General features: G+C 42.5%; 3 protein-coding genes and 1 pseudogene across 13 annotated transcripts; 2 read left to right on the top strand and 2 right to left on the bottom strand.

Moving 5' to 3' along the window:
* Positions 1-13,780: 13,780 nt before the first annotated feature.
* LOC118891333 lies at positions 13,781-15,200 on the bottom strand (annotated as a pseudogene).
* Positions 15,201-21,770: 6,570 nt separating this feature from the next.
* On the top strand, positions 21,771-63,348 carry OPTN (optineurin). Of its 4 annotated transcripts, none has more exons than XM_036843314.1 (14): positions 21,771-21,962; positions 28,864-29,040; positions 29,674-29,876; positions 34,599-34,757; positions 36,938-37,011; positions 39,141-39,275; positions 46,884-46,986; positions 48,498-48,613; positions 49,973-50,122; positions 50,498-50,591; positions 51,940-52,098; positions 56,987-57,117; positions 58,172-58,251; positions 62,411-63,348. In XM_036843314.1, exons 2-14 carry the CDS (start codon positions 28,875-28,877, stop codon positions 62,536-62,538), a joined length of 1,698 nt encoding a protein of 565 aa, XP_036699209.1. In that variant the 5' UTR covers positions 21,771-21,962; positions 28,864-28,874; the 3' UTR covers positions 62,539-63,348. The 4 variants fall into 4 exon arrangements, with proteins under 4 accessions (XP_036699209.1, XP_036699208.1, XP_036699207.1 ...); XM_036843313.1 differs by having other exon boundaries at positions 21,773-21,962; positions 58,169-58,251; XM_036843312.1 differs by lacking the exon at positions 21,771-21,962 and adding an exon at positions 23,833-23,945.
* A 9,860-nt stretch (positions 63,349-73,208) lies between these two features.
* MCM10 (minichromosome maintenance 10 replication initiation factor) lies at positions 73,209-122,440 on the top strand. Of its 6 annotated transcripts, none has more exons than XM_036845211.1 (21): positions 73,209-73,321; positions 73,496-73,725; positions 76,248-76,336; positions 82,111-82,452; positions 83,259-83,363; positions 83,505-83,645; positions 85,292-85,463; positions 87,482-87,647; positions 96,310-96,477; positions 97,619-97,735; positions 101,139-101,338; positions 102,764-102,864; positions 103,820-103,930; positions 104,018-104,135; positions 105,842-106,070; positions 107,215-107,356; positions 107,983-108,101; positions 110,210-110,323; positions 112,211-112,356; positions 116,342-116,384; positions 116,471-119,014. In XM_036845211.1, the coding sequence occupies exons 3-21, from the start codon at positions 76,330-76,332 to the stop codon at positions 116,552-116,554; spliced, it is 2,625 nt and encodes an 874-aa protein (XP_036701106.1). In that variant the 5' UTR covers positions 73,209-73,321; positions 73,496-73,725; positions 76,248-76,329; the 3' UTR covers positions 116,555-119,014. The 6 variants fall into 6 exon arrangements, with proteins under 6 accessions (XP_036701106.1, XP_036701108.1, XP_036701110.1 ...); XM_036845213.1 differs by lacking the exons at positions 73,209-73,321; positions 73,496-73,725 and adding exons at positions 74,271-74,336; positions 120,939-122,440 and having other exon boundaries at positions 116,471-116,570; XM_036845214.1 differs by lacking the exons at positions 73,209-73,321; positions 73,496-73,725 and adding an exon at positions 74,272-74,336 and having other exon boundaries at positions 83,508-83,645.
* Positions 122,441-128,326: 5,886 nt separating this feature from the next.
* Positions 128,327-137,556, bottom strand: UCMA (upper zone of growth plate and cartilage matrix associated). 3 transcript variants are annotated; one of them, XM_036843899.1, is made up of 5 exons: positions 137,405-137,556; positions 137,017-137,082; positions 136,837-136,932; positions 133,391-133,489; positions 128,327-128,765 (listed from the first exon to the last, which is right to left on the bottom strand). In XM_036843899.1, the coding sequence occupies exons 1-5, from the start codon at positions 137,460-137,462 to the stop codon at positions 128,668-128,670; spliced, it is 417 nt and encodes a 138-aa protein (XP_036699794.1). In that variant the 5' UTR covers positions 137,463-137,556; the 3' UTR covers positions 128,327-128,667. The 3 variants fall into 3 exon arrangements, with proteins under 3 accessions (XP_036699794.1, XP_036699795.1, XP_036699796.1); XM_036843900.1 differs by having other exon boundaries at positions 136,873-136,932; XM_036843901.1 differs by lacking the exon at positions 137,017-137,082.
* Between the last annotated feature and the right edge of the window lie 5,942 nt (positions 137,557-143,498).

Genomic DNA, 143,498 nt, shown 5'->3' with positions numbered 1-143,498 from the left:
AAGGATGTGAGATGGGGGTGGGGGAAGGAATCCCAGGCATCACTGGGCGGGGACACATCAGGACTGCTTTGTGCACTTCCACTGAAGCTGCCTGTACAGCATCCTGGAGAAGGCATCCCAAGGAGGTAGATAGATATACCAGTATGAAAGTCAAAGAAGGGGTCTGACGTGGAGACATAAAGTTGGGAGTCATGAGTGGGTAGGTGGGATTTATAGATGGGATAGATGGGAATGAGATGTACAGTGCGGGGAATGTAGTCAATAATTATGTAATATCTTTGTACGGTGGCAGATCGTAACTAGACTTAGCATGCTGATCATTTTCAGGTGTATAGAAAGATCCAATCACTATGTTGTATGACAGGAACTAAAAAACAAACAACAAAAAAACTACCAGTACAATTTCTACTAGCACCTGGAGCAGATGCTGTGCAGGTTTCCGTAGAAGTAGCCCCTAGGAAACAATTTTGTTTCTCGAGACCAAAAATGTCTTATTACTCAGAGAGCTAGGTCTTTCTTTTGACTTTGCTTTTTTTTTTTAAATTAATTAATTAATTTATATATTTATTTATTTGGCTGTGTTGGGTCTTCGTTTCTGTGCGAGGGCTTTCTCTAGTTGCGGCAAGCGGGGGCCACTCTTCATTGCAGTGCACGGGCCTCCCACTATCGTGGCCTCTCTTGTTGCGGAGCACAGGCTCAGTAGTTGTGGCTCACGGGCCTAGTTGCTCCGCGGTATGTGGGATCTTCCCAGACCAGGGCTCGAACCCGTGTCCCCTGCATTAGCAGGCAGATTCTCAACCACTGCGCCACCAGGGAAGCCTTGACTTTACTTTTTTGAGTTCTGTTTTGAACGTATGTATGTGTGCATGAGAGAGAGAGGTGAATGGATGGATGATGGATATAAAGTGTATATATGGATGGATTTTGCCCTTATGTGATCATTACAATGAAAGTAACTGAGCAGATTTTATTAGAAGAATAAAATGAGCTCCTAGAAAAAAATAAATAAAGACATGGGAATGACGGAATCACCTCGAGAGACTCGTAGACAGAAGGTAGGGCCCGGGACCAAGAACTAAGGACTCCAGCCATTGGAGGCCAACAGGAGGAGCACCTGCAAGGGAAGGTGAGTGGGTGGGTGATGGGGGGGCTGGTGAAGTAGGCAGGAGGAGGAGAGGAGACGGGAGTGTGGCAGAAAGCCAGCCAGCACGTGGCGGGGCTAGACTTCAAATCTGGTGTTTGCATCCATTGCCCTTGTTTTGCTCACTGCGTTCGCCTGGTGCATTTGGAGAGCTAACAGCCTCACATTGGATTCGTATCACGCTCCAGCAAGCCCACTGGAATATATTAGCTCACCGATCCTTATGGTTGTAGAGAGAGAACAAGGCAGGTGCTACCTGTCTGACAGATGAGGACGCTGAAGGTCACAGAAGTGAAGAAACTGTTGGATGGTGCAGCAGGAGTCCAGGCTGCTGCCTGGGGGTCTTTCCTGCTTAGTCCTAACCCTCAAAGCTGCCTAACCCTCAAAGACCATGTCTATGGCTTCTTTATCACGATCAAATCTTGTCTTTTTTAAAAAGCACCTGTTGCATGGGATAGTGTGCAAAAAGAATTATTCAACTGGTGCAAATTCCTGATGAAGAGCTTCGGTGACAAATGGAGGGAGAGGCAGAGTACGGGTGTCAGAGATCTGGTCTGAGAGGAACTGGGAAAGAAATGAGTTACAGGTTTTTCCCCAAACAAACTCATGCTTTTTAAATTTTTTTTTTGACCTAAAATCTGCCAATCAGAGCTCCCTAAACTTTTTCTCAATCTTGGCTTCCAATGCACCATTTTAGCGACTTTAGAGGACAAAGGGGGCAGCTGCCGAAAAACCTGGGGAAGGGTTTTCAGCATCAGGAACGGAGGGATACCGAAGGGAGGGACCGACCTGAGACTTAGTCAAAAGGACACTGCAAGCAGGAAAACCTCTCCTCAAAACCATCTTGTAGTTTTAGAGGGCTGTACCCTCCAAAAACAAGGATAGATGACAGTCATGGTGGGGAATGGGTGGGAGGGGGAGGACAAAGTTTATTTTTTAAATTTTATTGAAGTATAGTTGATTTACAATGTTGTGTTAATTTCTGCTGTATAGCAAAGTGACTCAGTTATACATATATATGTTCTTTTTCATATTCTATTCCATTATGGTTTAGCCCAGGATATTGACTATAGTTCTCTGTGCTATACAGTAGGACCTTATTGTCTATCCATTCTCTATGTAATAGTTTGCATCTGCTAATCCTAAACTCCCAATCCATCCCTCCACCACACCCTCTCCCCCTTGGCAACCACAGGTTTGCTCTCTATGTCTGTGAGTCTGTTTCTGTTTCGTAGGTAAGTTCATTTGTGTCATATTTTAGATTCCACATATAAGTCATATCATATGGTATTTGCTGGAGAAAGCCTACTTTAGACTGTACGGAAGATGCTACCCCAAGGCCGCCACGTGTGGGAGACAGAGAGGGGGAGAGTCCCAAGGCACCCCAGCAGTTTGAGTCTTCCCAGACCTGGGGGTACAGAAGTCTTTGAGAGGAACCCAGCTTCAGCTACCATCTGACCACACCTGCCGAAAACTCAGGCAAGAACTGACTAGCAGAGCCCCAGTAAACCTAGATTCGTGAGCAGATATGAATTGTTATTGTTTTAAGCCACAACTGGGGACAGGGGCTGCTACACAGCAATAAATAAATAGACAGCTGTTAAACCACCACCATGTCCCCAACACACACACACTCACAACTTTGGTAATCACACTTTGGTAATTAAGAAGCATTTGTTGGGCTTCCCTGGTGGCGCAGTGGTTAAGAATCTGCCTGCCAATGCAGGGGACATGGGTTTGATCCCTGGTCCGGGAAGATCCCACATGCCGCGGAGCAACTAAGCCTGTGCTCCACAACTACTGAGCCTGCGCTCTAGAGCCTGCAAGCCACCACTACTGAGCCCGCGAGCCACAACTACTGAAGCCCGCACACCTAGAGCCCGTGCTCAGCAACAAGAGAACCCACCGCAATGAGAAGCCCGCACACCGCAAGGAAGAATAGCCCCCGCTCGCCGCAACTAGAGAAAGCCCGTGCGCAGCAACGAAGACCCAACACAGCCAAAAATTAATTAATTAATTAATTAATTAAAAAAAGAAAAAAAAAAGGATGTGTTGATTAATTTTAATGAGAAAAACCACTGTTCCAGGTTCTGCAGATATAAAGCTGGGGACAAAAAACAAAAAAAGGGCTTCCCTGGTGGCGCAGTGGTTGAGAATCTGCCTGCTAATGCAGGAGACACGGGTTCGAGCCCTGGTCTGGGAAGATCCCACATGCCACGGAGCAACTAGGCCCGTGCACCACAACTACTGAGCCTGCGCGTCTGGAGCCTGTGCTCCGCAACAAGAGAGGCCGTGATAGTGAGAGGCCCGCGCACCGTGATGAAGAGTGGCCCCCGCTCGCCACAACTAGAGAAAGCCCTCGCACAGAAATGAAGACCCAACACAGCCATAAATAAATAAATTAAAAAAAAAAAACAAAACAAAACATGATTTTTCCCTCAAGAAGCTTGCAGACTCGTAAGAAAAAAAAAGATCAAAAACAAGCAAACAAAGCAAAACCCCATAAATACTAGGTTATAAGTGCAGTGATAAAAGCCCACTGAGGTTATTAGTATAGACACACAGAGAAGGGGCAGCTAACTCAACCTGAAGAATGGTTGGAGGCGATAAGAAGAAAACGATGGGCGCCAGGAGAAGAGGCAGAGGCACAGAGATGGGCAGACGGCATGACAAAGGCACTGAGGGAGGACGCGCACACGGTGGGGACAGAGACAACCCCGTAGGATGGCTGGAAATGACACTGGAGGGGCGGACAGGGCTGTGTCACCAAGAGCTCAGTAAGCCGGTAAGAGGCGTGGACAGGATCACCCAGGAAGCCATCGATGTCCTCTGGCCAGAGAGTGACATGATCGGATCTGAGTTTGGAACAGACCTCTTTATTTTTTTTTTTTAACTTTATTGAAGTATAGTTTTTGTTTTACAGTGTTGTGTTAATTTCTGCTGTACAGCAAAGCGATTCAGTTACACGTATATATATTCTTTTTCATATTCTTTTCCATGATGGTTTAGCACAGGGTATTGAATACAGTTCCCTGTGCTGTACAGCAGGACTTTGTTGTTTAGCCATCCCATATATACTAGTTTGCATATGCTCATCCCAAACTCCCACTCCTTCCCTCCCCCACCCGCCTCCCCCTTGGCAACCACAAGTTAGAACAGACCTCTTTAGTGGCTGGCTACAGAATGGCTTAAGGGAAGGGAAGGTGGAGCGAGAGGGACGGGCTGAGAAAGCACCCGTGAGGCGGGGCCCGTGTGTGCCGGAGCTGCCTGGTACCATCTTGTAAAAGCCAATTACGTTTTTAGGAATTTGGGGGAAGACCGTTAAACCTTTGATAGCTTGAAATCAACCATGGTAGGAGAATTTACGCCACCGAAGTCAACAAATGCTGCAAATCAAGGCTTCCCAGCCAGGGCCAGTTGTTAACCACTTACCAGCACACCACTGATGGAAGCAGAGAGGCTGGAAGCAGGAAAGTTTAAGTAGAAGGGGCAGGTCTCGATGATTAACTCAATATGGAGGGAAGAGTCAGAGTGCCTCCAAACATCTAACATTTGCAAATGGGTGAATGTGGATGATGTGAGCTGAGATGGAGGATGAAGAGGAGAAATCAGTTTGTCCAAGACAATGAATTCAGGGGTTGTAACGTGTTGATTCTGAGATGCTTTAAAGGACCGCCAGCGAGCAGCTGATGACCCAGGCCTGAAGCCTGGGGAGGGTGTGAGCAGGACGGTGAGAGCAAGTAAGACTGTCCCCCCCCACCAGGGTCAGGAAGGAGAGCGTTAAAGCGTGCTGAGGAGAAATGTCGGGAACACAAAGATTTCAGCTGAGAGGGAGGCCGGAAGGCACACTCAGAGCAGCCTGAAAAGCACATAACGCCAAGCGTGTGATCACAGGTGCCAAACGCAGCCGAGGGGGTCCATACAGTAACTCAAAGGTAAGTATTTATAATCGATATACCCCACTTCACCATCTTGGGGTACAAAAATGGCATTTCTTCAGTATTCAAACCACAGTGTCAGTGAGCACCCAGCTCTCTGATTGCTGGCAGCCCGTCCTAACGTTCTTAGGGCTCCTGTGTCATGTGAGTCTGACAGCCCCACGTGTGCATACACCGTGCAGATGTCTGTCCCAGGAAATGTCATTTTACAGAGAAGGGGCAGGAAGGTGGTGAGTCCTCCATGTGTCTCCGCTAAAAGCCCCCAGTTCTGTGCCGGGAGACACTCAAAAGCAAGCATTGCTGAGGCTGCAGCCCCACCATATGGGATGCAGGAGGCAAGGATGCCTGTGTCCTTGGTGATTCCGTGAGCCACGGTGCTACACGCCAAAGCAGGCCGTAGCTCCAAGGTACCGCTCTGCACCCACACCCACACACACACACACACGCACACACACACAGACACACACACACGCACACACACACACACAGGCGTGCACACACACAGACACACACACAGGCGTGCACACACACAGACACACACACAGACATGCACACACACACACCCAGACACACACAGACATGCACACACACAAACACACACAGATATACACACAAACACCCACAGGCACACACACACAGACACACACAGACATGCACACACACACAGACACACACACACACAGACATGCACACACACAAACACACAGAGATATACACACAAATACACACAGGTACACACACAGATATACACACACAGACACATACACAAATATATAAACACACACATATACACACACGGAGACATGCACATGCAGACACATACATACACACACAGACACACAGATATGCACACACACAGACACAGACACACACATACAGATACACAGACATACAGGCACACACAGAGGTATACACACAGACACACACAGACATGCACACACTCAAACACACACAGATATACACACAAACACACACAGGCACACACACAGATATACATACACATATACAAATATATAGACACACACAGACAGACACACACAGACAGACACACACAGAGACATGCACACACACATGCAGGCACATACATACATACACAGACACACACAGATATGCAGACACACACATACAGATACACACACAGACATACAGGCACACACAGAGGTATACACACAGACACACACAAATATATACAGACATACACAGACATGCACTCACATGCAGACACACACAGACACACACAGACATATACATACAGATACACACAAACACACATACAGACAGACACACACAGACTTGCACGCACCCAGACAGGCAGACACACACACACACACACACACACACACACACGGCCATTCCCTCAAGGACCCCCACAGTGCTGAGTGGTCTGGGACGGGAGCAGTCACAGCATCAGTTACCTGCTCTGCGTGGAAAGCTCTCCCGCCCGGGGATCCCCAGGATCCCTTCCCAGCAGCTGACCTTGGTCCAGGCCTACCTGCTTCATTAGTGGCGCTAATACATTACAAGGCGACTCATCTTCCCCTTTACGGGTGTTCCTCCAGGGAGGGGAGGCAGGGCTCACTGGGGCTACCCTCCTACCTCTCTCTGCCCCTTCACTTACATTTGGGGGGACTTATGTGACTGGTACATTTGGGAAGGATAAACTGGGCACATGTATTCCCCCCTCACTTTCCTATTGGGAGTGACCAAGAGCGTGAGGTCCTCTTGGCCGGGGCCCTGCCTGGTTGGATAGTCGGTAAAATACTAGAGCTGGACTTTAGCTCCCCAGTGGATAAGCCACACCCTCCAGGCAAGCCTTCATCAATCTTAAAGGAAAATGGTCATCTTCCATCTGCCTTTCTCTTTTGTCTTTTTTCTCAATTTGCACAGAAGCCATGCAGAAAAGGAAGAGGGCTATTTTCTGAGCCCCCTCTAAGGCCCTGACAGAACGACAAAGAGAAAGTTTGAAGTGTCCGTCTCCTCCACCGCCACAGAGCTCTCTGACTGCCAGGCAAAGCGCCATGACCACCTGACAACCATAAGACATGGATCAAAGCAGAGGCATGCCTCAAGCCAGCGTCCCAGCCCTCGCCAAGGAAAAATCAATGAACGTGTGCTTGTGCACACCCACCCCAAAAACACTACAGTGAGGGGTCCCCGAAGTGGCTCTTCCCAGAACAAAGAAGGTCTGCTCCAAGATGACTTGGGGTCCCCATGCTGCAAACAGAAATGGCTAGCAACTTTGACTTGTCAGCATCTTGTGCTAAAAACAATTCTACACCATGTTACACATCCATTAAATTTAGCAATGGGAGGTCTTTAGTGATCTTGGACAGAGCAAAGCGTTCTCAGCCAAAAGCGTTCAGGAAGCGCCGAACTCTGTGTGAATCACGCAGATTCTAAAGGCCTCAGAAAGCAGAGATTCTCCTAAATTTTGCTTCATGGAGACTTTTTGACCCACAACCCCACAATTTTTAGTCTAAAAATCTATGAATAGTCCATAAAATATTGGAAATTCAGGGAGTCAAGTATCACCTAAGACATTTGGGGGCAAAGGAAATGAACTAGAACAGATGATTGTAAAGAGAAAAGAAGAACCAAGAAAAGGCTTATTTATCTAGTGATGGAGTTATTTTTAGAATGGTAGGGACTTCCTTATGTTTCTAGGTCAAAGGAAGATGGCCTAAGAAAGGGAAAGTGACCAATAGGAGAAGCAGAGAGTAATTTTTGGAGCAAATCCCTCAAGGAGTTTATAATCAAGTAGCTTTTGCTTGGTAAATACATCCTATATCAATGATAAATGAAAGAAAGTGAAAACCAAAACTTATAAACTTCTTTTTTCTTTTTCTTTTTTGTACTGAAGTATAGTTGATGTACAACATTATATGTTCTAGGTATACAACAGTGATTCACAATTTTTAAAGGTTACACTCCATTTATAGTTATTATAAAATGTTGGCCATATTCCCCGTGTTGTACAATATATACTTGTAGTTTATTTATTTTATACATAGTAGTTCGTACCACTTAATCCCTACCCCTATCTTGCCCCTCCCCCATTTCCCTCTCCCACTAGTAACCACTAGTTTGTTCTCTATGTCTGTGAATCTGTTTCTTTTTTGTTATATTCACTAGTTTGTTGTATGTTTTAGATTCCACATATAAGTGATATCATACACTATCTGTCTTTCTCTGTCTGACTTTAAGCAAAACTTGTAAGTTTTAAATACAGCATAGATGGGTAATCATGCTTTTAAGATATTTCCAAAGAAGTTGGCATAAAAATTCCAAGTCATTCTTATTGTCAATATTAAAACTTACCAAAAAAAGCGGGGGGGGGGGTACTTCCCTGGCGGTCCAGTGGTTAGGACTCCACGCTTCCACAGCAGGGGGCCTGGGTTCGATCCTTGGTTGTAGAACTAAGACTCTACAAGCCACACAGCACGGCCCCAAAAAACCCCAAAAACAAACCAAAAAAGCTTACAGCATTTGTTCTTAATATTGGGGGAATTACGGATAAAACTCTGAATCTCTACAAAAGGCTGTACAACGAGCATATGGAGGTTCACCACTAGCTTTCAGGTTTGTCTCTAGAGCTGTGGTCCAAGAAATCAGAAGCTGCAGCTGCCACCCAGAGGTCAGTAAAATGCAGAAAACCACTGCCGATGGTCACAGATGCCCACGGTCCTGGGCTGAGAATGGTCCAAGGAACGTTGAGAGGGGCTGCAAATCCATCTGCTGAAGCCCTTGCTGCAGCCATGGCACAGATGCCCCTTCTCGGCCCTGTCCTGGAGCCTCAGAAATCTAGTCCCCAGGCTGCTTGCCTCTGTGACATCAGGGAGTAGGGGCTGTGCTGACGGTCTCTGGCACCGCCTCTTTGGTCCTCTGCCGTCTCCATGCCCACCCCTGCTCCTCTACCCATCAGGAATCAACAACAGGGCACCCAGTAACAGAAGACCAGATGGAAAGCCTGAGAACCAGCACAAGAGGAGTCAAGACCCTGCAAGTGGGGTGGGTGAGAGAAAGGCACAGAAGGGTTATGTGCAGTGGGAGGGGAAAACAGGAGGTCCAAAGGGGAGAACCTTTCCTCCTTCTTATAAGATAGTGGCCATGTTGGAGACAGAAGTATGGTTTGGTGCCAGTGGAGAATCTGGAGTGGGGAACTAGTCCTGTAGAGCAGAGGAGCTGTGGCTGGAAGTCCCTTATGAATGAACTCTGTAATGGGCTGGGATGTACAGCTGGGACCTGAAGATAAGACTTATATGTTCTTCCAGACTTTCTAGGTGTGCTCACATTAAGACCATTTGGGCAAGGTCTGTACTGCTTCCTCCCTTTCGTGATAGCATTGTAGGCTGAGGAGCTGTGTAAAATGATAAGATTCAGGACTCTGCTGATCGATAAAGGGCCTTTGTGTGAACTAGAATAAGGAGTTGTGTCCCTGGAAAGATCCAGCCCCACACCAAAGCATGTGGCTTAATGAGTGTGCTGCCAGCTGCACCTCAGCCCGTATTCATCCCCATTGTGCAGTGAGTAGCCTGCACAACCGTACGTAGCAGCCTCAATCAAATCCTAGCAAGATGAAACCATAGTAAATTCATGTTAGCAAATATATATACAGGAAGTTTGGGCAGTCTTATTCACCATTTAGTCATCTTAATTGGCTTTTTTTAATTGGTTCTTAGTTATCATAAAAAGATTCAACAGTTTAGAAATAGTGCTGAGGAGGATAGAAAGGATTTACATGCATCTCCAAAGATAGAAAGATTCCAATTCCATAGGAAAGAGACAAATCTTAGAATAAATGAAGGAGAGATATGAATTGACTAAACCAGTGTTTACAAACAAGAAAGAGACAACATAAGATGACATCCCCTAAAAGCCAGCAATGTCAGTATCAACTATAATTAGCACAAGCCTCCAGGTAGAATGAATAACATTGAGAAATAGATTGTTGATCTTGAAAGATCTCAAAAAGGAATCAGGGATGAAAACTAAGCTGCAGATCTCCCAGAGATGACATATTACCAATAATTGGGGACTTCCCTGGTGGTCCAGTGGGTAAGACTCCGCGCTCCCAATGCAGGGGCCCGGGTTCGATCCCTGGTCGGGGAACTAGATCCCGCATGCCTGCTGCAATTAAGAGTCCGCATGCCGCAACTAAAGATCCCGCATGCCGCAACAAAGATCCTGTGTGCTGCAACTAAGACCCAGCACAACCAAAAAAATAAATAAATAAATAAATATTTAAAAAAATAATAATGATAATAATCGAAGCCACCGAGTGAATATAATGATTCAGACAGGCTGCCTCTCACCTGCCTGCCTTCATCTGCAAAAAATTAGGCAAAAGAAGGAAATGAGGCATTAAACAGCATCAGGGAGACAAGATGGGAAGGAGGGAAGAAATGCTTTAGCAACTGTAAAAATTGTAGAATTAGGTTTAGAACAAATTTGCTCCTCAAATTCTCCAGGGCCTGGTTCAGGTCCAAGAAATACATAGCTGACCATATAAAACTCTGTCTTGCAGCTTACATATAATAGCCAACTCTTTGGAAAGTCATTTTTCACATAATGAGTATATTATTTAACACTTGGTTATGGACATATTTAGTCACATAAAGAACACAAGTAAACAACTTTGTGTTATTGTTTTGTTCTTTTGAAGTCGATGGGAACTGATTGACTAAAGTCTTCAAATCTCAAATCTACTTTCCTGCTCCTGCCTTTATGATGGCTCTGTGGCCTTTGAAAATTTCAATGGCTCCTTCTTCTCTACACTTTTCCTCCCCTGACTTCTGGGACATGGCACAGCTTCCCTTTTTCCCCTCTGGCTGCTCCCTTTGCTCTCCTCTTCAACTTTCTATTTCCTTGGAGCACCTCTTAAATGGAGGAACTTTCTAGAATTCAACCTTTGCAGATGAGATCTCTGAAGATGACTCCTAAGGCCATATTTCCAAGCCTAATCTCTCTCCTGAGGTTCAGACCCATTTTCCCAAATGGTTGTGGACATCACACACCTATCCCACATGTACTTCATTCAGCTGTCCAACAGGTACTTCAAATTCCTCAGACAGGACGAATGATCTTCCCACCAGCACTGTTGCCCATTCTGTGTCTCTCATCTCAGCTAATGGTCCTACCATCTGTCCAGTCACCCAGGCAGAAATTCTCAATACTCTTCAATAACTCTCTTTTTCTCACCTGTCATATCTAGTCATCCTGAAATTCTGTCCACTCCACCTGTATAAAAGCTCCCAAATGTATCTCCTTTTTTTATGACAGAGTCCAATATATGGCTTCTTCTGAAGCTGAGATGGAGGTTCCCTATATGTCTGATTTCAAGATTACTGGGAAGGGCCCCCCCCTAAAAAAAATTCCTCCCTGAAATGGTGGATCCCTGAAATTCCTCTAACAGACAAGGTTTTTATTACAGAATTAGAAATCATCTTAAATGCAAAAGGCTCTGGAAAGGTGACATCCTATACTGAAAACACACCAAAGTGTCACTGCTGTATCATATAGCCTTCCAGTGGGAAAGTTGATGGGACACACAGAGAGTAAGGGTGTAAACTGGAGGGTTGGAGGGTGACGGATAAGAGCAGGGAAGAAAATGTGCAGGGGGCAGAGAGTAGTCACTGGGGTGACACTTCATGAACATACAGACAAAGAAACTATGCTTGAGCCAACCAAGCCAGAATCAACTAAAATATACTTTTGCACTGAAAGGTAAATTTAAAAACTCACAAGGACGGGAGCCAAGGTAGATAGGAAATCGTTTTATAAAAAGATTTACAGAGACTCTTCTCCTGTTTCTACAATAAACAGAATGGAGCAGTTTCCCATTGTTGGGTCTTATTACAATAAGACCCAACAAATGTGAAAGTTCTAAATTTATATGAGATCTCTGAAATTACTGCAGTGGGAAATAACTGCCGAAGCACTTCTAAGTTCACAAATAGATCTTCCTCTTGGAGTTTTCACAGCCAGCTCTTCAAAACTTGGCCACCTTTGCCATAATATTCCATTCCAATCACTCCTGTATATTCCATTCCTAACTCATTTTCCTTCCTTAGCTCCCAGTGGAACCAGAAAGAGAAATTAATGAGGTCAGGAATAACAATGGGGTAACTGGTTGCAAATTGTTTTTTCTAGGTTTCTTTTTTATTATTTTTCTTTAAACAATTGCCAAGACTGGAATCAAAGATAAATAGAAGGCACAACAGTTTTGCTCTGGTTTTGTGTTATTCAGATTTTAAAATTTTTTTTGTTTTTTTTCTTTCTTACAAATACAAATTAAACATGAAAAAACTCTACTTCAAACAGAATCTAGGGCTTCCCTGGTGGCGCAGTGGTTGAGAATCTGCCTGCCAATGCAGGGGACACGGGTTCGAGCCCTGGTCTGGGACGATCCCACATGCCGCGGAGCAGCTAAGCCCGTGAGCCACAACTACTGAGCCTGCGCGTCTGGAGCCTGTGCTCCGCAACAAAAGAAGCCGTAATAGTGAGAGGCCTGCGCACCGCGATGAAGAGTGGCCCCGCTTGCTGCAACTGGAGAAAGCCCTCGCACAGAAACGAAGACTCAACACAGCCAAAAATAAATAAATAAAATAAAGAATTATTCTGCCTTCCTCACTGAATTACTTATAAAAAAAAAAAAGAATCTAACGGTTCAAGAAAAGCTTATCAGTTGCATTCTGGACATTTAAAACCTATCTCACAATTTAAATTTCAGTGGTAAAAACAGTAGGTTTTTGAACTGTTTTGTTATCATGTATCCAAAGAAATACTCCACTAACACTCCTTTTATTCAGTTTTTAACCACACCAGAGAGAATCTAAACTGTCAATTTTTCCAACAGCAATTTTTCCACACCAGAAGGTAGTCATGACTCTCAAAGAAGAGACAATTTGGGTTTTTCCTGCCTTCAAAATATTTATCAAATCCTGTAATTCTCACAGGCTTTTGAAACATGTACAAAATAAGTAAGAAATATTCCGGGCTTCCCTGGTGGTGCAGCGGTTAAGAATCCGCCTGCCAATGCAGGGGACACGGGTTCAAGCCCTGGTCCGGGAAGATCCCACATGCTGCAGAGCAGCTAGGCCCGGGCGCTACAACTACTGAGCCTGCTCTCTAGGGCCCGCAAGCCACAGCTACTGAGCCCATGCACCACAACTACTGAAGCCTGCATGCCTAGAGCCCGTGCTCCACAACAAGAGAAGCCACCGCAATGAGAAGCCCGTCGACACAACTAGAGAAAGCCCGCACACAGCAACGAAGACCCAACGCAGCCAAAAATAAATAAGTAAAATAAATAAAATTTTAAAAAAAAGAAATATTCCAATGAATGAAACATACCAAATGTCAGTAATAAGCAAGACACATTCCTTTGGGGAAACTGTTAAAAATAAAATCCAGTCTGTATATGCAAATAAAGCAATGAAATGCAGTCTTTTTTTTTTCTTCTTCTTTAAAAATCCATTTTTCCTAAAATATTCCACAAAACTGGAAGTGAAGGACTAAAAGGTGCGGGGGGGAGGGGGAGGAAGGAGCACACACCATTAACACAAAAAGTAAAATTGTACAAACTTAAGCAGTTTATGATACACTAGGATCAGATTCCAAGATACCAAAAGTTGGCTGAAGAAATTCACCCTTCTGTGGGAGCTAGGGTTTGTACTGCTGCCTGAAGATCGGTGAAGAGCAATCACTGCCTTGGAGCACTGCCCCTTCCCACTCCACATCCTGGTTTCTGCACCATGCCTCCACGGGGGGCCCTCTCATCCCACCACCCAGCCCGCCTTGAGGGCCTCCAGGTCCCCGCAGGCGGTTATCTCGGCGGTCCCCTTCCCCGGCGGCTCGAGTCTTCTTTTCTTCCACATTCAGGCGGACCTCACCTCTGAACATAATGGGCCTGTTGCGAAGCACCTTCTGAATGGGCTCAGAATCATCAAACACAAAGAACTCAAAACTGGGTAATTTCCCACCGCGGTTAATACGCAGCTCCACCACATTCCCATAACTTTGAAAAACATCTTTAAGCTCTAATTTTTCCACCTCATGAGGCAGGTTGCCAATAAAGAGCTGGTGACTGTCAGGGTGTCTCCCGATTCTTCGGGGTTCAGCATCACCTTGCTCACCAGCCTCACGGACTGCTCCAGGTCCCCTCTGGGCAGGAGCATTTATTCGCTGTTCTCGCACCCTTTGATCCCTCTGAGGCCTCTGCGGTGGAATCTGAGATTCAGGCTTAGACTCCGGACGAGGCTGTGAAGCTGGTAGTTTAACAACATGAGGTGGTATCCCAGTAACTGGAACAGCTCCACTGGGAGGAAGGTTCTTCTTACTGGTCACAGTGGCCCAAGAAAAGGCTCTCAAGTCCTCTTGCACTGCCTGGGCTATGTCTGCAGGCGCTGGAGAGAAACTCTTCTGAACATCCTCAGGAACAGTTTCTTCCAATACGCTCAGACATTTCCTCTTGGACTACAGACGCAGGTTCTTGCTCCGGTTCTGGTTCAGGATCAGGCTCTGGTTCAGCAACAGGTTCTTCTAAATGTTCTTCTAAGTCATTGCTGACAGTTTGATCATAGAAAGTTCCAGAATCATCAGGTACCACCTCAGGTGTCTGCTGTCTTTCTTCAGGTTCCTCTGCTTCTTCTTCAGATTCTTCCTGAGGCTCAGTGACAAAGCCACCAAAGACCTCATCTTGGTATCTGAAGATATCATTGTGAACATAAAACTTATTTGCAGCAGAGCCCTCAGGAGCAAGGACAAAGGTCTCATGAATGTCCTCAAAGCCTGGTTGTTATTAGAGAGCAAGCCCATCACCTGGACCACCACACCGTCATTCAGAGTGGCTTGAGTATCGACATGACGATCTTAGTGTGGCAATTCGTGAAGTTTTGTGACATCACGTTCCTATGGATTTCTTTCTGTCCATAGACCGCATCTGCTGGCTTTCCATTTGAATCCAATCCCCCATGGACATAAGAAGAGTTCTTTCCATAAAGTCTGTGTAGCATGTCTGCGGCCTGGTTCAGCAGTGTGTAATACTGTCTCACAAATTCCCACCTGACCAGCAGGGAACTAGGCTTCTCCATAACGATAGCTTTGGTCAATTCAACCTGCATGGCTGAGCGGGAGAGGAACAAGCTCTGCTCCACACACGGCGAAAAGCAAAAAACCCCTCACGCAACTGCGTCTGCACCAGTTGCAAAATTTAAAGCTATATCAGCCGGAGAATTGAACCATGGACCTTGGGAAAGAAAGAGGTATGCTCCTGGCATCCAGTTGTGAAGATCGGAAGGGACCAGTCCCAGAGAAAGCTGTATTACTGCTCATCAGGGCATTATGTCTATAAATCTAATAACTGTCTATTGGTCTGTGACAAGGGAAATGGGAATTCTGTCCACAAAATCAGAAAAGGGGTAACGTAGTCTGGTGACGGGAACCCGGAGGTTTTGTGGGACAAAAGGTCATGGGCAATCCAGCTAAGGTTTTGTATCCAGGTTTACAATAGTCTATTTGAAAGCCATATATGAATACATTTTCTCATGAAAACAGGGGACTTGTAACTTTTCAAATTGCAAAATCACTTCTGATAATTTAACTAGCCATGCCTTAAGTCAGGGTCTATAGAAGTACAATGGTTAATTTTATGTGTCAACTTGAATGGGCCATGGGGGACCCAGACATTTGGAAAAACATTATTTTGGGTATTTCCATAAAGGAGTTTTTGGATCAGGTGATCCAAAATTTAAATTGATAAGGCTTTAAAATTTAAATTGATAAGGCTGAATAGAGCAGATTGTTCTCCCTAATGTGGGTGGGCCTCATCCAATCAGTTGAAGGCCTGAATAGAACTGGAGGCTGACTCTCCCCCAAATAAGAGGAAATTCTTCCTGTTTGGCTGCCTTGAGCTGGGACATCAGATATTTCCTGCCTTCAGGTTCAAACTGAAACATCGACTTCATGGGTCTCAAGCCTGCCAGCTTTTGGCCTGGGACCACAGCTTCAGCTCTCCATCACACCCAATCCTGCCTCTCAAGCTGGCCAATGGCAGCCTCCATGATCATATGAGCCAATTTTTCATAATAAATCAATCTTTCTCTCTCTTCCTCTCTCTCTCTCTCTCTCTCTCGATATATATATATGTATTTCAAACTGTAAAATCAAAATAAAATTATATATAATACATAATTATATCATATAAATATAATATATAATATAAATATATTATACAATATATAACATATAATATAATTATATATTAATAGAGCATAATATATAAATTGATATATAAAGTATAATTATATAATATAAATATAATATGATATATAACATATATAATAATATACATAAATATACAAGATATATAAAATATATAGTCTGACACCCAGGCCTGTGTCCCCCCATTCCCCCATGCACTTCTGAGAAGTGAGACATCTCATTTTGGAAGAATAAGGGAGATGAGAAAAGGAGAAATCATGTCCTTCAACACTGACAGATGAATTATTTAATCAGAAGCAAGAAACTGTGTAGAAAGTGAGACACCAAGGCCATTTCTCACTCCTCAGGCACACAAAGAAGAGAATGGCAATGCTTTTCAGACCATGACGAAGAATTGTGGTGCCTCACTGTGATTATTTTCCCAAATCAACGGGCGCTGGCTAATTAATACTTCAACAGAAAATTTTGCTCCAGGAACTCTTAACACTTTTAAAGTAAAACAAAGAAACAAGATTTTTTTTTAAAACATCTTTATTGGAGTATAATTGCTTTACAATGTTGTGTTAGTTTCTGCTGTATAACAAAGTGAGTCAGCTATAAATATACATATATCCCCGTATCTCCTCCCTCTTGCGTCTCCCTCCCTCCCACCCTCCCTGTCCCACCCCTCTAGGTGATCACGAAGCACCGAGCTGATCTCCCTGTGCTATGCGGCTGCTTCCCACTAGCTATGTATTTTACATTTGCTAGTATATATAAGTCCATGTCACTCTCTCACTTTGTCCCAGCTTACCCTTCCCCCTCCCCGTGTCCTCAAGTCCATTCTCTATGTCTGCGTCTTTATTCCTGTCCTGCCCTTAGGTTCTCCATAACCACTTTTTTTTTTTTTAGATTCCATATATATGTGTTAGCATATGGTATTTGTTTTTCTCTTTCTGACTTACTTCACTTTGTATGATAGACTCTAGGTCCATCCACCTCACTACAAATAACTCAATTTCATTTCTTTTTATGGCTGAGTAATATTCCATTGTATATACGTGCCACATCAAGAAACAAGAATTTAATGTTCCTCCATGCTCTACTTTGACTTGATGGAAAAGGTAGCAGGGAGTATGACAGCTTCTGTGTTTACACAATGGGAAGAAGTAGGAAGTAGTAGTATTATTGTGGTCTTCTTATTCAATGTTCACAGAGGACTGAAGATCACCTAAAAGATAAACAACCAGCTTCTTCCCAATGAGTTTACTGTTCCAAGGTCTAGAGCTGGGGGGCAAAGGAGAGGAAGGAAGTAGAGACCACATACACACGCACACACAAACACACACACACTTGCTCCGGCTTTTCTCAAAGTGGAGGCATTGTTCCTGGGACTCCAGATACTTGTCTGAGGCTGCTGCTAAATTGGCAACAGATTAGCCCCTAATCCCAGAGCCTGGCTCTGATGGAAGCCTTACTCCTCATCCAGGGAGTCGCTGCAATGCCAGGTATCAGTAAGAGGGAAGCGACCTATTAGAGGCATTTACATGCACTTGCCTGAGTCCCTGTTTCCAGTTCTTCGGGGTGTACACCTAGGAGTAGAATTGCTGGGTTATATGGTAATTCTGTTGAACTCTTTTTGAGGAAGCCATCCTCAGAATATTTGGAGCCAATTGTGAACTGAATCTAACTAAAGCTCAAACGAAGCCCAGACCCAGCTCAGCTACAGAGCAGATGACCGACACAGCCACTTCACTGCTGGCCCAACAGAAGAAGGGGCATACCCTTTACCGGATAGCATGACGATTTACTTCTGGTATTATTTTTGGTGGTTTTTTGTGTTGTTGTTGTTGTTCTTTTGTTTTTTTGGGGGGGTGGGCAGGCCGCGCCACGCAGCCTGTGGGATCTTAGTTCCCTGACCAGGGATCGAACCCATGCCCTCAGCAGTGAAAGCGTGGAGTCCTAATCACTGGACCGCCAGGGAATTCCCTCGGTGTTGTTTTTGCAGCTGTACTGAGATATGATTTACATACCTTAAAACTCACCCATTGTAAGTGTACAATTCAATAATCTTTATGCTGATAGAGTTGTGCAGTCCTCATTACCAACCAGTTTTAGAATATTTTCCTCAATCCCCCAAAATTCCCGCGAGCTCATTAGCAGTCCAAGCCACTCCCAGCCCCAGGCAACCACAAGTCTGCTTTCCGTCTATGCTTTCCTTTTCTAGGCATTTCATATATACGGAGTCATAGTATAGGTAGATCATAGTTTAGGTAGTCTTTGGATCTGGTGTCCCAAGTGTGTATATTTTTCTACCAGTAGCTCAGATATGCATAAATATGTTACATATCTTTACTTTCTGCCTACCCAGCCCTTGCCCTGTAGGAGTGTAGGGAAATCCACTCTTGAGCATCACTGAGGCCTTGAGTGGAGGCTCTCCTTCCCTGGGGTCATGGAAAGATCCAGGAGGGCTTTTGGCATCCACTGGAGTTCGGGCCATTTATTCTTCGGCCGGTTAAGTTGATCAGCCCACTGATGCTGGTATCCTCACCATCTACCACAAAGCTTCTTCTAAGGAGAGGGCAGGTTGCTCTGTTATTTCCAATGACAAGCCAGCATTCCAGAATCTGCAGAAGCTGTGAGGCCAAGTCCCCAAGGTCCAATAGACGTCTCATATAGCTGTGTCACTCCAAGGGCTGGCCATGTGTCCTGGTGCTGCAGGGGCTGAGGCTTGAGTCCTTGATGCTCAGGAGACCACCAACCTCCACCCCCCTCCCACTCCCCCAAATGCTGTGAAAGCCCCCCACCCCACCTGGGTTCTCTGCTCTCTCTCTCCAGGACACCTGGGGTAGATGATGATTGGGCTTTCTCAAGAGACAAGAAGAAAGGTTGGTCTTCCAAGAATCTTGCAAATACCCTTGTGATAGGAAACACAAAGGGATTAGCTGTATTCTCCAAACAAAGGGGGTGGGTAGGGAGGGGCACAGAAAGCATGAAACAAATGAGTATCTCACTAAATAGCCTACCACACTGCTTTGCATTCACCTACCGCAAAACCACATCAGTGAACAGCGGAAAGCATGTCATAATTTCAGTTTTCTTAGCTGCACTTAGACTCTATCTACTCATGGAAGTGTGAGAGAGGAAGGAGGCACCCCGCTGGACTATTCAGGCTAAGAAACAGAGTTGGTTCTTTTGTTTTATTTTATTTTTAAAATTTATTTATTTTGGGCTGCGTTGGGTCTTCGTTGCAGTGCGCAGGCTTCTCCTCGTGGTGGCTTCTCTTGTTGCGGAGCACAGGCTGGCCTGCGGGCTTCAGTAGTTGTGGCTCGCGGGCTCTAGAGCACGGGCTCGGTAGTCGTGGCGCACTGGCTTATGGGATCTTCCTGGACCAGGGCTTGAACCTGTGTCCCCTGAATTGGCAGGCGGACTCTTAACCACTGTGCCACCAGGGAAGTCCTCAGAGTTGGTTCTAACACTAGCAGTAAGAATAGCAACTAACATTGTGCATCAGGCATTGTTCTGAGTGTTTTACATGTATTATCCCTTAATCATCACAGTGACCTTAGGCAGTAAGCTCTGTATATCCAAATCCTTTACTTAAAGCCTTTGGTGTGAGCTCTATTTCAGAACTCAGAATTTTTGGATTTCAGGAGGGTAATAAGGTGCATGTAATTTACATAATATAACTCCCCAAGAGGGTCTGAAACAGATCTCATACAATCTAATTAAGGTGGCTTCAGTGAAACAAATAATCATATTAAGTGATGTAAATAAATAATGTAAATAACTTTGCATCAGTTTGGGTCTGGTTCTGCCATCAAATGAACTGAGAAAGGCTTTGGATTCTCAGACCTTTGGAATTTTGGACCTGTATTAGAGTCCCCATTTTACAGATAAAGAGAATGAGGCACATCAAGATTAGGTAACTTGTCCAAGGTCACACAGCTAAGAAGTGGTGGGAGTGCTCAATGTTTCAGGAGCAAGTGGGTCTGGAGAAAACGACCTTGACCACTTTCTCTACTAGAAACTCACCCACCCTCAACCTTCTCACTCCACAGCTGCTGGCAGCCTTGTGTATGACGCCTCCCCCCACCCGTAACTATCCCACCCCATCCCATCCCCTCCCTGCTCCGAGCTTCTCTAATACTCATTTACTCTCTCCTTTAACATGGTTTAAAATACCGGAAGTGAGCCCGTAGAGTTGACTCGCCCCAGGCACCCCTAACAAGCCCAGGAGGGACCCTCCAGAACTGGGTCTGGGGCAGGTACTGACTTGCTAGCCCTCTTTGCCTTGAGCAGGGGGTTAATCTCTGGGTGGTGTTAAGAGTCGGGCAGGAAGAGCTGGCCTGGAGCAGGCGGTCTAAATAGAGGAGTTGAATCCTTCAGGATACCAGGAGAGGGCGCGTCCCCCTTTTCCTATGTCGATTAGGTTTTTTTTTTTTTCGTTTTCGTCTAACCAGCGAGCCGTTTGGGTGAGCAACAACGTGCTTGGTATCCCGCTGATTTGAGCAGCGTCAGCCTCCATTCGTAAATCAAGTTTCTTCCCACTTGCGACGCGTCCTTCTTAGTCTTCAGCACAAACCTGCCCCCAGGCCCTCTCTCCCTCACCTCCTGGGACCCCGCCCTAATTTGTTTTATCTTACACGAGGGGCCTGTTACCCGGAGAACCGGCCGCACCGGCTTCGCTGAGACCTTGACCTCGCGATCAGACGCCTCGTGTGTCTTGTGTCTGCGTCCTTGCTTATCCCTCTTCGCGGTGCTTAGGATGCAAACTAGGGCGGCTCTCCCTCCTTCCTCGTCTTGTTTCCTCACTTTTCACGCTGTCTAGTTTGGAGGCAACCACCCTCCTCCGGTCCAGTAGATCAATACTTCTGCCTTCCAGGTACAGTCCAGATCCATCTAGTAATCCCACCTGCCTGGAGCACCTGAAACCTACGAGTGTCAACGGCTGGCCTGTTCCCCGGGAACAAGAGCCCCAGAAGCATCCGGCAGGCTTTGTGTTTTTAATTAAAGGTCTATTTCAAGGGCAAAATCGGGTGGAAAGCCGTGCGTGCTCAATTAACTCTATCTAAATGTAAGGCCTTTAACAGAGATTGAGGTCTCGTCCCAAGGATGCCTGGGACCGTCGCCCTCTTTCGGTGGGGCGCAGCGGCCCCCGTGGCTCTGGACTTCTACAGGCACCCCCTACGGCTAAGACCGACACCTCACACTCCATTTAATTAACAGTGTGTTTTAATTAACGCCGTCCGTCAGGGCAGTCACACTGGCACCTTGGCGCAACCCGCATTAACCCGCGTCCGGGCCTGGACCCTGGGAGCGCTGCGGGGCTCGCTGGGAGGCTGTGGGCTGGCCCACGAGACAGGCAGGACGGAGTGTGGGGGCGGGGCCTGCGGGGGAGCAGCCGGCCGAGGGGCGGGGCGCTGGGGCGGGGCCTGCGGCGGGCGGGGCCCGGGAAATTCCCGGGCGGAGGTGAGGAGGCTGGCGCGACTGTCAGCTGAGCAGCGCTGGGTGGGGTCGCGAGGCCGCGCGTCCGCCAGAGGCTCCCCAGCCCCCGCCGCCCCCGCCCCCGGCCGGTCCCCTGGTCGGCGTCTGCATCCGGGTCCAGAGCCCTCTCCCAGCGGCAACGATGCCGAGGAGGCAGTGACCCCGAGGGAGGCCGGAGGCCGGAGCCCGGGCGCCGGGTGAGCTGGGGCAGGGGGCGGGCAGGGGCTCCCTCTCCGCCCTGGAAGCGGTTCCCGTAGCCGCCTTCCCTGCGACCCGGAGCCAGTAGGGACGTGGGTGGCGAGGGTGGGGTGTCCCCTCGGGTGGGACGGCTGCGCTCGCTGGGAGGGTTTCCGGGCCCTGGCGATCCTGACCTGGTGCGGAAGGGCAGCGGGGGCGTCCAGCCCCAAGCGCCCCTTCCCCCTTTTTTACCCTCCAGGCTGGCCGCAGGTGCCTTCCTCTGTAGGTCATGAAGGTGGTCTGAGGGTGACATCCTTCCGCAGGTTGGGAATGATTGTACAGCCAGTTCCTCATTATAAGGGAAGGGGTTAAGGACACACCTTTGGAAGACGTACAAACTACTCTAGCTTTACGAGATGGCCCAGGACACTAAAGAACCGGTGATCGCTCTCTAAGGTGGCAGGATTACTGAACAGCTGAAAGGAATCTTCATAAACCGTTGTGTCTGGGAGGGCATGTGTGTATGTATGTGTTTGTGTGTGTTTATAGATAATAAACACATAGAGAATATGAATACGTGATGAGGCCGAGAACCCCAAAGGGATTGTTTCTATCGTGTAAGCTGCAAGCAGTGCACATCGCTAAGAGAAAATGTAACCCAGGTTCCGTCTAGCCTCCTTCCTCCACCAGGAAGACTGCTGCATGGAAATTATATGCCACAGCACTGCTTAAGGATGAAACGGAAAACCGAAACTTAAAACATCAAAAGCCTGGGATCTGGTTAAGCAAACGCACTATTAACAGAAGAGCCCCTCACCCTTGCTCTTTGCTGGAAGGAGAGAAGAGCTAGGCGGCCTGGCCACCCCGCCCAGGATGTGCCCAGTTTGGAGTGGGCTGGGGAGGTCCAGTAGCAGAGGCGGGTCCAGGGACTGCCCCGTAATGCCCTGGGCAAGACAAGTCGAAATGTAGCCTGTAGAGAGGACAGTAATTAGAGTCTTCCGGGTGACTGGCCAGTTCTTCTACTGGGCCAATTTTAGTTGTTCTTTATGTATTGTGTACAACATTATAAAAGTAGTATTTTTTTTTTGGTAACTGACCTCAAGTTGCATATTATGTGATGGGCTCCAACTAAACTCTCCGAAAAAACAAAAACAAACGTTATTCTTGAAACGAACTGGTCACTGTTTTATCCTCCCATGGAATCCCCACCCTTAGGTAGGGGCACATGGGTATCCTCTCCTCCAAGCCTCACTTTTCCTGAATTTTATAGAGACTTGACTGTGTGATATGTTCTTTGGAATCTATGGAATAGTAAATCCAAAGGAAAAGGAAGAAATTAAACTCCGTGTTTTGAAAATAAAATCTGTTTCACTGAGAAAGAAAAAAATTATATTGAAAGTTCTCGTTTTCACTTTGGCCTATGTATGTGGGTTGAGTAATGGAATATGTGTTATGAAATGACATCCAGATACCTTTGTAGTGATAGTTTAAAAGTGGTACTCATTTTCAAAATAAGTTGAGTTCAAGAATCTGGAAATGAGTGCCACTGAACTGTAGAAAAACTTGTAATACTAGTATGTCGGGTTTGTGTTTTACAAGTGTATGACTTTACCTCTTATACTATAGCTTCATTTCATTTCAACAGACATTTTCCGAGAGCCTGCTCTCAGTGTGCCCGTCTGTAGGAAGAGTAAAATAGAGACCTTGACTTAGGTTTGATGGGAAGATTGACGGGCATGGTATGATCACAGTACTTTACATAAAAGGACCAAGGGGGTGGAACACACAAAGCGCTGTTGCGTGCTCAGAGGAAAGAACAGGTCATTTTACACAGGATGTCTGTTTGAGCTGGACATTGAAGTGTCCAGTGGGGGTTTGCCAGGGTAAAAGCAGATCCGGGCATCTCGGGGAAGGGTAGAAAAGCAAAAGAAGGCCAAGAACTGTGAGCTCTTTAATGTGCCTCAGGCATGAGTGGCATTGGTGACAGGAGATGATACTGCTGGGTAAGTGGGGGCCAGACTCTGAAAGGCCTTGTTTGTCTTGCTCGGGAGCTGGAGCTCTGTCTGTATGGGAAGGGTTTAAGCAGGGGGATGCCCTGGTATTAGGAAAGAAACCATGGAGGTAGTGGGGCTGCAATGGAAGGAGATGAGTCCAACCATGGAGGAAGCTATGCAAATTCATTCAGCAAGTATTTGTTGAACCCCCATATATGTCGGGTAATGTTCTAGGTGCTAGGGACACGGCAGTGGACAAAACAGATGAAAGTCCCGTACTCTGTGGGCCAGACAAGACAAGAAGGGCCTGACCTAAGCTTGTGGGGATTGAGAGGAGGTGGGAGTGACAGGACTCGGTGACCCGTTAGACTTGGGGGAAGAGCAAATAGGAAGAACCAAGCATAACTCTCAGGTGCCTGCCTTGGGTGATGAGGCTATCTCCATTTTCTGTATGTTTGCAGTTACGAAAGTCAGAGTACCATTTCTGGCATAAAAGGTAAGTCTTTTACCCCCTTAATAGGATATGTACTTTGAGTTCTTTTTCCAGGATGGTGATGAGTTTAGTTGATGCAATCTTGGAATGTTACTAAATCCCCTTGAAAACCCAAACCAGAATTTGCCAATAGCCAGCAATTGTCTCTGATCAGGAAATAGGTTTTCACTGTTTAAAACTCATTTATCCATGTGGGGATTGAACCTGTGAATACTTAATCAGCAGGTTCGGAGAATCAGCCGCACCAGGGTAAGGACCTGGGTTTATTCTGTATTATTCTTGATGGTCCAACGACCAGTGGAGAGAATTCAGTGTAAGGCAGATTTCTGTTGGATACAAAACAGCTTTCTGGCAGTCAGAGCCATCCTGGAATAGAATGGGCAGTTGCCTGCTAAGGTCATGTGCTCATTTTTTCTGTCACTGAAGTCATTCGAGCCTGGTCTATATGACCATCTGCCATGGAAACCGGACAGGACGTTCCTGCATTGAATAAGTTGAGCTGGGTCATTTTTAAGGCCAACTCAGGAACAAGATTTAAGCTCATGGCTACGAAGTCAAGTCACTGCTATAATTACTTGACCTCTGGAATTAAGAACAATAATTATAATCAGGAATTTGAATAGCAGATCCAGGAATAAAATCTAGGAGATTTTGCTTTTGATCTTCCACCTTCCAGGTGGTTCCTATTTTTCCTCATTGGTGAAATGTTGACAAATCCTGTGCTAAATTAATTCACCCTTCTGTAGTTAAAAAAAAAAAAAACCTTTGCTTAGAAATGATGCATTTCTGATCATTGGTTGGATTTTTATGAGAAATTCTGTTATTAGACAGAACCTTGGAGTAAATGGCTTAGTTCCTTAGCTCATAACCTTTGAGGATGTGTGCAAGGATTTATAATACATCTCTGCATTTTCTCAATTGAAAATAGTTCAAGGTGATGCTAAACATTTAGAGAATTCAGCTTTCTCTAACTGGCATTCTACCAGTAGACATCTCATATACGCACTGTACTGTGATAGCTTATAATGACGCCCCCCAAATATTCTAAAATCATAAAATGCACTTTGAGTCACCAAAAATCAAATTGCTTTTAGTAAAATTTTGTTTATGAGTATTTATGTGCTTATGTTTGGCATTTATGTTAACTTCTTATATACTATGACATTCGAATTACCAAATAGTTTTCCTAACGATGCTGCGTGGCGAAGAGTTCCCTGTAATAGGGATGGGCGTATGTATCAGTGAGAGAGGGCAGCATGGCCATGAGGGTGCCGGGGTGTACGTGTCGGACAGTGCGGATTGGACTGTGGTCTTGCTAGAAGCTTAATACTTTCATAGGGCTTTTGAGCTGAAAGCAGCTATAGTGATCATCATTAGCTAGGCAAGTCAGTAAATCATCACAGAGGTCAGATGAGTTCTCAAGGTCACGTGTCTGGTTAGTGGCACCCGGTTTATTTTTCTACTGTCTCCCTCAGCATAACCCTGTTGTTGTTTTTTTCTCTCATGTCCTTATAAAATCTGGGCAACCAGAAAGTTGATAAGTAGAATCGGTTTTAACTGTTACAGTTGTGCCTCAAGTCTTGGTGGAGATGTAACGGAAAGTCAAGGAGGAAAAATATTGGAAGGAACAGTCTCTCTTTTCTCCCCTCCCCCTTCCCTTCTCTCCCCTCCCCTTTCCTCCCCCTTCCCTTCTCTCCCCTCCCCTTTCCTCCCCCTTCCCTTCTCTCCCCTCCGCTCTCCTCCCCCTTCCCCTACTGTTCCCTCCCTCTGCTTTAGATACTTTAAAAACAAATCTGTTCAATGGAATATTACTCAGCCATAAAAAGAAACAAAATGGAGGTATCTGTAGTGAGGTGGATGGAGTTAGAATCTGTCATACAGAGTGAAGTAAGTCAGAAAGAGAAAAACAAATACAGTATGCTAACACATATATATGGAATCTAAGGGAAAAAAAAAAGGTCATGAAGAACCTAGTGGCAAGATGGGAATAAAGACACAGACCTACTAGAGAATGGACTTGAGGATATGGGGAGCGGGAAAGGTAAGATGTGACAAAGAGAGAGAGTGGCATGGACATATATACACTACCAAACGTAAAACAGATAGCTAGTGGGAAGCAACCGCATAGCACAGGGAGATCAGCTCTGTGCTTTGTGACCACCTAGAGGGGTGGGATAGGGAGGGCGGGAGGGAGGGAGATGCAAGAGGGAAGAGATATGGGAACATATGTATATGTATAACTGATCACTTTGTTATAAAGCAGAAACTAACATACCATTGTAAAGCAATTATACTCCAATAAAGATGTTAAAATTTAAAATAAAAAAATAAAAACAAAATAAAAACAAATCTGTTAAATGTCTCCAAAGTATAGTCTAATCCTTGAATACCTGAGGAAATTTAATATTGACAAGTGAATGACACACTTTACAAGGATTTTATCTTTGTCAATTACTTAGAATTTTAGTATTCTTTGCAAAATAGATAGGAGCACTGTTATTTAGTAAAAACCCATTTTTATGAAATTTTAGCGCCAACATAGTTCTATGCAAAAATGAGTTTTATGGAAAGTCAGAAACTGGCTTTATCCAAATTATTTTATGCAAAATAATCCAAATTATTTTATGCAAAATAATCCAAATTATTTTATGCAAAATAATCCAAATTATTTTATGCAAAATAATCCAAATTATTTTATTGGGGAAAACAAAAGCAGTCTATTCTGGTCACTTATTGCTAAGAGATAGCACACTTTAGCAGTGTACCTCTTTCTAAACGAATCAGGATATGTAAAACAAAGATGCTTTCAAAAGGCTCAAAATGCTTTATCCGTGTTTTTCACTTCATAGAATTGCCATCCTCATTAAAGAATTCCATGAGGATGCCTTTCCTGTGCCAGCTGCTCTAGAGGAATCACGCCGGCCACAGTGCTGGGGGCCGGCTGTCCCCTCAGTAGCAGCACTGTCTCTGATTTCCTACACGTCCTTTATTTTATTTATTTATTTATTTAACATCTTTATTGGAGTATAATTGCTTTACGATGGTGTGTTAGCTTCTGCTGTGTAACAAAGTGAGTCAGCTGTACGTATACATATATCCCCATATCTCCTCCCTCTTGCATCTCCCTCCCACCCTCCCTATCCCACCCCTCTAGGTGGTCACAAAGCACCGAGCTGATCTCCCTGTGCTGTGCGGCTGCTTCCCACTAGCTATTTTACATTTGGTAGTATTTATAAGTCCATGCCGCTCTCTCACTTCATCCCAGCTTACCTTACAGGTCCTTTAGACCAAAAGCAGGTCACCAGGCTCTCAGTTCCAGGAGACCTCCAGAGAGCCTAGGGATTGCCTCCTGCCAGAGTGGGAAAGAAGCACCGCTCTGCACCCCAAGGGTTTGGTGCATTAATATACGGGCACTAATACATGGTAGTTTCCCCAGCTTCTGCCCTAACATGCACAGGGACTTAACAACAAAAACCGTAACTGAAGCTTCCCTTGCAGCCTCTTAGAGAGATAGTCATTTGTACTCTGCCCTCCTGTCGGCAGTGGCAGGTTCTGTCAGCACACGTGGGAACTTCTTACAGGGATGAGGTTCTTTGGACGCAGTGAAAATTTGTTAGTAACTTTTTTGTAAGCAATTCATTGACTGTTATTGCTAAGAAGTAAGAAGAAAAAATCCTTCCAGCAGCCTTGGTTATTTCTTTAAGATTTCTGGCAGTGTGCGATGGATCGGTGAAGTGGAATCTGAACTCTGGGTGAGGTGAATGGGCCCGCCTTCCATGTTTATCTATAGAGCACACCCAGAGGTTATACAGCAATAGATCAGAGAGCACTTCTCTCTCGTCAGCTTCCAGTGACTGATGCAGTAACTCTGCAATTCCTCATGAAAAGGTATATCATCATCTTTGTGAAATGTGAAAAGGAAAATGTTTGCCCACAGCATTTGATTTCTGTGTCTGCCCAGGTGGTAGGCCATACAGAAGTACAGTTGGGATACACCCGTCTATCTTATTTATGGCCACACTGACCCCTCGACAAATAAAGTGGTATGCTTAAAATATTCTCAGAATATGCAACAACTAAGCAAGATTTTCGTAGTCTTTTAGAATGCTTTGCGAAAGTATCGACTATGGAAGCCTAAGTATTCAGTGCTACCTTCACTGTATGACAGGGCTGGGTTTTGGAATCATCCTTAATGCTCGGTTGTGCCCTTCACTGAGTGACCTTGGATGAGCTATAAAGCCTCTGTGAACTCAGAGGTCATTAGATAGACTATTGTTTTTGTTTAAAAAGGGAGAATCAAGATTGTTCAAAATATAATGGGAGAGAAGGCACCTTGTAGAATACGTATTAGCACTTGCACAGGGGCTTGTGGGACCCGTGAGGATGCCGTGCAGAGGGGAACAGTTATATTTTCGGTTTGTGACTTTTCCATAGAAAGTGCTGCCATGTCTCAACAGCCAGTTAGCTGCCTGACTGAAAAGGGGGACAGCCCCAATGAAACCACAGGAAATGGACCCCCCAATCTGGCTCACCCGAACCTGGACACGTTCACCCCACATGAGCTGCTGCAGCAGATGAGAGAGCTTCTAATTGAGAACCATCAGCTGAAAGGTGAGCGACACCTGGGCCTTCGGGAATGCCATCCTTTGGTAATAGCTTGTAGGTGAGTCCCTTTCTCTGCGCCTGGTTTCCTGGGGGAAGAAAGAGCACAGGATTAGCTTTGAGTGAGGCTAAAGCTGTTTCCATTGTTTACTTTTGGATACAGGTAAAAATAAACAGTATGCATCTCCGGGAAATGGCATAATGACATTTAGCCCATTTAAAAGGAAAAAGAAAAAAAGGCTGCTATGATTACAGAGTTAGTTCTAAATATTACCTTAAAAGAAAGCATTGTAATATCTCCAGCCATGGTTTTTGGCGGAACCAGCGTTCGAATCCAGGAGTGACGGACCTCAGTCTATGTAGTTATCAATAGGCATTTTGTTATAATAAATCAATAAAATCAATTTTATTTTCTTGAGACTCTTGAGGACTAGAGATGACATTAGACCCTGCTAGTCCTGTCTGGAAGCGGAAACCACTCACTCCTCTTGCTTCACAGTCTTTCCGGCTGACCCTGGGGCCCAGGCCAAGCCTGGCATCTTGAGATTCAGAGCTACGTGGTGAGGTGGTCCACAGGCGGGTTCCATTCCTGACCCCAAGTCCAGTCCCCTGGTGTGACACTCTCCCTCTGCACCCATGCAGAAGCCATGAAGCTGAACAATCAAGCTATGAAAGGGCGATTTGAGGAGCTTTCGGCCTGGACAGAAAAGCAGAAGGAAGAACGCCTTTTTTTTGAGACCCAGCGCAAAGAAGCCAAAGAGCGCCTAACGGCGCTGAGTCTTGAAAATGAAAAACTGAAGCAAGAAGTCGGAAAACTAAAAGGGAAAACTGAAAGGTCATTCGAGGTGAGCAGACTGTTCATATTTGTAGTGCAGTCTTACTTGACCAGACTTCTAGACCAAAACCTTTCACGGTTCAGGCTAGATGGGTGCTTTGCATTATCTTGAAAGAAGCGTGCTTGATGAGAAGATTGGTTACAATTTTAAGGGTCATTTATAATCTCTGGTGAAGGAAAGAAATGGGTAAAGCTTTGACCATATTGATTATAGTCAAAAGAGTGTTACGGTTATAAGTCAGTATTTTGTATTCATTATAGATGGTACGGAAGGACCTCTGCCTAGAACCATCCAAGTGTTCGTCATTAGTTTATGTCTTTGATATAGAATTACACTTTAAAAATCTGTCCCTCAGAATTTTCACTTACTGACCTTGTCCTTTCTCTCCGTCTAAAATAGATTCCTCGCTTTATGTTTTACATTTACTTTTGAAAACTGCTTTGACAAATGTCATGTGATATGAGGCTGTAGGGTTGCCACATTTCCACTGACCCAAAGAACCCAAGAAGTGTGCTCACACCTGAGAATGGGTATCAAAGATGTGAGTGAAAAAGCAAATCAGAGCACATTTGAAGCCTCTGCCCATATTCTAAGGCTCACTGGGTATTATTTGTTTAGATGGACATCTGCAGTTCATTTTCTTCCAAACCTAGAACTTAACAGCTTCAGGGAGGATGGAGCACTGGGTTAATTCTTGGGTATCAGTGATTTTCTTCCTTTTTTTTTTTCAGTGGATTTACAATATTGTGTTAGTTCAGGTATGCAGCAAAGTGATTCAGTTATATAAATTTTTTTCAGTTTACTTTCCATTATAGGTTATTACAAGATACACAGTATAGTTCCATGTGCTAAACAGTAAATCCTTGTTGCTTATGTATTTTATGTACAGTAGCTTGTATCTGTTCCCTTATTTTTTTTCTTTTCCATTATGGTTTATTGCAGGAAGTAGTTTGTATCTGTCAGTTCCATACTCCTCATTTATCCCTCCCCTCATCAGTGATTTTTCTTGAGACTTTACCTTGAACTTTGTTGATGTCTAATTTCTTAAATAGGTAAAGAATACAAACAAAGAAATAAAATGGAAAGAAAATAAGGAAAAGAGAAATATGGAATAATCTAAAGAATGAAAAGTTGTTTAGAAAAATATCATAGTTTATATCAATGATCTTACTCATCAGCTCCTGCTCATGGGACAATGAAAACATTCAGCTTTAATAAATTTGTATTTGTATTGGAAATGTTTCATTGTTGATAAGATTTATCATGTCTGATGCTTCAGTCTGTCTTACAGTTCAAAGAGCATTAAGTCACTTCTTTGGGAGAAACCTCTCATTGTCTAAATATTTTTGAGGTAGAATACTCTGAAGAAATGATCACTGGGATATATGGGTGATTTTCTACTTGCTGGAAGAAAATATCTCACTTTGTTTTCCTCCCTTGGCTTTGGGGATGTGGGCTGACAGTTGGCTTCAGCCTGCGGGGGCCCATCACTTTGAAGCCAAAAAGGAAGCTTCCAGAAGCAGTTTGTCTGCCTGAGATAGTCTGCCTGTAGGTTTTCCAAAAAGGTCCCAGTATTGGAAGAAGTTGAGATCCGAAGCTGGAGCTCTGGACAGCTTGTTTCAGTGCAGAGGATCAGCTGAAGCAAACTACAAGCAGGACTCAGAAATGAGTCCTTGGGACAAAGTGACATTTAGGACTCTTAAAAACCCTTGGTCATCAGCTGTATCCCCCCAAACTGTACCTCCCAGGCCCACCCCTTGCCCCCCTGCCTCTTCTGTAATGTTTGTCTCCTGGACCACTTGTGTTGTTGTTGTTGTTTTTTGGGGTTTTTAAAAAATTTTTTTAAATTTATTTATTTAATTTATTTATTTTTGGCTGCATTGGGTCTTTGTTGCTGCGTGCAGGCTTTCTCTAGTTGCGGCGAGCGGGGGCAGTGCAACGGGCTTCTCATTGCAGTGGCTTCTCTTGTTGCAGAGCACGGGCTCTAGGCACGCGGGCTCAGTAGTTGTGGCTCGCGGGCTCAGTAGTTGTGGCTCGCGGGCTCTAGAGCGCAGGCTCAGTAGTTGTGGCACACGGATTTAGTTGCTCCACGGCATGTGGGATCTTCCTGGACCAGGGCTCGAACCCGTGTCCCCTGCATTGGCAGGCAGATCCTTAACCACTGCGCCACCAGGGAAGCCCAGTTGTTTTTTAATTTAGGCCCTCATCTTCCTGATTTACTAAAGCTCTCAAGGCCTCAGATTTTCCTCACTCACGCTGGCCCATCTTTGCTGCTGCTTCTGCAGGATGTGCCCCTCCTCCCCACCCACTCACCCCCGCAAGCCATCAGGGCCTCTCCTGTGGTCTGTGTCACACAAGGGAAGGGAGCAGGGAATGTCCTTTGGAAACCTGCCTCTGATCTTTAGGGTGAGGCCGAGGCATTACTGGTTCTGTCCACTTTCACTGAATTATACATCATAATGATCTCTAAAGAGTACTTTTTAACTTTTAACTACAGATGGCCAGGCAAAGGTCATTAGATAGACTATTGTTTTTGGATTATAAAATGGCATATCAGCCTGGGCACATTTTCAGGACAATACAAGCACAGAAAAAGACGGAGAAATTGTTGTGTCACGAAGGCTAATCAATGCTAAGTGCTCAGAACTGATGAAAGACATAACAAATAATGGAGTTGGGCTGGAGATCCAGAGAATAAGCCCTGGAAGTTTAGTCCGGGAAGATGATGGACAGAGCCTTAACAGTGAAATGAAGAGAAATTTAAAGTGTCACCTCACAAGGTGTTTTATAGCCAAATAAGCAGATCCATCATTTCCCCAGGATAATTAAGAGATCCTCACAGTTGCAAAAAAGAAAATTAACCTGACATCTGGGATTCTAGAGTCATGGCCTTATATCCCTGGTCCTCAGACCCTTGTTTAAAACTCTACTTCCTTCCTTAAAAGTCCATTCTGCACAGTGTCCTCAGGGAGGGCAAGAGGGTGGACGTGAAAATCCCTCACAGAGCACAGTCTTGCCCTTCCCTGCCTGCTTCCTAGTACCAGGCTAGGCAGTACATTTTCTTTTATGTTTTCGTGCCTTTAAATATACATTTCTTTGGTCTGAGTCATTGCCAGGAGAGACTGCACAGGCTTCAAACCTTTCCTTACAGACCTAACTCTTCAGTTTTACAATGAGTTGCTTTTTTCTAACGCCTGTGGGAGTTTCCTAGCAAGAGAATGGTCCAAATGAAGGCAGAGCATGATTCCACTGGTGTGAGGGGCACTTCCATGCTGCCAATTACTACCAAGCCCTCTCTTCTTTTTTTTTTTTTTTTAATTAATTTATTTATTTTTGGCTGTGTTGGGTCTTCGTTTCTGTGCGAGGGCTTTCTCCAGTTGCGGCAAGCGGGGGCCACTCTTCATCGCGGTGCGCGGGCCTCTCACTGTCGTGGCCTCTCTTGTTGCGGAGCACAGGCTCCAGACGCGCAGGCTCAGTAGTTGTAGCTCACGGGCCTAGCCGCTCCGCGGCATGTGGGATCTTCCCGGACCGGGGCATGAACCCATGTCCCCTGCATTGGCAGGTGGATTCCTAACCACTGCGCCACCAGGGAAGCCCAAGCCCTCTCTTCTTAATACTTCATGAACTAGCTGGTGTATGGTCCGTGCACAAGCCTTTCTGATAATTTTTTGGTTTTACTATAAGCCTTTGGGCCTGTTTACCATTCCTTAGGAGATCTGTCATAGGGGGTGTGTGTGTGTGTGTATGAATTTTCTGTGTGTTGCAGTCCTCTGATAATCTCAAGTGTATGTGTTTCTGATGGCGCCATGTCCATAAGAGCAGTGAGGGAAGAAATCAGAGAGGCTAAGGTCACGGCTGGAAGAGACCACAGAGACCACGTGGTACCACGTCTTTCTTTCTGAGCCGAGAAAACTGAAGCCAAGACATTGAGTGAATCTGCTCAAGGTGACACATGCTCTGATTAGCAGAGTGTCGACTAGAATCTCCTCTCCCTTCTCCCAAGTAAAAACACCACATGTCAACAGGCTCTTTCTCTTATGACTTTGTCATATGTAGTAACTGCAACAGGATGAACACAGCAAGTACTCAGGGAGATATTAATGTTTATTTTTAATGTTTATAGAGGCCGAAATTTAATTTTTCCACCCTTGGTACCAGCCTCTGAATTTTCAGTTTTCTTATTTCTCACCAGACTTATTTTTAGCAACCTTAAAACACGAGCATAGAGTACTGTAGCAACCAGACTACATACCTGGGAGAATTGTGGACCTTTCGTTGTGTTCTGCCATTACTATAACATTATGCCCTTGGTGCTTTGGCTTCTGAGTAGACATGACAAGAATGGGGAGGGTAGGGGTGGGTATGCATTTGTAGGGGGAAAAAAAAAGGCAAGAGGTTGAGTTGTGGCAGTTCTTTGTGGAATTTTGGACTAGAATTTACAAGTCTACCATTGCCAAAGTCTGGTTGGTTATTTTCATGGCATCAGATCATTTCAGCATGCTGAGGAAGCCTTTCTTGGCATGAGGTTATTTTAACTTCCAATTATTTGCATATGATAAAATAATGTAAGCTTTTCCATTTTTATTGGCATGTCAAAATAAATTGCCAAGGATAAGCTAGAATATCCTACTGTAAAGCAGAGCTGTCCTGCCAATGGGTATGGAGGCACTCGAGTTTGATGGCCAAGTCCCTAGCGTGATTCGTTAATTCACTTTGCTCCTCATCCCCAAGGTCCCCAAGGCAGAAGCAGAACAGGAAGTGGAACAGCTGAAGACCCAGGTGGCACGCCTTCAAGCTGAAAAGGTCGATCTGCTGGGCATCATTTCTGAATTACAACTCAAGCTGAACTCAGATGGCTGCGAAGACTCCTTTGTTGAAATCAGGATGGCTGTAAGTGTGTTGGTTTTGGTTTTGTTTTAAGCAAGTTACAAAACCTCACCTGGACAGTTGCTACAAATACCACCATTTCCTTTCAACACGAGGAGGCCAGATAGTGGGGAAACTTCAGCGTAGTCAACGTAAATGTATAACATAATGCTTGTGGCTGTCATAGCTGAAATGGAAAATACCGATTACCTTTTATGACCAAAGAGATAGTCCTTTTCTTTCCAGTATGTCCTGACAAATTTATGTGACTGACCTAAAAAGAAAAAAGAAAAAAAAGGCATAAGCTTTTTCAGCCCAGGTCTCAAAGCTGTGTTCAGCATTTCACTTAGGTAAGGGGAGCTATGATCAGATGCGGTAAAATCAAAAGGCTTTAAAACACTTACTAGTAGCAGAACCCTCTTTTCAAACAAAGTCTTACGAGGAACGTTGGTATATTAAAACTAAGAAGAGAGAAAAGAAAGAGCAGAGCGGCTCTGGTTGTACCCTCAGGGGATACCCTGGCTTGTCCCTCCCCTCTAACAGCAGCCGCTAGGGAACCCCCGAGAACAGGGTTTGAAGCCAGGGTGATCTAACTGGCATTTATGTCCAGCTGGCATGCAGGCAGTCCTGCTAAAGAGCACAGAAGGTAAGTGAAGCCCAGAGGGACCTCTCCTTCTCTGCTACTAGAAAAAAACTGCATACAGAGTGAGGGAGACAAGCACAGGAGGAGAAAATCCTCCCTCATACACACAGTCATTCCAGCTTTGTCAGAGTACACATCTGATACAGGCAGAGAGGTTACCTGTGTCTCTGAAAGAGAAAACTCGACTTTGTAGGTAAGTGGGAGTGGGGCGGGGTGAGGGGCACCTTACGAAAAGCTTTACTAATGGATGTGTCTGAAATGGTCGAGTGCGACTTCCTTTACCTTCTCATTTGTTTGCTGTGCACAAGGTGAACAGAGTTGCAAAATGGCTCTTAATAACCCTACCACCCACGCCCCTCATAAATTTTAGATGAATAGGGGCTGAAGTCAAGCGAAGTAAAATACTAATCAGGAAGTACACTAATGTCAGAGTACTCTTTCTGCAAATGAGCAAAGATTATGAAAACACAGCGTTGATCAAAGAGCGTTAACCTTCTGCAGATAACTGATAAAATTCAGGAAGCCCAAGGAGCATATCAGAAGTTTCCAAATGAGGCTTCTTTCTTCAGGATGAATGGTTAGCGTAATATTCTCCCTCACTGATGAGTGACAGTTATTTCTAGTGTCAACATGTTTTTCTTGCCTTGCTTCTGTGAACAGAAAAACACTGCCCAAGATTTAGGAACAGTGTGCACACACAGAATTATCTAGAACCATCTCTGTATTTTTGGAAGATCTTTCTGCTAGCTCATTGGAATAGAAATGTCTTTCAAGGGACTTCCCTGGTGGTCCAGTGGTTAAGAATCTGCCTTCCGATGCCAGGGATGCGGGTTCAATTCCTGGTCAGGGACCTAAGATCCCACATGCTGCGGGGCAATGAAGCCCACGTGCCACAACTAGAGAGAAGCCCGCACGCTGCAACGAAAGATCCCGCATGCCGCAACTAAGACCCGACGCAGCCAAATAAATAAATAAATATTTTAAAAAAAACAAAAACAAAAACGTCTTTCAAATCATTTAAGTGGTCTTAGTCTTCTTGTTCCCTAAGTGGCCTGAGATGCGTACAGATTTCTAATAGGAGCCAACCTATGCTTTGTGAGCCTTGCCCACAGAAAACAGCCTTCTTTTCAACGTGGCTTCAACAAGTTCTAACATTTTGCATGTTAAAGGACTGTGTGGGAAAGGTATGTGGAACTGTCACTAGCTCTGTGTGACCTTAACCTGGTGGGGCAGAAGGGAACTGCCAAGGAGAAAGAGAAGAAGATAAGCTTTCCTGTGTGGGCGGTCAGGTTGACTGTGCTGAATGAGAGGAGCCCGACCTTCTCCACCTTCTCGTCTTCGCCTGGATGTTCATAATCCTGACAGGGAGTGCAGGTTGAGGGAAGGGTAAATTTCCATTACATTTGAGTGACCGAATTTAAACATCTCACATTTCCACGTTTGATAGGTTCCTTGGGTTGTGTGTCATCCAAATTCCTGCTCTTTTGCCTTTTTCTCTTTTGATAAGGAATTTGTCTTGCAGACATACTAGGTTAAATCCCTTTCATTTCTGCTTTTACAGGAGGGAGAAGCAGATGTGGCAACGAAAGAAATCAAGCCAAGTCCTGGGCCCACAAGAACTGATTCCACTGACACGTATGTGAAGACAGACTAGGGCTTTCGGACAGACACGCTGGGCAGTCTTGTCACTTTCAGCTCTCCCCTGGGAGGCCAAACATGGTGGGCTGAAAAAGCCACTTATTAATTTATACCGGGACCTTTCAAGAATGTTCCATTTGAATTGCTATTTAATGTTGCAGCCCAAACTGGTGGAGAAGAAAAACTATGTCTGATGCCTTTGTCGGCGAACTAACCCCTCACCACTCTGTGTAGAGGTGTTTCATCTCCATCAGATGGGCAGTGAAAACAAGCTGCTTCTCAATTAAGAGACCTGTGTTTCCTAATTTGTGTACCAGTGCAGTCTGATCCGGACCAGGCTGCCCAGCTGATAAGGGAGATATTTCCATTTCGTCTTCCCTGTTCATTCCCGAGTACAAGCCAAGGTGACTAATTCAGGATAATCTTCCATAGCAATGGCTGTTGTTGCTCTGAGTGACGGTGGCTGCTTTTTGAAAGTGCCCAGATATCCTACCTGGGGAATTGCAAGTAGACTTGTGACAAGTAGATATGAGGAAGCCGACATCTTAAGAGGTGGGGGGACCTTGAGGAGGAGACGGCAGGGGAACTGGGCACCTGAGTCTCTTGCAAGTAGCTCTGACCCAGAATGCGCTGTCAGCTCGTGCTCTGTAAGCAGGTTCCTACTGCATGACTCTGCTTAAGAAGAGTTATCTGAAAATTTCCCTAAGGATCTCTTCCCTCATAGGCTTTTAACATCTTTTTTCTATAACTTGATGAATGTACTTATAAAACATAAAAATGGGTTATTTTTTTTTCAGTTATGCTCCCAAGCCTTTGTATAAGGGAGAAAATCAGGATTAGATAATATTTTTTCATCAGACAGGGTAGTTGGCAGAAATGAAAGTTATTCCCTTTTTTAGTTAGAAATTCCTCAGCTTCCCCCTCTCCCCTATTGCTTTTATTTTTTAATTTATTTATTTTTATTTATTTATCTTTGGCTGCGTTGGGTCTTCGTTGCTGCATGCAGGCTTTCTCTACTTGTGGCAAGTGGGGGCTACTCTTTGTTGCAGCGCGTGGGCTTCTCTCTGGTTGTGGCGCGCAGGCTCTAGGGCGTGTGAGCTCTGTAGTTGTGGCGCAGGTTCCAGAGCGCTTGGGCTCTGTAGTTTGCGGCAGGCGGGTTCTGGTTGAGGCGCGCCAGCTCAGCAGTTGTGGTGCACGGGCTTAGTTGCCCCACGGCATGTGGGATCTTAGTTCCCCGACCAGGAATTGAACCCGCGTCCCCTGCATTGTAATCCAGTGGATTCTTTACCACTGGACCACCAGGGAAGTCCCCACACAGCTATTTTTTAATAACAGCTTCCTTACCCTGTTTGAAAGTATTTGAAGGAGTCAGAGATGGATTTCTGGGTTCAGAGTTTGAGCTTTGGTGATGGGAACTGGGACTGAATCCTGGCTTTTTGTTAGATGTGTGACCTTGAGTAGGTTACTGAAAGAGCAGCTGCCATTGGCATCAGCATAGTTGTCCAGAATGTTTAGTTACTGCAGTGCTCGTTGTGGTTTTCTTCGTCATTGAACTGCCTCTTGATTTAATCAGAGTTGGAAATCAAGAAAAATATTTGACATGCCAACAGTGCCTACATTTCTCTGCTCTAATTGTTTGAAACCAGAAACAAAAATGATTTTCTTCTCCTGATGAGAGAACGTGGTGGTTTCGGTCGAGTTGGAGAAAGGCCGGTGGTCTGCATGTCACCATGGGCAGCACACATGCTTGTGCCCTTTGTATGACTGTGGTCTTCCTGGAGATTAGTCCTCTAGGAAAGCCGGACACCAAAAACCAGGGCTACCTCTGCTCCACTGTTTCTGTGCGTCCTGTGGTCTGGTGCCGTGGCCATGGTGACCATTTGGAGGAAGTGAGCACGTGCAGTGTAAATCGAGCCTACCCATCAGTCCCCACTCCTTCCCTGGAAAGCATGGAGGAGTGAGGCACTGGTGGTCACCGGGCCAGCTGTGCTTGGTCTGTAAATGAGAATTAACTGGAGAATATTCTGGAAAGCAGTTCCTTTAAACTGGTTCCAGTAATATTCCTAGACTCTGACATTTTTGTTTTCTCATGAAAACCTTTTAACCTTTATGCTGTCCTGATGCAGGAGCAAGTCTGCAGAAGGTGCCAGGAATTATTTGGAATTTGAGGCGTTAACTGTGAGCCAGCTCCTGCTTTGTCTAAGGGAAGGAAAGCAGAAGGTGGAGAGACTTGAACTTGCCCTCAAGGAAGCCAAAGAAAGGTATGAAGTAGGCCACGCGAAACACGCATACATTGCTTTTTTAACAGCTTTACTGAGATACAATTAAGATACCATACAATTCATCCATTTGAAGTGTACGTTTCTATTTTTTTTTTTTTTTAGAATATTCACAGAGTTATGTAGCCTTTACCACATTATAATTTTGGAACATTTTTCCTTCCAAATAAGCAACCCAATACCTGTTAGCACTCACTCCCCATTCCTGCTAGTAATTCTACTTTCTGTCTCCATAGACTTACCTTTTCTGGACACTTCATACAAATGGAACCATACAACATGTAGTCTTTTGTGATTGGCTTATTTTATTTAGCATAATGTTTCCAAAGTTTATCCATGATGTAGCATGTGTCAGTTCTTTTCTCCTTTTTGTTGCCAAATAATATTCCATGATGTAACTAGACAACATTTTGTTTATCTCTTCATCATTTGATGAACATTGGGGTTGTTCCCACTTTTTGCCCATTATGAATAATATTTGCTCTCAACATTCATGCACAATATTTTGTGTGGACATATTTTTACAATTCTCTGGGTATATACCTAGGAGTTGAATTGCTGGGTCACATGGTTACTCTCTGTTGAATATTTTGAGGAACTACCAAACTGTTTTCCACGGTGGCTGCACCATTTTGCATTCTCACCAGCAATGTATGAGGGTTCCACTTACTCCACATCCACACGAACACCATTGTTGTCTATCTTTTTGATTATGACCATCCTCGTGGATGTGAAGTGGTATCTCATTGTGATTTTGATTCTGTTTCCCCAATGGCTAAAAACGTTGGGCATCTTTTCATGTTGGCCATTTGTATATCTTCTTCTTTGCCCATTTAAAAATATTGGATTGTCTTTTAATTATTGAATGATAAGAGTTCATTAATATTCTGGATACAAGTCTGTTATGAGGTATATGGTTTGCAAATATTTTCTCCCAGTCTGTGACTTATCTTTTCACTTCCTTGATGGTATCATTTGCAGCACAAAATTTTTTTATTTTGATCTAGTCCTGCTTATCTGTTTGGTTTTTTGTCCCTTCTGCTTTTGGTGTTGTATCTAAGAAACCATTGCCTAACCCAAGGTTACAAAGATTCACCCCTGTGTTTTTTCCTAAGAGTTTTATACTTTTAGCTCTTACATTTAAGTTTGTGATCCATATTGAGTACATTTTTGTGCATGGTGTGAGGTAAGGGTACAACTACATTCTTGCGTATGTAGATATGTTGCTGTCCCACACCATTTGTTGAAAAGATAATTCTTTTCCTCACTGACTTGTCTTGATACCCCTGGTGTAGATCAGTTGACCATAAATGTAAAGATTAATTCCTAAACACTCAATTTTATTCAGTTGATCTATATGTCCATCCTTATGTCAGTACTACACAGTCTTGATTACTTTAGTTCTGTAGTAAATTTTGAAATTGGGAAATGCAAGTCCTCCAATTTTGTTCTTCTTTTAAAAGATTGTTTTGGCTATTCTGGGTCCCTTGTTGTTTTTTTTTTTATGTAATTCTTAGGATAAGTTTGTTAATTTGGGGGAAAAAGCCAGCTGGGATTTTGTTAGGGATTGCATTGAATCTGGAGATCGATTTGGGAAGCATTGCCATCTTAACAATATTAAGTCTTCTGATCCATAAACATGGGTGTCTTTCCATTTACTTAGGTCATCCTTAATTTCTTTCAATGATGTGTTGTAGTTTTCAGCATACAGGTCTTGCACTTCTTTTTCAAAATTTATTCCTTTGTGTTCTAGTCTTTTTGGTGCTATTATACATGAAATTGTTTTCTTAATTTCATTTTTGGATTATTCATTGCTAGTGTAGAGAAATACAACTGATTTTTGTATATTGATCTTGTAGCCTGCGACCTTGCTGAATTCATTTATTAGTGCTAATCTTTTTTTTAGTGGATTCCTTAGGATTTTCTGTATACAAGATCATGTCATTTGCAAAGAAATAGTGTTACTTCTTCCTTACCAACCAGGATTCCTTTTATTTCTTTTTTTTGCATAATTGCCCTGGCTAGACTTCCCGTACAATGTTAAATAAAAGAGGAGAAAGTAGACATCCTTGTCTTGTTCCTGATCTTAGGGGAGAACGCTTTCAGTCTTTCACCATTAAGCTGGTATTACCTTTGTTTTTCATAGATGCTTTTATCAAGTTGAGGAGCTCCCTTCTATTTCTAGTTGCAGTTTTTATCATGAAAGGGTTTTGGATTTTGTTAAATGCTTTTTCTGAGTCTATGAAGATGATTGTATGGGTTTTTTTTTTTAATATTTACTTTTAATTTATTTATTTGGCTGCGCCAGGTCTTCACTGCAGCATGCGGGATCTTTTTAGTTGCAGCATGCGGGCTCTTTGTTGTGGCATGCAGACTCTTAGCTGTGGCATGCATATGGGCTCTAGTTCCCTGACCATGGATCGAACCCGGGCCCCCTGCATTGGATCACAGAGTCTTAACCACTGGACCACCAGGGAAGTCCCTGTATGGGTTTTTTTAACCTCTATTAATATAATGTATTACATCGATTGATTTTCCAATGTCAAACTAACTTTTCATCCCTGGATAAATCCCACTTGGTCATGACGTATGATCTTTTTTATATGTTGCTGGTTTGGATTGCTAGTCTTTTGTTAAGGATCTTTGCATCTGTATTCGTAAGGGGTACTGGTCTGTAGTTTTCTTTTCTTACATTGTCTTTGTCTGGCTTTGGTATGAGGGAAATACTGGCCTCATAGAATGTGGTATACACACACACTTTGGGATAAAATTTATTTACCTCATAGAGTTGTGAAGTCAATGAATTTCTACATGAGTGAACTTTTTATGAAGGCAAAGTACGAAACCACATAAAACGGGGGAGATAATGCAACAGTTTTAGGGTTCCATTGATTGCAACATTTAATAATAAATATACTATAAATAGGATATACTATAATATACATAAATATATTATGTCTGAGACATAATTAATTCTCTCAGACATTATAAATGGCTCATTAATCTTAAAATTAAAGCACTGTAAGAAGCACTTTCTAAATGAAGCAGTTGAAATTTTTAACTATAAGATCTGTTTTTAAAATATGAAGCATAAGTTATTTATTCAGAATGAGGGTAACCTAGAATAATCAGTGTTTGTCCAATGACTTATTTGATCGTCAGCTCTTTTCAAAGGTGAAAAAGGTATGATAGCTATGAATCATAGGTTTTTACCCCATATCCTACCGCTGTCCCTTAGAAAAGTTCAGGGTTAACTTCCAGGAAACTAGTACCATGTATTCTAATGGAGTAAAATATTCGTCCTGCCTTTTTGACAAGTCCCAAAATCTAGTAATAATGCACAGAAAAATAATTAAGTAAAAGCATTCTTTTTACACCTTAATTATTCCAGCTGATTTTTAAAGGGAAGATGTTTTGCTTTGAAAAAGACCTTTAACAGTCACGAGTAATCAGTGTGTTTCTGTTTCATTGGCACGTTTACCCTCCTGAGTTCTGCACACCATTCTAAGAAGTCAAGTTTAGCCAGTAATTCATCCTTCCTCAGATAACATGATTAGCTTTAATAATAAAAGTGTAAACTTGGGAATTTTCTGATTATACATCCGGATCTTTCATATAATCTAGTATATATTTCCTGCTTTCAAAATAATGATAGCTCTCTGTCTGGAGGTATAGCTTTTCAGATTGCAGCTAGGAAGTCAGGCCTGCCTTTGAGATGGGTGTTTCCCTCTCTCACCCTGAGCTCCCTGTAAAGGATCCCTTTCTCAATAGCATTAAATTTCCATTTTGTGAGTCAGCCTTCTTGCAGTATTTAACACCTGGCAAGTCAGTGATTGGTTGCCAAGAGTAATGTTCCCCATGTGGGTATTAGGATGACCTCCTGGCTAAGGTCGGACTGAAACCAAGAAATAAAATCACTGATTCTTGGACAACCTGGCTTGATATACTATGTGGGATATGATGGAAAGACATTCCAAGACCTAACATGTCTTTTTCTCAAATACATAAGTCAGTCTTCAACCATTTTCATTAGTCATGAGAAACAGGGGTAATAGGCAGTTTAAAATTTACTCTGAAAAGTTTTAGGGATTTGTGGGGACAGCGGACAAGAGACTTGCCTTTCTTCCATTGTTTGCCAGGATTCATATTTCGTGCAATTTGTGTCTTCTGAACAAACTTAAACTGATAGCCAGGAAGGAGAGGGAAAGTGTATATGAAGTGTGACCCAGGATAATCAAGAGGTAGTAGGGAAAATCAGCCCGAGATGAAAATTTGCCCTACAAAATTAAGTTGAAATTAAAATGTAGGTCAGAAGCCTGCGTCATACGTGAGTGGTGTGATAAAGGCCCATCCTTCAACCCTGCACCAACCAGCTCTTAGCCCATTTATTTGCTTAGCTAGAAACAGTGCCTGTGCACCAATTAGGTTGGGCAGTTTGCAACAGATACTAATGCTGTTTGTTTATTTGTTATTATCACTAAGTTTTTTAAAAATCAGGTTTGAATTCACATAGTTTAAAGAATTGGTTCCACAAGCTTTTTATGGAAAAACAGTAATTCTTTGACCAACCCCTCTCCACCCCCCACCTCCTTTTCCTGCTTTTCAGACAACCGCTTTCAACATATTTAGCTGGTTTTTTTGATACTTACTCCCATATATCAAGATTAAATTGCTACTTAAATTTTTTTTCCTATTTTAGACATAATCTATTGACCTCCCACTAGGAAAGATGAGGATTTAACTGCCTTTCACTCTCACCATTGTCACTACACACACTTCTGGACCCTTCTTCCCACCCCACTCCAAAACTGATTATATTGACATTCAGTTAGATCACTACTCAGTGTTTATTATTATTATGCGTACATACCCACGCACACATACAGTTCTCTGTTGAGCTGTGCTCTATGCTTTGACCACTTTTCCTTTTTTATACTTTAAAAAAAATCTCTATGCAGAATTAACCTTTATAAAAATTTGCTTAGTTTCACCATACTCTTCTCCAATGAGGAAATCTCAATTACATTCAAACATGTTAGTAGTCTAATAGTTTCCTCTGGAAGACTTTTCTCCTGGAGTCAGTCTGGTTGTTATCTAGGTCCTGCTGTATTGCAGTCATCTTGGAATCTCCCTTTGTCAGTGTCCTGTGGAATTCCTTCATCTCTACTGTGTTGGATCACCTGTTTCCTGAATCCAGTACCTTTCTCATTCTCTAAATATCTTTAAATATCTCCACTAACTTACTAAGAAAGAATATATGGGAAGGATATTTTCTGAGATCTGCATATCTGAAAATCTCTGTTTCTACCTTTATACTTAATGGATAATTTGGCTAGATATAGAAATCTGAATTGGATATAATTTTCCCTCCAAATTTTGAAAGCATTACTTCATCATATTCTAGCTTTTGGTGTTAATGTTGAAAAACTCATTGCCATTCTGATTCTTAATCTTTTAGTATAAAACTTCTTTTGTTTTTCCTCTCCCCCAAAGGTTCTTTGCTCTGTCCCAAGTTTTCTGACATTTCACATGTGCTTTAGTGTGACCTTGTTTTCATCCATTTGTTCTGGACATTCTTGGCCTCTTTCATTCTGCAAACTCATGTCCTTCAGTTCTCAAAAAATGATCTTGAAATAATTCAGGGATAATCTCTTATCCTCAGTTTTCTCTGTTCTCTCATTCTAGCACTACTGGTTACTTTAACTGGACCTCCTGGACCAGTCCTCTGACTTTCTCAACTGGGTGTTCCTCTTTTCCATTTTTCTCTCCTTATCTCTCTCTTTCTCTCCATCCCCCCTTCACTCTTGCTCTTTCTCTTTTTCTGCTTTCTGATACATTTGATCAACTTTCATCTTCTTTGTGGGGCAGGGGACAGTTCCTTTGAATGTTCCTCTTCCATTTTATTATGGTGGTAATATGTTTCCTTCTGTCCCTAAGGATATTAATGATAGGTTTTTTTTTTTTTTTTGAAGTTTTTTCCCCTTGGCATATTCTAATTTCAGTAAGTTGTTTTATTTTCTGGTTTACTTCGTCTGTTTCATTTTAAGGTTTTCCTGAAATGTCTGGTAATCTTTACTGGTTGATCGGATTTAAGACTGGGGGGTTAGATGCTGATCAAAGTGCTGTGTGGGGCTTCGCTTGTGGTGCAGTGGTTGAGAATCCACCTGCCGATGCAGGGGACATGGGTTCGAGCCGTGGTCCACCAAGATCTCACATGCTGCGGAGCAACTAAGCCCGTGCTCCACAACTACTGAGTCTGCACTCTAGAGCCTGTGAGCCACGACTGCTGAAGGCTGCACACCTAGAGCCCGTGCTCTGCAACAAGAGAAGCCACCGCCATGAGAAGCCCGCACACCGCAACAAAGAGTAGCCCCCGCTCACCACAACTAGAGAAAAGCCCGCGTGCAGCAACGAAGACCCAACACAGCCTAAAATAAATAAATAAATAAATTTATTAAAAAACAAACAAACAAAGTGCTGTGTGCATGTGTAGGGAGATCTGGCTGGGAGGTTTCCTTGGGGAAGTCTTATGTCAGAAACTTTAAATCTTTTCCTTATCCTGATCAAATTCTCCAGAGGAGACTTTTCCAGTCTCCTGTCTGAAGGGTACTTTTCTAGATGCCAGCGTTCTGGAGATGAGTAGGAACAGAAGGCTGAGGGTCTTAGTATTCTGTAAGTTCCCCTCTTTTCAGTAAGGAACCCAACCCCTCAACTCTGATTAATGACTCTGAGTCAAGAGACCCTTTATTTTATGACCTTCTAGTCATTCTTAAACAGGTCCCAACTTTATCCCCATGTCCAGAGGTACCTGGTGTCACTGATTCCTGAGCCCTTGGGGTCCCACAGTATGAAGTGGGTTCCATCTTGGCTTTCCCTACTGTTGGCTCAGATCCAGTCCTCTTGGGCTATCTAGTCAGTTCCCACTCATACCTAATGCTTCCCAAACCTTCTTGCTATTATTTCCTCTCCCTTTCTCTTTGTTCTTGTAGGTATGTGGCTTTTAAAAGTCATTTTGGTGGCATTCAAGGTGGGAGAAAAATTACATGCGTATATTTAAATCTACCATCTTTAACCCCAAGTCTCTTTATTTCATTGTATCGGGATGGCTTTCATATGTTATGATTCAGTGTAAGAATGTTGCTATATTTGTTTGTTTTCAGGACCTCGTAAACTTAGATGGGTCCCAAAAAGCAAGTCTTTCCCTCTCTGCCGATCCTTATAAAGGGACACCCACTCTCATGTAGCACATATGCATGCACATGTATACACCACATAAAACACAAATTTAAAAAATATTTTCTGTGCATGACAATGATGTGAAAAGAGGCAGTATTTTTTCAGTGTTCAAGATAATATAAGTATAATATATCTTATACCGTCCATGTGCATTCATCCCTTAAATCAATTCTAGCCAATATCAGGTTGAAAGCAAAACACAGAGCTAATATAGAGAATGGCGACGAGGAGGATTTTGAAAACATGATCTTGTATCCAAATTTTGAAACAATGTTCTTTTTCAGTGCTTCCATAGCTGTTATTCCTCTGAAAGCCAAAGAGAAAGTAACTTTGCTATATTCTTTAATTTTTCAGAATTTCTGATTTTGAAAAGAAAGCGAAGGATCGTTGTGAGATTGAGACCCAGACAGAGGGGCGCACAGAACAAGAGAAAGAAGAGGAGAAAGGCACAGAAACTGTGGGTACTGAGTCTAAGACTGTTACCGCACCCCCGATGGACAGAGAGTAGTGCAGGCTCTGGAGCTGAGTCTTGTGATGTGTTATTGGCTTTAGCAATAGAGAAATAATTTCCATGTTGAATATTTTCTATTTCTCTCATAGTTCTTTGTCCTGATCTGAATTTCATTCATTGTAAATTGTACTGAGATGTATTCCTATCCTAGTGATTCTAGGAGATCACCTCTCTCTCTCTCTTCTTGGCTGATTTTCTCTCCAGAATTCCTAAGTGGACAGGCCCACTAATTGATAAAGGAATTTTGTCCAATTTATAATGAGATCATTTGAGGATGTGACCCAGAAACGTAAGGTAGAATTGAAAGATCTTGGTTCTATCCCACTACTGGTTTGAATAAAATAGGTATGAACAAAAAAGGTCATGTTTTTAGATACATGCTATAGATCAATGTCTGTTCTGCTGCAATTCCAGAGACGTGGCCTCGTAGGCCTTACAAACACAGTCCCGAAGCTTAGGGAAAGGTGATGAAGGCAGGAAGTTGTAAGATCCCACAGTAGCCCACGAGAAAGTCTATTTACATAAAATACTTTAGCTAATTTTATTTATTCAGCAAATATATATCAAAATGCCTACTGTATGTTCCATGCTCCTGGGCTGAGTCCCCTACTTTCAAGAGAATGGAGAGATATAATATTTTAAAAACTGAGATAAGAGAACACCTGTGAGTGTTAGTACCCTTTGACTAAAAAGCTAGTCGACAACTAATAATAGAGAAGTACTGAGACTCCCATGGCACCATAAAACCTCACTGACAAAAATTCTAGAGCTGCGAGGAAAAAGGCAGTACAGTGAAAATAGTTGAGTAAACTAGAAAAATAATCAGCCAGGGAATATGGGCATGAGTTGCTAGCTGGATAAATTAGATTGTGCTTTGACATCCACTGTGATCTATGATCCCTTGAACTATGATCAGGATTCTTTTTTAATTTATTTATTTTTGGCTGCTTTGGGTCTCTTTTGCTGCGTGCGGGCTTCCTCCAGTTGCGTCGAGCAGGGGCTACTCTTCATTGCACTGCACGGGCTTCTCATTGTGGTGGCTTCTCTTGTTGTGGAGCACGGGCTCTAGGCACGTGGGCTTCAGTAGTTGTGGCTCACGGGCTTAGTTGCTCTGTGGCATGTGGGATCTTCCTGGACCAGGGCTCTAACCCATGTCCCCTGCGTTGGCAGGCGGATTCTTAACCACTGCGCCACCAGGGAAGTCCAGGATTCATTTTAATTAAGATAAAGTCGTTATCACAAGTGCATCCAAACTGATCAGTTAATGATCTATAAGGAAACAGAGTTGTACCCAAAGCTTTTTTTTTCCATACAAGATATTTGGGGTGTAAATTGCCAAAAGTTTAATCAGTTCAACAGTCTTATTTAGTTTAGACACCAGTGGTTCACACTGTTTTCTCACAAAGAGGTTCATTTAGCCTCTGATAAATGCGTGTTTGTGATTGCCTGGATGACAGGTTGGAAGTGAAGTGGAACCGTTGAACCTTCAGGTGACAACCCTGTTTAAGGAGCTTCAGGAGGCTCACACGAAACTCAGTGAGGCTGAGCTAATGAAGAAGAGACTTCAGGAAAAGTAAGAATGAGAGATGAATTTTATCCTCCTTCAAAAAGTGTACAGTTTTACAAAACGTGTTAATATACAAAAATATAGTTTTATTACTGTTTTACTGAGTAAAAGAAAAAGAGACCTAATTAAAATATGAATTCAGAAAACACTAATATTCAGGTTAATATAGAAACATGAAGTCCTTGTAGTAATATGGGGGAATGGGCCCAAGGGACTCTGATTCTGCTGTTTGGGGACATTTGTTAAGCGTATATGAGGACCTGGAAAAAGCAGTGAGCCAGACTTCCTGTGACTTACGTGAGCTGACAGCATTGATGTGAACAAACATAAAAGCTACAAAGGGCAAGAAGAACTTGAGTGAGATTTACTTAGGAAAAGAAAATTGATTTTCAATCAGTTACGAAGTCTAATTTATAAATTGAGAGAATTTTGCATTTGCTTGTTTCTCTTGATGTAAGAAGTTATCCCAAATTTAGGAAAGCTGAGTTGATGTTGTTCTTTTGGATTAGTTAGCAAACATATTTCCAGCACAATATACAAGTGTATGTTTCCATGGAGTTACACTGACCAAGGTTGTACAGTATTAATGGTTATCTAGTACAGCATAGCAGCTGACGCTAAGGACTTTAGATAAACAGACCTAAGGTTGAAATATGGATCTACCCCTTACTTGTGGTATTACCCTGGACAAGTTATTTATTTAACCTCTCTGAGCCTGTTTTATCATTTGTGAACTGTGTGTCATAATTCTGACTTTGTATTAAGTAAGCTAATGTTTAACATGCTTTGCGTTAATGTCTTGCACGTAGCTATCATTGGTGTGTATTTGCTGTTATATTGAAATTTTCGCTCTGATCTTTAAGAGGACTGAAAGCATTTCCTTCTCCCCTATTGAATCTTTGTCAGAAGTCATATTTTTTTGCTTAACAGAGCCCATAGTTTTAAAAATACTAAAGATATCCATGGATCACTATATGAGAAGCAGCTCTAGCCAATTACTGCTTTGGTCTGTATCTAAATCACAGAAATATATTTGCATGACTAGTTGAAACAATTACTCCAAGTAGACAGTAGCTTGTGTGATCTTAGATCTGTACTTGTTTATGTTAGGCATAAGGGTTCAGAAATATGTAAATTTCTTTTACAAAAATCTGTATTTTTTTATATTCAGGCATAACAGTTCAGAAGTATTATTTACTTCTAGTAAAGAAGCAGGGAGGATAAAATATTTAATTTTGTACTGTTAAATTTTTGAAAAATGTAATCCTAAAATTCTTTGCATTTGCTACGTAATCTGGGGATTCATTTCAAAGCCACTGAGAAATGAAGTATTGTTTGTCCTCATGAAATTTTGCTCTTTCTTAGATGTCAGGCCCTTGAAAGGAAAAATTCTGCAACCCCATCAGAGCTGAATGAAAAGCAAGAGCTTGTTTATAATAACAGAAAGTTAGAGCTCCAAGTAGAAAGCATGAGATCAGAAATCAAAATGGAGCAAGCGAAAACAGAAGATGAAAAGTGAGTATGCTGTGACTGAATGGCTACTTGCTAAAAGAAGATAGAATAGCTCTTTTATGCAGATAGGAATCAGGATTTAAGAATAAATTAAAAATTTTTTCTCTTTTATTTATTTGAAGGCGTACTAGTAGACTTTTCTGAGGAGATGAAAGTTAAGTTTTATAATAACAATTATGAAAATTATTTGTAATCTGTCTTGATTGGGGAGGGGGGAATTGTTTTCTTTGCAAGTAAGAACATGCTAGTAGGTGGTGGGATGATAAGGGTGGGAGGGAAGATTTTGTCACCTGAGTGTTCAGAAGAGGGTTGGGAGGTAAGACTAAGCTTCTATGATATTTTTCCAAAGATTCCATTTTAAGATTTCTTTTTAAATAGGTCCAAATTAGCCACTCTACAGTTGACACACAACAGGCTTCTTCAAGAATACAATAATGCACTGAAAACAACTGAGGAACTAAAAAGAAGAGAGGTACTTATAGAAAAAAAATTACTTTCATAGCCATTTAACATTTTATGTAAATATCTAAAGTAGTTGCGTTAATCCTTAACTAAGTCTGGTTTCAAGGGTTGTTTTTCCATTTATAATTGATTTCTTGTGTCTAAGTGTTTATAACATTTTATAACTCCTGATGTTCCACACACGTATAATGTGCCTTGTGTACAGAGGTGATGTGCATGTCCTACGGTCGGAGTACGGTTTTAGCATTTTTTTTTTATAAATTTATTTACTTATTTATTATTTATTTTTGGCTGCATTGGGTCTTTGTTGCTGTGCGCGGGCTTTCTCTAGTTGCGGTGAGCGGGGGCTACTCTTCGTTGCCGTGCACGAGCTTCTCATTGCAGTGGCTTCTCTTGTTGCGGAGCACAGGCTCTAAGCACGCAGGCTTCAGTAGCTGTGGCACACAGGCTCAGTAGTGTGGGCTCATGGGTTCTAGAGCACGGGCCTCTAGAGTACAGGCTCAGTAGTTGTGGCGCATGGGCTTACTTGCTCCGTGGCTAAGCTTTTAGCATTTCTAACAGTGGATGGGTTTGTAGGAGAGCTGACCTGGGCTCCTACATGAGTAATGACTGTATAGTGAGACTGCTGCCTGGAGCTATCACAAGGCTTGCTTGCCTGCTGTCAGTGAACTTGAGGCCCTGGACTTATCCGGCTGCATCTTAAATTATTGTAAAAGTAATAGTAATAATGCCCTCAGAATGGTGTGATAGTTTAAACACCATGGATAGAGATGTCAGGTGATAGATGTATTAATTAACCCAATGGTGGGAATCCTTTCACAATGTATATGTATATCAAATCATCACGTTGTACACTTTAAATATTTTACAATTTTATTTGGCAGTTTTACCTCAATAAAGCTGGAATAATAAAGACCACGGGAGCTTTGATTAGAGGGGACTTGGAGTTTATATTCTTAGAAGTATACTTTCTGTTTTTCATTTACTTTACTAGAATATTTTTCCTCTCTAGGACCTAGTAAATTTTTAATTTAAACATTCCACTGACTTCATAAAGTAAGAGTAATGTGAGTGGAAGAATAGGAGTATCAGCAAGTTACACCCACCCTGAGATAGGGTTTGTTATTAACTCCCTTATTTTAGTGTTTTCTTTTTATAAATCATTATTTTAAATTAGGAAATTATTATCTTCAAGCTGTAAATTAAGTGCATGAAAGTTGCTGAATAAATTATCACTGCTGATTAACAGAATAGTTTAGAGCCAGTCATTTTTTAAAAAATAAACCTTCATCTAATATTTTACTAAAGTAGGTTGAATTATTTCAAAACCATGTCTAGAATAAGTTTGTCTTTTTCAGTCGGAAAAAGTGGATAAGGTAGTGCTGCAGGAACTGAATGGAAAGCTGGAACTGGCAGAGAAAGCCCTGGCTTCCAAGCAGCTCCAGATGGATGAGATGAAGCAGACCGTCGCCAAGCAGGAGAAGGACCTGGAAACCATGGCTGTTCTCAGGGCTCAGGTAGGCTTCGTTCCCAAGTGTGAGCCGAGGCAGGCCAACCCCGATTATATTCTCTAACAGGAAAGTGATAGTGCTTAAAATATATTTTTTGATTTTATACTGTTTCCACCAGTATATTTTTAAAAACCTTTTTACCGAAGTATATCACAGGTGGAAAGTGCACCACACTTTTAAGTGTATTACTCACTGAATTTATCCATTCTACAGTTTATAGACAGCTGGATTATTTCCAGCTTGGGGCTTTGTGTTTAATGTTGCTCTGTCATTCTTATGCGTGTCTCTTTGTTCACCTGTGCATTCATTTCTGTTGGGTACACACCTAGGAGTAGAACTGCTTGTTCATAGAGTATGCTTGTTACTCAGCTTTAATAGATTATGCCAAAGAGGTTTCCAAAGTGGACCAGTTTTCACTCCCACCAACAGAGAGCTCCTATTGCTCTATTTCCTTACCCATACTTGTATTATCAGAATTTTTAACCATTCTAGTGGGTTTATAATGGTGTCTCATTAAATTTGCATTTCCCTGATGGTATGAGAGTGAGTACTTTTTCAGATGTTTACTGGCCTTGTAAGCATCCCCTTTTGTGAAGAGCCTGATCAGGTCTTTGCCCAATTTTCTTCTGGTTTTCTGGCTTTTTCTTAAATTTATAGGAGTTCTTTATATATTCCACATACAAGCCCTTACCAGTTATACTTTTTGCAGATTTCTTCACTCTGTGATTTGCCTTTCCACTCTCATGAAGGTGTCTGTTGAACAAAAATTCTTAATTTTAATGCAGTCCAGTTTATGAGTCTTTTTATTTATGATTATAGTACTTTTTGTGTCCTGTTTTTAAAACTTTCACTATCTCAGGGCCATGAACATATTCTCCTATGTTGTCTTCTAAAAGTTTTATGGTTTTGCCTTTTACATTAAGATCTAAAAACCATCTGGAATTAGCTTTTCTATATGGAGTGAGGTAAGGGTAAAGATTCATATTTTTTTCTGCATGAATATCCTGTTCATTTGGCGCCATTTATTTAAAAGGTCATCTTTTCTTAAGGACTCTGCTGCCCTCTTTGTCACATATTGTGTCCAGATACCCACGGGTCTATTTCTGGATTCTATACTGTTCCATTGGGCTATTTGTACATCCTTGCTCTGGTACCATACTGTCTTATTATAAAGAATCAAATGCTTTGATATCTGGTAGAAAAAGTCTTCCTACCTCATTGAGATTCTTCAAGAGGACCTTAGGTTTTCCTTTTCTTATAAATTTCAGAATTCGCTTGATATTTTCTATTTTTATCATACTTTTATAAATAGCATCTTTTTTAAAACTTCATTTTCTAATGGTTGCTGCTATATAGAAATACAATTGATTTCTAATATTGACTTTCCATGCAGTAAACTTACTCAACTCACATTTGAATTCTAATAATATTTCTGAATATTCCTTTGGACTTGGTACACTAAGATCCGTTGAATAATGACAGTTTTTTTTTTTTCCTTTCCAGTTCATTATATTTTTTTTCTTTCTTTTTCTTGCCTTATTGCACTGGCTGGGACCCCAGTGCAATGCTGTGTAACAGTGGAGAGAGCAGGCAGCCTTGCCTTGCTCTCAGTCTCAGTGGCAGTGTTTTCAGCATTTCACTGTTGAGTGTGTGGTGTTTGCTATAGGCTTTTCATGGATATCACTTATTAGATTAAGAAAATTCCCTTCTCTTCCTTGTTTGCCAAAAATGTTTGAGTGGATATTGAATTTTATTTAGGAAATGTTTTTTCTTCATATAATGATATAATTAGATAATTATAAGCCTTTTTCCTTTAATTTGTTAATGTGGTAAATCACATTGATTTTTAAAATATTAAACTTTGCCTTTCTTGAATTATCCTCTGTATATATTGTTGGATTTGGTTTGCTCATATTTTGCTTAGGATTTTTGTATCTATATTCTTGAGTAAGATTGGCCTAGAATTTTCCTTCTGCTCATGTCCTTGTTGGGTTTGGATTTCAGGGTTTTACTGGCCTCATAAAAACAAGTTGGGGCACATTTCTTCTTTCACTGTTCTCTGGAAGAATTTGTGTACAATTGGCTGGTTGTGACTGTTTTGGCCCACTTTTCATACTGGTGGGTGGAGTCCTTAGAGGAGAGTTTTATTAGTGAACACACATCCTGCCTGAGATGTAAAATCACCAAAAAAGTGGGGGGAAACCTTTTTTTGTTTGTTTCTATTTTGTTTGTTTGCTTAATTAAAAGTGGGATCATGCCATACATTTTGTACTACTTTTTCATTCATGATATATCTTAGATATCTCTCCATGTTATTACTCACAGCCATACGTACTTTTTTTTAACAGTTGTATGGTGTCCAAAGTGTACATTGCCATGACAGATTTAACCAGTCCTCTATTAATGGACCTGTAGGCTGTACCAATATTTTTGCTATTATCAACAATGCTGAACTGAACATTCTTGTATCTATGTCTTTGTGCACTTGTGGAATCTCTAGTAAGATACAGAAGTGGAATGGTTGGGTCATTGGGTATGCCTGTTTTTAAGTTAAATAAGTATTACCAAGTTGTCTTCCAAAAATGCATAATGAAAATTATTCTCTCACCAAAAGTAGATGAGAGCTCCTATTTCCCCACATCCTTGCATCACTCTTTTAAATGTTTGCCAATCTAAAGAAGATAAACAGATTATTTGTAGTGTAACAATGCCAGAAGTTTATTATTCCCTATATACATATTCAGTACCAGCTGCCCAGAGTGGCTGGCCCAGTGAAATATGGAAGTGGTTGACTGAATTTATGGTTTTAGTTTTATTTCGACAGGAATAGAATTTCAACCTGAGCTCTTTAAGGCATTTCCTTTGTTTGTGCATGATAACTGTAGTCATGTACTTTTGCCATGTTCTGTACAGAGACATTTGTTTTGTTTTGATGGATACTCTTGTTCATTCATTCAACAACTCTTTTTTGAGCACTTTATGTCAGACACTGTTCTCACTGCCAGGGATATAGGAATGGACAAAACAAAGGCCCAGTTCTTACTGGCTCAAAGCTCATAAGTGATGGAGGTGAGACTCTAACTCAGATTTAGGTCTGACTCAAAAAAAGCCCATAATCTATCAATGATAACCATAAAATGTTGGATCACTCACAAATGGCAGGAAGTCCCTTAAAATGATCTCTTTATTTCATACGTTTTTTGGTAACTAAAGTGTGATTAGAATATTTAAATTTTTATTAATTTTACTTTTTAAAGTAATGGATAAAAATCTGTATCCGAGAACCACTAAATTTGAAATGAAAAACCCAATTTTAAATATAGGAAGTTAAAAACTGGTATTAAAATAATGCTCAATTCACTATTAAGGCATTCATTTTTACTTTATAATTTTTGTAACAGTGAAGAAGTTACATATTATGGCATATTTACTTTTTTATAGGTAACAAATTATTCTCCAAACGTAGCAGCTAAAACAACAAGCATTTGTTATCTCACACAGTTGCTATGGATCAGGAATCCAAGAGCAGCTTAGCAGGGTGATTCTGACTCAGGGTCTCTCATGAGGCTGCACTCAGGATGGACTGAAAGATCTATTTCCAAGATGGCTCATTCTCATGGCTATGGACGGGAGGCCTCAGTTCCTGACCATGTGTGCCACTCCAGAGGGCTGCTTGAATACCCTCATGACATGGCAACTAGCTTCCCCCAGAGCAAGTGATCCATAAGAGAACAAGGCAGAAGCCATGGTGTCTTTTATGACCTAGTTTCAGAAGCCACACACCATTACTTCTGTAACATCCTAGTGGTTACACAGGTTGGCCCATTCATTGTGGGAGGGGACCACATGAGGGTATGATTACCAAGAGGTAAGGATCACTGGCGCCACCTTGGAGGCTGGCTACCACTGTGGAAAGTAGTATGGTATATGGAAGCGTCCATGGTACATGGGCTTCAGTCTGGGTTCAAATGCTCGTTTGAGCACTTAACTAATTTCCCCAAGATTAAGAGCTATTAAATTTTTAAATGTAAGATGAGCATAGCAATTCTGCCTTCCCAGGATTTTGGATAAGGAGGAAATAAAATGGTCAATAAGGGCACCAAACATAGGACCCTGCAGATGTTTGGAATTCAATAAATAGCATCTATTTATTGTTGTTTTTTTAAAATTAATTAATTAATTTAATTTTTGGCTGTGTGGGTCTTCGTTGCTTGCGTGTGGGCTTTCTCTAGTTGCGGTGAGTGGGCTTCTCATTGTGGTGGTTTCTCTTGTGGAGCACAGGCTCTAGGCACGTGGGGCTTCAGTAGTTGTGGCACACGGGCTCAGTAGTTGTGGCTCGCGGGGCTCTAGAGCACAGGGTCAGCAGTTGTGATGCACGGGCTTAGTTGCTCCGTGGCATGTGGGGATCTTCCCGGACCAGGGCTTGAACCCGTGTCCCCTGCATTGGCAGGCGGATTCTTAACCACTTGCGCCACCAGTGAAGTCTCTATTGTGTTATTTTAAATTTAGCTTAAGGCCAGCCTTCATAAATATACCTGACAGGGTAAATAAACCATTTACTATATTAAGCTAGTGCTGAATATTATTTTTAAAAAAGAGACCAGAGAATTTTACTGAACTAATGGTACACGCAGTATTTAAACTACCTATATCTGTGTAATTGCTGGGCTCTGATAGTTTAAAGCACACACACACACGTGTAACTTGTGTCTTCTATCTGAAGGTAGTTGGAAAGTCATGGTGATTACACTGGTTTCTAGGAGGAACATGTGCCTGTTATTTGCAAGACGTGTCACAGGATGCAGCACTACCTCTTCACCTTATCAGCCGGTGAGCTGTAGAGAATCCACATTTGTCTAGGTGGTAACTTCTGTCTCTTTTTTTCCTCTAACAGATGGAGGTTTATTGTTCTGACTTTCATGCTGAAAGAGCAGCAAGAGAGAAGATTCATGAAGAAAAGGAGCAACTGGCATTGCAGCTGGCAATTTTGCTGAGAGACAATAATGCTTTTGAAGATGGAGGCGGGTAAATGAGGGGAAGACTTAGAGCACATATCACCCGGTCTGTGGGAGAGGTGACCCACAGTGTTTCCTAATTTGAGCTATAAGAATCGCTCTGAGCACATTTTGCGTGACGGTGTCCGTAACACTTAGTTTGCCCTGCAAGGCCTGGCAGCATCTTGTGGGAACCTGATTGAGTTCTTTTAGATAAATTGTAAAAACGTGACATTATGTGTTCCGAAGTCATATCCTGCCATTGTCATGGATGAAATATTCCTAACACTTTAAATAATTCTGTAATGTTTTAAAAGAAAATACAGCTAAAATTACTTCTATCTTTAAAATTTTCATTTTGAGAAAAAACTGAATTATTGAGGAATAGAAATAGAAAAATACGGAGAATAAAATAATACACACCAATATGTATCCATCCAGAATTGACAGTTACTAATATTTGTTTTAGTTGCTTCAAGTATATTTTTATTAAAAGAAAAAGGAGTTGTAGATGAAGTTGCAGTCTTCTCCCCACACCCCCCGCCATTACAGTCCTCTCTCCCTTCCCCACACTGCCTGGAACTGGTGGGATAGCATCCCCAGCTGTTTTGTACTTTTGCATGAATACACATCTATATAATATCTTAAAACAAGGTAATATTAATTTCTTAAAACAAGGTGCCTGGGTTACAAAATGGTCACTATAGGTATTATTCTGCAACTTGGTTTACATAACTAATTTTGAACTCTGTGTGTGTGTATATATATATATATATGTAGATTTACTTCCTTCTGTTTAATTGCTCTGTTGTGTCTTGTTTTAGAAATATGCCACTTTTTTCTAATCTAGTCCCCTATCAATCGACATTTTGTTTGTTTCCTGATTTTTAAAAATCTTCTTTACTTTTACTACGTTGTGTCCTAGTGCCAGTAATATTTAAAACTCAAATTACTCTTAAGTTCTGGTTTCTATGAACCTTGGCTTTGTAGTTTAGGTCTTTTTTTCCTCATACTTCTGTTGAATGCCTGCTTAATGTTGTCATATTTCAGGGTTTCACATATAGTGCTGCTTTTCATCCCAGCAGGCAGTCCCTGATGGAAATGCAGAGCCGTCATGGGGCGAGAGCAAGTGACGCTGACCAGCAGGCTTATCTCGTTCAAAGAGGTGAGTCACGTGGGATTCTAGGTTGTCAGGGCTCCCGGGGTTAGCTATCCTATGAAGAAGATGCTTGAAGAAAAATTCCACTACATTCTATACAATGGATTCCAAATCAAGCTACCAAAAATATAGCACCTATCAGTCTTATTTCCACAGTACCTCAAACTCCATCTACTCTCTACTGAATCCAGACCAGACTCTTCACACTAGCAGTTAAGGCCTGGCACAGCCAAACTTTTGAGCCTTCTCTCACTCTGTTCCCCTATAGATATTAGCCAATGGAATCACTTCCTGTTCCTTGAGCTTATCCTAAGCTTATATAGCTACATATACTTGCTTATGCGGTATCCTTCACGTAGATGCCCTTCCCTCATTCATATCTCTCTTCCTACAGTCTCTTTCCAGTGAACTCTTACCCCGTTATTTATGTGTTCTAAATATGCATTTAAGTACTCTAATAAATAAGCTCCCTTGGAGCTTATATGCTCACCTGCTTCCTGTTTTGCACATAGTAATGTTCCCATTTATTGAGAGTTTACTATGCGTGGGTGCTGTGCTGACCCCTTCATACATATTATTTCATGTGATCCTCAAAACTTCCACGGGGTATATACTATCACCATCTTCCAGAAGACAAGGTTAAATAACCCAGGATCACGAGGCTTGTTAGGGGCAGAACTGGACATGGAACCCAAGGTTATCTGACTCTTCACCACTACATGGTACTGCATGTAACAGACTGGCACTAATTATGTCCTACATCCAGATTTTAATTCCCTGAGTTAAATTGATCATGAAATTGATCATGACACTTATTCAAAGTATGGTGCTTTGTTTATTACGTGGTTTTAATACTCTAGTAATAATGTTCTGTCATTTACAGTAAATTACATCACTGAAAGGGAAGTATTTTCCTTGAGCCTAGATGTGAAAAAACATAAAATTCTCAGGATCAAAGACTGACATAGCTAGATGAAAAGTTAATAGCAATGCCACTAAGAAGAATCAGGGTGTTAGATGTTATCCAAAATAAAAAAAGAGAGAGAGCGAGAGAGAGATGTTATCCAAATTTCACATAACTGGTTCTTTAACTTTTTTTAAATGCTGGCTGAGTCTAAGTCCCTTCCACATACCAACAGACTATTGAAATGGAACTATCACAGTGTTATCAACAGCAAGGAAGCAATATTAGTATGTATAGTTAACTATTAAATCCTAGGGAAATTTCTGAGTACCTCTTTTACCTCCTAACTCCACCGATGCCCCCCGCCAGAGTTCTTTTACAGGAAAAATTAGGTTAAAGTAAATATTAGAGGTAGTAATTCAGGTTAAAAATACACATAGAAAAAAAATTCCAAAAAAAAAAGAAACACACACAGTATTCATGGGGCCTGTGCAGAAGCAGCACAGGGGCTGACATAAATAGTAGCCTCAGGCACGTTTAGCATCAGCAGGTAACGCTGTGTCCTCTGAAGGTTGCATCTACCCACGTGAGCACCACCAGGCCTGTTCTCTAACGTGAATTTAAATATCCTAGGAACATCCATATACCCCATACCTAGAAGTGCCTCCAAGATTGTTTTGGTTCAAAAAAAGGACAATCTCTTGCACCTGGATTTCTTAGGGGAAGATTTCCCTTCCTCATAGCTATATAAGGCAAATATCTATTTACACTTAAAAAAAAAAAAAAACTGGTCAAACACTCTTTGACTTATAATCTAAAAATTGCCACAGAGTGCAAATGTATTCATAATTATCCTAATAAGCTTTTTTGTCTTATAAAAAACAATATTCCAAACAGAGATTGTCTTAAGATTTTTTGTTTGTTTCCTAACAAAGCTGCCTTAAACAATAGCTCCTCTCAATATATTTCATCATGGTTGTCCTCTGCCGTCTGCAGCCGTCCAAGTGTCTACTCTGGTCTGGGCGCTTGACTGAACACGAGGGAACAAACGGGCATAAGGCATGGTCAGATCCGTGAAGGCCTATGGTTTAGTTGGAGAGACAGGATGTGCACATAAAAAGATGAATTCATAATACAAGATAACAAGTAAGGAATAGAAATAACAGTGCTGGAGATAAGAGGAAAGGATAACCCCTAAGGGCCAGGGGGGTTGAGAAAGGCCTTGGAAAGATGTGACTTTAAGCTTGACCTGGAAGCCAGGATTTACATAACTTCTGTATGAGAATAAAAGGGCAAAGGCAGAAATGAGTGTGATGTGTTAATAATGAAAACTGACTAAGCTTATTTTATAGTGAAGAGCCAGGAGGTAGAGGGAACCCATTAGCTGACTGATAAAACAGCCCCAGTCTGCATCTTGAAACCTAGACCAGGACAAAAATAAAGGCACAGACGGATGCAATAAAGTTTAAAGGGACGAATTAACAGTCCCTGATAAGTGGCAGATTGTCATCTAGAGCAGGGTTCGGTAAACTGCAGCCCACAGGCCAAGTCTGGCCTGTCACATGTTTGCATAAGTAAAGTTTTATTGCAGCATAGTCGTGCCCTCTTATTGACATATTGTCTGGCTACTTTCATGCTACAGTGGCAGACTTGAGTAGTTATGACCGAAATTTATGACCTGTAAAGCCTAAAATATTTACTGTCTGGCCCTTTACAGAAAGTTACTGACCCCTGATCTAAAACAATGAGACTGTTAGAAAGCTCCCTGCTTCAGAAATCATGCCTTGTGATCAGTATTTCTATTCAAGGGTGCTTCTAAAGTTTGCTTAACACAAACTATCCGTAACAGTCTCCCATGTGAGTGAATTCAAATAATATGCTCAGAAGCAAATAACCATATTAAATGTTACCTCGGGCTTCCCTGGTGGTGCAGTGGTTAAGAATCTGCCTGCCAGTGCAGGGGACACGGGTTCAAGCCCTGGTCCGGGAAGATCCCACATGCCGCAGAGCAACTAAGCCCGTGCACCACAGCTACTGAGCCTGCACTCTAGGGCCCGCGAGTCACAACTCCTGAGCCCACGTGCCACAACTACTGAAGCCTGTGGCGCCTAGAGCCTGTGCTCCGCAACAAGAGAAGCCACTGCAATGAGAAGCCCACGCACCACAACGAAGAGTAGCCCCCGCTCGCTGCAACTAGGGAAAGCCCGCGTGCAGCAACGAAGACCCAACGCAGCCAAAAATAAATTAATTAATTAATTAAAAAAAAAAAGTTACCTCCACTATCATCCACAAAAACAAACATTTTGGGGGCTGAATAAAAATCTAGAGACCTGGGTGGAGACGCTGAAAAACTAAAATGCTTTGCATCGGTGCAGAAAGATCAGATCAACGAGGTGCTCTGGGAGCTAGAAAACATTTCCTGTACTGAGCACGGTTTACACACAGGGGACCTGCCGAGAGCCATGACTTCTTCAGAGCATTCTTTGCTTTAAGACTTGAACCTCAGTCCAACTCCAGAATTGGGGGAAACAATAGGACTGATTCTTCAATTCCTTCTCCTCACTTCCTTTGCCTGGATAACTCTTGTTCATTCTTAAGACTCCTCTCAAGTGGAGCTGGTCTCATCAGGGGGCCTGTCTGCACCGAGCAGTCTGAGCCAGGCGCCCTTCTCTGCCCTCCCCCACAAAAGCACCTTGTGTCTGACACAGCCTCAGTGCTCCCCTCACGTCCTGCCACTGTCTCTTTTTCTTGCCTGATGTCCCCACCATGTCTGTATCCCTCTCTCCCGTCTCCCACGTGCTCAGAAGCATCTCCTGAACGGCCGTAATTGTTGTCTCTGCTTCTGAGAAGGTACCTGCTATTCCAGGATCCCTCTCTGTGCTCTGCTCACTGTCCAAGTTCTCCGCTTCTCCTTAGCTTACACCCTCATCTATCTCTTTTCCTCTCTCAGATATTCTAGTTTTTACTAGAACATGTATCATCCTGTACCTAAAACCGAAACCATGTATTTTCACATACCTGGAACCTGGAATAGAGCCTAAATCCTAATATGATGGGGAAGCAGGTATTACTTTTGGAGATTTTTTTCTATGTGTGTCGATTACTTCAGTTAAAGACCAAAAAAAACCCTGTATTCATTTCCCACGAGGTATTGATTACCAAGTTTAACTGATGTTAAAATTAAAATTCACCATCTGTTTTTAAAAACTGCTTGCAGCATGGAAAGAATGGATTAACATTTCATTTAATGCTTATTCCCAGGAGCTGAGGATAGAAACTGGATGCAGCAGGAACAACAGAATATTCCAGTTCATTCTTGCCCCAAATGTGGAGAAGTTCTGCCCGACATAGATACACTACTGATTCACGTTACGGACTGCATCATTTAAGTGTTGACCTTTCACCTCCCCCAAACTGTTGGTAAATGTCAGATTTTTTCCTCCAAGAGTTGTACTTTTGTGTCATTTGTTTCACTCAAATATTTTGGCTCATTATTTTAGGAGAAAGAAAACCATTATCTTCTAAAAAGGATATTTTTTGGTGCATTCCCATAAACTCGCAAAATAGAATCCTTAACGTACCACTCTTCTGATAAGAGGTTTGTTTTTTTTTTAATATTCAGTTGATGTGAGCACTGAACTGTCCATGCGGGTTATGAGTGTGTGACGTCGTGGATAGAGTAAACGTGGTAATAAGATGGAAGAAGCCTCACTGATTAAGAACTTTCTAAGGAGGCAGGAAAAATGAAGTGGTCACAGATTTAATCAAGAAAAGTGTCTCTGAAGTATTTTTAAATAAATTACATTGTTATTTTTCTTTATTCATTTAAGACAGATCTATCTGGGGTTGTGTATATGTGTATATCTTACAGTTTTATTTCAGCCACAGCACCAAAGTTATGATGTGGCTCTTTTCAGATGAGCCCTGTGACCTTTTACTTGATCATCAGGACAAGTGAAAAAATACTGACCTACATGAAGCGGATACATTAGGTTCACTGGATTTCATGTAATCATCCAGTGTAAAGTTTTCTTTTTCTTTTGTTGTGCTGCAGGTATATGTTTATCAACTATACAGTAAATAGTGTATTAATTTCTAAAAAGAATAGCTATCTATTAATTTTCTTCCTGGATCAGGCTCTATATTCATAATCACAAAAATAGTTATTGCAAAATAAAATTTTGCTTATGAATCCTTCACATTGTTCATATATGACTAGCTGATTTCATAGGATGTGTTTTCTGTATTCAGCTTCATATAAGCTTAATATTTATTCAGAACCATTTTGTTAATTCCATGAATATGAGCAAATCCCTTTACTAGATACCAGTAAGTGGTGTTTGAATTAGAAACTGTTCTTTCTAAGGAGGTGAAAAGATAGGGATTTGCCATATTTTGTAAACCTACAGTTTACCAGCCATAAAAGTTAGCAATGTCCTTATGTATCTATATCCTAAAATATTTAAGAGAAAAATTTTAAATCTCCTCTGTTTGACTTTGTCATAAGAATCTCTCCTAGACAAACCTGACTTGTGTGTGCATATGTGTATAGGTATATATATATTTTAAAACAGGAATCAAAACAGTTAATTACAGCTTCATGCCAGGAGAACACACTGCACAAATTCAACAGTAATTTAGATCTCCCCCTCACCCCAGGGGGTTTGTTAAAGACATTTCTAAAATAACTATGAAAATTTTACTTTTAATTTCTTGTTTATAGTTTCTAGTTTAAATTTTTTTCCCTTACTATCTTATATTGGAGAAGATAGATTTCTACAGTATCCTAAATAAAAAAGCAAACCAAATGGTTCTACACTTACGTTATTGGGAATATCCTTTTACTTTGTTCAAGTAAAAATATTAACCTGACCCCAATGTGAAATAACAGTGTGAATGTGCTTATTAAGCCTGTGATCAAATTGTTTCCTTGCTAATTAGAAGGACTGTAGATGAAGGCAAGTTCATATGGTCAATTTAAATTAAGGCTATTGTTTTGGGGGAATCAAACAGTTTGGTAAACAACTTGTAAAGTCTGTGCATGTCTTATCCAGTTAATTTAGTCTTCAAAGGCCTTGTTCCATGTTACCAGTCAACTACACCTCATCAGAATTTAGGCCCCTCTACTAGGGCCAGCCATGCTGTATTCTTGTGTGGCTAATGGGAACAACAGAAAGATGGGAAATGTGAAGAAATATGAGTGAGCAAAAGAAACTTTTACAGCTGATAATTTTACACAATTAAGTCTTTAAATATTATGTTTAAAAATAATTTTGATCTGGTCTGGCACGTAAGGAGCTTGGATGTCATCACTCCTATCCTTATAATAAGAAAAAAGCCGAACAAACTTAAAATCGTCAACTCTTTTAAATCTTTCAGACAACTGACGTCACAGGGTAAACCTCTGCCCCCAAACTGGAGAGACAGACAGGGAGATACAGAGAGTCGCTGATTACCAGACCAGGGTCTCAGGAGCAGAAACCACAGGAGCCAGTACCTGAGTAGGAAAATGTAAACTGTAATTGAAGGATTGCGAAAGTCTCAGTGTGGACGAGCTTGAGAGTTAAAAACTCCAGGGGGAGCCCAGTCTTAGGGGGAACCCTGCACTTTCATGAGTTTTACCTCCACAAGTCCTACCAGATTCCCACAGTAAAGATTAGAAAAAACTCCCGCATAATTCCAGCGGGGGCCGGGGGGCAGGCGGGAGTAGACATTTTGAAATACACCAGAGCATTCTGTTCTTCTTAAGAAGGCTGCCCTCAGGGAAACTTTTTTACCAGAGCCTAACTTGCTGGGATATTATCAGAGCCTGACCAACCTGGGGGAACAGATATACCCAACTTCTGCCCCCTTATTCTTAGCACCTAAGGAGGAGGGAAAAAACCTGTAAAGGTCACAGCCCGGAGGCACAAGCTCACGAAAGGACTAACCATAGACCTATAGAATGCTTCCCCTCCCCGCTACCCCTCACCACCACATCAACAGGGCTTCTGTATAATAACAAGGGATTACAACGGAAAGAACTGCATGCCCTAGAATTTCTCTAAGAAGAAGTCTATAGGGAAACCCAGAGACAACAGTGGAGACAAAAACAAGGGCACCAGAGGAAATCTTAGCATATGACACAGCTGCAGCAAACACTAATCACGCTCCAACTCCTAGCCAGATAAACAAAAAACCCCACACCAAAGGCCTATTTACGTCAGTTCCTTTTACCTAGTACATCATGTTCAGTTTTCAACAAAACATTATAAGGCATACTGAAAGACCAAAAAACAGTTTTTAAAGATAAAGAAAGCATCATAACCAGACTCAGACATAATGGATATAAGACTGGGAATTTGAAACAACCGTGATTAACATCCTAAGAGCTCTAATGGAAAAAGTGACAATATGCAGGAACAGAGGGGTAATGTAAGCAGAGAGATGGAAACTCTAAGAAAAAGTCAAAAGGAAATACTAGAAATCAAAAAGCCTGTAACAGAAATAAAGAATGCCTATGATGAGATCATGAGTAGAAAGACCATGGCTGAGAAAAGAATCAGTGCGCCTGAAGAAATGTCATGAGAAACCTCCAAAACTGAAAAGCAATTTTAAAAAAAGAATGAAGAAGAACAGAATATCCAAGAACTGTGAGGCAGTTACAGAAAGTGTGCAAAGAGAATACCAGAAGGAGAGAAGGGGACAGAGGAATGTTTGAAGTAATAATGGCTGAGAATTTTCAAAAATTAATGACAGCTACAAACCACAGATCCAGGAAACTCAGAGAACACCACACAGGATAAATGCCAAAAAAGTCTTCACCTAAGTATATCATGGGCAAAAAGCAGAAAATCAAAAACAAAAAAAATTTTTTGAAAGAAGCCAAAAGGGAAAAATAACTTACCTGTAGATGAGCAAGGATAAGAAATACATCAGACCTCTCTACAGAAACCATGCAAGCAAGAAGAAAGTTGAGAGAGAAGAACCACCAACCTATAATTCTGTGTCCATGGAAATTATTCTTCAAAAGTGAAGGAGCAGTAGACTTTCTTAGACAAACAAAAGTTGATAGAATTTGTTGCCAGTAGACCTGCCTTGCCAGAAATGTAAAAGCTCTTCAGAGAAGGTCAAAAACTCAGATCTATAAAAAGAAAAGAAAAGCATTAGAGAAAGAATACATGAAGATAAAGTCTTTTATTTTTCTTATTCTTAATGAACAGATAACAGGTTTTGTCGTTTTTTGTTTTTTGGGTTTTTTTTGGCTGTGCTGCACGGCTTGTGGGATCTTAGTCCCCCAACCAGGGATCGAACCCAGGCCCTGACAGTGAAAGCATGAAGTCCTAACTACTGGACTGCCGGGGAATTCCAAAATAGAAAACAGTTTGTTCAAAGTAACAATAGCCACATGTATTTGGTGATTATAGCTAATGGATAAATGAAATAAATGACAACAATGTTATAAGGGATGTGAGGGAAGAATTGGGGATACTCTGTTAGAAGGTATTTTCCCTACCCATGAAGTGATATAGTATTCTTTGAAAGTGAACTTGGATTAGTAGTCGATGTATATTGCAAACTCTAGGGCAACACCACCCCTACCCCCCAAAAAAAAGTTTAAAAAAGTATAATTGATATGCTAAGAGAAGTGAGAAAATGCAGTAACATAAAATGCTCCATTAAAACCAGGAAAGTCAGAAATAGAATGAAAGACAATAGAAGAAACAAAGAACAAGGGCAGTGAACAGAAAACAGTAACAAATATGATAGATATTAATCCAATTATATCAGTAATCACTTTAAACATCATTGGTCTCAATATACCAATTAAAAGACAGAAACTTTGGGAGTGGATAAAAAAGCAAGACTCATCTATATGCTGTCTACCCACTTTAAATATAAAGACACATATAGATAAAATGTAAAGAGATGGAGAAAGATACAGCATGCTAACACTAATCAAAAGAAAGAGTAGCTATATTAATTTCAGACAAAGAAGATTTCAAAGCAAGGAAAATTATCAGGGATAAAGGGGCATTACAAAATGATATAGGGATCAATTCTCCAAGAGGACATAAAAATCCCTACTGTATATGTACCTAAAAACACAGCATCAAAATACATAAGGCAAAAACTACAAGGAAAAATATACCAATCCACTAGTATAGTTGGAGACTTGAAAATCCCTCTATCAGTGATTAACAGACCCAATAGGCAAAAAAATCATTAAGAACATAGTTGAACTGAACAGCGTCAATCAACTAGATCTAACTGACATTTATAGAATACTTCATAGTGTACATATGATAGAATACACATTCTTCTCAGGCTCTTAGAGAACATTTATCATGACAGACCACATTCTGAGCTATTAAACACAGAAATTTAAAGTTAATTTAAGAAATTTAAAACAACAAATCATACACAGTATGTTCTGATACCACAGTGGAACTAAACTAGAAATCAATAACACAAAGATACCTGGAAACCCTCAAAACACTTGGAGATTAAATATACTTTGTAAATTATACATGGATTAAAGAAGTCTCAAGAGAAATTTAAATATATTTTAAACTAAATGAAATAAAATATAACATGAAAATTTGGGGATGAAATGAAAGGGCTTAGCAGGAAGTGTGTAGCATTGACTGCATATACAGAAAAGAAGATCTAAAATCAATAATTAACGCTTCTTTAAAAAAAAAAACTAGAAAAAGAATGGCAAGTTAAACGCAAAATAAACAGGAGAAAATAACTTAATACAACTGAGGCCAGAAATCAATGAAATTTAAACCAGGAACTCAATAGAGAAAATCAATGAAACCAAAAGCTGGTTCTTTGAAACAATTGATAAAATTGATAAACCTCTACCCATGTTAACTAAGAAAAGAGAAGACACAGATTACCAATATCAGTGTGCCATGAATAACTGGAACTTGAAATTTAAAAAAACACTATAACATCTATATTAACACCCCAAAATGAAATGCTTAGTTATAAATCCAATAAAAAATGTATAAGGTCTGATGAAAGAAATTAAAGAACTAAATGGAGAGATATTCCATGTTTACGTATAGGGAAACTCCATATTGTTAAGATATCAGTTCTTCCTAACCTGATCTACAGATTCAACACAATTACAATCAAAATCCCAAGTTATTTTGTGGCTATCAACAAACTGATTCTAAAGTTTATATGGAGAAGCAAAGACCCAGAATAGCCAACACACTATTGAAGGAAAAGAACAAAGTTGGAAGGTGGACACTACCCAACTTCACGACTTACTATAAAACTACAGTAATCAAGACAGTGTGGTACTGGTGAAAGAATAGACAAATACATGAATGGAACAGAACAGAGAGCCCAGAAATAGACCTAGAGAGTCTTTGACAAAGACTGGTCTTTGACAAAGGGGCAAAAGCAATTCAATGGAGAAAGGATAGTATTTTCAACAAATGGTGCCGGCAAAACTGAACATCCACATTCAAAAAGAAAAATAATAATAATAATCTAGTTGCAGACCTTACACCTTTCACAAAAACTAACTCAAGCCACAGACTGGGAATAAATCTTTACAAAACACATATCTGAGAAAGAACTGGTATCAAAATATCCAAAGAACTCCTAAAATGCAACAATAAGAAGACAACCCAATTTTTTAAAGGGCAAAAGATAATGGATACCTCACCAAAGATGTACAGTTGGCAAATAAACATATGAAAAGATGCTAAACCGCGTATGTCATTAGGGGATTGCAAATTTCAACAAGATACCATCTCACACTTATTAGAATGGCTACAATTCAAAACAATAACACCAAGTGCTTGGGAGGATGTGGAACAACAGGAATTCTCATTCACTGCTGACGGAAATGCAGAATGGTACTTTGGAAGACAGTTTGGCAGTTTGTTGCAAAACTAAGCACACAATCCTTGGAATTTACCCAAATGTATTGAAAACTTACATCCATACAAAACCTGCACATGAATGTTCATAATAGCTTTACTCATAACTGCCAAAACTTGGAAGCAACCAAGATGTCCTTCAACAGATAAATGGATAATCAAACTACGGTGTACATCCATGTGATGGAATATTATTCAGTGCTAAAAAGAAATAAGCTATCAAACCACAAAAAAAACATGCAGAAACCTTAAATGCATATTGCTAAGTGAAAGAATCCAATCTGAAAAGACTACGCACTATATGATTTGAATTGTATAATGCTCTGGAAAAAGCAAATCTACGGAGACAGTAGAAAAGGTCAGTGGTTGCCAGAGGTTTGGTGGAGGGCGGGATGAGGGGTAAGAGCACAGAAGATTTTTAGGGCAGTGAAACTACTCTAAATAATATACTGTAATGGTGGATACCTCCGTCAAAACCTATTGAATGTGTAACATAAAGAGTGAACCCTAATGTAAACTATAGACTTTAGTTAATAATAATGTATCAATATTGGCTCATCAATTGTAACAAAAAGTCCCATACTAATGCAAGATGTTAATAATAAAATTGTGTGTGTGCCAAAGAAAACATACGGATGGCCAAGGGGCACATGAAAAGATGCTCAACATCACTAATTATTAGAGAAATGCAAATCAAAACTACAATGAGGTATCACCCCACACCAGTCAGAATGGCCATTATCAAAAAATCTAGAAACAAATGCTGGAAAGTGTGTGGTGAAAAAGGCAACCCTCCTACACTGTTGGTGGGAATGTAAATTGGTACAGCCACTATGGAGAACAGTATGAAGGTTCCTTAAAAAACTAAAAACAGAACTACCATATGACCCAGCAATCCCACTACTGGGCATATACCCTGAGAAAACCATAATTCAAAAAGAGACATGTGGGGCTTCCCTGGTGGCGCAGTGGTTAAGAATCCGCCTGCCAATGCAGGGGACACAGGTTCGAGCTCTGGTCCGGGAAGATCCCACATGCCGCGGAGCAACTAAGCCCACGCGCCACAACTACTGAGCCTGCGCTCTAGAGCCCACGAGCCACAACTACTGAAGCCTGCGTGCCTAGAGCCTGTGCTCCACAACAAAGAGTAGCCCCCGCTTGCTGCAACTAGAGGAAGCCCGCACACAGCAACGAAGACCCAACACAGCCAAAAAATAAATAAATTTAAAAAAAGAGAGACGTACCGCAATGTTCACTGCAGCACAATTTACAATAGCCAGGACGTGGAACCAACCTAAATGTCCATCGACAGATGAACGGATAAAGAAGATGTGGCACACATATACAATGGAATATTATTCAGCCATAAAAAGAAATGAAATTGAGTTATTTGTAGTGAGGTGGATGGCCCTAGAGTCTGTCATACAGAGTGAAGTAAGTCAGAAAGAGATAAACAAATATCATATACTAACACATATATATGGAATCTTTAAAAAAAAAAAAAGGTACTGATGAACCTAGTGGCAGGACAGGAATAAAGACGCAGACATAGAGAATGGACTTGAGGACACGGGGAGGGGGAAGGGGAAGCTGGGACGAAGTGAGAGAGTGGCATGGACATATATACACTACCAAATGTAAAATAGATAGCTAGTGGGAAGCAGCCGCATAGCACAGGGAGATCAGCTCGGTGCTTTGTGACCACCTAGAGGGGTGGGATAAGGAGGGTGGGAGGCAGGCTCAAGAGGGAGGGGATGTGGGGATATATGTATGCATATGGCTGATTCACTTTGTTGTACAACAGAAACTAACACATTACCGTGAAGCAATTATACTCCAATAAAGATCTACTAAAAAAAAAACTGTGTGTGCGGAAGGGGCTATATGGGAACTCTGTTCTTTCCACACAATTTTTCTGTAATCCTAAAATTGCTCTAAAAAAATAAAGTCTATTATTTTCTTTAAAAATGAAAAAAAAAACACTTTTAACTATACATAAGATTATTTAATATGAACACATATAAAATGTGTTCACATTAAATTATAAAATCAAGATTATGGTGAAAATTGACTAACAATTTCATTTGACCTATAATGAAAGGGCTAAGTTGGAATTGCTTTTAATGAAATATCAGATTTATTATGCAATCATTAATGGAAGAAAGCTGATAGAACAGCTAATTGCAGCTTTTAAGTGTAACAGGAATCAAGTATATGGACCAATATTCAAATGTTTTAGTGAAAGGACAGGTACCAAAACTGCTTTGCTGTGAAAGGCAAAAAGTAGAAATAATTTTACCATCTTCTTTGGTATACTCTGACTTACAGAGTTTGTCATTTTAAAAATTATTGAAATAACATTATGTTCTCTTTGTGAAGATACTGGTCATCACTGAGTATTGTAAGTGTTCTTTTTTTCTAGCTAAGTAATTGCAAAGATATGAAGTATAATACAAAAAAATATTGGCTTAGGAACTCTCAGTAAGCTGATAGGTTTATGTAGCAATTTTGTCCTTTAAACATATGGAGCCATAATCACGGGTAAAATTTATTCTGCATGCATAAAGTATATATTGTAGTTATTAACTCAGCAAAACCAAGGAAGAAATGTGTTGAGCATTCTCATGAATTAATTAAAACCAGCAAGGCTAGAGTTTTTTTTATTGGCTTCTCTTTGCAAAACATCAGTCGAGATGGAGGAACATACCCTGTTGCTTGAAGTAACCTCTAGATTGTTTGAAAAGCAATAGACATTTATTTGGGCAATAAAGACAATATTCTGTTAGGAAAATTAAGGAGGCTGGGTTTTCCTTTCTCAGGAGGGCCATTCATCTCCAAGTAGAGCACTGCCTCTGAGGAAGGATGACAGTTTTCTCAGTAAAGCGTTTTTGTTCAGTTAGTTGGACAAATTCAAGTTCAGGATAAGACTCTAGAGAACTCTGTGCCATAAAGCATGAGATGTGAAGGCAGATGTAAACAGATGTCTACAGAGAGGTGGTGTGGATGCTTTGGAAACCGGCTGTTACTCCCAGCAGAAGATCTGATTTTCTGATTTTGAATAGCATTGTTTCCTGCTGGGCCAAAAGGTGGAAGCATCAATTTAATCGTCTGGTGCATTAACCCTGGAAACATACTCAAAGATATTCTGCTTCTACAATCTTTACTTTAGAGAACTCAACTGCACTCACTAAGCCCACACCTGCAGCCCTGATATGTCCCCTTGGCTTGGGTCACATATCTAAAGGTAGAGCTGAAATCTCCCCACCATCGCCTCAGGCTGAACTCACATCTCTACCCTGTCCAAAGCAAGCTCCTCCTCTATAAGTCTGCCAGTCTCTCAGCTGTTGCCAACCTGGCTATCGTCCTCTCCTTTTCCTGCCAAAGGTAACTTTCCTCTGGTCAGTTACCAAAGCAGATAGGTTTCCCTCGTAACGTGCTTCCAATTCGTCCCTTCCCTTCAGCTCTCACAGTCTGGGACTATCACGATCTCCTATTAAGCTTCTTTGTCTTCAATTTCTGGTGTATCCAGTTCCTGAGCACCCATCTTTTGAATTTTTTTCTTTTTGGCCACGCTGCGCGGCTTGCAGGATCTTAGTTCCCTGACCAGGGATTGAACCTGGGGCCACCGCAGAGAAAGCGCCAAGTCCTAACCACTGGACCGCCAGGGAATTCTCCTGAGCACCTATCTTTGTTAGCTTAATCGTCCTAAGCATTGCCTTATAAAGTAGTAAGACTAAAAGTTATTAACACTTTTAATGCTTACATGTGCTGGGCACACTGCATATTTTCAAGTTTTTCTCATGAATCCTCACAATACCCTATGAAATAACTATGACTGTCCCTGTTTTGCAGATGAGTTAAGTTGAGGCTCAGAGAGGTTAAGTAACTTAGCCGAGGTTGCACAGTGAGCATGTGGCAGTTAAAAATCATGCAGTCTTAACTGCAGAGTCTGAGCACTTAGCCACACCTTTCTCTATCCATCTACCTTCCTCCCCCACCTGCTCAAACAGGGTCTCTTTACCGCTTACAGAATAAAGTATTCATCATCTGCCACCCAATTTGTTTTACCTACATTTTAAAATGTTTCCACCTCATCTTTCCACCTATCTTTTACCTCCTCATCAGCAAGACTGGTGCTCCCTGGTAGTCACCTTATGTTATTTGTCTTTTATACAGAGATCGCATCTCCCAAACTAGACTAAATGCCTACAATATGGACCTTGTCTTTGTCCAAACGTGTACACCTGAGGCACTAAGTGACTATGGCTGATAACCAGTGTGTGAAAAGGTACTTGAAATTCTCATTTGATCCTTCCTGAAACCCTCTAGTTATCGCTATTATCAGCACTTTACGGATGAAGAAATTGACCCCCCGCCCCGCCCCCGCCAAAGCTAAGTGACTTGTTCAAGAGCAAATACTCTATTCGACTTTTTCTCTCTGTAAACATTTCTTGTGTGCCAGGCACCAGCAGCAAAAGAGAAGACAGAGGAAGAGCTAGGAAGATGAAAAAGACACGGTCTCCTTGTCTCCCGATGCTGACATTTTGGTGAGAAGAAGCAGAAAACAGTTATTCCCAACTCTGACGCAATTAAGGACCACGAACTCCTCTGCAAACAGTGGTTTCTACTGGGTCTAAGAATCTCATCTAGTCTTTCCTTCTCATTTTACAGACGGTGACGACGGTCAGAGAGGTAAAAGTGGACCAGATTTTTGTTGGTTTGTTTTTCAGTCCCATTATCTCAACTGAACACGAGGTTGTAAAATAACCAACCGAGTGAAATTATCAACCAGCCTGTTCAGACTTCTATACAGTCAACCCAGCCACAGGCAATCTGTGAGGGCAGGGGGAAGGTCTGCAGTGGGTTCCGCGGTTTGAGCCTCAATGCGCAGGCTTCTCTGCGTCAAGCGTAAGAGAAAACGAGCCTCAGAACTGGATGACACGGTCAGTGCCGGAAAGTGTCAGGAACTAACTTCTGACCTCCTATGAAAATACCGTACAGGGACAGTTCTACTTCCCGGCGCCGGTGGGGACGCTAGAACACTTACCGGAGGAAGCCAGGGCTGCACCGACCGGAAGTTTCCTTGCCCCCAACAAAGAGGGCGCCGGTCACGTGAGCCAATCAGATTGCTTACGCAAGGGTCACCTTCTCCCCGCCCCCCCGCGGCCGTTTCCGCCAAGACCTCTGAAGTAGCCAATCAGTGCAGCCCCGAGCCGGCGTGCGTCTGACGTCAGAGGCGGGGGCGGAGTCGAGTTGGAATTTTGGCGGGTCCGGCTGTAGAAAGGGAAGGGGTGCAGAGCCGGGTAAGATGCGGGTCTGCGACTGTTGAGGGGCAGGTTGAGGGACTGTCCGCGCGCGTCTGTGGGAGAGTTTAGCGAGCTCCGAGGGCGGGAGGCGCGGAGTCCGGGGGCGCTCAGGTGGGCGAGACTGGAATTGGGCGAGCGCGGGGGCGACCTGGGCCGAGCGCGGGGCCGGGCGCGGGGGTGGGCGCTGAGTGCTGAGCGGCGGAGGTTCCGGGGCTGGGGGATTGCGGGCAGTTCCGAAATGCACCGAGAGGTGCAAGGCGTTCGGCCGTCCAGGCTGTTTAAGGGTCCAGTTTCTTCTTTTTAAAGGTAACCTTTTAAGACGCTTGCTAAACGCTTGCCGTCTGTACTGTGTCTTATTCATTCATTCATTTGCTCAAATTGATTTGCTAATAGTTACTGAATGCGTCACCCATCACTTCAGCCTTCGTGAAGTTTACACTTTAAAGTGCCTAACAGGTAACAGACAGGTACACCATAGTGGAATGTGCAATAAAGTCATGAAAAGGAGGAGGTGAGAGGGTTCCAGGGGCCTGGTCAGATAGGGTGGTCTGGAAAGGCTTAGAAAAATGGAGAGTTAAGCAGAGACTGAGGGCTGAGAAGGAGCTAGGGGAGAGCTTTCCAAAGAACCTGAGGCCGCAAAGCACTTGTGTGTTCAAGAAGTTGAAAGCAGGCTAGTCTGGCTGGAGCATCCTTCGTTGCGGGGGAGGGGGGGGGCGGGGGGGAGGTGGGCGGAGTGGATTTAGAAAAAACTGAGGAAGTAGGCGGGAGAGAGAGTAGCCATTGCCTCGTAGGAACTTTTGTAAATTTTGTTCTAAGGGCAATGGAAAAATCATTAAAGAAATTTTATCAAGGGAATACTGCCATCTGACTTAACGTTCCTAAAAGACTACTAAGGAAAGAAAAGATTACTGTAGCTTTTGTACAGAGGATAAATTACAGAGGGACAGGGAGACCAAAACAGGAAGCTAACACGGTAGTCCAGGCAAAAGATTGATGGTGGCTGGGACTAGGCTTTTTGGCAGTGAAATTGGGGAGAAGTAAAAGATTTGAGCAATATACTGGAGACAGAACCCCTAGCACTTGTCGGATGGTCCTAGGTGTGAGGGTGAGGAAGGGTGCGTGGGTTTGTTCGGGGGAAAACAGGGTTGGTTATACAAATAAACAAGGACAGTTTGCTCCTACCTAGCCCTCAGGAAGCTTACAATCCCGCAGATTCCCCAGTAGACAACACAGTGCAGGACACATGATGGGTCCATAGAAATGTTTGTTGAATAAGTGAAAAGAAAGCACCATAATTAATACTTGACGTCGGACTTACCAAGGTCATATATATTATAGAGCCCATGTAAGTTAAGCAATAGCCTAGAAAAATTTATATTTTCTTCTTGCAGTTTTAAAAATCATTTTAAATGAAAAAAGGAAAGTGCACAGAATTACATGACTTTATCCTAATTAGCTATGCCAACTGTTCCTCTGAGCTTTGCTAACTAGTACTGAATCGAAATCTTGATGTGACTAAGGCTGCAACTAAGTAGAACCACACAGTAGGCTCTTATGGACAATGTAGACCTCAAATATGTTACAAGAAATAAAACAGATAATAGCTCTACTATTTAGACCAGCCTTCATAATACCTGTTCACAATTTGTCTCATCTGTGTAACCTAATATCAAACAAACTACTCTGTACCTCAACCGAGTTTCTGTAACCATAGCTTGGAGACAAGAAAAGGGACTGCTTCCATACTAGGAGGCAGATGGTGTTGGTGGTGGGGTGAGAAATAGCCAGAGTCTGGATGAATTCTGAGCTTGAGCCCCTACAATTTGTAGGATTCTGGGTTTGTTGGATACACGTGCGATGTGAGAGAGAAGACTCAAGGGTGACTTTTCTTATGTTCATTTCACGCAGCCAAGGTCCTGCGTTCCTGCCATCTCCTGGGCGCACCTGTTCCTCCCTGACCGTTCTCCATCTCCACTGTTCTCTTGACAGCATGGATGGTGAGTCCTGGCCATTTTCTCAGTTCCTCTGTTTCATGGAAAATCACTCTTGTGTTCATGGGCTTGTTGTTACTTATTCCACTTATAAAATAGTGAAAATAGCTGCCCTCCCCTCAAGCATTGTCTGAGTGTTTCAAAAGAAATCTCACTTCGGTCAGTGAATGTTATTTGTTTTAATCAGGTGAGATTTCTGTTCCTGACAGCACTGATTGTCTTTCATAATAACGGTAGTTGACATGTACTTACAATATGCCAAGCACTGCTCGAAGATCTTACGTATACAGTTGGCCTTCCATATCTGCGGATTCAACCAACTGCACATAGAAAATATTCGAGAAAAAAAATCCAGAAAGTTCCAAAAAACAAAACTTGAATTTGCTGAGAGCTGGCAAGTATTTACATAGCATTTTCATTGTATTAGGTATTATAAATCACCTAGAGATGATTTAAAGTGTACGGGAGGATGTGCATAGCTTATATGCAAATACTACGCTATTTTATATAAGGAACTTGAGCATCTATGGATTTTGGTATCCGTGCGGGATCCTGGAACACATGCCCTGTGGATACCAGAGATGACTGTATTAACTGATTTTACCCTCACAGCAACTATTTCATAGAAAGGAAGACAGATGTCTGGGTGACTTGTCACAAGTGAAACTGTCAGAAGCAGGGATTTGAACCCAGGCAGCCTTACGTCGAGTTCACATTTGATATTGAAATCTGTTGAAGTGGTTTTAGTCTAGCTCTGACTTAAATTCTTATAGTGCTTTTAAATTCTGTTCATCTTGCAGGGATGTGTGCAAAATATTTACCTAGCAAAGTGATGTTGCTGTAATTAGCAGAGCTTAGCCTGAGAGCAGCACAAAAATGATTGTGCTGGCTGTGAAGAGACCCTAACAAGTAAAATGCATTATTTTTCTGGTTGCGTAATTTTGTTTATTATTTTTCAAAATTGTTATTGGAGTATAGTTGATGTACAGTGTTGTGTTATTTTCAGGTGTACTCTGGCTGGTAATTTTTTTTTTTTTTTAATTTTATTTATTTTTATTTTATTTATGGCTGTGTTGGGTCTTCGTTTCTGTGCCAGGGTTTTCTCCAGCTGTGGCAAGCGGGGGCCACTCTTCATCGCACTGCGCGGGCCTCTCACTATCGCGGCCTCTCTCGTTGCAGAGCACAGGCTCCAGACGCGCAGGCTCAGTAGTTGTGGCTCACGGGCCCAGCTGCTCCGCGGCATGTGGGATCCTCCCAGACCAGGGCTCGAACCCGCGTCCCCTGCATTGGCAGGCAGACTCTCAACCACTGCGCCACCAGGGAAGCCCCTGGCTGGTAATTTTAAAGCCCAAGTTTATTACACTTTGCCTTTTAAAAAAATTAAAACCAAATTCTGAAATTCATCGCACTGTGATAATATGTGAGATTGATTGTACCATTGGTATAATGATAGTTTCCTATTTCTTAAAATCACCAAATTACCTACCGAGCCATTGATGTAATACAAAGTGTAACTTTTTGCTATGAGGTGGTCATGAGAAGAAGTGGTGAACGGGTCTGTGTTCTCTCAGAAATCACTGTATCTAAAAAAAGTCTCGGTTGACATGGCTTCACAATTTGGTCCAGTATAGACGAAATCAAAAAGTTTCCTGGTGCTAGGTGCTGTTGAACAACATCCATGTTTACATGCTAGTAGAGAGAGCAAGATAATAAAAAAACAAGTAGGAAAATATCAGGTAGTTGGTAAGATGGGAGACGCCGGAATGAGTTTGGATGCTGAGAGGAATGCGCCGGGAGACAGGGAAGAGCCGGTGATGTGGGAGAGAGCTGGTGATTGTCAACTGAAGTCCTGGAGAAGCTGAAAGTAGTGGGAACCAGTGTCTAAATGGAGGAATTGGCCAGAACTAGGACTCGACACTTCATCTGTCGTCGCTGGAGGAAAAGCAGAGAATACAGGTTCAGGTTTGGTAGTGAAAGATGATGAAGTCTGATTGCTTCTATGTTTTTTCCTATAAAATACGAAACAAGATCAATCAGCCAAGATTAAAGTGGGAGGAGAGGGCATCAGAGGTTCAAGGAGAGACGTGTGAAGGAGTTAGAGAATAGGAAAGCAAGTGTATCAGGGAAGTGTGGGGATTTTTAAACAGTATTGACTGCCCGCTTGTTATTGGCGGGTGTATATTTAAAGTTAAACCAGTCATGGTGGTGGGTCTTTGTCCAGGAAAGTTCACCAGCTGGAATGCAGGCAGGGAGGTGGTGGCCTGTTGGATTTCATCAGGGTTAAGAACCATGAGGGCAAGAGAGACAAGCAGGGAAGTTAAGAAGCTTTGGAAGGCAGTGATTATAATGATAGAACATGGATCCAGAGTGAGGAGATGGGGGATGAGGGTGGTAAAAACACTGTAGGAGAGTTGATGGATTCGGACATCTTTTTTTTTTTTTTTTAATTTTTATTGGAGTAGAGTTGATTTATAATGTTGTTTAGTTTCAGGTGTACTGCAAAGTGAATCAGTTATACTTATACATATATCCACTCTTTTTATTTTTTTTTCTTAAGATTCTTTTCCCATATAGGCCATTACAGAATATTGAGTAGAGTTCCCTGTACTATACAGCAAGTTCTTATTAGTTATCTATTTTATATATAGCAACGTATATATGTCAGTCCCAATCTCCCAGTTTATCCCTCCACCCACCCCCATTATCCCTGGCAACCATAAGTTTGTTTTCTCCATCTGTGACTCTGCTTCTGTTTTGTAAATAAGTTCATTTGTACCCTTGTTTTTTAGATTCCACATATAAGCGATATCATATGATATTTGTCTTTCTGTGTCTGATTTACTTCACTCAGTGTGACAATCTCTAGGTCCATCCATGTTGCTGCAAATGACATTATTTTGTTCTTTTTTATTGCTGAGTAATATTCCATTGTATTGAATATATATGTACCACATCTTCTTTATCCATTCCTCTGTTGATGGACATTTAGATTGTTTCCATGTCCTGGCTATTGTAAATAGTGCTGCAGTGATCATTGGGGTGCATGTATCTTTTTGAATTATGGTTTTCTCTGGGTGTATGGCCAGGAGTGGGATTGCTGGGTCGTATGGTAGTTCTATTTTTAGTTTTTTAAGGAACCTCCGTACTGTTCTTCATAGTGGCTGTACCAGTTTACATGCCCACCAACAGTGTAGGAGGGTTCCCTTTTCTCCACACCCTCTCCAGCATTTATTGTTTGTAGATTTTTTGATGATGGCCATTCTGACCTGTGTGAGTTGATAACACATTGTAGTTTTGATTTGGACATCTTAATAAAGTGGAGGAGATGGCAGACGGGAGCACTAGAGTGAGTTGGCGGAAGGATAGGAGGTGGGGATCAGAGTGGGATGCTTGAAATCAGGATCTCAGAGGTAGGTTGTACCTTTGCTGTGATGACACGGAATGACCTTGGGAGTAAGTGGCTAAGATGAGGGGAGGACAGGACCATTGAAGGTGAGGTCAGGAAGCCGAGAGACGAAGGCATTGGCTGGATCGTCCTTGTGCAGGTTGTAGTGACTGAGAATGGTGACAGCAGTAGAGATGGAGGGGAAGAGGGCGGCATCCGAAGGGAAATCAGTCGGTGACAGCGACCAGGAGGGGATCTTGATGAAAAAAATCTTCTGTCATGAACTGTGGCTTGAAGGAAGTTAAGTGGTTCCAGAGTGAACAGGGATGAGCAAAGAAGACGTCAGAGCCCTGGAGTTGATCGCCAGACATCTACTGCATGCCTAGTGCGTGCTGGGCACTGTTCCAGCATTTGCAGTGTGGATGATTAAAGAACTTCCACTCACGAGGGTCACAGGGCAGCCAGATTTTTGTTGTAAGAGCCGCTGAAGATATAGGAAATGGGCTGGTAGTAGATTCTGTTGGGTCCAGAGAGCAGATCCCAGGAGTTGGGAGCAAGGAGGGTGGAAGATGGGGTCAGTATAACGTGGAGAAGACAGATGATTTGGGGTGGTGACCAAGGTAAACTGGGATGGAAGGCATCACGGGATCAGCCCTGGTTCTCTCCTGAAAAGATGGGTTCAAGGCCCAGAGTGTGGAGCCACTAGGCAACCTTTTTCACCTGTGGCTCCCCGTGGTGTGGGCCCAGGCCTCTTCCGGGGTGTGCTCTCTACAGCAGCTTGGAACGGGAGAGAGAGGAGGGCCTCCTGGCTCCGTTTGGGGACGTGGTGATCTCAACTGGCGCCTAGGGAGTCTGGTGGGCTCTTCTCTCTCGCTGCACCCTGCAGTCTTGGAGTCTTTGTTGACTAAGCAATCCAGACTAATCGTTATGCAACCTCTGACTTTAAGCTTTAGACTCTTTCATCAGATTCTAGGCCTTGAGTTTGGCTATTGGCTCATTTCCTTCTGGTAAGGGAGCATAGAGCAGCGGAAAGGATATTGGTTTACTGATCTAGAGATCTCCATCCTAACCCAGGCTCCTGTGCTGACCTGTTTCACCATGTGATCCTGAACAGACCCGTAGCCTCTCTAGGTTTCAGCCCCTGTCTTTCCAGCGAGGGGGTGCATCACATATTCTTAATGTTTTTGCTTTAAATGCCTCTGATTTTATAAAGGAATCATGCCCAAATAGGGGGAAAAAATGAGCAAACAGAATAAACAGATAAATCAAGAAAGAAGAAATCCAATTGGCCAGTAAACATAAGCAGTTCTCTACCTCACCAGTAATCCTGGAAATGCCAATCAAAGCAGCAAGCTATCTTTTAAAATCATTCATCAGATTAGCAAAACATCTTAGATGATGTACCGTAAGGTGTTGGTGAGGTAGTAGGGAGAAACTCTCACAAATGTGCAGGAAGGTAGATTCGTGCTTGTGGCATAGTTTGTAGTGGGAAAAAATTAGAACTAGCCCGTTCATTGGAAAATGGCCTTTATTGGAAAATGGGTGAGTAAAACATGATACAGTCTTACCATGGAGTACTATACAGCAGTTGAAAGAAATAAAGTACAACCATATTTTGATTTGGATCAATCTTACATGCAATGTTGAATGAAACCAGGATAGGAGTAACACGTACAGTGTGAAATAATCTATATAAATACTTTTAAAGCAACCAAATACTATGTTAACGAATACCTATATATTTATGTTAAAAGTATGAAGAGTGGCCCTGAGCGATATAGCAAAATTATGACAGTGATTGCAATGGGGCCTGGAGCCAGCCAGTGGTAAGGAGTTGGGACAAGATTTGACATGATAAACTTCTTAAACTTTTATTTTTCCCAACCATTTAATGTAAAAGCTAAAAGCAAACATGATAAAATGTTAATGATGGCTAATTCTGGGTGATGGGATATGAATACATTTAATATAATGCTTTGTAACTTTCTATAGTTTTTAAAAATTGCTCAAACAATTAAAAAGTGAGGGAATATATCCATCTAGAACCTAAATGTATACTTAGCGTGTTTTTCGGTTATTCCCTTGTGGGTTGAATTTCGTATGCAGGAAGTGTCTGATTAGCTGAAGTAGCACAGGTAAATAGATCTAGCCCAGTGGCTGGCCCACGGTGGTCACTAAGCAGATACTGGCTCCTGCTTTCTTAGCCCAGTGCCCTCCAAGAAGCACTGGGGGAGAGGAAAGGTAGAAACAAGAACAATAATTATACCAGGCAAAATGGTGAATCTGCCGAGTCATTTTAACTGCCTTATGAATGTTGAATGTTTTAACTCTGTTTGTCAATGGCTGTTTTCACAGGTAGGCTTTCTTTCTTTCCTTTTTCTTCTTTTTCCCATAGGGGAGGAGGATGATTTGTCTCTGCTGACCGCACTGCTGGAGGAGAATGAGTCGGCCTTGGACTGTAATTCAGAAGAGAGTCAGCCCTTGACCCAGGAAGATGGTGAACCTGATGCATTCGATGAGCTCTTTGATGCTGACGGTGATGGTGAATCTTACACAGAGGAGGCTGATGAGGGAGAAGTGGAAAAGGCTGAAGACCAAAAGGAGAATTTGGATGCTCTCTTTGGAGACATGGAAGACTTAACAGATGAGGAAGAAGCTTCTACATCGCAATCAACTAACCACAGGGCCCTCCCTGCTCCTGCTCCCAGTCAAGGGAAGACTCATCAGGAATTGCAAGGTGCCTAACCACGTGCTTTCTCTAATTTCTTTATAGTAGCGCTGATGAAGACCGCCCATCTGGCAGCTTTCCTCAAAATAGCTGCCGAGTCAGGGGTAGGGATAAATGACTTTGCCAAGAACATTGTACGAGTTAGTGGAGCGAGCATTTAAAGCCAGCATCTGAGGGTACAGAGGCCCCCTTATATCAGGGTCACCCAGGTGCGACTGATCCTTCGCAGAAAGGCTCTAACTTTTCTCACACTTATTACAGAAAAATAATACTTCAGGATTTAGCAAAAGGAGCCAGGGACAAGACTACAAAGCAGCTACACATTCTGTTTCAGCAGAAGACCATTTCTGAACCCTCACATTGAGGACTGCCATTTTCTTATCCCTGGCATCTTTCTCATGTATTTTTAAATTACAGTAAAATTCTGCTCTAATCAATGGGCTATTTCTTCTAATACAGGAGCCAGCATTCATTGTATTAATTATGGTACTTGATTTACGAAATAAATATAATCATTTCTTGACTCTTAAGAACCTGTCAACCATGGACATGTATCTGTGATTATCTGTCAGTAGTACAAATTCATAACCAGCTTTGGTATTAGAGATTTGATTACTGGAAATAATCGTGTTTCTTTCTCTGAGGGGACCCCTTCGAAGTACAAAAGTTAATTGTGAGTTTTCGGTATGTGATTCTATTGTGGGTCTCAAGGTTGTGGAGGTGATGGGTGGACGTCAAAAGTCATTTCAGCACTTTCATCATGTATAATATTTCCTCTGGTCTGGTTCTTAAATCAATATATTTTTCTTCCCTAGATGAATTAAGGAAGTTGCAAGAGCAAATGAAGTCCTTACAAGAACAGCTGAAACTAACGACAATTAAACAGCCTGCAAGTCCAGCCCGTCTGCATAAAACCCCAGGTAATCAGACTAATTCTAAGGATAGTATGCATTTCTGTTACGAAGAAATTATAACATTACTTCTGCATCCAACTCCTGGTAAAACGGTTTTTGAGCCCCTTTCTAAATTTTCTTTACTAATTTCTTTTACTTTTAATCAAGTAGATAAGTCTCCACGTCCCCCTCTTAAGGAGAAGAAAGTTCAGAGAATTCAGGAGTCGTCGTGCTTTTCTGCGGAGCTTGACGTCCCTACTCTACCAAAACCCAAGCGGGTGGCTCGGACACCAAAGGTTTCACCTGCAGGTGTAGTACTTGAGGCCTCCCTGGTTTCTCACTGCTTGGGTTCTGTTTGCAATATATTTTGGCATTGTCACGTATGTGTGTGTGTGTGTGTTTTGGTCTATCTTACCTGCCCATTGAGAAAAGTAAGTTTCCTGGGAATGGAAACCATATGCTATACTTCCTAATCTTTCTCTACATCTCAAAGTGCTTAGAAAATCCTTAGGTAGAGAATAGGTATTTAACTAAATGCTTAGTGGATTCAATATTTTTTCAGCTCTTATAGTCCTGTAGTTGACTTGAATTATAGTCAAGTATAACCACTGGGTTGAGTTCTTATGCTAGCAATCTAGAGATTTAATCTTCAGGCTGTGAGACTGAGGTACAGATCCCCTTATAAAATGATCAAGTTTTATTTGAAGCCAGGTTGTTTTAAACCAGAGGGTCCATTCTTTAGAAAAGGCTTCTTTGCCAGGAGTATAGAATGGTACTTAAAATCCTATTTCAGCACATACATATATACACACAAAATAAAATGAAAAGGATTTATAAGCTCTGTGTATTGGTTTTGTTGTACTGCCTTTTTGCCCAAAGTGATTATTCTTTGGAAGATCTAAGACAAAATGGTCTGGAGATAACATAGTTTAGAGTAAGCAACATTTCATTGATCACACATGTTCAAAGAGGCCCTTTTGATTACAGTATGATACATATGACACAATAGTACAGAATAGCTGTAGGCTCCTGGTGTTCATATTTATTTGACAACAAATTATATATTCCATGTATCCACTTATTAATAGTGTTTATCCCCTTAGGACCTTTGATATATTACTGAGGTGTTTTATTAGGCAATGTCCAAAGTTGGGTTTTGAAGGGATGGGGCAAGGGCACGGTTTCTGGAGATTCTGAAGTTCTAGGGTTGTCCTGGTCCCTGGCTTGCGAGAAGTGATCCAAAGTCGCTTTGAAGGTAAACAACAATCTTACTTGAGAGAGAGATTTTATTAAGGAGAATACCCAAGCTTTCTGACCCTCAGGAGCATTATTAAATGCTTCTAAAATATGAAAAGTAACCATGTCAGAATACCCTGGGCCCCCTAATTACCCCCCCCTCAAGTAAAATGGAATGGATTGAAATGAAATGAAACGAGAAATAAGAAAACAAAGGGGAGCTAACTTTGGATGTTTTTCAGGTGGAATTTGACCTGTGCACACATCTCTACTAATTACTGATTTCTATAGGAGGGCTCTAATTCCCTCATGGAATCTTCTGCAGTGCTCTGTATATGGTGAATACTCAGTAAATGGCTTTGCCCAGAGGAGCAGTGTTTTAGAGCAGCACTGCTGCAGCAGCCACTGGCTACATGTGGCGAAGTAGATAAATTAGGCATTCATTTCCTTAGATACACCAGTCAGTTTCAAGTGATCAATGTCCACCTGTGGCTGGTGGCCGCCACACTGGACAGCGGTGCTATAAAACATTTTCATACACAGCAAGCTCTTTGGACCACGCTGCAGAGATCTGGGGGTAGTACAGAAATGATCCTGTGGGCGTCCTTTGTTCTCTCAAGATTTGGTTATGGCATATGTTGATTAAAAAAAGAAACAATTCCATTTAATGTTTAGTTATCGGTGTGGTTTTCTTTTTAATTTTTGTGTTCATTTTTTAGAGCCCCAAAGCTCATCTTTCAGGATGACAAGTGCACCCTCCCAACCACTCCGAACAACTCCTGGAAACAAGCCTGCTGGGATGACGAGGGATCAGAGTGCAGGGACCCCCAGGAGCTCTGGGGAAACAACTCAGACAGTCTCCGTGGAAGCCTTCTCTGGCCTGAGGCTCAGGTCAGTAACTGTAACGGGCCTCTCACTCTGCTCATAGGCCCCACTAGATGCCTCTTCCTCCTTTCTAGGGACCTGGGCTTCCAGAAATAGTGTGTTTGTACCGCAGATCCACATAAGACCTACAGCTCTTGAACTGGACCATACTAGGCCATCAGCCCTGGGTTTGACTCAGTATATTTACATATGAATAAGGAAAACTTTCTCTTGCTTGTGTAAAGAATAAAAGATATATGTTCATAAAAAAAGAGATCAGTAAATAATAAGTACTGTATTTAATCAGAAACTGATGGAAACAGTGATAGAGACTATTTTTAAACACCTAAAGGTATATACAGTTTAACCAGGATAGTAGTATCTTCTTATAGTTGATGTTAAGAGAAATAGCTGTGCTCTTTTTCTTCCTGATAACTTTTAAGGCCAATTTATATTCTGTGTATCTGTTCCATGGAGAAATTAAGATATTCAGTTAAAATAGGAATAAAGCCCAGGATCGGTTCAGGGAAAAGCCTGGACTTTGAAATCTGTGCTTTGCATCACTACTGCCTTGCATCTCCATTATTACTGCTCTTGAAGCCCAGGGAAGAGCAGTAACCCTTACTCTGAAACCCGATTGCCTTTAGTACTGTCTATCTGAGTAGCCAAGTGCAACCCGTCTAGAAGACCTGAGCCTTGTCAATCTAAAATAAAACTGCTAAGCTCTTAAATAGTACATGATTAAGCAGGGGGAGAACAAGTGACTGCTAACACGCAGTAGAAGTTTATTGTAAAGACTCCGTACTCTCCAAAATTGGGGGAAAAATCAGTATCTTCATTACATTTGAGACAGAGTCGGAGGGACGGAATACAGTAAAAGCTCATTGAGGGGGGCTCAGGGTTCTTTTTCAAGGTAAGTGTGGCCCTCCTGAGATGATACTGCCTTTCCCAGTGGAAACTCCCTACAGATAATGAAAGGTGTTGCTGATGTGAGCGTGCTGAACGTTTGAACTGAATGGAAGTAGACGAAGTTGAAACACTCAGCCAAAGCTTCTGAGGGGCCTACAAATTTAGGGGATTGCAGAATTGTTTGAGTCTCTGTAATTGTTCTACCTGAACCACAGAACCTAAAAATACTCCGAAGGATCACTGCCTGATAGTAACCTATTAACTTAAAGAAATCAGGCAAAGAAAGGATTTCTTCACCTACGTCAGTGTTTCCCTCCTGAATATTCTTCATTGTTCAGAGGTAGCTCTTGGACTTTCTATTCCAGAAGACTTCTGAAAGAGTCAGAAAGCATGTTTTTTCCTGTTTTCTCTTGTCCTTGAATATGTAATATGATCAAACATGGAACAGATGTTAATATTCTACTAGAGAAAAGCAATTTACAAATTCATGAGTTTTTAGCCACTCATTAGGAAAAAGAATATATTAATTGAAGCTAGGTTCAAAGTTTTTATTTATTATGTGAAAAGGTTGGCTTAAAGAAAACTAATTAGAAACAGTAGAACTTTTGAAATTCTTGCAGAATTGATGGAATTGAAATATCTTATTTACTTAAGCAATTCATGATTTTGTATTAAAGTCAAGAGATTATTTTTAAAAGAATATTATAACTTTATATTACAATTCATAAGAACTTAAAGAATTTGTGATCTTTATTTTCTACAGAGGTCCCAGTTCTAGATCCAAGGAAAAACAAACCTAGCTTTTAAAATTATCTCTCTCTCTTTTTTTTTTTTTTTTTTTTTTGCCACACTGTGCGCCATGTGGGATCTTAGTTCCCTGACCAGAGATCAAACCCTACCCCCTGCAGTGGAAGCACAGAGTCTTAACCACTGGACCGCCAGGGAAGTCCCAAAATTATCTCATTTTTATCTGCTGTAAAAATATGTGCCTTGTCCATTACTACATAACTACACCTCCCTGAAAACAGGTGCTTTAGAGATTTCTGCCAATTACATCTCTGCTAACCAATTTGCTACAGTGCCAGATAATCTCTTCTTAGAATAATAATCTACCAGTCGCTGGTTTCTTGACCCAGGAAACCTCGAGTATCCTCCACAGAAATGAACAAGAAAATGACTGGCCGAAGACTGATCAGACTATCTCAGCTCAAGGAAAAGATGGCAAGTGAGAAGCTGGAAGAAATAGACTGGGTGACATTTGGGGTTATATTGAAGAAAATCACTCCACAGAGTTCTAACAGCGTAAGCCATTTTATTGATTTCTCAGCTGTTTCATCACAGATTGACAGTGGGGACTCATATGCTCTTGATTTGTTACCCAGAGCCCGTCAGTATTTCATTTTGAAGTCATTGCTAGTAAGTTCCCAAGTTGCCACACCATCGTTGGGTTGGTACCCGAGGGGGAGATGTGTAAGCAGGGCCCTACTTAAAGAACATCTGGTTGTACAGGCTTCTTGGGCTTTTTATTGTCCATGTCATTCTTTCTTATTTCACTTGTCATTGTTTGCTGATGCGTGTAGATGCCCCTGTGACACTGCAATCCCTTTTGTGCAAGGGAAGCAGGTCCTCAAAGAGGCTGAGTTCACAGATCCTTTGGAAAGCTTTACTAGGTGTAAGATGTCAATTGCAAAAGTCCTGAAATTGCTGACTTGCGCCAGTACAGTATGGTATATTTAATTTGATGGATATTACAAAAGATCTAGCAAGTTTTAAAATAAAGTTGACTGAGGCATAACAGGAAAATTATTTTATGCCCTGACAAGTCAGAAAATCTGGATGCTAAGCCTCGTTCTCCATTTAGCAGGAGTTGTGGCCTTAGGGTGGCCCCAAATCTTTCTTTGAGGACCTCCATTTCCTTACCTGTAAAATGAAGGAACTGACTTTTGATTATCTCAAAGGCTCTCTCTAAAATACTGCAAATAATCTTGCTCAAAACTAATTCATTCTCCAATTTAGATCTTGGCCAACCTTAGATTTTTTTATGAGCTCTGACACGAGGGCTTGAGTTTCAGATTCTGAATCCTGCTCTAGCCCTGTTCTATCTCACTAAATGTGAGCAAGTCTGGTTTTCATTTGGTTAAGTTTCTAATTGCATCACTACTGGCTATAATGACATGGAAATAATAGGTGTGAAATTTATCTGAACTCCTCTGTATAAATCCTTGGGAGAATAATTAGAATACTTGAGTCTAGGCGATAGCTCACCGTAACCTGTAACCATACCCACTCTGGGCTGCCTCTGAAATAGCTTGATTCAATGTTGTGTGAATTATTTTGTTTAAAAAAAAATCTGTAAACATGGAAGATGTTCATATTATAAGTGGGCAGCATTTTGAGTTGCACTTCTTGATATGTCATAGTATTTCCAAAATTTTACAGTTAAATACAACTAGTTTTCTTTTTTTTTTTTTTAGAGGAAATGGCTCTTGTGTGTTTTTTGTTTTTTTTTTTCACACACACACACACTGTATTTTATTTTTACAAGAGATAAATAGACTGACACCAAGCATTGTACATGGATGACCACAACAAAAGCAGCAATGATTGCAATTACCAAACATGAAACACACTCATACTATGTCATAATATTGATATTCAGTCCAGTAATCCTCCACTGTAACAGCTCCTTTACTTTGCAGTGAAAATTGATTTGTATATTCTTTGCCTCTGAGTCCTTGTGGGATTTTTTTTTTTTTTAATTCAGACAGAAAGTCACAAAAATTATACTCATCCTCATCAGTTCACTCAGTCCCATGTAATTAATTTTTTTTTCATCTTGATCTTTTGTTAGCACTTTTATGAGTTCATCAGTTTTTCATTAGAGTTCTGAAAATGCTTATTCATTCAGTTCAGCAGTACAGTCAGTTACCAGAAACCTGTACTTGTCAGAGTCTTTTCCATGAATTTCTTGAAGATGAAACCCTTTTATAGGAACATATTTGCAAAATCATCAGAGTACACCCAGAACTGTCTGTAAATGACAGAAGACTTAAAAATGACCACGGTTAAAGATTTGATGAAAGTTCATAATAATGCAGTTGACAAGAAAATTAGTTATTTCTGAGATATACATTTTAAAGTAATAACTAGGATTATTACATATAACATTATACCAGAACATATAACATTTTTAGAAATTTCATGTAATGTCTGAAACATTTATATTAACATCTTTCCATACATATTTCCATACACATACAAATATAAGATTTTTAGAAATTTCATGTAATGTCTGAAACATTTATATTAACATATTTCCATACAAATAACCCAATGAAACTTTAGTATTAGTTGTTTTGTTTGTTTTTTTATACTGCAGGTTCTTATTAGGCATCAACGTTATACACATCAGTGTATACATGTCAATCCCAATCGCCCAATTCAGCACACCACCATCCCCACCCCACCGCAGTTTTCCCCCCTTGGTGTCCATATGTCCATTCTCTACATCTGTGTCTCAACTTCTGCCCTGCAAACTGGCTCATCTGTACCATTTTTCTAGGTTCCACATACATGCATTAATATACGATATTTGTTTTTCTCTTTCTGACTTACTTCACTCTGTATGACAGTCTCTAGATCCATCCACGTCTCAACAAATGACTCAATTTCATTCCTTTTTATGGCTGAGTAATATTCCATTGTATATATGTACCACAACTTCTTTATCCATTCGTCTGTTGATGGGCATTTAGGTTGCTTCCATGACCTGGCTATTGTAAATAGTGCTGCAATGAACATTCGGGTGCATGTGTCTTTTTGAATTACGGTTTTCTCTGGGTATATGCCCAGTAGTGGGATTGCTGGGTCATATGGTAATTCTATTTTTAGTTTTTTAAGGAACCTCCATATTGTTCTCCATAGTGGCTGTATCAATTTACATTCCCACCAACAATGCAAGAGGGTTCCCTTTTCTCCACACCCTCTCCAGCATTTGTTGTTTGTAGATTTTCTGATGATGCCCATTCTAACTGGTGTGAGGTGATACCTCATTGTAGTTTTGATTTGCATTTCTCTAATAATTAGTGATGTTGAGCATCTTTTCATGTGCTTCGTGGCCGTCTGTATGTCTTCTTTGGAGAAATGTCTATTTAGGTCTTCTGCCCATTTTTGGATTGGGGTGTTTGTTTCTTTAATATTGAGCTGAATGAGCTGTTTATATATTTTGGAGATTAAGCCTTTGTCCGTTGATTCATTTGCAAATATTTTCTCCCATTCTGAGGGTTGTCTTTTCGTCTTGTTTATGGTTTCCTTTGCTGTGCAAAAGCTTTGAAGTTTCATTAGGTCCCACTTGTTTAATTTTGTTTTTATTTCCATTACTCTAGGAGGTGGATCAAAAAAGATCTTGCTGTGATTTATGTCAAAGAGTGTTCTTCCTATGTTTTCCTCTAAGAGTTTTATAGTGTCCAGTCTTATATTTAGGTCTCTAATCCATTTTGAGTTTATTTTTGTGTATGGTGTTAGGGAGTATTCTAATTTCATTCTTTTACATGTAGCTGTCCAGTTTTCCCAGCACCACTTATTGAAGAGACTGTCTTTTCTCCATTGTATATCTTTGCCTCCTTTGTCATAGATTAGTTGACCATAGGTGCGTGGGTTAATCTCTGGGCTTTCTATCTTGTTCCATTGATCTATGTTTCTGTTTTTGTGCCAGTACCATATTGTCTTGATTACTTTAGCTTTGTAGTATAGTCTGAAGTCAGGGAGTCTGATTCCTCCAGCTCCATTTTTTTCCCTCAAGACAGCTTTGGCTATTCGGGGTCTTTTGTGTCTCCATACAAATTTTAATATGATTTGTTCTAGCTCCGTAAAAAATGCCATTGGTAATTTGATAGGGATTGCATTGAATCTGTAGATTGCTTTGGGTAGTATACTCATTTTCACAATGTTGATTCTTCCAATCCAAGAACATGGTATATCTCTCCATCTGTTGGTATCATCTTTAATTTCTTTCATCAGTGTCTTATAGTTTTCTGCATACAGGTCTTTTGTCTCCCTAGGTAGGTTTATTCCTAAGTATTTTATTCTTTTTGTTGCAATGGTAAATGGGAGTGTTTCCTTAATTTCTCTTTCAGATTTTTCATCATTAGTGTATAGGAATGCAAGAGATTTCTGTGCATTAATTTTGTATCCTGCAACTTTACCATATTCATTGATTAGCTCTAGCAGTTTTCTGGTGGCAGTTTTAGGATTCTCTATGTATAGTATTATGTCATCCGCAAACAGTGACAGTTTTACTTCTTCTTTTCCAATTTGTATTCCTTTTATTTCTTTTTCTTCTCTGATTGCCGTGGCTAGGACTTCCAGAACTATGTTGAATAATAGTGGTGAGAGTGGACATCCTTGTCTCGTTCCTGATCTTAGAGGAAATGCTTTCAGTTTTTCACCATTGAGAATGATGTTTGCTGTGGGTTTGTCATATATGGCCTTTATTATGTTGAGGTAGGTTCCCTCTATGCCCAGTTTCTGGAGAGTTTTTATCAGAAATGGGTGTTGAATTTTGTCAAAAGCTTTTTCTGCATCTATTGAGATGATCATATGGTTTTTATTCTTCAATTTGTTAATATGGTGTATCACATTGATTGATTTGCGTATATTGAAGAATCCTTGCATCCCTGGGATAAATCCCACTTGATCGTGGTGTATGATCCTTTTAATGTGTTGTTGGATTCTGTTTGCTAGTATTTTGTTGAGGATTTTTGCATCTATATTCATCAGTGATATTGGTCTGTAATTTTCTTTTTTTGTAGTGTCTTTGTCTGGTTTTGGTATCAGGGTGATGGTGGCCTCATAGAATGAGTTTGGGAGTGTTCCTTCCTCTGCAATTTTTTGGAAGAGTTTGAGAAGGATGGGTGTTATCTCTTTTCTAAATGTTTGATAGAATTCACCTGTGAAGCCATCTGGTCCTGGACTTTTGTTTGTTGGAAGATTTTTAATCACAGTTTCAATTTCATTACTTGTGATTGGTCTGTTCATATTTTCTGTTTCTTCCTGGTTCAGTCTTGGAAGGTTATACCTTTCTAAGAATTTGTCCATTTCTTCCAGGTTGTCCATTTTATTGGCATAGAGTTGCTTGTAGTAGTCTCTTAGGATGCTTTGTATTTCTGCGGTGTCTGTTGTAACTTCTCCTTTTTCATTTCTGATTTTATTGATTTGAGTCCTCTCCCTCTTTTTCTTGATGAGTCTGGCTAATGGCTTATCAATTTTGTTTATCTTCTCAAAGAACCAACTTTTAGTTTTATTGATCTTTGCTATTGTTTTCTTTGTTTCTATTTCATTTATTTCTGCTCTGATCTTTATGATTTCTTTCCTTCTGCTAACTTTGGGTTTTGTTTGTTCTTCTTCCTCTAGTTTCTTTAGGTGTAAGATTAGATTGTTTACTTGAGATTTTTCTTGTTTCTTTAGGTAGGCTTGTATAGCTATAAACTTCCCTCTTAGAACTGCTTTTGCTGCATCCCATAGGTTTTGGGTCGTCGTGTTTTCATTGTCATTTGTCTCTAGGTATTTTTTTATTTCCTCTTTGATTGCTTCAGTGATCTCTTGGTTATTTAGTAACGTATTGTTTAGCCTCCATGTGTTTGTCTTTTTTACGTTTTTTTCCCTATAATTCATTTCTAATCTCATAGCGTTGTGGTCAGAAAAGATGCTTGATATGATTTCAATTTTCTTAAATTCACTGAGGCTTGATTTGTGACCCAAGATGTGATCTATCCTGGAGAATGTTCCGTGCGCACTTGAGAAGAACGTGTAATCTGCTGTTTTTGGATGGAATGTCCTATATATATCAATTAAATCTATTTGGTCTATTGTGTCATTTAAAGCTTCTGTTTCCTTATTTATTTTCATTTTGGATGATCTGTCCATTGGTGTAAGTGAGGTGTTAAAGTCCCCCACTATTACTGTGTTACTGTCAATTTCCTCTTTTATAGCTGTTAGCAGTTGCCTTATGTATTGAGGTGCTCCTATGTTGGGTGCATATACATTTATAATTGTTATATCTTCTTCTTGGATTGATCCCTGGATCATAATGTAGTGTCTTTCCTTGTCTCTTGTAACATTCTTTATTTTAAAGTCTATTTTATCTGATATGAGTATAGCTACTCCAGCTTTCCTTTGATTTCCATTTGCATGGAATATCTTTTTCCATCCCCTCACTTTCAGTCTGTATGTGTCCCTAGGTCTAAAGTGGGTCTCTTGTAGACAGCATATATATGGGTCTTGTTTTTGTATCCATTCAGCCAGTCTATGTCTTTTGGTTGGGGCATTTAATCCATTCACGTTTAAGGTAATTATCGAGATGTATGTTCCTATGACCATTTTCTTAATTGTTTTGTGTTTGTTTTTGTAGGTCCTTTTCTTCTCTTGTGTTTCCCACTTAGAGAAGTTCCTTTAGCATTTGTTGTAGAGCTGGTTTGGTGGTGCTGAATTCTCTTAGCTTTTGCTTGTCTGTAAAGCTTTTGATTTCTCCATCAAATCTAAATGAGATCCTTGCTGGGTAGAGTAATCTTGGTTGTAGGTTCTTCCCTTTCATCACTTTAAGTATATCATGCCACTCCCTTCTGGCTTGCAGAGTTTCTGCTGAGAAATCAGCTGTTAACCTTATGGGAGTTCCCTTGTATGTTATTTGTCGTTTTTCCCTTGCTGCTTTCAATAATTTTTCTTTGTCTTTAATTTTTTGCCACTTTGATTACTATGTGTCTCGGCGTGTTTCTCCTTGGGTTTATCCTGTATGGGACTCTCTGCGCTTCCTGGACTTGGGTGGCTATTTCCTTTCCCATGTTAGGGAAGTTTTCGACTATAATCTCTTCAAATATTTTCTCTGGTCCTTTCTCTCTCTCTTCTCCTTCTGGGACCCCTATAATGCGAATGTTGTTGCGTTTAATGTTGTCCCAGAGGTCTCTTAGGCTATCTTCATTTCTTTTCATTCTTTTTTCTTTAGTCTGTTCCGCAGCAGTGAATTCCACCATTCTGTCTTCCAGGTCACTTATCCGTTCTTCTGCCTCAGTTATTCTGCTATTGATTCCTTCTAGTGTAGTTTTCATTTCAGTTATTGTATTGGTCATCTCTGTTTGTTTGTTCTTTAATTTTTCTAGGTCTTTGTTAATCATTTCTTGCATCTTCTCAATCTTTGCCTCCATTCTTATTCCGAGGTCCTGGATCATCTTCACTATCATTATTCTGAATTCTTTTTCTGGAAGGTTGCCTATCTCCACTTCATTTAGTTGTTTTTCTGGGGTTTTTTCTTGTTCCCTCATCTGGTACATAGCCCTCTGCCTTTTCATCTTCTCTATCTTTCTGTAACTGTGGTTTTTGGTCCACAGGCTGCAGGATTGTAGTTTTTCTTGCTTCTGCTGTCTGCCCTCTGGTGGTTGAGGCTATCTAAGAGGCTTGATGGGAGGCTCTGGTGGTGGGTAGAGCTGACTGTTGCTGTGGCGGTCAGAGCTCAGTAAAACCTTAATCCACTTGACTGTTGATGGGTGGGGCTGGGTTCCCTCCCTGTTGCTGTGGTGGTCAGAGCTCAGTAAAACCTTAATCCACTTGACTGTTGATGGGTGGGGCTGGGTTCCCTCCCTGTTGCTGTGGTGGTCAGAGCTCAGTAAAACCTTAATCCACTTGACTGTTGATGGGTGGGGCTGGGTTCCCTCCCTGTTGGTTGTTTTGCCTGAGGCAACCCAACACTGGAGCCTACCGTGCTATTTGGTGGGGTTAATGGCAGACTCTGGGTGGGCTCACGCCAAGGAGAACTTCCCAGAACCTCTGCTGCCAGTGTCCTTATCCCCACGGTGAAACAGAGCCACCACCCGCCTCTGCAGGAGACCCCCCAACACCAGCAGGTAGGTCTGGTTCGGTCTCCCCCAGGGTCACTACTCCTTCCCCTGGGTCCCGATGCACACATTACTTTGTGTGTGCCCTCCAAGAGTGGGGTCTCTGTTTCCCCCAGTCCTGTCAAAGTCCTGCAATCAATTCCCACTAGGCTTCAAAGTCTGATTCTCTAGGAATTCCTCCTCCCGTAGCCGGACCCCCAGGTTGGGAAGACTGACGTGGGGCTCAGAACCTTCACTCCAGTGGGTGGACTTCTGTGGTATAAGTGTTCGCCAGTCTGTGAGTCACCCACCCAGCAGTTATGGGATTTGATTTTACTCTGATTGCGCCCCTCCTACCGTCTCACTGTGGCTTGTCCTCTGTCCTTGGACGTGGGGTATCCTCCTTGGTGAAGTCCAGGGTCTTCCTGTCAATGATTGTCCAGCAGCCAGTTGTGATTCTGGTGCTCTCGCAAGAGGGAGTGAGAGCACATCCTTCTACTCCGCCATCTTGGTTAATCCCTCTTCCAACTAGTTTTCTTTAAATGATGCTTTTTTCTTCTAAGCTAAGGAAAGATTTAGAAACATTAAGCTGAAACCTCCTTATTAATATTAATAACATAATCAGTGATAAATAATATTTACTAAATTTATATCAGTAAGTTCTTTTTTTTACTGAAGTATAGTTGATTTACAACGTTGTGTTAGTTTTTGGTGTACAGCAAAGTGATCCAGTTATACATATATATATTCTTTTTCATATTCTTTTCCATTATGGTTTATTACAGGATATTGAATATAGTTCCCTGTGCTATACAGTAGTAGTCTTGTTGTTTAAATATTTTATATATCATAGTTTGTATCTGCTAGTAACAAGTTTGCCATTGGCTTGCTTTTCTTCACCTTCATTTCTAAAATGAGAAGAGTCATACCAAAACCTAGAGAAAGGATTAATTTATAATTAACAGACATGCTGATGATTACATATTCAGGGTGGGTTATACTTAGATATTTTTCCACAGTAGAACACTCGAACTGTAAATGGAGACATTGTAACCCATTGTTCAAAATTTATTAAAAATAAGAATAAATGTTTGCTCCAGGGGAAAACATTTAGCATCTGGCGACTGAATGATCTTCGTGACCTGACGCGGTACGTGTCACTGTTCCTGTTTGGAGAGGTTCACAAAGAACTCTGGAAGACTGAGCAGGGTACCGTCATAGGGCTGCTCAATGCGAACCCCATGAAGCCCAAGGATGGTTCAGAGGATGTAAGGCTCTGTTTCCATGATTTTTTTTTTTTTTTTTTTGGTCTTTATAACTTAGCTGAGTTCTATCAAAAACATTTATATTGGTCTACCTCCAGGTAGTCAAGCTTTTATATTCTTTTGTCTCCATTAAACTGGCTTTTTGTTTGTTTATTCATCTACCCCTCACCCACCAATATTCTGAATTTCAGACTACTCTAGAGTATTTTATAATAACTTCTTTCATTATATCTTTTCAAATTCGTTCCAAGGTTCCTGGAATTCTTTCAACTCTTGGGCTCAGGTTCCCTTAGATCTCCCATGAATTTTCATTTTTAAAGTGAATTTTCATCTTTCCAAGCATCATTAGAGTTTGGGTACTACCTACTGATTCTCTAGTAAATTGCAAACTTAGATACAGTATGAATAGCAACAGTTTCTCCACTCAAGCCAGCAAGAAGCTACTGCTTCTGTTGTAGACAGATTATTATATCACAAGGGGTGAGAGACTAAGTTATTTCATTCCTTGCTTTCACAGAGAAGGGCAGCAAGTCTTCATTTATTGGTTAGGAAGGTGTTTGGCTACAAATAACAGAAAAACTTCACTACAGTTTCTTTTTAATAGTAAACCCTGGGGTTTGTTTTTCTTACATAATAAAAAATCCAGACATAGGCAGTGTGGTACCGCCAGGGCTGGTGTCCATGAGTCTCTCAGCCTTTTCCTCTTGGTCACAAGATGGCTGTGAAGCTCTAGCAATCACATTTCCATTCAAGGCAGGAAGTGAACCAGGCTCCTTGCTCTGCTTTTAAAGGAAAGCAGAAGCTTTCCCAGCTACCTTCCCTGCTGAGTGGAGTCACATGACCATCACTAGCTACAAAGAATTCTGGGAAAACTGGGAACTGGATCCATCATCTAAGGCTGAGCATTTGGATTCTGATAGCAAAGACACAGGAGAAAATAGATAGTGGGTGGAGAATTAAAAGTGTCTTCTACACCTCCCATTTCTACAGCTGTCTTATGGAGCACTGGCTTCAAATTCCAGTGCACTGATAAAAAGGATAAAAAGCCTTCTTAACTCACGCCAACTGTTGTTATATCCATTCTTGCTGTTGAAAGGCCATACCTTTGTCTGCTTTTAACTCCAACTCCCCCTTTTTTCTACAGGTGTGCTTATCTATTGATCATCCTCAAAAGATCTTAATTATGGGGGAAGCTCTTGACCTGGGAACCTGTAAAGCAAAGAAGAAGAATGGAGAACCATGTACACAGACTGTGAATTTGGTAGGTTTCAGCTTTGTTGGGGTGGTTTTTGCTAAAGACAGAAACTAATAGGAATAAATTACAGGTACTTTACCTGTAATGACCTGTTTGGAACTGAGTTTCCTACATAACAGGAAGCATCAAAGTGAGAAAATTGAATGTGTAGTTAATAATGGCCAGTTTACAAAGCTGAGGGTGGGGGAAAGATTTAACCTCTTAAGAAAGTGATCGGGCTTCCCTGGTGGCACAGTGGTTGAGAATCTGCCTGCAAATGCAGGGGACACGGGTTCGAGCCCTGGTCTGGGAGGATCCCACATGCCGTGGAGCAGCTGGGCCCGTGAGTCACAACTACTGAGCCTGTGAGCCACAACTACTGAGCCTGCGTGTCTGGAGCCTGTGCTCCGCAACAGGAGAGGCCGCGATAGTGAGAGGCCCGCGCACCGCGATGAAGAGTGGCCCCCGCTCACCACAACTGGAGAAAGCCCTCGCACAGAAACGAAGACCCAACACAGCCAAATAAATAAATATATAATTAAAAAAAAAAAAGAGGATACCAGCAACATGAATTATTAAAAAAAAAAAAAAAAAGAAAGTGATCTTTTATTGCTAGCTGACTAGGAGGTATAAGAAAGATAGAATTTTAATTTGCCCTCAATTCTTTCTAGTGCAGGAGATTAAACACTAATGATGAAATACACTGAAACCTTATTTCAGTCAATACTTAACTCTATTATACCTTTTCTTAGAGCTTTCTTTTTAAAAAAATAAAAGCTTTATTGAGATAGAATTCACATACCAGACAATTCACAATTCTGAAGTGCACAATTTAGTAATTTTTAATATATTCAGAGAGTTGTGCAGCCATCACCAGTATGTAATTTCAGAACATTTTCAGTACCCTTCCAAAAAACCCATATCCATTAGCAGTCATTCCCCATTCTTCTCTCCCCGCAAGTCCTGACAACCACTAATCTACTTTCTGTCTCTATAGATTTGCCTATTGTGGACATTTCATACAATGGAATTGTATAATATGTGCCTTTTGTGTCTGGCTTCTTTCACTTAGCATAATGCTTTTAAGATTCATCTGTGCTATATCCATGCTACAAAGCCATTTATTAGCACTTCATTCCTTTTTATGGTTGAATAATATTTCATTGATGACCACACTCTTTTTATCCATTCATTGGCTGATGGACATTTGGGTTGTTTCGCATTTGACTGTTACGGATAATGCTGCTGTAAACATTCATGTACAGGTTTTTGTGTGGCTGTCCATTTTCAGTTCCCTCGGGTATATATATGCCTAGGATGGAATTGCTGGGTCTTATGGTAACTCTATGTTTAGGCTTTTGAGGAACCACCAAACTGGTTTCCAAAGTGACTTTTATATTCTCCCCAGCAGTGTGTAAGTGTTCTAGTTTCTCCGCATCCCTGCCAACACATGTTATCGTCTGTCTTTGATCACAGCCATCCCAGTGGATACTATCCATCTAAGGGGTACTTCTTAGAGCTCTTTGAAAGGATTAAATGACAGATTTTGGTTTCATCTCTTTTTATTTCCCTCATTCTTTTTTTTTTAATTTATTTTTATTTTATTTTTGGCTGAGTTGGGTCTTCATTGCTGCGCGGGGTTTTCTCTAGCTGCGGCGAGCGAGGGCTGCTCTTCGTTGTGGTGCGCGGGCTTCTCGTTGCGGGGGCTTCTCTTGTTGCGGAGCACGGGCTCTAGGCACGTGGGCTTCAGTAGTTGTGGCACGTGGGCTCAGTAGTTGTGGCTTGCGGGCTCTAGAGCGCAGGCTCAGTAGTTGTGGCGCACGGGCTTAGTTGCTCCGCAGCATGTGGGATCTTCCTGGACCAGGGCTCGAACCCGTGTCCCCTGCATTGGCGGGTGGATTCTTAACCACTGTGCCACCAGGGAAGCCCTATTTCCCTCATTCTTGTCTAACAGATGAACTAGTGAGCAGGACATAGGAAGGAGGGAGATAGTTGGAAAAAGAGGTCTCAGGGGGAGTACTTGACAAATCACTTAAACCGCCACTGCCACCATCTCTGAGGTTCACCCAACAGGATAATACTTCAGAGTTTTTCTTTGTTCCTTTCACTGAAAGGGTAGCATGCGTCCAAGAGTCAACCAGAGAAACAGAAAACCTCACTAGAAACTGATTTTGTTTCATTTTTTAACTTTTATTGAGGTAAAATTCACATTATGTATAATTGATGATTTCAAAATGTACACGTCAATAATATTTAGTGTATTTGCTTTGTTGTGCAACCACCAGCTTCTTCTAACTTCCAAACCTTTTCATCACCCCATAAAAACACCCTCTACCTATTAAGTAATCACTTCCCTGGTGACCTGTAATCTGCTTTCTGTCTCTGGATATATGCCATAAAAGGAATCATACAACATGGGACCTTTGTGTCTGACTTCTTTCGCTTAGCATAACCTTTTCTTTTCTTTTCTTTTCTTTTTTTTTTTTTAAATAAATTTATTTATTTATTTTATTTTTGGCTGCGTTGGGTCTTTGTTGCTGCCCGCGGGCTTTCTCTAGTTGCAGCGAGCGGGGGCTACTCTTCGTTGCGGTGCGCGGGCTTCTCATTGCGGTGGCTTCTCTTGTTGCGGAGCATGGGCTCTAGGCGTGTGGGCTTCAGTAGTTGCAGCACGCGGGCTCAGTATTTGTGGCTCTCGGGCTCTAGAGCGCAGGCTCAGTAGTTGTGGCACACGGGGTTATTTGCTCCGTGGCATGTGGGATCTTCCTGGACCAGGGCTCGAACCCATGTCCCCTGCACTGGCAGACGGATTCTTAACCACTGCGCCACCAGGGAAGTCCCTAGCATAACCTTTTCAAGGTTCATCCTAGAAGCTGATTTTACTTCCATTGTAGAAAGTGGGCAAAGGCAGTGAATGATGCCACTTTTTCTTTCACCCAAGTAGTGTGTTCTGAGGAGTTTAGGGGAAGAACTTCTCCCCCCAACCCCACTTTTTGTTTTTAATTTTTATTGGTGTAGAGTTGATTTACAGTGTTGTGTTGGTTTCAGGTGTACAGCAAAGTGAATCAGTTATACATAGATCAATACGTATATCCACTCTTTTTTAGATTCTTTTCCCATATAGGCCATTACAGAGTATTGAGTAGAGTTCCCTATGCTGTACAGTAGGTCCTTATAGTTATCTGTCTTATATATAGTAGTGTGTATATGTCAATCCCAATCTCCCAATTTATCCCCGCCCCCCCATCCTTACCTAGGAAAAGAACTTCTAAGTTGCTGCTTAGCTGTGCGTTGAGAATGGTCTCGGAGGTCAGCAGGGAGGCTTCTGCCCGCAGAATAGCTCTCTGTGAGACTGGGAGAAAGGAGCTGTGTCTATTAACGTTGTCCCCGGCCTGTCTCCCTAACGCTGATGAGCCGCTCTTCCTTTTTACAGAATGACTGTGAGTACTGTCAGTATCACATCCAGGCCCAGTACAAGAAGCTCAGCGCCAGGCGGGCCGACCTGCAGTCCACCTTCTCCGGCGGCCGAATTCCCAAGAAGTTCGCCCGCAAAGGCATCAGCCTGAAAGAAAGGCTGTGTCAGGATGGTTTTTACTATGGAGGAGTTTCTTCGGCCTCGTTTGCAGCCTCAATGTGAGACATTCTCAGGGCTTCTTTGGGGTCAGGGGTCTTGCTTGTCTTCTTTTAAGAGTAAACCCAGTGGTTGTACGTTTCTGTCCCAGTCCTGGAAGACTTGTACAGGTTTTATCTTTCATAACGTGCTGCCTGGAACAAGATGGCTGAGGGCCTCTTTCATTCCCGGGAAGAGAGGAAAACAATCAGAAGATGGAGAAACTAAGTCAGGTCATGATGGTCTTTAACAGGGAACCCACACTTCCTCTTTGGCTTCTAATGTGAATAGTGCAGCTTTGTCAGGTCTGATCGGCCGTTAAAAGTGTTAATCATAGTGTTGACATACTTGAAATCATTTCCCTCCCGACTGTTAGTGTGAGGTTGCTGACCTCGTGGAACCCACACTGAACTTAGTGAGTGAATATGCAGAGGAGCCTCACGGGGGAGGGGGAGGCTGGCATGCCTGGCCTCTCCTCTGGGGATCTCATTCCCTGGAGTCCCTGAGCACATGATCCGTGGCCTCGTCCCTGTTCTCTAGAAAGTACGGCTGAGGATGCAGCAGGTGGGGACCTGGCTCAAGGGAGCTACACTTGGTCCAAGAACAAAACAGATTTTGTCCTCGATCCAACACAAATTGGGCTAGAGGACTCTCACTTCCTGTATATTTTGTGATATCAAGCACATTTTTAAGATTTAAAATAATTTCTGTATTTTACCAAGTTGCAAAAAGCAATACACATATGTTATTTTTAAAAAATGTATGTACAGTTTAGCCAAAAGGAGACAGTAAAAACCATCTATAATCCCACCACCTAGATAATAACTGTTAGTTTTGGTATATATGGTTCTGGAGGTCCTTTTTTTCTGAAATGTATAAAGTTTTAATAGTATAAAATGAGATCATAATATACCTATACTTTGCCAACGTTCTTTTTTCCCACATAAAATAATGAATTTTTCTTTGTGGAACATTCACTTATGGCATTATTTTTAGTGGCTACATGGTGTTCTTTTACATGGCTCTGTGATAATTTAAATAATTCTCCATGGATAAACATTTATAGCATTTCCAACTTTTAACAATACAAACAAAGCTTCCGTTAATATCCTAAATTTTTGCATAGGTCTTAGGTAAATCCTAGACTACTTGATAAGTCCTAGTCTACTTGATCAAAGTGTTGGCATATTTTTTATTTCTTTTGCCAACTTGCTCTTCTGGAATGGCCTTCAATCAAATTTGTAGGTCGCCTGTTGTTTTATACCTGTGAGATAATGCACACACCAGTTATGCTGTAGGGCCACGGTATTAAGAAAGTCTATGTACATGGTGATTTGAGAAACGTTGACGGTTTGTAATAAATGACTACTTCTGCGCCTTCTTTACCTCACAGAGCGTTGAAGTTCAGTGATTTTCCTTTTTTGAGGGGGTGACTCTTGTCATTTCAGTGCAGCTGCTGTCGCACCTAAAAAGAAGATTCAAACCACTCTGACTAATCTGGTGGTTAAGGGCGCAGACTTGATCCTTCAGGAAACTCAACAAAAACTCGGTAACTTTGTTTCTAGATAACTATTTTTCTTTCTCTGGTTTAAACATGTAGTCTTCAGGGTTGAAACTGGTTAGATCCTAACACTAAGTTACACTTGGTGAGTGATGTGGCCTCAGCTGAACGAACCAAGCTTGGTTGGCAGCATCTTAAGAAAAAACAGCATATTAATCTTAGCTGTGTCTTAGCTTTTTAAAATGTCTTGATGGGGACTTCCCTGATGGTGCAGTAGTTAAGAATCTGCCTGCCAATGCAGGGGACACAGGTTCGTTTCCTGGTCCGGCAAGATCCACATGTGCCACAACTACTGAGCCTGTGCTCTAGAGCCCGTGCGCCACAGCTACTGAAGCCTGCACACCTAGAGCCCGTGCTCCACAACAAGAGAAGCCACAGCCATGAGAAGCCTGCACATTGCAACGAAGAGTAGCCCCTGCTCACTGCAACTAGAGAAAGCCAGTGTGCAACGAAGACCCAATGCAGCCAAAAAAGTAAAAAATAAAATAAAATGTCTTGATGTATCTGGGTCTAACTCTTAGTGTCCAGCACTAGAATCAGTAGTATCAGGTTCCTAGTCAAACTCGTCAGTTATCTTTCATTAAAACAGGTCTAGGTCGGAGAATGCCACCTCCACCCTGACCTTGGGGCTCTGTTCATAACAGTGGTCAAGGTCTAGCATGGATCCTTATGCATAGTGCATATTCCAGGAATAGTGTATGAAATGACCCCGCAGGTATTAGTATTCTAATCATTTTTCAAAAATAAGATACATTTGTCTTACCCTTACAGTCCTACTGGTCTGAGGTTAGAGGTGAAAGATTCTCTTTTCTCTTGATATTCCATCTACTTCATTTACAAATAACTAAAGTTATGAAAGCAGAGTTTTAAAAGGGATAAGTCACATGACATAAAATTCACTCTGAATTTTGAATCCTCTAACGCTGATATTTGTATATTCCAGGAATACCCCAGAAGAGCTTGTCTTGCTCTGAGGAGTTCAGGGAACTGATGGACTTGCCTACATCTGGAGCCAGAAACTTGAAACATCATTTAGCCAAAGTCAAGTCATCAGGTAGAGTCAGCCTGTACCTGCTCTAGTGTCTACGCGTGGGTCCCCACAGCCTCTCAGAACCCCCTCAGCCTGTGGCTTGTGTTTTAGGGATCATGGGGAGCCCGAAACCTGCTTTCCAGTCTATCTCGGCATCAGCCCTCTTGAAGCAACAGAAGCAGCATATGTTAGAGATGCGGAAAAAGAAATCAGAAGAAATACAGAAACGGTAGGAGTCACAGATTTAATGTTCCCTGTTTAGATAGCTCATCTCGGGAATTCTGAGAATGTCTTAATAGATTTCAAAAGTGTGACTTTGGATTTGGGGTGGTTGGCTACCTTTTTAACTTTGGAAGTTTTTTAAAAATTAATTTTAACATAACCTTTAAAATTATAAAGCATTTAAAGTTATGTATTTCTGACTTATGCTGGTAAATCCTGAGACCTGGTGGTACAAGCTGCAGTAATTAATATCACTGTGGAAACGAGAAAGGAGTAACATATAAAGACAGTTTTGTGAAAAGGGAAAGTAGGCGTTGAGCTGTTTGGTGCCCGTTTCTCAGTTTTGCCATAGTTAGGTTTTTAATTACAGGCTGGGCCAATGCGTGGATTCTGCATTTGTTCAGGTCAGTGATAAAAATGAGGCACTGAGAATGGAGAGTCATTTCAGAGGCAGAATCAAGTGGAAATGGGTGTGGAGGGTAAACAAATCAAAGACTCTTGAACTCAAGTTATCCGATGGTAGTAAGAGCTGCTGTTTACAGTCACCCAGCATGCACTGAGCCACCATGCTTTACACTGTACACACGTCTCATCGGTCCTTACCGTAATCTGCGAGGTGTTATTATCCTTGTTTTATGACTAATGTAACTGAAGACCAGAGAGTTAGTAAGTGGTGGAGCCAAGTTTGAACTCACACCTACCTGTTCTACTCCAGTGTTGAACCATTATGCTGTCCCAGATCTAGGCTCCTATAGGGTACCTAGTTCCATGGAAAAGGACGCCTATTACGAGTCAAGAGGAAATGCTTTGGAAAAGTAAGAGAATGGATTTGGCCTCAGGCAGGTTAGTTTGAGGTGCTGGTGGGATATCTATAGAGGTATTCATCAGGGGCCTACAGGTGACGTAAATGTATATATATGGACATAAAAATGTGTATGGAGTTGTGAACCTTGTAGGGAGTAGAAAGCACCCGTCAGTTTAAAGGCATTAGTTTGAAGTTTTTCAGAATTTTGCTGGCCAAACAAAACATACCTTTGGGCAGGATCTGCTAGGCAATTTGCAAACTCAGCCTGGAGCTTACAGGAGTGGGGATGTGGTAGGGAAGAGAAGACTGGCCCAGGATTATCTGGCACTAGTCCTGAGCCTGTCACTTATGAGCAGTGGGGTCTTGGGCCTCAATTTCTTTATCCCTACAATGAGAGGTTTGACCTAGATGATTTCTGACCTTTGTTGTTTTTAAATGGTCCTTAAAGCCATATATAAAATAATCACTGTGTGAATTATAGCACCTTTCTGTTAGGACTTCCAAATGTAACAGATGTGTTATCTCTTCCCAGTAGAGGAAACAAAATACAGAGAGATTCGGTGAATTCCTGAAGGATCTCAGCTAACCAGAGGGCTAGGAATACAGTCCACAGCTCACCTTCAGGGCTGAAGGTGCTCCATAGTCTGCACCCACTGGAAAGCCAGTTGATAAAAATAGTAATCAGTTCTAAACTGGTGAAACAATTAGCACTTATTCAATGAAAAATCAGTTAGCTTAAGAGTTAGTGAGGCTAGTATTGTTTTTACTGTGCACTAATCTGAATTAATAACCAAGAAGGGAAAATTATTTTACTGACACTGCTTATCAGCTGGTGGCCTGCCTGCGGTCTCCCAGTCTGCATGTTTCGTGCTTGTGTGCATAGTTAGTGACTGCCTATTTCTTTAAAGATTTCTCCAAAGTGCGAGTGAAGTTGAGAGCCCAGCTGTGCCGTCCTCTTCTCGGCAGCCCCCTTCTTGGTCTCCACCAACGGGGGCTGAGTTCCCCAAGCTGAAAGGAGCCCCAGCCATACAGATGCCAAAGCTTGGAAGAGACATCTCAGAAGGAGATGATGTCCTCTTTTTTGATGAGTCACCACCACCAAGACCAAAACTGAGTGTGTTAGCAGAAGCCAAAAAGGTAACTGGCATCTCTTTTCTTCACCACTTGAATTTGTATTCTGTGAGACACAGCTGGTATTTAAAACTTTATATACCTGTGACCAGGAAAGACAGTTACCTCATACCTGTTTATTGATCATGATAATTAGAGTCAAAGGAATTTTAAATGATAATGGGTATCAACATAATGCCATTAATTTAATCCAAGAGAACTAGCTACTGTCTCCTCACTTTCTTGTCAGGCTGCAGGAGATAACCTAGAAGAAGATACTGTTTTACAGCTGGAAACCCTTGTATTAGGGGAAAACATTCTTGGAATTGTTGAGGCAATTGAATTGTCAAATAGTGCTTTAAAGAATCCTACTTTAAAAGAAATCTTACACAGAAACCCAGTCTGTAGACAGATAAAAGCTAAGCTGCTCTGATTGAAGTGGGAATTGGGGGTGGTCAGAACCCCACCTCCTCAGCAAGCTCTGTCTCTCCTCTTCCTGAGTCACCCTGAGCCCCCGACTTGAGCCTGTCTTCTCTTTATTTCTAGTTAGCAGCTAGAACCACATGAAGGGCAAAGGCTAGCTGCAAGCCAAAGCCGTACCTACAGTAATAATAATAGCAATTATGCACATATGTTACTATGTGTCTGTGATATGTGCATACATGCTGTTTACTATGTACAAGTACATGCTTGGCATGCATTGTCTCATTTTATCCTTAAAACCACAACCCTAAAAGATAGGTTAGTGCTGTCATCCCCATTTTATAAATGTAGAAACTGAAGCTGAACAATTAAGTCAGGTTATAAACTAGTAAGTGGCAGGGCTGGAATTCTATCCTAATCTGTCTATTCTGAAACAAACTTCCAAAATGTTTGTGTGGTTCCTCTGTGGTTCTAAAAGCCTACACACTAGATGAAGGACTAGCTGAAGTTTAACTATTGATATTTAAATAAGCTGAGATTTGGTTTACTAACTTAAGAGACCTGTCTTCCATTCTTTGAAATTTTAATAATCGTGTTAATAATGCTAAGTAAAATGTAGATATATTTTGCTAATGTATGTTTGAGAACAGCCAGAATTCACTGGTTAATCACTGGAAAGGGGTACAGAGCTACAGACGCCTATCTCATCTTTTAGATTTTTATCTCCCTCTCTTTTCTTTTTTTTTAGTTGGCTGCTATAACCAAATTAAGGGCAAAAGGCCAGATTCTTACAAAAACAGACCCAAACAGCATTAAGAAGCTAAAGGAACCCCAGGATGTCCTGGAAGTGAAGGAACGCGTAGAAAAGAACAACACATTTTCTCCTCAAGGTACTGCGAATGGGAAACTTAGCAGTAGAAAAGAGACACTACTTATAAAGGAAATGTTCCAAAACATGACCAGCCTCCCTGACATCAAAAGTCATTATTTTATTTCCATTTACCTATATGGAGAGTACCTAAGTAGAACTTCTGCAGTTGGAACTGATTGTTTTTTTATGGTCACATTAACTTAAAATGAAATTATGCACAATTTGAAAACTTGAGATTACTCATTGGATCTTTGCACATACATATTAGTATAAAGATTTATTTTGAAAGAAGTAGAATTCCTTTGTTTTAAATTGCCCTATTTTTATTTTTAAAACTCTGAAGCTGGCAGTGTCCTTTTAACATGAGTTTGTAAATAGGAATTTTGTTGTTGTTGTTACCTATTTTCATAATTGGCTCTTATTTTAAGGTGAAAACGATTCTAATTTAGTGATCAAGTCTGCCATCCCCTTCCGCATATTCTAGTTTGTACTTCTCAACTCAGTTCTTCTAAGAGCCATCCTTTGCTCATACCAAGTGGGGGTAAATGCAGTTTGAAGGGTCTTGTAGGGGGAGACGCAGCTGAGTCAGCGAGGCCCGCTGGCCCTCTGAGCTTCCTCTGTTCACTCTTTTTCTTTCTGCTCTAGCTGAGGATGAATTGGAGCCTGCCAGGAAAAAAAGGAGAGAACAGCTTGCCTACCTGGAATCTGAGGATTTTCAGACAATTCTAAAAGCAAAATCGAGGCACACGGGGATCCTAAAAGAGGTAAAAAAGAGCCCAGAAGGTCAAAGGTGACAGAGATGTCCTCAGACTCGGGCGCTCTGTCGTGGGCTAAGAATCTCTTCCTGTTTCCTCAACCGAGATGTTAGTTGTATGTCAGTTTGTTTGAGTTTGTTTTGAGGAACAGGAATATTGCTAATAGATTTTAGCTTTGCCTTTGTTGCATTGAAGAATATCATTCAACATTATTTAAATTGACTTCAGTATTATAAAATGTTTCAGTCAATATTTTATAACTTTGATTGAAGTATATTCTATAAAAATGTCGAATTAATGTGTTGTACACCTAAAACTAATATAAAATTGTTAAGTCAACTATACTTCGATTTTAAATGATTAATTAACTCTTTAAAAAGTTTACCTGTAGTTATGGCTGTGAAGTTATGTTTTTTTGTTTTTTAATTTTATTTATTTATGTTTGGCTGTGTTGGGTCTTCGTTTCTGTGCGAGGGCTTTCTCTAGTTGTGGCAAGTGGGGGCCACTCTTGTTGCGGAGCACAGGCTCCAGATGCGCAGGCTCAGTAGTTGTGGCTCACGGGCCTAGCTGCTCCGCGGCATGTGGGATCTTCCCAGACCAGGGCTCGAACCCGTGTCCCCTGCATTGGCAGGCAGATTCTCAACCACTGCGCCACCAGGGAAGCCCGAAGTTATGTTTTAATGGCTCTCCGCTATCTACTATTTTCTGCCTTGCAGTATGGGAAGGGATTTTTCCATTCATACATTTTTATATGGACCCTGCAAATGCTCTAAATCAGTAGTTCTCAACCCAACACTCACAATGCCCCTTTTAAATAACAGGTGTCTTGTATTGTTCTCTTATTATCCTGAAATTAAATTTGTGGATAATGTAAATTACCTAGCTGGTAATTTCAAAAATACCAATATAATATCCTAGCTGTAATATAAAGAGGAAAAAAGGAAAATGTTTATAATACAAATATGTATTTCATTATGTAAAATACATGGGCACAACTACCCTTGAAGAAGTAATAGAGGCTTGGATTTGTAAGTATATATAAGTGGATTTATCAGGCAACTAGCAATGAAGACTCAGTAGATGTGTTTTCTTAGTGACTTGAATACCGTGGGCCTATTTCTTTGACAATGTGGTTTATTTTTTTAAACTTTTGAAGACATCAAAGCACAGTTGTCTCTCCATATCCACAGGACTTTTGGAACAGTCAGTGTATGTGACAACCATGCACAAGTATTGTGGTGTTGTACATAAAGCTGTTAGGTTTGAGGGTTATAATCGGGTGTTTCATCCACATGGATGCCCTGTAGAACATTGAGAACAGTCCTTTGATGTGTAAGGGACTGTTCCATGCACTGCAGAAGGTGTAGCGTCCGTGGTCCCCGCCAGTGGCAAAGGTTATGGTCACTGGGATAACAAAAAAAGTGCTCCCACAGATTTTCAAAATGTCCCCCACTTAGTGCCAATATGCCAAATGATCTGCCTTTCTTTTGATTAACAAAGGACTAACAAGACAATGATATAACTTTCTACTGGACTTGAAACTCAGTCAGGAGAGGTGCTCAAGCAGACCCCAAAAGGCTGTAGAGCTGAGTTCCTTGGTTCTTGTGACCACCAAAGACCTTGCGCCTTTTGCCTGGTGCAGCTGCACTGACTCGAGCTGTGACCGCATCCTGCCCTGAATAGCTCTCTGCCCTCACACCTCCTACCTGTGTTCCAGACAGGCAGGGATTGCTCCTGCCAAGTGCTTGGTCTGGAGGATAGTATCGAATAGAATGGGCGTCATCACTGGGGAAGCATCCAGCACCTCCCAGAGCTGAATCTATATTGGAACAGTGCAAACAGTTCCCTTCTGGGGCGCACTTGACCTGATGATGCTGTTAATCACATCAGTAGTTTAAATTTGTATTTAGTGTCTTACACATCACCAAATGCTTTCATACCCTCTTTTTGCCCATTAAGGGCTTGTCTCTACTTACCGTCTTTTGGGTTGCGGTTCATTGATCCATGTCCTCATACAGTTAGCTTGTCTATTCAGTTCAGATTTGATTATTATTAAGCAGCTACCTGAGTCTATATCAGATTTGGTACAAGGTCTTCTGGGTATCTTGTCATTCCAGGCCGAGGCTGAGCTGCAGGAACACTATTTTGAGCCCCTGGTGAAAAAAGAACAAATAGAAGAAAAGATGAGAAACACCCGGGAAGTGAAATGTCGAGTCGTGACGTGCAGGACGGTGAGTGCGGGAGACAGTTCTCCCCACAACCTGTCTGGGGTTGCTGTGGCTCAGCAGGATGTGGAGAGTCTGTGGGGTGTGGGCCCACGTCTTATGACCAGAGTCCTGCCCGGGTCATTTAATTAGGCTGCAAACCAAATGGCATCTGATAGCCCAGCACCGGGCTTCCCATGACCCATCCACTGAGCTCTGATGGTAGAGCCTTTGTATTGAGATGTTCCTCATTTGGCCACAGCTCCTGGTTCTGTGGAAGAGCCTCTTCCCCTTTGACCACTGGACCGAGTATTCTTATCTCTCCTCCTCAAGTTTTAGCACGCCCTCAGTCCATAGTTCCTAAGTCCCTGGGGCCTTGGTTGAACAACTTGATTTGGCATCAGATGTCATGATCAACTACTGGTGTTCCCTTCTGCTCAGGGCCTAACCTACTAGATTGAATCTCAGGGCAGAGTGTGAATTGTATTATTGTCTCTGTTTGCAGAATTTTTACCCTGAGTCTCTTAGAAAATTCAAAATCCTCTACTCCTCAACATTAATCTAAAATGGCCAAAAAAAAAAAAATTATTGCTGAACACTACTCCTTCCATTACCATTTCTTTGAAATATGCCTGCATGGCTAATCCGCTTCGTGAGCACATGTAAGAGGAGAAAGAGGTTTAACTTACCCAGTGCAATTTTCTCTATCTTTATTCTTTTTAAAACCTTAGATTCTCCTTTACATTTAGGGGGTGGGCAAAAAGGTGGAGCTTCCTTGAGAAAGTTCAGACCATGGAGAATCAGTAAAGCTTTTACTTCATAGGACAGCTTTTCCTCTGACAGCATGGCTGTATTAGGACAGAGCTGGTGTATTCATTTCCTGTTGCTGCTATAACAAATGACCACCAACTGGGAGGCTTAGAACAACACAAATTTATTATCTCACAGTTTTGTAGGTCAGAAGTGGGTCTCACTGGGGTAAAATCCAGGTGTCAGTAGGGTGAGTTCCTTTCTAGAGGCTCTAGGGGACAATCCATGTCCTTGCCTTTCCCGGCTTCTGGAGCTCACCTGCATCCCTTGGATCATGGCCCCTTCCTCCATCATCGAAACCAGCAATGGGAGGTGGGGTCCTCTCGTCACAAATCAACTGATTAGCAACTGTAATTCCATCTGTAACCTGAATTCCCCTTTGCCATGTAACATAACATGCTCGTAAGTTCCAGGGAATAGGGTGTGCACATCTTGGGGGGATTATTTTGCCTGCCACAATTGGCATACCACTCTGCCCTCTTTGAGGCTGCCAAGGCCAAAAGTTATTTATCTAGACTCCGTGTGATTACATTGCACTGTCTGGCTCTGTTTCAGCCTTCACCCATCATTTCTTGTTCTTTTCAGTCCTTTGAAGGATCAAAATTAAAAGTAAATTACTTAATACCTGTCTTGGTTTTGCTGTGTATGAAAGAGGAGTGGTAATAAGCTTATAACCCTTCCCAGTGGCCTCGTAAGAGAGAAGGGAAGAGCGGCTCAACATCCTTCCTGAGTAGGCCCCGTGGTCGTCATCTGTTGTCTTACAGTCAGGGACTGCAGTGAAGACAGGGCAGACCAGTCAGAGCTACTTAGAGATTGCCAATCCTTTTCTTCCTTCGCCCTAGCCATTGTCTTGATGTCACAGAAGGTTATTGTGTATTTTACACCTGAAATTGGGGCAAACATGAGAAAAAGTGGTATCAGTAGGGGGAAAGTCAAGAAATCACATGATCACTGCAGCCAGAAGATAATAGCTCCACCGGCCCCTGCCTGGTGGCGACGAAAGAACAGAAGCTCTCGGGACAGGCTGCCCTTGTGGCAGCTGGCTCATTTCTCCTTCGGAGCTCTTGACCAGACATGTGCCTTCTTTCTGCTGGTTCTGTGCAGTGCGCTTACACCCACTTCAAGCCTCTGGAGACCTGCGTCAGCGAGCAGCACAACTACCACTGGCACGACAGTGTGAAGAGGTTTTTCAAGTGTCCCTGTGGAAACAGAAGTGTCTCCCTCGACAGGCTCCCCCAAAAGCACTGCAGGTATGAGAATTGCTGGGGTTCTTGGTCTCATCCAGGCTTCTTGAACCTTTTTCCAGTTCCCATGTGATGCTGTTCCCTTGGAACTGTGGACAGTCCTTGACCCCGGGAGGGTCACCCTTGCTCTGTGCCACCTTACGGCTCCTGGGTATCCCCGAATGCTCCTGGAGGGAAGGCACCCTGCCCCTTTCACAGCTGTATCCCCAATACTAAATATAGTGCCCGGTGCATAGTAGGTTATCAGAAATGTTTGTTGAATAAATAAATGGAGCCTGTGTGTGGTGGGTTGGTGAAATATGTGTGTTTGGGGGGGGCTCGGATAAGGAATTTTTTTTCTCTGCTGTAAAGAGTTATTTGTTTAAATTTTTATAATATGTGAGTATGTGTGTTTTAAGGGACTTTTTGCTTTTACTTTGTGGGGGGAATTTCAGATACAGAGGCAGAGCTGCTGTGTTTGACTACTCAGGGGGCATGATTCATGTAGAACAGCCTGAGTAATACCTGTGCAGTTCGGGGTGCAGTTTGTAGAACATTGTCCTTGGTGCGTTCAGTGCTCTCCTAATTTATGTATTTCTCTGTCCCCTTCCTCACTCACTATGAGTGTTGTTAGATATCTTTTCTTATTTTCCTTTGATTTATCAATGTGGTACATTACATTGTTAAGTTTTTCTGAAGTTGAACTTTCCTTTTTTATTCCTTGGATAAACACGACTTATCTTGATGATTTTTTTATTTCAGCACACTGTTATAATCAATTAGCTAATATTTTATATGTGATTTTTATATCTATTCATAAGTGAATTAGACCTTTTTTTCCCTTTTCTTATGTAGACCTATCTCGTTTTCGAACCAAGATTATGTGAGCCTTATAAAACGAATTGGGCAGCTTCCTGAAATAACATATCAACTAGCAATTATTTCTTGAAAGTTTAGTAAATCTCAGCTATAAAATTATTTAGGCCCTGTTCTTGGAGGAAAGGGGTGGCTTTGATTACCATTTCAATTTCATGGTCTCTTTTCTACCAATTTCAGCTTTTTATATTTTTCTAGGAATCCATTTCATTTAGATTTTCTAATTTATTAACATTTAGTTGTCCCTAATGTACTTTTTTCAGTCTGTTACTTGCTATATTTTATTAATAGGCATTTACTATATTTTGTTCTGTTGTTTTTTTTCTTCTCTTTTTCAGAGTCAACCTTGATAGAAGTCTCTTCGTTCTGTTAACCTTTTCAGAAAACCATCTTTTAGTTTTCTTAACATTTATTGATTTTCTTTCTGTTTTCCTGATTTCCACCCTTATCTTTATGTACTTCTTGTTTCTTTGGGTTTGCTTTGTACCGTTTTGTGTACATTCTTCAGTTAAAAGCTTAAACTCAACTTATTAGTTTGTAACCTTTCTTGTTGCCTCATAAATCAATTTTTTTTAAAATATAAATTGAAGGTTTGTGGCAACCCTGAGTTGAGCAAGTCTATTGGCACCATTTTTCCAACAGCGTTTTATTTATTTATTTATTTATTTATGGCCGCGTTGGGTCTTTGTTGCTGCGCGTGGGCTTTCTCTAGTTGTGGCGAGTGGGGACTACCCTTCGTTGAGGTGCGCGGGCTTCTCACTGTGGTGGCTTCTCTTGTTGCGGAGCACGGGCTCTAGGTGTGCGGGCTTCAGTAGTTGTGGCTCGCAGGCTCTAGAGCTCAGGCTCAGTACTTATGGCACACAGGCTTAGTTGCTCCGCGGCATGTGGGATCTTCCCAGACCAGGGCTCGAACCCATGTCCTCTGCATTGGCAGGTGGATTCTTTTTTTAAAGAATTTCTTTTTTTTAATAGTAATCTTTTATTTATTTATTTATTATATTTATTTTTGGCTGTGTTGGGTCTTCGTTTCTGTGCAAGGGCTTCCTCTAGTTGCGGCAAGCGGGGACCACTCTTCATCGCGGTGCGTGGGCCTCTTCACTATCGCGGCCTCTCTTGTTGCGGAGCACAGGCTCCAGACGCGCAGGCTCAGTAGTTGTGGCTCACGGGCCTAGCTACTCCGTGGCATGTGGGATCTTCCCAGACCAGGGCTCGAACCCGTGTCCCCTGCATTAGCAGGCAGATTCTCAACCACTGCGCCACCAGGGAAGCCCCGGCAGGTAGATTCTTAACCACTGCGCCACCAGGGAAGTCCCCTCATAAATCAGTTTAAAACTCCTATTTCTCTCTAAGTAGTTCTGCTTTAGCAGTCACCTGCAAAGTTTGATGCTTAGTTAAAATTATTTCTTAATGTCTTGGATGATTTCCTTTTTGACCCAAGAGTTAGTAATATATATGGGATTGATTTTATCTTTTTTGTTATTAATTTCTAACTTCATTGCATTATTCTTGAAGGACATAATTTGTATGATGTTGATTCTTTGGAATTTGAGGCAATCTCACTATCACCTTTTCACCAGGATATTCTCACTACCTTTTTGTTTGCTCATTTCGTTTTGGATGTTGTTTATTTCCTGGACCCCGAACTTCACTCTCATTTCCAGTTTTTCCAAAGCTGATTTGGGATGAGGGTGGGGGCTCGTTCATCACCTTGTCAGGAGCTGGTTTGTGCATCTTTTTACAATCTAGGTTAGAATTGTTCTAAGTAGCTATTTGTATATTGATATTTGACTTCTCTCCAAAGTATTGTAACAGCAAGAGCTTGTGTAAAACATTTAATTATCAGAGAAATGTGTTCATTGAGGATAAGCAGTAAGTACAACTCAAGTGGAAGAACACGACGCCTTTCAGCCTCCAGGTGGCACTGTTATTTTTGTTAACGTCTGCTTTCTCTGGTCTCTCTCTTGTCAATTCTTGATCTAGAGCAGAAATGGGCAAACTGTTTCTGTAAAAGGCAGATAGTAAATATATTAGGCAGGCACTGTGGTTTGTTTCACCGCTCTTGTGGCAGCCACAGGTGGTGCTCAAACAAGGAGGCTCGGCTGTGTTCAGCAAAACCTCACGAAAACTGGCAGGCTGGATTTGGCCCTTGTGTTATAATTGCCAACCCCTGACAGTAAGCTGTGCGTAATATCATCACTGATCTGGTCGTAGGCCACGAAAGTCTCTCAGTAGACATTCAGCTGGTCTCTAGCTGGGGAAGGTAGTGGAGAGGCTCGGCGCTAAGTCCTCTGGCAGCTGATGCTCAGGGCGGGAGTGGAGTCTAAGCCAGATGGGGAGGAAGGATGAGGCTGGTGGGGTGGCCCCCACGGCCCGGACCCTCTCAGATCCAAAGCTGCTGGGAGACATAGTCCCATGGCTTCACTATATTTCTTTTCTGTTTCTCTCTCTCTTCTCCAGAGTAAACTTTATAGACAATGAGCTTTCCCCATAGCATCCCAATGCCTCCTCAGGGTTGGATTCACCTACCACGTTAAAAAGGGAGAATGAGAGTCTCCAGGCCCTTTGAGTGAAGAGAGTCAAAATCTTTGGGTTATGAAAAGATTTCCTTCCTGTTGTGTTGGTTTCACACCAAATTTAACATTGACCTTTAAGTGGAAAGTCAAGATATCACTGTCTTCCCTGTTCTTACTACTGAAAAAGCGGGGGGAGGATTGTTCAGACCAGAAGGGAGAGTAATCCTTTCTTATCACCGCCTTTTAGTTCCAGAACAGGAGAAAGGGGCAAGCCATAGGCTGCACGTAGCTGTAGGCTGGCGTCCTCGATCCAAGGGTCTTCCCAGTGACCAGCACTAGAAACCAAGCTCGCGCTCATCACCTATAGCATGTGTAGCCCTGTTGTACTACCATCTGAAATTCCTTCTCTGAAGTATCTAGCTTATTGCAGAGTTGAAGACCATTTCTCAAATCACTGGAGTATTTTCAGTAGCAATAGAGCATAGCCTGGAATATGAATGTCACCTTGATCCGCTTCTGCTTAAATGGGGAAGATCTGCCCCCAAGTGCAGGGAGCACTGCTGTCTTCATGTGTGTGGGCCCGTAACCTCACTGCTGAGTCAATCCCATCTTTTCTGTTTCAGTAATTGTGGCCTCTTCAAGTGGGAACGGGACGGAATGTTAAAGGTATGTCACCTGCAAGGTGATGGGTTTTAGTGACCCATGCAAATAATATTGACCCATTTCTTATTAAACTATTTTTATTTTTCTAGGAAAAGACAGGTCCAAAGATAGGAGGAGAAACCCTGTTACCAAGAGGAGAAGAACATGCCAAATTCCTGAATAGCCTTAAATAGCCCCGACTGCAAACAGGTACCCACAGCCTACATTGCTTCTTGTGGTTCTGGAAAAGCAAGAGTATTGGCTCTGAATTGCCCGTGTTCCTGATTGACACAGTCAGAACGAATACTTGCTAAGCCTACAACTTTGCCTCCTTCCTCGGTTTTGTTGGTTTAACATCAAATTTAACATTGACCTTTAAGTGGAAATTCAAGGTATCATTGTCTTCCCTGTTCTTAGTACTGATGGCAGAATTCACACAGTTTTTATGCCCCAAACTGGAAGGTAGATAGAGAGTTGTGTTTCTCTCTCTTGGGTTGTAGAGAATGCAGTGTCGCTTCTTAATCACAATAAGGTTTTGGTATTTATATGGACACCCAGAGACAAAAGAATGAATTTAGCTCAGGTAACCTGCCTAACTTTTGGGCTTCAGTTTCCTCATATGTAAAATGAGGAAGGTTGGACTAAATGATCTTGAAGTGTGTCTTTGAGCACTCAAAGTCTAAAAATAATATAATGTTTTGCCATCTAGAAAATTATGACCATCGCCCTTGATATAGTCTTGCTGTATTGATATTAAAAGCCGGGTTCCTTCTGTTGATTCTACTGTTACCTCTATTTTGTTCTTGGAAATCAAGTCACCGACCCACTTGGCATTTCAATTCACATCTATATGGTCTCTGTGCTGTTACAATATCGTGGAGCTCTGTAATAGAAATGCCTAAAATCTCATCATTTTAAAATGTGGCTTTATTTAAATGTGGCTTAAAGAAAGTGAAACCTCTAACCAAAACAAACATAAAATTTGAGAAGCCGTGAAGCCCAATTGGAAAACAGAAACACCCCACAAGGAGGATCCTCTGGAGTTTGGGATTTGCAGACATGCTTTATCATGCACGTTAAGAATTCTAGGTTGGGGATCGCTGCATGGTGCAGGTGAGGGGCAGCCTGGGACGCGTGGTTACGCCCGAGTCTCAGCCCTTCCGCTCGCTAGTTCTGTGACGTCAGCCGAGGTGCCCATCCTCACTTTCCCCGTCTGCAAAACGAAGGCAATGATGTCTTGGTGGCGCGAACTCCTGTGAGATGGCGCGTATGCGCAAGGGCTCATCAGTAGGTGCGGCTTCTGTTACGCTTCCCAGGTAAGAGCACAGAGACCCGAGAAAGCAGGCCCTGAAACGAGAGTTTGGTTGCGGGTCAGGGAGGCGGTGTCGCAGGTGAGGCTGGAGAAGGAGGCGGTGGCAGACCTTGAACTTTGCGGTGCCTCCTTGGCTGTGGTGAGGACATGGGTCTTGGTCCTGTGTGTGCCGGGACCCACGAGAGGGTTTTCAGCAGGGGCTTCTGTGATACCACTCAGCTGCTGCGTGGAGAATGAGGCGGGGGCAGGGGTGCTAAAGGCAGAACGACGCTGGCAGGTCGCAGCACTTGAGGGAAAGGAACGGCGGCCTGAACGGAAGGGTGACGATGGAGGTGGACAGTGGTGGATGGCCTGAAAGGAACAGGCAGATTGTGCTGGAGAGGGAGGCCAGGGTAGCGTTCCGGGTTAGGGAACTAACTGCATGGATGTTGAGAGGAAACTCTGAAGAGGTGGGAGACAGACAGCCCAGACGTTCAGATGCACCAGGCTCCCCACCCAAGGGAGATCAAGGTGGCGACAGGAAGCAACTCTGGGGCACCTTGGCCCACAGGGCAAGACCCGTACTGTCTGAGGTTCCCCCAGAGGTTGCTAAGGGCACGTGGGAATGTGGACTGTAGCCACCATTTTGTACAAACATTAGGTGCTCAATATGCTTCTCAAGAAATAGCAATTTTATGAGGACCAAGGATCAGAAGAATGCAGTCAGCGTTCCAGATAAGGCAGGATGGGGTTTCACTGGGTCAGCTCCGTCTTGTCCTTCAGCCAACTCAGAGGCACCCAGAATGTCTTGGGTCTTTGCCCTGAACCAGCCCAGGCTTTGGGGTCACCGTCAGGAATCAGGGTATATGACTCTGGCAGAGTGACCGGCAGAAGAGTAGATGGGGAGATGAATGTTACTCATGGAAGATCCTTTCCAGGTCGTTCCTCAAACGCAGCACAGTATTTATGGGTGAAATGATAAAAATGTCGAGGATTGGCTTTCACAGCAAAATGAAGGGCTGGAAGGCAGCAACAGGGGTTTCGGTGAACCAAAAGTGGCTGAGTTACTAACTGTTAAAGCTGGGTCACGGGTACATGGAGACTAGCGCTCATCTCTATATTGTCACTTATGTTGTAAGATGTCATGATGAAAAGGAAAAAAACAAGATAAGCAGCTTGAGCTTGCTTTCTCTGTGACGCTTGCCCAGTGTCCCTGGGAGCAGTCGACGCTCCTTCCTCCAGGTTGTTGCTGTATTTTGAATGTTGCTCTGGCAGGGAACTTATTGTAATGGGTTTGTTTATCCATGTCACCTGCTAGCTTGTATATTTTATTGTGGTTCAATTTCCAGGTGCCAAACACAGTGCTGCCCTACTGGTGCTCAGTGAATGTTGGGTGGGTGGAGGGATTTTACAAACTGTGAATACAAGGAACTTAATGTTTTCTGAATTGTTCAAACAAACAAAAAAATAGAAGTATAGGTCAAACCTCACACAGGTTACCACCAGAAAATTCCATTTAGGAGAGTCCTCTGCCTGGGCGACCTGATTTTCCAAATACCATTTGACCCAAGTGAATGCCACTTAAAGATTGGGTCAATTGGTAGGATTATTATATTGGGATTTAAACTCTAGCTAGGAATAATTTAGGTTTCCCCCAAGATGGTATTATAGTAGGGACATAAGGTGGTTGTGAGAGATGGTTGATTTAGGTTTCCGAGAGCCAGAAATAAATTTCACATGCCTTAGGTTTCATCAACGTCTGCTCTCTGTGTGTAGAAGGTGCTGTGTCTGACGCCTGTGTTCCCCCTAAGGTCACATCCTTATAGCTATATCTTTAGGAGTATTTCACTTTCCAGGAGGTGTGTGTGTGGTTTTTTTCTTTAATTTTTAGCAGAGAACATGTTTAAGTTTCAAAAAGAACCAAAAGCACTTGAAATTCTGATATTTTGATGGCTCATTTTGAGTAGATGTGTTTGTCCCATAAACCTAAAAGAGAGCTATGGATCTGAAGTAGGTCACAACTGAGCAGCTGCCTGGACACTGAACGCCAGGTTGCTCTTTGAGGAGCCCCTTCCTATGTAAGAAACTTGTTCTTGTTTGAACCAAGGGTGTTGTGAGAGTCCAGATTCACTTGTATATTGTGTATGAGTCATGTAGTAACATTCTTATAGAGGTTGATGGGTGAGCTGAACCTAGATGCCCTCTGTTTTTAAATTTGATTTTTACATTTTAAATAATTAAAAATATAATTGAATTACTTCTCAGTTACTCTAGGTGTTGGGGGGCTTCCACTGGGGTTGTGTTGTGTGTGTGTGTGTGTGTGTGTGTGTGTGTGTGTGTGTGTGTGTGTGTTTTGTTAGGATATTCAGCGGTGGGAAGGGATGGGTGGGCTGGAGGGGGCACTTACTTGTTTGCATTGAAAATATGATTCATCGTGAGGCCTGTCTTTAATCCTACCACCTTCTTTATCAATGCGTATTAAATGCTTTCCTATAAATCCAAAATGTGTGTTTTTTTCTTATGCTGTCTTTGGCAACGTAGAGATTATTGTATAATCACGGGCCATCAGAAGAGAATAAGCACACGGCGGTCTAAGTTAGTACACAAAAACTGGCCATGTCCTTTGTGGTTGATCACAATGTTCTGATTTTTACAATAGATTTTTTTTTTTCTATGCCTTTTTCCTTTCCTTTCTTTTTTGGTTTATTTTATTTATTTATTTATCTGGCCGTGCCACAGGGCTTGCAGTATCTCAGTTCCGCAACCAGGGATTGAAACTGGGCCACGGCACTGAAAGCCCGGAATCCTAACCAGTAGGCCACCGGGGAATTCCCTATGCCTTTTTCTATTTAGAGGAATTAAGTGGCTTTTTAAAGAAAATCATCTTTCTCTTGAGTTTTGTTAAACTATACTTTCCCTTTCCAAACAACAAAAGGAAAACTGAACTAATGTAGATAACAATGATCCAGAATAGCAAATGAGAAGCTTCTGAATGATTGGTGTGGAATTGTCCCCAAAGGGAACTTAAAACATTTAAAGTTTCCACTTTTAAAAATTTCCCAGTTTTCAACTTTTAAAAACATTACAAGTTGATATATAGCTAAGTTGACAGGCAGTGATTGAACGATTGGGTTCTTGTGTAAAAGTTGATGATACTTCTAACATCAGCTTGATGTTTATAAGAGATTAAATGTGTCTGACAACATTAATTTTTTAAAATCAGGAGAGTAAGTCTGTTTGCCTAAGTTGTCGCTGCTAGCAGCCCATCAGAGCCTCTGCTCTTACAGGTAAAACAGACATCTCAGGGGCCATGAGGAGAGATTTGGAAACAGCACCGCTCAAAAGAAGGATGACTGGCCCCCAAAATGAAATTCTGTATTTGCCAATATTGAAGGAAGAAACGGTGATATATCTAAAGAAAATAACAGAGAGGCACAAAAGGTGGAAGAAATCAGTTGGCATAAGTCGACAGCAGTTTGTGAAAAAGCTGTGGGATTTTAGAAAATTAAAGAAAGACAAGAATGTAGCCACACAGCTGAACTCTCCAGATCAAAATGGGGAAGAGGCCTGCCATGTCCTGCACAGTCAGACCACGTATCCAGTAAAATTGACCTGCATTTTGGAGAAAAGTGGGACATCAGTAATCGAGGTGGTGAAAACTCAAAGCCATTTCACCGAAGAAAGGAAGAAAGAACTAGAAATATATAGAGAGTGGATTTTTGTTATTCACAGTAATTATGTTTCATAAAGTCACCAGCTGAACTAGCAGATACCCAATCACTGCTCCTAGAGGACATATAGGCTTAGGTTCCCTTGAGCCTCTGGTCACGTCTTCTTCACTGGATCAATACATAGCCTTGTATTATATGTGTTTCTGTTTAAAGACACCTTATTTAATATGTATCGTCGATTCATTAACATGGAACTCACAGGCGACAGCAGTGTATCTCCTAATGGAACAAAGCTGATCTCAGCACACGCTTTTTCTCCAGAGGGTGCTTCCCAGCCTTCTTGCCCTCAGGAACACTTAAGCACTATGCCTGTGGGCCATTTTCAGCAGCAAAAGTACACCAAAGGAGCACAAAAATGTGATGAACGTGGCATGAAAAGGACATCTTTTTACAGCATCAGAGCTGAAACCAGCAAAAGTTGTTGCTTTGTTCTACCTCAGCTGAGAACAACTTAGATTTCTCGTTGGTCTGCACATGTGCATGTCCTTAAGTGACCACAAAAACACCACATGTATTGCTTTTGGAGTTATAAATTTTAGCAATTAGGTGAATTTGGAAAAACATGGAATCCACAAATAATGAGGAGCAACTGTGTAATATTTCCCAAAACAGGGCCAGATCGGGAGTGCCCCCATTTTGCAGATTAGAAAATTAAGTGATTTGAAAATATGGGAAGAAACCAGGATTGCAATCAAGTCTGTGGTAATGTTGCTTGAGCAGAGACTTCTCTATTGGTATATTTTTAAGTCAACTTTATTAAGGGCTAAATTTCACACAGCAAAAGGCACACATCTTAAGTGTACAGTTTGGTAAATTTTGATGAATTTATACATCCACATGACCACCACCACAAGCAAGATAGAGAACATTCCCACCACCCCAAAAAGTTCCCCCTGCCACTTCCCAGTCAGGCCACATGCCCTGGTCCCCTCCATCACTGATCTGTTTACAGTCTGTTTAGATCTGTCTTTCCTAGAGTTTCATAGAAATGGAATCATACAGAGTGTACTCTTATATACTTCACGCAGCATCTTTTGAAATAAATCCATGTTACTGCCTGTGTCCGTAGTTCATTTTTTATTGTTGAGTATTTCAACTGTATGATATGTCACTATTTATTCACCTGTAGATGGACATTTGGGTTGGCTTGTTTCCAGTTTGGGGCTGTTATGAATAAAGCCATTAGCAATATTCAGGTATAAGTCTTTCTATGGATATGTTTTTGTTTCTCTTAGGTAAATATCTAGGAGTGGGATTTCTGGTAAGTATGTTTAGCTTTATATGAAACTGCTAAACTGTTTTCCAAAGTGGTCTTTCACACCCACTAATGATGCATGAGAGTCCATTTGCTCCACATCCTCACCAATACTTGGTATTGTCAGTCTTTTCAATTTTAGCCATTCTGATGGGTGTATGGTGGTATCTCATTGTGGTTTTAATTTGCATTTCCCTCATGACATCTTTTCCTGTGCAATTGGCCATTTGCGTATCCTTTTTGGTGACGTATCTGTTCACTTATTTACTGGGTTGAGTTGTAAGAATTCTTTCTGTGTTCTGGATACAAGTGCTTTTTGTGGATATACGTATGGTGAATATTTTCTCCCAATTTGTGGCTTGCCTTTTCATTTCTTTTAACAGTGTCTTTCAAAGAACATTTTTGTCATTTTGGTGGAGCCCATTTTATCACTTAATGGTTCATGTGTTTTGTATTCTAGCTAAGAAATCTTTACCTGCCTTAAGGTCACAAAGATTTTCTTATAGAATTTTTTAATATAGTTTTAGCTTTTACTATTAGGTCTATGATCCATTTCAGATTAATTTCTGTATAAGCTGTGAGGTAAGGGTTGTGGGTCATTGTTTTCCAAACGGACATTTAGTTGTTACGGCACCACTCAGTGAAAAGATTATAATTTCCTCATTGGATTATTTTCACTCCTTTGTCAAAAATCAGTTGACCATACATTTTTGGGATCTACTTCTGGACTTAGTTCTGTTAAATTAATCTGTATTTCATTCCTTATGCCAGTACCATTCTCTTAATTACCATAGCTATATAATAAGTCTTGGAATCGGGTAGTATTAGTTCTCCGGCTTTGTTCTTTTTAAAATTTGTTTTGGCAATTCTAGGTCCTTTGTGTTTCGGTGTAAATTTTTGAATCAGCTTATCAATTTCTACCCCAAAAACCCTGCTGAAATTTTTATTAGGATTGTGTTTAATCTTTAATATTAAGACTTTGTATCTATGAATATGTCTCTCCATTTATTTGGGTCTTCTTTAATTTTCTCAGCAACGTTTAGTGGTTTCAGTGTACAGATCGTATATATATTTTGTCTTTATTTTTCAATAGTTTTGATGGTGTCATAAATGGTATTTTTTTCCATTTTAATTTCCAATTATTATTCTGCATACATGCTAGTATACAGAGATACAGTGCATATTTGTCTATTGGCCTTGCGTTCTGGGACCATGCCAAACTTACTTACTAGTATAGCAGCTTTTTTATACATTTCTTAGGATTTTCATATGGGATCTTGTTGCCTGAGAAGTTTTAACATTTCATTTCCTGTTTGTATGACTTTTTTTTCTTGTTCCCAGTGTGAGGAGGAAAGCATTTTCCTTCACCATTAAGTATCAAGAAAGTATTTTGAGTAAGGTTGGAAAAGATCTCTAAATAATGGTGTGGTTTTTTGTTTGTCTTCTCTTATATTCCCTGGAGTGATGTTATCAATTGAGCATTAGTGGGCTCAACCTTGAGAGGAGGAAGTGGATTCAAGTCCTGGGCTAAGTACATTTTCGGGTGGTGATGCTTACTTTATTACATAATTATTAATCATGCCAAAACAAAAGTAGTGTCCAATTGTGTGTCATTTATACGCTTTGAGTTAAAGGTACAAGAAAAGCTGTCTTCGTTGACTTACTAAAGGAATGTACTATTCTCTTTTTTTCAACAGTGATTTCAAGGGACCAATCTAATGGTATATTTGGGTTTTTTATCATCTAAATCCGCTTACAAAATACAAAATATCTTGCACCTTGCTACTACAGTTCTGTGCTGGGTACATGATAAACAACCAAACATGAGCTAATAAAATCATACTTGAAGGCTCCCGGGACCTCACTGCCTCATATTAATGACATTGTCATTTTATTTAGAAAGTTTTTAATTTGAGAGCCTACACACTAAATCATTCAGGCTCACTAGCGTGTTATTTGAAACTCATTATTACAGGGTCTAAACTAATGAGAAATTATCTAGAAAAATATTTTTCACTTTCGCTTTATGTATTAAATCAGTGTTCTTTTCAGGCATGTCCCCTCAAATATCGCCGTTCCCATAGGAAGCCTTTTCTTTAAGAAGGCTTTATGAAAACTGCTTAACTGTAAATTAACTATACAGATTTTCAGTGGTAGAAAATTAGTTTAATATGTAAAGTAGGCATCACTGGTCAAAAATGAATTTTAAAGTTTAAAAATAAAAGTGGAAAAGAAGTATAGCTGGATACTTAGATGTGCACAGGTCACTTGAAGGATGCTCAAGACTTGGGGATGATGGCTTTCTTTGGGAGACAGGGAAAAGATATTGAATTCTTTTTTGTCCTGTGAAAAATTTAAATCATGTGTATACATTACCTATGCACAATATTTTTAATTTAAAAAATCAGAATAACGTGGAAAGTGGACAAAACTTTTTTTAAAGTGGTAGTACACTGTAAGATCACAGAGTATACCAGTTACAGTTGTGAACTAGAATATCCATACTTAACCAATTTGCTTTTGGACAAATCCCTTGAGAACTTTTAAATTATGAAAAACTTGCCAAAGAATTAGAACGTAATGGTTGAAAAGGAATTAGAAATGAATTTTCCCAACTAAATTTTTTTAAAAAGCATATGACACTTTTTAAAAAAAATTTTTAAATCATTCTGGCTCTCAGGCAAATTACCACCTCCTTCCAGAAATCTAAGTAAACAAAGGCACATGATAATAAGTTACAAAATCTCCCCTGGAGCACACACACTCTCAAAAAAATAAAAGAAGAAGGTGAAGAAGAAACTAAAATGACAACATACAAAATTAGTGGAAAAAAATAATGAGTTTTCACCAATTCATCGTTTGACACAATTTGTTTTCAACCACTTACCTGGAACCCCTAAAGGACTTGGGGATGGTAAGGAAAGAACAGAGAAGAGTTAGTTAGAAGAATGTCCCAAAGGCCACCCTTTTGACAAAGCCTGTCTCTGAAAATATAGATCCTCCGTTACTAATTCCTATGAAATTCAGCTACCCAGATTCCGGTCATGTTTCCTTTGGCATCCTTCTCCCTACCCAGGAAATGGCTGCAATTGGTTCTGAGTGAAGGAATTCTAAAACTCTTGAGGTATAATGGGGCCCTTGTTAAGGATAGGGTAGAAAGAGGTAATAGAATTCTTCTTTCTGCCAGAATTCTTTATCTAGAGCTGACATGCCAAGCCTGGCTCTTGAACAGACAAGGAAAGGCTGTTTTTCTTTTAAACCGGCCGCTCACCCAGACCATTCTTGGTATTTGACATCTGTATGGCCCCAGCGTTCCCTCCTGTGTAAGCAGCAGGCTTTTTGAGCCAGGAGGCTGCAGAGTGTGGCCTTGAGTCGGACTCCATCGGCTGCCGTGCACCTGGTTCCTGGCCCTCCTGTCAGAAGGCGTTGGGTGTGTGATTGTCACCACAGGAGCCAGACTGTGGCTCCTTTGTTTCCTGGCTGAGGTGAGAGAGCAGCGCTTTGCCTTTCCTCTGTTGTACGTCTGGGTGTGTGAAAACACATGCACACCCTCGTCAGTTGGGGTTACCAACCTAAAGGGTCAGGGGCTGGATCTTCTGGCTTGGCATCTGGCTCCTGGTCAACCAAGAGGGCGTTTCATGTGGGTGGATCGCTGGCCCAGCAGCTGGCAGCCCTGACGCAGGACCTGAGCTAGCAGTCAGCAGAACTTGCACCTGCCCCGTGACAACCCTGTCTCTCGCTTCCCTGAGTAACCGAGCTGAGGAGAGGCATTGTGGTTCCTACATGCCTGTAGCAAGAATTTCTCATCTGTGTGTGGGGCCGGGTACCATGAGGAGCCCCACCCCCGAGAGCACAGACCCTGGACCAGGGCGTCTGTCCGGCCCGTTTGCTAAGGCTCCCTGTTCTGCTCTTTTCAGGGGTGCGGTAGGAAGCAGGTGGGATGCGTGCGTGAAGCTCCTGCCCTGTAGTTCAGAGAGGACCATCTCTGACCTGTGTTCCCCGTAAGCTGACTGATTTCTCCAGTGTAGACCAGCGATTGCAGAGATGGAGGACAAATAGCAGGACTCCCTTTTGGTCTGTTCAGCTTTACGCTCTGAAACTTTGGAATACTCATTCCTCCCAAATAATTTCAGTCTCATCAGCTAATAAGAAAAAACAGTAATGAAATATTGAGGCATCTGCAGAGTTTTTATTTCATGCCAGTTTCTTCCACTGCTGTCGCCTTCTAGTTTGAAGCTCCTGGTACTTGTAGTGAGAGCTGTGGGGAGCAGCGGGCTTCCTGAAGAGCCTGTCTGTTGAAGACAGGCCCAAAGGCGGGGGGTGGCCAGTGGGAAAATGTGGATCGTGTAGGTGGGGTGTTCACTGATAGCCTGGTTTCAGATAAGGTGCTGGCTCTACATGAGGTGGTTTGGAATGTGCATGATTGCTTGATCACTAAATGTTTTTAAAGATTTTATCCCAGTCTTTTAAAAAATTACTTTGCATTCATTGCACGGTGTCCAGATCTAATTAATTGTTCCACCTCTGGTGGGGTATTTTACTACAGTTGAGCAGCTTTTCCTCAAAACAACGTTGCCCTTTACTGTTCTGGAAACCCAGCCTCCAAAGCAGGCTGGACCAGCCAGCCTGGGACCCAAGTCACGGGGGAAGCACAGGGCCCAGGAGCGGGGCAGGGAGATGGCCAGGAGTGGGTGCTTAGTCTTCATCCAGAGTCCGCTTTATCTTCGAGAGCTGACCCCACAGAGGTGCCCACTTAGGTTGTTCTTGAGTTTTCTGTGTTCTTAGTGTGGAATTCCTGAAGTCAGTTGGGAGCAAGGCTGGAAGTAGCCTAGTACAGAGGCTGGGGCAGGAAGGCAGAGCCCTTGGGACAGAAGAAAGGGCACTGCTATGGGCTGAATTGTCTCCCCAAAAATATATGCGGAAGTCTAACCCCTGAGACCTGTGAGTGTTGACCTTATTTAGAAATAGGGTCTTTGCAGATGTAATCAAGTTAGTGAGGCTGGTAGGGTGGGCCCTTAACTCAATGACTGTTGTCCTTATAAGAAGAGACACAGAAACACAGAGGGGAGAGTGTGTGGAGACATGGGGAGAAAAGGCCGAGTGACAGTGAAGACAGAGACTGGAGTGACGCTGCCACAAGCCAGGGAACAGCTGAGCCCCCAGAAGCTGGAAGAGGCAAGGGAGGACCCTCACCTGGAGCCTTAGGAGGGAGTGTGGCCCTGCCCACACCTTGATTTCAGACTTCTAACCTCCAGAACTGTGAGAGAATAGATGTTCATTGTTTTAAGCCTCCCAGTTCTGGCACTTTGTTATGGCAGCTCTAGCAAACTAATACTATGAAGAAAAAGGACATGATACTAAAACTAAACCTTATCTGCTGTCTAGTTTTGGTTACAGCTGGCCTTGCTCTTACCCTGGCCTCTGAGTGATGCCATTAAGAAACCACCGTTGAACCTTAAGACTTTTTTCAGAGACATGAGAAGCACCTGGGCTTACAGAATGGTTTTTCCCAAACAATTGCATTAGCAGGTCCCTTCCAGTCACGTGACTGCTGAGACAGGCTGCGGAAATAGTGAACAGTGCTCCTGAGTCCAAGCTTCCCGACACCCAAGTCAGTGAGAGTCCCAGTGTCACCTGGGAGGGACCAGCTGGTGCCGCTCAGTGTGAGATTCAAGAAGACGGTACAGAGTGTTGACTCAGCGTTTTTATCCAGAAACTATAAGCAGACACGTGATCTTTTCTCTCTACTGTGATTCTTTCATTGTTCTATGGGCCAGGAGTCTCACTGTGGGAACCATAGCGAAGCAGTGGGAAACCACCGTGGGGTGATGCCAGTAGGCCCCACAGGCCTTGGCTCACCTCAGAAATTCACCTGCCCAGAAGCGCAAGCCAGGGCATTTCCGTCCACGAGAACAGAAGGCCCCAGGCTGAGGCCCTGGGAAGGGGCCTGTTTGTATGCAAAAGAGGTGCCCGAATACCGAGGGTGGGCGGGTGTGTCAAGTGCCATCTTCTGGGTGCGTCGGGCTGAGGTCAGATATGGCGGCGGTTGTAGAGATGGGATGGGTACAGGCCGTCATTATGCCACTGGCGCCACTGCTCGGTGGCCTCCCGGCTTCTCTCTGCGTGTTCTGGGGACGAGAGATGAAGTCGCCGTGTGAGGAGGGAGGGCTCTGATCTGGGGGCAGCCCCCGAGTCCACCCAAAGCCCCCCCTGCCTGTGACCTGTGCCATGAGCCACCGTGCCCGCGTGCGTGGGTGACAGACAGAGTGTCCCCGCTGGAAGGGCCTGAGAGGACGCCGAATCTAAAGGCCTCGTTTTAATACGGATCAGACCCAGATAGGTGAGCGTCACAGAGCTGATTGCCAAGAGTGCGGAGACCGGGGTCCTGCATTCAGCAGTTCAGCGCTCCTTCCCTGTACAGCCAGCGGAGGGGGGAGAGCCGCGTGCAGAAACTGGCCCAGAGACGCACCAACTAAGACAGAATCCAAAATCGCAGCAGCAGGAAAATAGACTGCAGACCATACTGTTGAAAAACTCACGGAAATGATTGTCAACATCGAGTGACGGGAGTATGAGTAAGGTGTTCCTTCTTACTGTTTCTTAGCTTTAAAAATAAAGTTATGTTTTTAAAGCTAACTGGGGAAAGGGGTGGATGAAGCAAGTGCAGGAAGATCTTGATAATCCCTGATTCTGGGTGATGGTTATATGAGGGTTTGTTATACTATATACTTTTCCATGTATTTGAAATGTTTCATAGTAAAGGCTAAAAAGAGCAGAAGGGAGTTTTTAATGAGTAAGAAAGTCCTGATTTTTCTGTCTTTGATAAGACATGTTTCTGAATAACGCCTTTGTGAAGCTATAGAATTAGGCTCCTGATGCCAATTCAAGAATGCCTGTCACTCACTGTTAGGTACCATTAAAGCAGGAGCAGATATCCCAAGGTTACCGGTGTTTAAAAAGCATCCTCAAAAAGTTAAACAGAATTAGCATTAACCCAACTGTTCTTAAAACAAGAATAGATGAATAGATAAAATGTGAGATGATAGATAGATAGATAGGAATGTATAGATATGTCTGTATGTATTATTCAGCCATAAAAAGGAATGAAGTTCTGATATGTGCTATAACATGAATGAGCCTTGAAACATGCTAAGTGAAATACACCAGACACAAAAGGACAAATATTGTGTGATTTCTCTTCTATGAAATATGTAGTATAGGCAAATTCGTATGGATAGAGAATATATTAGAGGTTTCCAGGGGCTGTGGGGAGAGAGGAGTTAATGCATAACGGGTACAAAGTTTGTTTGAGGGGTTTGGAAATAAATAATGGTGATGGTTGTGAATGTACTAAATGCCACTGAATTGTACACTTAAAAATAGGTAAGGTGGCAAATTTTATGTTCTAGATATTTTACCACAATTTTTTTTTTGAGTATTTGGAGAAAACGTTGAGAGGATAGAAAGTTAATAGAAGATAATAGCAAGGATTCAAAACTCAAAATGTCTTCCTTGCCTGTTTTCTCAAATGTGGGCTTCACCAAAAAGCCTGTGACCCTGACTTGTTGCCAGTGACACGCATCTTCTGTGGCATTGGGCAAACAGGAAAGCCTGGTGGCTTCAGGATGTGGAGGAAGTGGGTGTCCCCGTGGTCCTTAGCACCTGTGAGAGCCAGGTGCCCACAACAGGAAGGGCCCTTGTGACCACGGGGTGTTCAGGCGCCATGTCTGCTGGGTATGTTTCCTTCTATGTGAGCTTGGGGTCGGCACTACCCTGGGTGCTGAGAATCCTCTTAGGGACTTGGTGCCTCAGAGACAACCTGGAGCTCAGAGTCAGGCCAGGCTGTTAGCCTTGGGCCATTCACACCTTTCTCAGGCCACGTAGAGCAGCTACCCTTGGCCAATCTTGAGAGCATGATTTTGACATAGAAGTTGATTTTTTCTTCCCAGGTCATGCCGAACTCTTCTTAGACCATTTCATTTAGACAAAGGGAAGGTCTCCCTGGTAAAGACCCAAGGCCTGGACACTGTAGCCTTCGTGTAGGGACCACTTGTGGCCAGGCGTCATGCAGCCAGCCTGGGATGGCCTGACCCGGGCTTCCAGCTGTGAAGGTGGAAGCAGATCTGGGCTGCTGCCACGTAGGCCTTAGAAGTGGGAGTTCAACGCTGTTTATCCTGGAGCTTTTGGAGGCAGAACTCAGTTATTTTTGCCTTGAAGTTGGTGGTTTTGAGTAGAGGTACAAGCTGGAGCCACGACAGAGCCGAGTGAGGCTCTAACCACCCCCCCTCCCACTTCCCCAGACAAGGGCCAGTGTCCTGGGGGGTTTGGTAGAGGGGCCTTTGACTAAGGTGGGGTTTTCAGGCCCTCAGCAAGGTCACTGGTGTCCAGAAATCTCCCTTCAGACCACCTGCCTAAAATTCCTCTACTGGAAACCCAAGTCCTTCCCGTCACCCGTGGTATCTCTCAGCATTCGCTTTCATGCAGCAAGCACCTCGGGGAGAGTGTGATCATCCGCTGCTCTCCAGTATTCTGAGAATAGGTGATGTTGTCAATCAAGAGAGCTAACCAAACCTGGGGTCCTGACCGACGGGGAATGTGGGCGCCTCAGAGAAGGGCTCTGAGCGCTGCTCCCGGTGGAGGTTTCCGGCAACCTGACCTCTGTGCGTGGTCTGTTCCAGGGCAGAGGCAAGGGAAGGGGGGAAGCTGAAGTGAGCTTCACCTTGGTCAGCGTTTACCCTCGGCCAGGCTGGGCCCCCTGCACCTCTTCGCCTCTCCTTTCATCAAGCTCGGGGCGGAGGCGACCCCCACTGAGCCGCTCTGCCTTACCCCCTCCCTCCCTCCATCCTCATGGGCCAATCCTTGGATTGAAGAACCTCTCCAAGACCTCTACGCATTTGGTCTTCCTTGGGTACAAAAACATGGGCTTTGCTGACAAACTCGCCTTCGTTTAAATCCTTCACTACCTACATCACCTTGGTTATTCATGTATCCTTTCTAAGCCTGAGTTTTTAAAAGTGTAAAATGGAAATTGTAAGACCTGAGATGCTGGTCGTGAGGATCACGTGGTTCCGTACAGTGTCTGGCAGGGCACGTGCTCAGCCCGTGACAGCAGCTGCTGTCGCTACAGTCCCCGAAGGCCTGTGCCCTGCCCTGCAGCCTCTTCCTCTGTGGGCGAGGCCTGAGGCCCCTGACCTTAGTCCCCTCTGGCTTTGGTGGAGGATCTGGCATCCCTCAGGTGCCTAACCCCTCATCCTAATCCATCGTGGGAGGGAAAACAGTGAATGTTTTTCATCCAGATGCTAGGGATTTGGACCTGAAACATTTAAAAATGCACAAAATAAAATGCTGCTATTAATACTATGAGTTAAAAAAAAAACACATACTGAAGGAATTTTAGAGGCCACATTCTCATTTTTTAAATGCTTCTCCCCAAGCTGTCCACCAAGGTAAACAAATCTTTAACAGAAGTATTTGCCTCTGAATTACAACAATCTGAGCTTTCCCCAGGATGTTTGATTTGCTGGAATCCTGCCCAACACCTGTCTGCAGGGCTCAGCCAGGTGCCACCCGAAAGGCCGTGGGCACGGCCTGCAGCCCCCTGATACGTGGTGATGGTGCCCTTTCCACTAAGAGGTGCCCTGAGGGCATATTACCTCCCAACTCCACCAGCGCAAGCAAGCGAGGGGTGGACAACTTGGGAACTGAAATTGCAGACTCTCTCTAGCAAAGGTCACCTTAACTGGGGTCTTATGTCCAAGCCCACCTGCATCCAGGAACTTACTCGGAAGCATTTCAATCTTGAAGTTTCAGAAGAGACCAAAAAAGGAATAAAAACACACATTGGCCTGCCTGGTCTGATCCCTATTACCTGTTCTGTGGATGTTTTGCTATAAGTGACCCTTGAGGGCACTTAATAGATACCAAGTTGAATCCCATCCCCCATGGGAGGCTGGGGTTCAAAGGCAGAGCCTCCCTCCCCCTCCCCCCTCCCCCACACCCAGAGGCCTGGTTGAAACCAGCATTCCTGGGGGGCGGCTGGAGCCCTGTCTCCCAAGGCCAGAGGGTGGGGGTGAGGTGTGCTGACCGTCTGGTGAGAGACACAGAGGCAAAGGTCAAGGCTTTGCAAACAAGACGCTCAGGAACACGCAAACCCCGCAGAAACTTGCTCTGGGTGAGGGGAGCCGCCCCGTGGGCTGTAGATGTTGACGCTGGAGGTGGGGAGGGTACAGAGCGGGGCCCCGTGACCGGAGCCTTCTGAGCTCACTTGTCCTGGTTTGCTTCCACTGGTCGCCTGGTGCTGATGATAATAATTAGGTAAATGAAGGCCTAGGTCTTCCAGGATGGGCAGTTCCTAGAGGCATGACATTGATGGAAACCCAAGGCCCTTGAAAGTGAGTTTGAAATCCTCCCAACTCAGCTCACGGGAGCTGAGTTAACGGGAACTAAGCCATGAGTGCAGGTGCTAAGACAGAACACACCCAAGTAGGAGGAGAAAATACGATCAACCAAAAACTCCCCCAGCCCCACAGTCTCCAAGCCAGTGGTGTTCTGTCCTCTTCCATTTCTTCTCAAGTTCTGTAGCCACTTTTGTGACTTTCTCCCTGTTTTTCCGAGACTCCCATAGATATGAATTGAAAGTAGAGCTCCTCTTACCTCCCTCCTCTAGTTAAAATTGAGGGATAAGTACAGGCAAATCACATGGTTCTCCCGCAAAGCTCCACTTCCCCGAAGTCACTGGCTGACGAGCTCTTACCATCGTTTTGCTCCTCCACGAAGTTCTCAAACTCGTTCCTTTGTTCCTCGTGATGTTCTCTCCATAGCTCGTCCGCCTGCAGCTTCAGCCTCTTCTCCGCTGGGGGAGGGGAAGAGGCGAGAGTTGCCCCCAAGAATAGGGGCAGCCGCACGCATTTAGGGGGACACCAATCATTCTGCCTGAGAAACTTAATCAGGTGCAAAAGGGGCTGTTTGTGAGGGGGTAAGAGTGGGGCTTCACTGAAATGGTTCACTCCTGACACAGACTTTAAAACCTGAGGGACCTGGGGGAGCGTCCCATCCAACTGCCTCATTTTGTGAGTGAGAGGACAGACCCCCAAAAGGTGAAGCCATTTAGCTCCAGGTGTAAAATGAATGGTGTATCCAAGCATGCTGGGCCTCTTAGAAGCTAGGAATTTGATGATAGAAATGAATTCTATGAGGGACTAATCCAACTTAATTTCACATTAATTAACCTGCAAGTCCATTCAGCATCTTTGTGCTCCTATCATGGCCAGAATATATGCTAAGCACTGGGATTAAAAAGTCAAGTAAGAAAGATTCTGTCCCTCTGCCTAAGAGGCCTGTAATCCACTTAAGGAGAAAGATATGAAAATAAATTACACCCAGCATTATGGCTGCTGTGATAGAAATCGCCACGGGGCGTAACGGTGGCTGTGGTCGAGGGAATCTAAGATGATCCTGATATTCATGCCCTTAGGTGATTCTCTCCCCTTGTGTGGATTGGCCTAGTGGCTCACTTCTAATGGGCAAAATACGACAGAAGTGATGGGATATGACTTCTGAGATTAGGTTACAAACAAGACTGGCTTCCGTCTTGGGTTCGTAGGTCTGTCTATCTATCTGTCTATCTCTCACTTTTGCTCTTGCTCGGAGGGAAGCCATGTTGTAAGCTGTCCTGTGGAGAGGCCCACTCATGGCAGGAACTGATGTCCTTGACCAGTAGTCAGCAGGACTTGAGGTTTGCCAAGAGCCATGTGCGTGAGCTTGAAAGCGAATCTTCTCTCAATCAGGCCTTGAAATGAATGCAGCCCAAGCCAATACCTTGACTACAGCCCATAGAGACCCTGAGCCTGAGGCCACCAGCTAAGCTGGGCCTAGACCCCAGAAACAGACAATAAATGTTTGTTGTTTTAAGCTGCTAAATTTGGGGCTCATTTGTTACATAGCAGTAGATAACTAGTACAGGATATGGGGTGATCAGGTAAACTCCCTGATGATGAAAATACCAACCTCAGGTATTCCTTAGTTTGTGAGGCAATGCATTCCAGTAAAGTTGGCTGTAAACTTTTTTGTGAGGAGTCCCAGTTTCACATTATAAAGCTGAAGGTACACCTCTGGTTGGAGAAATACCCCCAGTGATAACTGAAAACTGTCACTGAGAACACGTAAACATTCCTTGGCTGTTGAACATGAAGCTTACCAGAGGGAACCTTACCTGAGCTACCAGGTCACAGCTCACCAGCAGGTGCAGCTGTCCCTCATCTGCTCTAATGTAGCCCCCCTCAAAAAACCTCTAGATTTTAGATTTTCCAACGTAAAATAAGTTTCTAGGTTCATCCATTTCTGCCCTCACACCTTTACATCTTTAGTCTGGCAGAAGCTTAGAGATAGAAATTGCCTGTTTTCTGGTTCCAGATTCAAGCTTATCAAAGTGTTGCCTGCCTTTACTGAACCTCAGACATAATTGGGCATTGTTCTACCCGTCACCGGAGTTGACCAGGTAACAGCAGATTAACTCAGGTGTATCCTAAGTGTTCACCAGGCTGTCCTGGGTTCCCACGACCGAAACCCCGAGCTTCCAACCCGGGTGACAGATCTCTGGCTTAATCATGCGTCTCATTGTTCTGAATCCACTTAGAGAATGGAAACTATTTGCCTCTTAAATTCATGCACGTTCCCCGCTGGGAGTCTGCCAAAAGGTTGCTTCTCATTTCCGTCAAGAACTGCCCAAACTCCATCAGTCTTTAAAGTGTTTCTTGACATTTGCTAACCTTTAAATCCCAAATTGTGTGAGGCCTGGAGATTTTCCCAGTGTGGTTGTACTTCTCCACTTAAAAAAAAAAAAAGGGAATTTCATCTCCAAGCATTTTCATCTCACTTCTTGCCCATCATTTGAAAACAGTCCTGTTATTTTCACTGAGCAAGTTACCTTGCTGAGTGTGCTGAGAGGCACAAAGAGTTTATTCAGACAGACACATAAGTAATGAATCAAGCCTTGGACTCAGAGTCTGTCAGAGCTGAGTCCTTGGAAGAATCTAGTTCAAGGACAGAAAACTCAAATCTCTTCAAGGGTCGGCAGGTCATGGAAATGAGGGTCTCTGCCAAGCAGGGGATACCAGGGCCTACTTCAGGCTGAGAAGGAGACATACTTCCGAGCTCAAAAGCCTCCCAAATGCATTGGAAGTGAAGACTTCTAAAAACACTGCTGGCAGATGTAGAGAATGGACTTGAGGACACAGGGAGGGGGAAGGGGAAGCTGGGACGAAGTGAGAGAGTGGCATGGACATATATACACTACCAAATGTAAAATAGATAGCTGGTGGGAAGCAGCCGCATAGCACAGGGAGATCAGCTCGGTGCTTTGTGACCACCTAGAGGGGTGGGAGGGAGGGAGACGCAAGAGGGAGGAGATATGGGGATATATGTGTATGTATAGCTGATTCACTTTGTTATACAGCAGAAACTAACACACCATTGTAAGGCAATTATACTCCAATAAGATGTTTAAAAAAAAACTAGGAAAAAAAAAAAAAAAAACCACTGCTGGCTGAACACCCCTCTTTCAGGGGCTTATAAATAAGGAAACGGGCCCAGGGAGAAGAAGTGGTCAAGGCCACTTAGCAGCAAAGCTGTCACCAAACCCACATTTCTAGTTCCCAGTCCCGTGTGCCCTCTTCCCTGCTTACAGCGCTGCTCTCTTGCCTGTAGGGTACACCATGAATTACCCGGAAAGCACACACTGAGCTATTGTGTCCCTTCTCCACTGAATAGATATTCTCCCCTTAACATTTTTTTTGGGGGGGCCTCGCTACGCGGCATGCAGGATCTTAGTTCCCCGACCAGGGATGGAACCCATGCCCCCTGCAGTGGAAGCGGGGAGTCTTAACCGCCGGACCACCAGGGAAGTGCCCCCCGTCCCCGACCTTAACATTTTTAACTTTCAGAAATTGAGATGCAGTTCATCACTTAAGTGCATTCAGTGTGGCCCTATCCTCTTTGCTTCTTACCCCGACAGCATAGCCAATCAAAGACTGACCTACAGTCGAGGGAACGTGATGTAACTTCTAATTCAGAGCTGCAGCCACTGAGACCTGAGGGCCTAGGTTGAGCCCTCGGTCCTTGGCGTTGCCTGCAGCCCGGCTGACTGTGGGAGAGAGAAGGAACACGAGGCAAGAGCAAAAGGCAGGCCACCAGCATCCTTACCATTGACCTTTTCTCGGGATCTGGGGGACCGCTTGCCTCGCTTCTTGAGGAAATTCAAGGCATCTGATTCCTGCATGAAAATCTTCTCTTCCACGCCTGAAACCCGAGAGAAGCCGGTCACAACCGGCACATGCTCACCAGGGCTACGTCGGGAGCCCCCTGGGTGGCCCCGGCACTCACCTTCCTGCACCTCTTGTCCTGCCAAGCGCCTGGTGCCCACCGACACAGCTGTCCCCTCCCGCAGGACTGTGGGACGAGAGCACAGCGTGAGGGCTGCCGCACCCCAAGAGGAGCCCTCACCCTGAGCCAGGCCAGGGTAGTCCTTCCCAGGGCCGTGACTTGCCCTGCAGACCTGGATGCCTCAAATACCAGCCACAGAGCCAAGTTCCCCAAGAAACCGCCAGGCGTGCTGGTTTCTCTGTACTGCGTTGTGTTATACACACAGACACATACACACAAACACACACACCCAGGTACAGCCTTCTTAACAGTAGGTACCCCCTCTACCTGGGTCACCTGAGCAGCCTCACCTAACACCAAGTCCATCCTGGAGCCTCCCCATACTCACTGGACAGGAGCACAACAGCCGAGAGGCAGGAGATCAGGAACAGCTGTCTCCAGGCCATCTTTGGAAAAGCCGAGGCTCTGTCTGGGAACTACAGACAGAGAGGGTTCTACAGATCCTGAGGCTGCCAAGTCCTCACTTCTGTGTCAGGCAGATCAGGAGGGAGAGAGAGAGGCAGGAGGCTGGGATGCCACTGGGGGTGAGGTGGGGGGGGGGGAGCAGGGAGTGGGAGGGGTCCCGGCCGCGACTTCCATTGGCCGCTCCTGCCAGAGCACCGGAGATGTTTTTGGCACCTTGCAAACCACACAGAAGCAGAGTCTGTCATCGGAGCCTCAGCCAGGACAGTTCTGAAGTGGCCTTTCCAAGATCCGCACCCAAGGAGTTGCTGTTGGAATGCCCAGCCTCAGAGTCAGGATTCCAAAGACCAAGGGCAAATTTCAAAGAGCCCCTGGCATCTGCTTCAGGGGAGGTGGGGACTCTAGTGCTGGAAGCTGAAGCATGTGGGGAGGGAGGTGGGGCTCAGTGGGGGACTTTGACTCAGCTGTCAGGCCAGCAGGGACCGTAAAGGCTGGAAGACCCCCCCTTAAGGTGACTCTGGCCTGGACACGTGGGCCATTCTGACAGTAGCCCCCGACTTGACCCCAGCTGATGCTCACTGTCAAACAAAGCACAGACCCCTTGGCCTGGGGTCCCAGAGCCCTTTCCAGACATCGAGAAAGAGAGGCAGTCAGCCTTCCACGGGGGAGGGGAGGAACACAGTGTGTAAAGAGCCCCTCCTCTGGGCACGCTGCTCAACGGCGCACCCCGTGTAGGGGAGGAAGTGCATTCCCAGAAACGGGGATGCTGCTGGAATCCAAGCCCTACGGGGCCATCAGAGCCCAGTCCCTTAGGAACTTTGTTCTTGACACTGTCATTTATTTTGAACCATCCAAAGAGTTGCCTTCGGGCATTGTTTTGAATCGTCCTAATAGTGACCATCCCTAGACCCACCCACATAAAGCTCCCCTTTCATTAGACACGTGTAGTAACATCCCACATGTACTTGGGCCATTGGCAGGAAAAGAATGTTAATAGCAGAAAAATAAGCAAGGCACAGCAAACAAAATAAATGGGCTGTTTTCCAGTGGAGGGAAGTGCGACTGACACCTCTGCCAGCTCTTGGTGGCTGTGAGCACACAGAGGGCTCCCCTTCAACACTGGCTGACCTCACTTAACCAGGTGCGGGTGGGTTCTGCATGATCCACCCGGGAGGGGCAATACCCATGAGGACACATCAGCAAGGATTCATCTGTCAGGTTGACTAGCTGTCACTTGAAAGAGGGAAGGGCCCCGAGGCAGAGCGATGTTGATGGGACTTGTGGGTGAGAAAATGGGTGTGTGGAATACCTGTGACATCCTTGATACACTAATTCTTCTTGCTGCCTTTTTCAGTTCCATTCATTTCAACCATGAATATTTATCGAACATCTACTCTAAGCCAGCCACCTGTGCTAGTCACACGCTCACCAGCTTTTAGTAAATCTGCCCAACGTTTCCAAAGTACCTTCCGCCCCAGGTCGGACACTGTGCATCCACTGTCCACGCAGAAAGGCTTAGGGAAGAATCTCAAGCCCTAGGAAGTTCTCTCAGACCCAGCTGGGAAGAAAAGGGCAGGAGATCCAGAATTCACTGAATGGAGGATGGAGGCTTGCAATGGGATGTAAACTTTGTTCTGGAAAAACAAGCTTACACTTCTTACATACGAAGGCTGGTGGCCTGAGATTTCTATCGGCTACACTGATGTGCTCCAAGGAATGGTCTGGCCACGGCTGGTCTCAAAGTATAATCTCTCAGTTCTTCCAGAGCTCTCTCCCTCTAGACCCTTTGGTGTCTACACTTCCCACCCTCTTTCATTTCCCACCTTCAGCTCACCCACCTCTGGGGCTGCTCGCTGCACCTGTCTGTGCTGCAGAGGTGGCCTCCTCGTGACATCATACCCCGGAGTATAACAAGCCACCCACCTCAAGGCAAAAGCATGATTCTAATGCAGCTATAATTTTATGAATATACTAAAACCCATTGAATTGTACACTTTACGTGGGTGAATTGCATGGTATGTGATCAATATCTCAAAAAAGCTCTTACAAAAACACGTGTATAGCGTACTTCCCTGGTGGCGCAGTGGTTGAGACTCCGCGCTCCCAGTGCAGGGGGCCCGGGTTCGATCCCTGGTCAGGGAACTAGATCCTACACGCATGCCGCAACTAAGAGTTCACATGCCACTACTAAGGAGCCCACCTGCTGTAACTAAGACCCAGTGCAACCAAATAAATAAATATTAAAAAACAACAACAACAAAAACGTGTATATACACATATATTACACAATATGGAAACAGCTTCAGGATACTCATCTATAGGGGTCATGGGGGTTGGGGGAGGGTCAGGAAGACTTTAAGGAAGCAGTGATGGCTGAGATGAAGCTTGAAAGATGAGGGTTTCCAGAGCCCAGTTAGACGGAAGGCATTGTCAAAGGGCCCAGAGAAATGAAGCCCATTTGAGAAATTGCAGGCAATGAGCAATAGCGGAGCACGGGAGCACACGGAGGGGCTGGCGGTAGCCAGGGCCTAGGTCACGGTGTAAGGGGTCTGGCCTCCATCCTCGTGAGACTAGTGTGACAGCTGTAAGCACATATCCCGGGGCCAGTCCCCCAGTTCAGCCCCAGCTCTGGACTGAACCAGCTGCATGGCCTTGGGCAGGTCATTTTACCTCTCTGCGCCCAATTCCCTCCTCTGTCACACAGATTGATATGAGGATTGGAGACAATGCCTCCACCGTTCTTACAACAGTGCCTGGCATGCACAGACTAATGTATATGTGTTTGCTCTCATGACACAGTAATGAACCATTGAATGATTTTGAGCAGGGAAGTGACATGAGGGTTTTTTTTAGGAACACCACACCCATGATGTGGAGGGTGAGAGGGATTGGACTAAAGTGGAGACACTTAGAGAAGGCTGTTGCATTCGTCCAGGTGAAGGATGATGTCGGCAGGGGGCAGGAAACTCAGGAATGGAGAGGACAGATATTTAAAAAGATTGAAGAAATAGAATCAGTGAGACTTGATGACTAATTAGCTCAAGGGAGTGATGGATTGGGAGGTGTGCATTTCAGGTGGCTCCTGAGTTTTTAGTTTGGATAACTGGGTGGATGGATGGTAAGATCATTCTGTGAGGTGGAGAAAACGGAGAAAGTTCAAGGGGTGTGTCATTGGACAAATCAAGTCCAGTGATCTGTGGATTCAAACCAGGTCTTCTGATGTCAAATCCAGTGTTCTTCCCATTTTCCCACAACTGTAATTTTGTGAATGTACTATCCCATCCCCACAATCAATTTTAGAACACTTTCATCACCCCCAAAAAGAAATTCCATATGCATTAGCAGTCACTCCTCATTTTCCCCAGCCCTCAAAGGCCTGGGCCACCACTAATCTGCTTTCTGTCTCTATGGATTTGCCTATTCTGGGTATTTCACCTAAATGGAATCATACCCTATGTGGCTCTTGTGACTGACTTCTTTCACTTCAAATACAGTGTTCAAGGGTCATCCATGTTGAAGCATGCATCCATACTTCATTCCTTCTTATTGCTAAATAATGTCATGTTGTACAGATATACCATATTTTATTTATCCGTTCATTGGTTGATGGACATTTGGGTTGTTTCTACCTTTTGGCTATTATAAATAATGCTGCTATGAACATTCTTGTGCATGTTTTTGTGTGGGCATATGTTTTCATTTCTGTTGGGTGGATACCTAGGTGTAGAATTGTTGGAACATGTGGTAACTCCATGTTTAACTTCTGAGGAACTCTCACGTTATAACTAAAATGTTCATTTACTTGTCTGTCTCCTTCAATGCTGTGAGGTCTCTTTGAGGAGGAGTTTCCACCTTGGTCATACCTGAGATGGTCTCTGGCACTGAACTGATGCATAAATGTTTCAATAAACATTTATCAGTGAAAATACTCTGGAGTGAGGGCATTAAAAGGAAGCATTTATGAGCTCACTTCAATGGGCTATTCATAGGAAGGTACCTACACAGGGACCTGAAATTTCCAAGTTTATGTATCACTGGGTTCCGGGTCCTTCTCAAGCAGCAGACATGAATTCTGTGGTTCATTTGTGGATTGTCTTAGAGGGCAACCAAGAAGGCCTTCATGTTCCCCTCAGTTTGACTGAACTTTAGACAGGTTTCTTTCTGACTGTAAGCCCCTGACCTCCCTTTTGTAAGAACATTTAATTTAGAAAACGTGCGCTTGTAAATTCTTACCCTGCACCTTTGAAATGTATGCAAATCTTCTAACCTCTTGCCAGACATTCAAGCCAGGAAGTGTCTTTCTCAAGGACCTGGGAATCATGTTTTTGAAATGAAAACACCAAAGGAGATAGCACTTCTATCTCACACCAAAGGAGATAGCATTTTTGCCCTCTGTGGGAGGGTAGGCACCTGACTTTGGTGGGCACTTTATTCCAATTGTGACGGCCAATTAGCAAACACAGGTGGCCTGTGATTCCCCCTACCCTAGCTCTTAAAACCTCTCCACGTCTACCATACCATCCAGCAATTCCACTCCTGGTTATTTGTCCAAAGAAAACAAAAACACTAATTCAAAAAGATACATGCACCCCAATGTTCATAGCAGCATGATTTATAATAGCCAAGATATGGAAACAACCTAAATGCCCATCAACAGACGAATGGGTAAACAAGATGGACTATATATATACAATGGGGTATTACTTAGCCATAAAAAAGAATGAAATTTTGCCATTGGTAGCAACATGGGTGGACCTGGAGGGTATTCTGCTTAGTGAAATAAGTCAGGCAGAGAAAGACAAATACTGTATGTTTTCACTAATATGTAGAATCTGAAAAGTAAAACAAATGAACAAATACAACAAAACAGAAACAGACTTACAGATACGGAGAACAAACTAGGGGTTTCCAGAGGGGAGAGGTATAGGGGGAGGAGCAGGATAGGGGAAGGAAATTAAGAGGTACAAACTACTAGGTATAAGGCTGTAATGTACAGTGCAGGGAATATAGTCAATATTTTATAATAACTTTGTATGGAGTATATTCTATAAAAGTATCAAATTACTATGTGGTATACCTGAAATTAATATAATATTCTAAGTCAACTATACTTCAATTGGAAAAAAAAATCTCCAGCCCTTTGTTTTAGTAGAGTTGAGATCAGTCTCTCTCCTCTATTGCAGTAGTCTTTTTTTTTTTAATTAATTTATTAATTTATTTTTGGCTATGTTGGGTCTTCGTTTCTGTGCGAGGGCTTTCTCTAGTTGCGGCAAGCGGGGGCCACTCTTCATCGCGGTGCGCGGGCCTCTCACTGTCGCGGCCTCTCTTGTTGCGGAGCACAGGCTCCAGACGTGCAGGCTCAGTAGTTGTGGCTCACGGGCCTAGTTGCTCCGCGGCATGTGGGATCGTCCCAGACCAGGGCTCGAACCCATGTCCCCTGCATTGGCAGGCAGATTCTCAACCACTGCGCCACCAGGGAAGCCCTGCAATAGTCTTTTTATGTTTTATTTTTTAATTTATTTGGCTCTGTCGGGTCTTAGTTGCGGCATGCGGGATCTTTCGTTGCAGTGCGCGAGCTCTTCATTGCGGCACGCGGGCTTCTCTCTAGTTGTGGCATGGGGACGGGGCGCTCCCGAGCATGTGGGCTCAGTAGCTGTGGCGTGCAGGCTTAGTTGCCCCACAGCATGTGGGATCTTAGTTCCCCAACCAGGGATCGAACCCACGTCACCTGCATTGGAAGGCAGATTCTTAACCACTGGACCACCAGGGAAGTCCCTATTGCAATAGTCTTGAATAAATTCTTCCTTGCTTTGTCTGGTGCAGTTTTAACTTTTACAAGGGCACTGACTCAACATCTCATTTGATCCACCAGGGAAAGAGGGCATAACTCATGTAAGTGGAAATGATCCTTAGGGAGTGGGCCCGTGCAGGTGAGGTCACCAGATGCCATGGCCCAACTGTAAGTGTTATCCTGAACTAAATATAGAAAAGCCCATTGTCTATAACTAATACTAAGAATA

The sequence above is a fragment of the Balaenoptera musculus genome, chromosome 2, assembly GCF_009873245.2.
Source record: "Balaenoptera musculus isolate JJ_BM4_2016_0621 chromosome 2, mBalMus1.pri.v3, whole genome shotgun sequence".
Lineage (NCBI taxonomy): Eukaryota > Metazoa > Chordata > Mammalia > Artiodactyla > Balaenopteridae > Balaenoptera > Balaenoptera musculus.
The sequence above is the reverse complement of the archived record's forward strand: the minus strand, read 5'-3'. Positions and strand labels throughout refer to the sequence as shown.

Bases quoted from the DNA above. Each gene is read 5' to 3' on its own strand.
- OPTN (XM_036843311.1), top strand. The intron at 34,758-36,937 runs GTAAGTGTGTTG...CTGCTTTTACAG, and splicing joins TTGTTGAAATCAGGATGGCT to GAGGGAGAAGCAGATGTGGC. The intron at 57,118-58,168 runs GTAAATGAGGGG...TTTTCATCCCAG, and splicing joins GCTTTTGAAGATGGAGGCGG to CAGGCAGTCCCTGATGGAAA.
- MCM10 (XM_036845213.1), top strand. The intron at 83,646-85,291 runs GTGTAGTACTTG...TTCATTTTTTAG, and splicing joins ACCAAAGGTTTCACCTGCAG to AGCCCCAAAGCTCATCTTTC. The intron at 104,136-105,841 runs GTAGGAGTCACA...ATTTCTTTAAAG, and splicing joins TCAGAAGAAATACAGAAACG to ATTTCTCCAAAGTGCGAGTG.
- UCMA (XM_036843899.1), bottom strand. From the start codon at position 137,462: ATGGCCTGGAGACAGCTGTTCCTGATCTCCTGCCTCTCGGCTGTTGTG. The intron at 137,083-137,404 runs GTGAGTATGGGG...CTCGTCCCACAG, and splicing joins GGCTGTTGTGCTCCTGTCCA to TCCTGCGGGAGGGGACAGCT. The intron at 133,490-136,836 runs GTAAGGATGCTG...CCCCTCCCCCAG, and splicing joins ATCCCGAGAAAAGGTCAATG to CGGAGAAGAGGCTGAAGCTG.